Source organism: Phascolarctos cinereus, unplaced genomic scaffold, assembly GCF_003287225.1.
Source record: "Phascolarctos cinereus isolate Bilbo 61053 unplaced genomic scaffold, phaCin_HiC Scaffold_4;HRSCAF=312, whole genome shotgun sequence".
NCBI lineage: Eukaryota > Metazoa > Chordata > Mammalia > Diprotodontia > Phascolarctidae > Phascolarctos > Phascolarctos cinereus.
In genome coordinates this window covers 515,780,693-515,924,871 of record NW_027555847.1, presented here as the reverse complement: position 1 = coordinate 515,924,871, position 144,179 = coordinate 515,780,693, and the positions used below count along the sequence as shown (strand labels likewise).

Here is a 144,179-nt window from a genome sequence, read left to right as displayed (position 1 = left end):
GCTGAACTTGGAGTTAGGGCAATATGGATTCGAATCCTGCCTCCAAGTTTTACTAGAACATAGGAAACTTAAAACTTCTCTGAAACTCCTCTTTCTCACCTGTAAAATGGAACTGTTTTTGAGGCTCAAATGAGATAATTTATGCCTAACAACACTCTTTGCACCACCTAGGTTCAAAGTTCTATCATCATGTATTTTAAGCCATAGATCAAGCCCCTACCCATACATCTGCTTGACAGACTATGCCAAATGAAACATGAACTCAAAAGTAAAAGGCATTATTTAATAAAACACAAAGTACATAAAATTAATTTAATCAGATGACAGCTCATAAACAAGTGGCTATCATTTCCCACACCTCCAGAGGAATACCATTAAACTTTTCAGTTAATCTTTCTGTACCCCCAATTCAAAGCACCCAAGTGAAATTTAGAGTTGTAGCCACTCTGCTTGCTTAACATGACATTTTATCTCAATGTAGTAGATTTGAGAGTATTAATTCTCCAGATAGGATAAACACTGGAGCCTCTGGTCATAGCTCTCACAGCCATCATCATGGTGCTGATGGATACTGAAGGTGTACATACCATACTCAGATCCATGCCACTCATTTGCTCCTTAACTGATTCTCTTTTCGTCTGCTCCTATATGCCATGCTGCTTCTACCAGACTTTCTGCCACAACATTCTCATAGTACTTATTTTTAAAATTCTCACAGCACTTCTAAAACCACTCACATTGCAGAGCCTCCTTTTCCAGTCAGACTTGGTACCAAGTGACATCACCACATCGCAGACCAACTCACGAGTTTCTAGTAAATGTAATCCTATGAATTCTCTCTGACGATGAGTGAAGCTCTTTTATATCCAAATATCATGAGAAATAGAGCCCAAGAATACATCCTCTACATCTATAAAAAGCTTCAAAAATTTTAAGGTTGCTATATAATCTGGTCCCAGACATTTACTAGCTATGTGACTCTGGGCAAATCATTTAACCCTGTTTGCCTCAGTTTCCTCATCTATAAAATGAGCTGGAGAAGGAAATGACAAACTACTCCAGTATCTTTGCCAAGAAAATCCCAAATAGAGTCACAAAGAGTCTGACACAACTGAAACAACTGAATGACATATAAATGTGATCTATTGTTGTTGTTGTTATTCTTATTCTTATTATTATTATTATTATACTCCACATTTAAGGACTAGACAAGAATAACAAGGATTGCATAGCAATGACCCAAAGTGAAGGAGGTCAACACAAAGTAGATAAGGAGAATCCACTATGAACAAAGCAGTAGACTACAATGAAATAATAGTCTATTTCACCCAACTGCTACCAAGACAGCATTCCTTTATGATGATAACAGCCATAGCTCCTTCTTGTTTTGCTGTGTTGGCATCATGGTAGCCTAGGTACAATTTATGAGGTCCATTGATCCATTATACCCAGCAACATTCTTTTTTAGAAGGTTTAAACTAGTTCGAAGTAAATGCTGTCATAAGCCATTCAAGGGTGGAGCGATTTAACCAAAGCCATAGTTGCAATATGACCAGAAGAATGTGTCTGTGTAAATAAACCACAAGTGAAGGAGCTGTGAATTAATACAAACATTACAGAAAGAATGACTTTTTAGAAAATGTGGAATTATGCAAAGAAAGTGACTAAATGCCCTTAATCAGGAGGCAGCTAGGTGGTACAGTGAATAGAGAACCAGTCCTAGATTCAGGAGGACCTGAGTTCAAATCTGGCCTCAGACAACCTAAGACTTACTAGCTGTGTGACCCTGGGCAAGTCACTTGACCCCATTGCCCCCCCAAAATAAAAATAAAATAAAATGTCCTTACTGTTTGACCCAAACGCCCTGCTCCTAAATACACAACACCCCAAGGAGGTCAAAGACAAAAAGGAAAGCCTCGTGTATATCAAAATACTTATTTGAGCACTTTTTGTAGTAGCTGAGAATAGAAACAAAAGAGAAGCCCACTGATTGGGGGAACAGCTAAACAAAGCATGGCACATGAATATAATGGCACAGTATTATATCATAAGAAGTGACGAATATGACAAATACAGAGAAACCACACTCTTATGCACTGATGCAAAGTGAAGTAAGCAGAACCAGGCAAACAGCATATGCAATCACTACCAAAAATGAAAATGGAAAGAACAGAAACAAATGAAGTAAGACTGAATGGTGAAAAGTTTTAATGACCAAGATGAATACAAGATGCAAAATGAAACACGTGTTATTGGACATGGCCAATGCAGGAATTTGTTTTGCTTGACTATGTATATTTATTACAAGGATTTTGTTTTTCTTTTTTCTTAATGGAGATGGAGGAGGTGGTGGGAGGGATAGAAAATATTTTTTTCATTAAATTAATTTTTTAAAGTATGGGTCTGGCATTGAGCCATAAGTTTATTTTCTAAGGACTAACCTGAATAAACTCAGGGAGTTACATCACTCAGGCGGCTACGGGGCAATAACATTTCCAGCCTCAGCAAATCCCAGAGATCATGTACTAAGTTATAAAGAGGCTGTGCTTTGCAACAGTGGAGGGCAGATCTTTGCCAAAAGATATTGCAGATCCTTAGAGTTTGGGAGCAGTCTCTTCAGAAGCACTTGTTAAATTGATTTGAATTCAATTGATATTGAATTTCAGTAAGAGAAAGAGCCAAATTCCACAGGCTTTCCTGCTTCCTTCCTCTACTGCCCCTTCCCCACCCGTATCCTCGCCCTCAAGTGCAGTTTCTCTGAAAGTTGGAATGAAAAATGTTTTGCCCCAACTTCAGTTGGCATGTGTGAACGAATGCTTTACTTTTTCCAGCTTTGGAAGAAAAGGCTACAGCTGTGCAACTCTGACTCCCCGACCAGGTGCCCCCAGGGCTGGCTAGGTTTTGCTACAAGTGAAAGACAATTCCTCCTTCTGACTTACTGGTGAAGCTTATCTTGAGCAGGGTCTAAAATTGTACCAATTCTTACCAAAAATATATATATATATATATATATAATGGCTTTTCTGTGATCTTAGGGGAGGTAGAATCCTTTCTTTCCTGAGGGAGGAGAGTAATGGCCTGGCTGCTGAAAAGAATGAATTATGATATACATCGGCTCCTCCCTTTGGTCTCCCCTCTTAGAAAGACTGATAATTTGAAAATTCTCTTACTACTTATCATAAATGGAGTCTTTTCTTCTTAGAGGCTTCTGTAGATATTTAAGTTATCGCTTTGTCTGTCTGTCTCTCTTTCTGTTTCTTTCTCTCTTTCTCTGTATCTCTGTCTCTGTCCCTACCTCCTTTCCTCCCTCTCTCCCTCTTTCTCTGCCTCTGTCTCTCTCTCTGTCTGTCTGTCTGTCTGTCTCTGTCTCCCTCTCTCTTTCCCTCTCTCTCTTTCCTTCCCTCTCTCTCCTACCACAAAAGTGTCAAAAACAGATTTACAGGACTCTTGGCCCATAGCCCAAAACCCAGTCCCTTTAAGGTCATCAGTTCCTCAAGCCTTCATATCTCTTCTCATCAAATAGATCAAATGGCCTTGGTAAAAGAGTCTCCACTATCAAACACCACTCCTCTGTCGAATCTTCTTTTCCAGGTTATTTTCTTCATGGCTTCATGCCTTCTTCTCTTCTTAGTCAGGACCCAAAGTCCTAGGCCCTATTGACAAACTCTTCAGCCTAAACTAAACATCATCCTCAGAATTCCATTGTGAATCCCCCCATCACTCCTAATGCTTTCCATTGGCCTCCTTCCATGAGCTGTCCAAAGTGCTTTCGTATCTATCACAATATCACAACCTCATGACTCTTCTGTCTTCCCTGCAGTTTCTGCCTGTTGCTTCTTGTTCTGTCTGCTTGTACCATGTAGAGAAAGTCCAACCTTCAGGTATTCTTTTCCAATTACTAAGAGAGCAATCATGTTTTCCCCAAGTCTTCTCTTCTCAAATTGAACAACCCTATTTCTTTCAACAATTCTTTATGTAGCATGGTCTCCAGTCTCCTCATTATCCTGGTGACCCTGTTCTTGGTGTGTTCTGGCTTAGCAATGCCTTTCTAAAAGTAGGGTCCCAAACGGAAAACAATACTCAAGGTCAAGGGGTGTCTAGGACATCTCCCTTGTTCTGTATGCTGTGCCTCTGACTGGATCCCAGCATTAGCATTTTTCCCTGTCATGTAATACTGTTGACTCATTGAGTATGTGGTCTACTAAAACCTCCAGATTTTTTTTCATGGAAATATTTGTCTAATCACATCCGTGTATTGTCCTGATGAAGTTGATTTTTTGATCCAGTTTATCTGTATCACAATTAAATTCTATCTTATTGGATTTGGCAATTGTTCCAAAAACCAATTTTAAAAAGATTATCAAGCACTTACTACTATTATGGATAAGGCACAGTACAGATGAGCGGATGCTGCTAAGGAGTAACAGTGCTGATAAAAAGTATTATAAATAGTGCTAGAACACAGCTAGAACATGACATTTTCCAACTGTGCCTAACTACATCCCACAGACAGCTGGAAAGTGTTGCTTTCTGTGTGGTACTGCCACTAGAGACTTTGAATCTTCGTTGTAACACAGGCAACCTAACATCACAAAATAAATACCTACATGCCTTGGTTTAATGGAAAAAAATAGTCCTATTAAAAAGCAATCCTTCCTTTACCACCCCAGGTTATTACAGTCTAGATTCCCTTAGCCCCAATACCTGTCTCTAGCAAAAGAAGTAAATTAAGAATTATTGGACTACCTGAAAGCCATGATCAAAGACATCATATTTCAAGAAATTATCAAGGAAAACAGCCCCATTATCTTAGGTCCAGAGGTTAAAGTAGAAATTAAAAGAATCCAATAATCATCTCCCAAAAGAGATCCCAAAATGAAAATTCCCAAGAATATTATAACCAAATTCCCAAGAGTATTATAACCAAATTCCCATGTCAAAGAGAAAATCCTTCAAGCAGCCAGAAAGAAACAATTCAAATATTGTGTAAACACAGGATCACACAAGATTTATGGCTTCCAAGATATTACAACCAAGATCTGCATTTACATCCTCTCTCTCCATTCCTCTCTTTCCGACACACTGCGGGGCACTGGACAAGTCATTTAACCTCCTCGTGCTTCCAGGCAACTGTCTAAGACTGTAAGTTGCAGTGCTGTGATTTCTCTGTTACATAGACTTTGTCATTGAATTGAGGTATAAAATTTGATGTTTGCCTCTCAGTAGGGAACCCAAGCCTTACTATCACAAGTGAAGTTCTCAGCAGGTAAACAATTAGAAGCAAGCAATGTAACTTAATTCTGAAGTGTGGCATATGGGCAACCAAAGGAATTCACAGGAAACAAAGATAAACAAATTTCTAAAAATTGAACATGTGTATATATACATATATATTCGATTTTCAGAAATTTGTTTATACACATGCACGCATGTGTGCGTATATATGTGTGTATGTATTTCATTTTCAAAATTTGCTTATCCAGAGGACAATTACTGTTGTTGTATTTGTTGGAAAAATATTCTCTTCATTCTAAGTCATCCTTGGACAGGAGTGTGGGAATTGAGATTTGACAATGTCAGAAGGGATGATTCCCTTTTGTCGTTTAGTCATTTTTAGTCATGTATGATTTTTCATGACCCCATTTGGAGTTTTTCTGGCAAAAATACTGGAGTGGCTTGCGATTTTCTTCTCCAGCTCATTTTATAGATGAAGAAACTGAGGCAAACAGACCTGCCCAGAGTCACACTGCTGGTAAGTGTCAGAGGCCAGATTTGAACTCACAAACATGAGTCTTCCTGACTCTCAGCCCACTCTCTATCCACCATGCCACCTAGCTGCCAGATAATTCCCTACTTCCTTCAATTATCCCTTTGATGACATAACTCCCAGACCCTTTAACATCCAGACTCCTTCTCTGGATGTGCTTCTATTTGCTAATGTTCCTTTTAAAATGGGGCAGCAAAAGTTAACGTGATTTTCCAGATGTGGTTTGTATAGTGGGGGCTCAGTATAGTGAAGGCATGACAGGCATCTAGACAATGTAGATGGAGAAGAAAAGAGTGCAGGACCTTAGGGAACACCAAACATTAGAATGTGTGATATGAATAATGTCCTAAATATGTGATCAGATTAGTGCCTAGTGCAGTATGGGCAATATAGACAATGCATTTTATATATGCAGGTGACTTGCCCATGATCACACAACTAGTTTTATGTGTGTACATAATAAATATATATATATGAAACATGTGTGCATGTGTATGTTTATGTGTACTATAATTCCTATATTATGTCGTCTGTAGATATGTATATATCCTATACATATACAGTATATGTGTATTATGTGTCAATATATGTATATATACTTTATATACACATATGCCATAGATACATAGATATACATGCATATACAAATATAAACACTGCACAAACTCAGGAGTGTATATAAGCATTATATCTATAGATAGTATATATATTTACATATATACATAAAATATATATTTATATACATAGACATACATATGTGCTATATATAGTATGTATACTGTATGTTTAGTACATGTACATATGTATGTGTGTATGTGTGTGTGTACGCACACACCACAAAATACTAGTTTTGTGATCCTGGACAACTCACTTACATATATTAACTGCATTGCCCATATACCTGCCACTGTACTACATACTGCTCGGACCATATTTGGGGCATCATCCATATCATAGTTTCTAACTTTGATTGTTCCCCAGGATTCTCTCCAAGGTCCTTCTCTCTTTTCTCTCTATACTTTCTCCAGGAGCCTTATCAGCTCCCATAGGCTTAGTGATCATTTCTGTGCAGATGACACACAGATCTATATTTCCAGCCCCAGTATCTCTCCTGAGCTTCAGTTATACATCACCCATTGCCTATCGGGCATTTCAAATTACATGTTCTGGAGATATATCAAATCCAACAAACCAAACTCATTATCTGTCCCCCAAAGTCCCTACCTCTTCCCAGAGGGTACCACCATCCCTCCAGTCTCCCTGGTTTATAACTTCAACAGTATCCTGGACTCCTCAGTTCCACCCCACATATCCAATCTGCTTCTTCTACTTCCTCTCCCTCTCCTTCTCCCTCTCCCCTTCCCTTCTCTTCCTCTCTCTCTCTCTCTCTCTCTCTCTCTCTCTCTCTCTCTCTCTCTCTCTCTCTCTCTCTCTCTCTCTGTCTCGGCCCCTTCTTTCCTTCCACATAGCAACCCCTTAGTTCAGGTCCTTATCACCTCTTGCTTAGGTTATGGCAACAACCTCCTCATTGGTCTCCCTGCCTTGGGTCTCCCTGCCTTGAGTCTCCCCCCATCCAATCCACCCTAAACACTGATGATGCTAATGTAATTTTCTGAAAGTGCACATCTTTCCACATGACATTCCTACTCAATCAACTCCAGTTATTTCCTATTACCTCCAGGATAAAACAAATTCCTCTGTTTAGCTTTTAAAGCCTTTCACAACCTATCTTTTTGGACTCATTGGAATAACTCCTCCCATACACTCTAATACAACCAAACAGGGATTCTCTCAGTTCCTCACACATGACAATCCGTCTCTAATTCCCATTCCTTTGCATGTCCTACATGCAAGGAATGCACTTCCTCTCATGTAGTTCCTCTCTTCCTTTAAAACACAACTTGCCTTTCCTGACCTGTTAGTGATCTCCGTGCCTCCAAAGTACCTTGTATTTAGCTATTTTATTATTTGCTTTACACTTATACTATATATCCTTAAATATGCTACTTGTCTCCTTTTTAGAATATAAACTTAACCTAGACCCTATCTAGATGCTGCCTTTGGCCCTGTAAAAAGAGAAAACCATCAGAATATAATCCATAAATTCACACAATCTCAGAAAGGCTTGGCAAGAACCTAAGAGGTCATCTTATTCAATTCCTATGAAACAGTAATCAATAGTCAATCAACATTTATCAGGCACCTACTATGTACCAGGCATTGTGCTAAGCACTGGGGATACCAATATGAAAAAAAAGGAAGACCTTCTCTACCCTCAAGATGCTTACAAGTAATTGGGGGAAGACAACCCACAAAAAGAAGCTGAAGAGGGGGATAAGTACTTAATATGGGGGCATGATGGAGAAGTCATGCAGAGAAATCCCAAAGTAGAAGAGCCGGCTGAGAAACAAAGCCCTCTGTTTCTCTGATTAGAGGCTACCTCTATGATACCAAGGCTAATGAAATCTTACAAAATAATCAGGTTACCCAGATAATGAGCTTCCTGGGGTGGACAAGTCCCAAAGTAGTGTATTCAGATGAGAATCAACTATATAATATCCCTGACAAATGGATATCCAGCTCTTATTGGAAGACCTCCAATGAGTCTTCCAAACCATTGGAGTAATAGGGAGCTTTCTACCTTCAGTGGTAGCCAACTGATATAAAAATTGAGGTTTTCTGCTACCAAAAAACCTGATTATGCAATTGGCTGAAGAAACCAAAATCCCAATTTCTCATGATGTCCATTAGAATAATATGATCATAGGCTTCTTTAGCTCCTCTCTGCCTGCTCTATTAATAGCTCCTCTACTTGGCATTTAGAGTCCTTTACAATCTGGTGCAAGCCTATATTCCTTTATTTTTTTCTACCATTCTTTTTTCTATTATATTTTATTTTATTTTGTTGCTCTGGGCTTAGCAACATTAGGCTGAGTGGGTATATCCATGTGCAAGAGGAAGGGGACTGTGCAAATAGAGGCTTGCTTTTCTTTTTGAGTATATAGTGAATCCAACATGTTGTTTTCAAAAAAATTTAAGCTTCGTGTGAGGAGGGATTTTCATTTTTTTGTACTTGTATCTCCAATGTCTAACAGTTTCCCTGGCACATAGCAGACTCTCAAAAAATACTTGTTGATTGAATGACTGTTGACCTGGGGCACATGTTCAGTGCTGGCTGTCACATTTTAAGAGAGATGTTAGCAATCAGGGGTGTATCCAAGGAAGGGCAACCAGGATGATGAAGAGCCTGGAAATCATGGCATTTGAGTAATAATTGAAGGAACTAGAGGATCATTCTCAAAAATGTCTGCCACTCCCACAAAAGTGTCAAATCCCTATTCCCATATTTGTGTCAAAGGATGACTCAGCATGAAGGAAATCTTTGCCCATCTTTCCAATAAACATAAAAGTAGAAAACTTCCCCACCCTTACATGACTCACCAGATGAGGAAGTTTATTTGTGGACATTTCCAGGCACAGGCAGCCCTCACAGCACCCACATCATATTCAGAGGAGGCTCCCCAAGAGGATGGAATCTTCTTAACTTGTTATAAAACCTGGTAGTGGTCACTGGGAATCAGAGTTTTGGTTAGCACTTTTTATGCCCATGGCAAGTGGCATGAAATACGCCTTTAAATAAACTTTTTAAGATAAATTTAGTTCAGAGTAGAGATCGTAAGACCCTGCCATATGGGAAATTGGCAGGACACTGCTGAATAATCTACCTCAGTGGTAGGGTGATGAAGGGGCTGGGCCACAGAGAAGATGAAGCAACTGGGAATTTGAAGAGAAAAAGAGGAAAATTAGGTGCTAAGCTTAGTTGTTCCTATGTCACTGAAAGAATACAAGTGTTGCTCTAAATGTTGGTGCCCTGGGAAAAAGTCCCAGTCACGCCATCCAAGTTAACAGCACTGCCAGCAATGTCCAGGTACACCTAAGTATTAAAAGGAGGGAGGATGGCCTACCTTAAGACATCACAGTGAATAATGCAAAGCTCTTGACTGATTCCACAGTACACAAGTTCTCGAACACCTGGTTATTTCCATAATGTTGCATGAAATATGATGCTTTCCAACAGCGAATAAGTCCATTCATTTTACCTGAAATTTCCAGAAACTTTTTTATCTTCATTTCCTATGAACTTCTCTGGTTAGTCATACCACAATTCAGTACTGAGTTACATTACTTACTTCAGATTATTTGACTTCTGGGAACTTTAGGCTTGAGTCCCCTACTAAGAAGCTTCTTAAGAGCAAAGAATAAGTTTTATAATTCAGTTCAATAACAAATTCAACATTTATTCTAGTACCTCATTTGTGAAAAACATCTAGCTAAGTGCTAGGGATATAAAGATAGATATAACACTAGATCTGTTCTTCAGGAGTTTACAATCTAATAGAGGGACAATGTGTATACAAATAACCATGATACAAGAGACAATGAGAGAAGTGAAAAGGGAGACCAGACAAGTTCTATGAGAATTATAAGAAAGAGAAGGAAGGAGAAGGAAGGAAGGAAGAAAGGAGGGATGAAGGGAGGGAGGAAAAGAGGTAGAGAGAAAACATGCATTTATTAATACCTGGTATGTGCCAGACACTATGCTAAACACTTAATAATCATATTTGATCCTCACAACAACTATGGCATAGGTGAAGTAGACAGAGATTAAGTGACACAGCTAGTAAGTATCTAAGGTCAAATGTGAATTCATGTCTTCCTGATTCCAGACCCAATACTCTATTTAATGACCATCTAGATGTCTCTGACTTTACTGTCAGGAAAGACTACGCAGAAGAGATAGTATTTAAGTTGAGCCTTCAAGGAGGAGCTCGTCTTAAAAAAGAGAAGGGAGATAAACAATTCCTTTATTCCCCCCTCCCCCCCCCCATCCACAAGTACACAGCAAAATTCTAAGAACAGAGTATGAGCTCAGTAAACACTTGCTGGTTATTTTATATTAACCACTGTTAATGTGATATTTATCTGGTTTTTTCCAAGTTCTCCTTCAAGAGTTTCTGCAACGTTCCAGGGATCCCAGACATATTCAGTACCATGTGATCCACAAATAAGGGTGCCTGGGAGCCCTAACTATCTAAAGAAAATCCCCCTTCCTTTTAAACTTTGTGCTAAACACCTCCCATGAATGAAAAAAAATGCTTGTTGTCCAATTTATTTTATGTAGTTCAATTCTTTTCAATTCAATGAGCATTTATTAAGAATCTGTGCAAGGTGCTAGAGAATACAAAAATAAAAATTAAACTGTTTTTGACCTAATGGCTTACTTGTGGGAAACACACTATACATAGAAAAGTAAATACAAGATATACAAAGTAATTGGTGGAAACACTAACAACTGAGGGACTCGGGAAAGTCCTCTTGTAGAAGGAGGTATTTGCGCTCTATGGAAGTATCTTCAACAGAGCTGGTCCATCAGTATATAGCTTATGAATAGTGATTGAAAATGGACAATCTGAAGAGGAGGAGTAGGGTGAGCTGAATTGCCTTCGGGAAAATGCATCATGCTTTTAATGAGCACGATTCTCCACAAGAAAATGTCCACCTTTTTTAACGTCAATATTCTTCTATTGTATGAATGTGAGCCATGGGACACTGCAATTCCCAAAGAGTTAAAGTTACAGGCCATCCAAAGAGCCATGTAGAAGTGTATTGTGGGTATGAGTCTACTGCCCATGACCAACAACAAATAGTTCAGGAGAGGTAGCATAAAGGATATCATCAGAGATGTGTAACCAGGAAAAAAAAGGAGGGCTGGTCATGCAACAAGAGCAGTCTACAGGAACCCATTAGTATTTGCATGATGGCAAGAGACCTATAAGAAGGTTCCCAGTATTTTGGGCAGATTCCTTGTGTAGGATTTTTGTGAAGAAGAGGAGTTCCTAAAGAAGAACTGCCATAACCTCTCACAGGATGAGAACATGTACATGGGTAAAGATCTAAATCATTCACTATCTTCTTTTCAGCCTTTGTCAATGATCATTATAAATGCCAGCCTAGATTTCTAGAACAGGTTTATGAGTAGACAAAGGATGTCATATACATATCAGTATTTCTCAATAGAATTTTTTAAATTGAACATATCCTTTGAGGAAAATGAATGTAGGCAGCAATACCAAGGGTGAGCTGTCCATACTTTATGCTCACGTATGTAAGACAATTGTTAAAGAATAAAGAAGAAAGGAAGAAAAAAATTCACAGGAGGGAAGAAAAAATAACCCATTTTCAATGTGTTAAAAAAAGAAAAAAATTTCAAGGAAGAAAAAATATAACACATTCTTTAATGAATGATGTGACCTTCCTCCTGGTGTCTCGGAACAAAACTGTTTCTCTGTCATGTATGATATTTGCTTTTCATAGAATTACAAATTTTCACATTTGGAAGAAATCTTGTCCAACTCTTTTGTTACAAAAGCGAGAGAAATTGCACAGTGTAGTAGAGGGAAAGTACCACAGAGAGTTAGATGGTAGGCTAGATCACTGACTACCCATGTAATGACAAAAACAATATCTTTTGATATCTCTCTCTCCCCATTGAAATAGTAGGCACAGTTCCACAGGCTCCTCCCCACTCTGGACTCACAAAAATAAAAGGACGTTATATGAAGTGTTGTGAAATCCCTGGAAGCCAAGTCCTCAGTATTAATACATACATAATTAGCTCTCAGTTCTGATGCTTACTACATGTGTGACCTTAGGCAAGTCACTTAAATTTGGACCTCAGCTTCTTCATCTGCAAAATTAAGGCACTAAATTAGAAGTTCACAGACAATTTTCCAACCAAGTCTATTATACACATGTTGCCTGGCATGCTGTCAAATCTCACTAATGCTAAAATCAATTCATCTTTGCTAAAGAAAGGCAGAATTAGGAAGATAAAGCTACTGATGTTTTCCAAGGTCAAATATAAATTATTTGAAAGAATTATCTGTTATTTTCTATTATCAACACTGCCTCTCAACTAGTGATAATAGTTCACATTTACATGGTGTTTTAAGGCCAAAGAATCCCACCCCTGCCACTAACTACCTGGGACCTTGGTTAATTCACTCCTTAGGTCTTAGTTTCCTCATCTATAAAATGAGAGAGTTGAATTAGAAAGCCTCTAAGGTCACCTCTAGTCTGTATCTATTATCCAATGACCATAGGCTTCAGAGCCAGAAAGAACCATAGAGATCAATTAATCCAATCCTCTTCTTTTGTAGATGAGGAAATGGAGTCCCAGAAAGATGTTCCCAAGTTTAATGTTCATTTCACTATACCACTCCTACCCATATTATTCTCTTTTATTACCTTAATTTTTAAAGGACGGAATTAACAGACCCAATATTCAAAACCATGTCTTCTGATTCTAAATTATGTGCTCTTTTTACATCACACTATTGATAAGCGCTTTACTCACAACAATCCTATGAGGTGACATTAATACAAGTATTATAATCTCCACTTTACAAATGAAGAAACTGAGTTGCAAAGGGGTTAAATGTCTTGCCCAGGAACAGAATCCAGATTCCAATTCAGGATTTCAGATTACAAAACCAGTGTCCTTTGCACGATGTGCCTTTTTGACTGAGATCCATCTATCATCAACAACAGCATATTCACTGCTAGAAGCACTCCTATCAGCCCAGGGAAATAACCAGGTGAGTGCTTTGATGAAAGGACAGGATAATCTACCATGCCCTGGCAGTCTGGAGTGCCTCCAGAGAACATGAACAAACCAGTACAGTCCCCTTTGAAGACAAAAGACATGACCTTCTTTGAAATGCACAGACTGACAAAGGATATGAACAGGCAGTTTTCAGATGAAGAAATTAAAGCTATCTATAGTCATATGAAAAAATGTTCTAAATCACTATTGATTAGAGAAATGCAAATCAAAACAGCTCTGAGATACCACATCACACCTATCAGATTGGCTGACCTGACAAAACAGGAAAATGATAAATGTTGGAGAAGATGTGGGAAAACTGGAACATTAATGTATTGTTGGTGGCATTTTGAACTGATCCAACCATTCTGGAGGGCATTTTGGAACTATGCCCAAAGGGCTATAAAACTGTGCATACTCTTTAACCCAGCAAAACCATTTCTAGATCTGTATCCCAAAGAAATCATAAAAATGGGAAAAGGATCCACATGTACAAAAATATTTACAGCAGCTCTTTTTATGGTGGCCAAGAATTGGAAATTGAGGGGATGCCCATCAATTGGGGAATGGCTGAACAAGTTGTGGCATATGAATGTAATGGAACACTATTGTGTTATAAGAAATGATGAACAGGCTGACTTCAGAAAAACCTGGAAAGACTTGTATGGTCTGTTGCTGAGTGAAATGAGCAGAACCAGGAGAACATTGTATACAAAAACAGCCATATTGTGTGATGACTATCATAGACTTAGCTCTTCCCAGCGATGCAAGGACCTAAGACAACTCCAAAAGACCCATGATGGAAAATGCTATCCACATCCAGAGAAAGAACTATGGAGTCTGAATGCAGATTGAAGCATACTATTTGCTCTCTTTTTTGTTGTTGTTTTGTTTTGTTTTTTTCTTTTTTGTGGTTCCTCCCACGGGTCCTAATTCTTCTTTACAATATGACTAATGTGAAAATGTGTTTAATTATGAGACAAAAAAAATTACAGTTGTTTTTGCTAATTCTTCTTCCCCTCCCTCTCCCTATGCTATTCAGCACAGTCATACTAAAATTTCTAATTTGGAGAAGATTGCCATCTTATCCCAGCCCCAGTGTATGGGGTAACAACAACAACAATAACCAAACAACCTCATAGTTGGAATATAGATAAGGAGGTGACGTGATCAAATGAGATGAGCAGAAGGCTTGGATTCAGTACACCTGGCTTTGGTTTCTAGCCCTTCTCAGTTGTTCCTGAACTGTTAACTGTAGATAATCCTAGGTGGTTGTCTGAGGTAGGTGCTACCCCACTCACTATTTTCCTGAGGAAAGGACTGTATGAATGGTGAAGTGTTATGTCAGAATAGGAGTATTATTATTTGGTAACAATTTTCTATGCTTCTTATATTATTCTTATCTCTGTCAACAAAGGCTCTGACAATTAAAAAAAGAAGAAGAAATGCACAGACTGAAAGTTCTTACAGGAATGAGTTTGATTTCTCATTTCCCAAAAAAAAGAAGTTAAAAAAAAAGGAGATTCTTTGAATAACTTTAGTTATCAAGAATGGAACCAACTAAATAGCCTTGAGTGCTGGGGACAAAAGCTCAGTAGACAAGTCAGAAAAACATCTCACCTAAGGAGCTATCCAGGGTACTGGACTGCTTTTGTCTAAAGCTTGCTATCTTTTTTTTTCCCTAGAACCAAAGTCGCATCTATGTCTGACTTTCTGCCCACAGGTTTTCAACTATTTCTGTTATCAGCTACCTTTCACCTTTTTGGGCTCCTTTTCCTCATCTATAAAATGAAGGGATAGGGCAAGATTATTTGTGAAGTTTCTTCTAGTTCTAAAATGTTATGGCTCACTAGTTCTGTGGCTCTGTGACTTTAATTCATAAGCTTGTGTTACTTTCCCCAGACATAGCTTAAACAGGTAAAGTGGTTCCCTAAGTGAATTCTTAAGTGTAAGTTATCATCATCATTATCCTCATGCAATACTTTCTTATACTTATTCTCCATTAAAAACCTACTCCAATGCATCATGGAGAAAAAATGACCCTAGGCCCCTGCAAGCTATGACAGTGGAACATAAATTCTGTCAGGCTCTTCCAAGCTGAGAAGGCTTCAAAGCCCTCTGCTCATCTCATTTGATCATGTCACCTCCTTATCTATATTCCAACTATGAGATTGTTCGGTTGTTTGGTTATTGTTGTTGTTGTTACCCTATACGCTGGGGGTGGGATAAGATGGCAATCTTCTCCAAGTAAGAAACTTTAGTATGACTGTGCTGAATAGCATAGGGAGAGGGAGAGGAAGAAGAATTAGCCAAAGATTGCATTTTGCCTGAGAATCAGTTTAACTAAGATCAGAAGATTGTTCACCAAACAAAGAATTTTTTCAGCCACAATAATACATGAACAGCATCTACTGAAATATGGGAAGGTTAACAACCTGCAATAGTGGATAAAGCATATACAGTGACAATCACAGATCCCTAGAGTATTGAAATACTTACTCTTCAATTGTTAAGAAACAAACATTTGTTCCATGATAGGGGTGAATATATCAGGTCTCTCTATCTCCTGGTGCCAACTTGCAATCCATAAACCCAGACAACTACCTGATCTAGGGTTAGAAAATTCCTTTTACTCCTGTTGGTTTCAGCTGCTCCTCCAAAATTGTTTCATTTGCTGTCTTAACAAAACAAAAGGGAGCCACCTACAGGATAGGGTGACAAGGCTCCCCTCATCTCCCACGAAGCTCCCTAGTTGGCATACAAATAAGTCTGGGGCAAAAACAAAAGGACTAATTGGACATGCAAGACCATCAGGCCTCAGCCCCTCATACCATGATGTAAGACATATGCATATGTTTGCATTTATTTTGTATGTCTACCAGGATCAAACGACCCAACTCTCAAGCTAGATTCTAGTCAGTGCAAATTTCAGTGATCTTTCTACACATATATGTGTTGAAACTATGCACAGAAACTTTCCAAATAAGTTGCTCTATCTGAATGCTGCCCAGATAGTGAGAAAAGGTAATCTAGGTTTAAACCACTTTCATTAAGTTCAAATGGGAATAGAAAATAGGAATAAAGACTAGACTATGATTCTACTGGTAGAAGAACTTCCAGATGAAGAAATTCCCTCTGCTAAAGCAGGTTTTTGAGAACTGCCAGGGGCATTGAGAGGTTAAGTCACTTTCCCAGAGTTATACCAACATTGTATGTTAGGGGAGGTGTGTGTGTGTGTGTGTGTGCGCACGTGCATGCGCACGCACGCGTGCATGCGTGTACAAAAAAATAGTTTTATAATGCCTCACACAAATGTGAGATATTCTTTTAAAAAAAAGTCTTCAATCTTCCCTGAGGCATACAGATAAATGGCATTAGAAAAATTCAAAAGTGGAAATAACAATAATACCACACATTTCTAAAGTACTTTATGGTTTACAAATCACTTTTCCAACTAGCACCTTGAGGGGGAAGTAGAGAGAGTTCTCAAGCTATTATCCCCTTATTACAAATGAAGGGATTAGAGAGAGGTTGTAATTTAACCCATGGTCACAAAGCTAATAAGTTGCCAAGCTATAATACAAACCCAAGTCTTCTAAATCCAAAGTCCAGTGTACTTTCCAATACACCATACTTACTCTCATTAATCTTAATTAATATCTAAATTTTTAAAAAATGAAGAATCCAAATATGTATCCAATATCTTTTAAGGAGGGAAGGACAGAGAAAAGGGATGCAGATTTCCTGATTTTCTTCAGAGTCAAAATACTTCTACAGCTGTAATTACATAACAAATTCACAGTTTAATGGTTTTAGATTAGTTGAAAAGTGTCTTTAAGAAATACACTAGCTAATAAAGGGAACAAGCAAATTAAAAGTCCTTTTTTGGTTTTTTCCCCATTTCTGGAGAAAAAGAAATCAAGAATAATAATATTGCCATCTGGTGGTGGGATCAAGTTTTTACAATGATACTGCTAAGAAATCCAGTTCATAAAGTACCCAATCAGCCATGCTCACTATACGCCAATTAAAACATATCTATCTGTTTGCTTAAACAGTAAGAGGATCTTATTAGTTATCTATAATCTAACTGTAATTTTTCAAAAACGAAGACTGTTAGTTAACAGTAAGAGGATAGATTAAAAATCATTCTTTATAAATGCAGGCTTTTACCATTGCTTATTGCAAAAGACATTCAGAACCATTCCTCCCACACAGCCCACTTTTCTTCTCCTTAAAATTCAGGAACATTAATTGACCTGGTATAAAGGATGTTATTGAAAATACAGATGAGGTATTTTTAGCCAAGTTTTGGGAGACAAGAAGAGCCGCACCAGGTCAAAGCAGCAGCTAAAGACATCCCCTGATGAGGGATACTGTGATTGTGCTTTCTGTACCTTCCAGTACAGCCCTGGAGCTTTCAAAAGAATGATGTGCAATGTGAGAAAGGGCACCTTCACTAGAAATCCTTGACCTGTCTCCCAGGTGGTTGGACAGAATGTTATCCAGTATTTTTTTCCTCCCCACTGACAATCAAAAAAGAAAAAAAAGGGGGAGGAAAAAAGATAAATTTAAAAAGGAAAAAAGTGAGAAAGAAAAAAACTAGCAAAAGGAACAGTCACAAGAAAAACAGGCTAACGGGGCAGCTAGGTGGTGCAGTGGACAGAGCACCAGCCCTGAAGTCAGGAGGACCTGAGTTCAAATCCGGTCTCAGACCAAACACTTGACACTTACTAGCTGTATGACCCTGGGCAAGTCACTTAACCCCAATTGCCTAAAAAATAAAAGAAAAAAAGAAAACCAGGCTACAATAGAAAAATGCAGATCAGAGCAGGGCTCAGCATTTGAAAGTGATTGTTAGAGATCTGACAATCACTATTACAGACTTTAAGGAAAATACTAAGTCACCTCCTGCATCTAATGCTGCTTCTTCAGATCAGCATACCCAGAGTGGTTGTAGCTCTGGTGATACAAAGAAAAGAACATCCAGGTCATCTTCACTCAGAAAACAAGTCTCGTCATTAAATGGAGAATCTTATTAAAGTTCACTTTTTTTTCCAGTTTCTTTAGGTCTCTTCTCGTAACAGGCCAATACAAAGATTTTGCCAGCACATGCCACATTTTCATGGTGCACAATCCACATGTTTTACATAAAATATAAGTATATTAGAATTGATAATTTTGTTGTAATCTACACTGAAGATCACATTTCCAGAGTTAATATTTTGATCGCCAGAGTCAAAAGTGCTATGAAAATGTGGCAGAGCATTCATTATGCAGTTACCGGTAACTTTTTTCATTTTTAGTAAATTCTAATATTCAAATCTTAATTTAGCTATTCTAAGCATGTACTGAATTAAAATTTTATAGCATAGTTGAAACAGCCTAGCCATGCATTATTTGAGAATTATGAAAGTTATATATGTATATGTATGTATGTATGTATGTATGTATGTATGTATGTGTGTGTATAAGTCAGATCAATTTAATCAATTATTAGCGCAGCCAGATTTTCATAATTGTTATTGGCTTAAACTTGCTGGTATTGGTGTGGATAAATAGGAAAACTGTTATTAAAGGATTTGTATAAACTTCAGCTAATTTTTGACACATTTTACTAGATTACTATTTCTTGTTTCTAGTTTTATCAAGTTTTCTCTTTTTATGGCTTTTTAAAACATTGATTTATTATGTTCACTAAATACTAAATATTATAAAGTATTGATTGTTTAGCATTATAATTCAGATGCATATTATTATTATCATATGCTGGTATTTTCAATATTACATACATTTTCTATTTCAAATGATTGTATGTATTTGCCACAAAAAAAGCAACACAAATTTCCAGGTTTAAAAAGTTACATTCCTGAAAAAGCTTTAACAGAATAATGTTATTATTCTTTCTTGCCTCAGACTCTTTTAATGCTATCGACATTTATAATCACTCATAATCAAGCACAGAACTAGGTAATAACTAATAATTTATCCTATATATTCTTGTCAGCTTTTGTTATTTTAATTGGCCCTTGATTAAATATTTTTAACAATTCCTATTAAAAAAAACAGGGAGTTTTCTATTTTCAGGCACAATTGTCATTTATGCATACAGCAATATGTAAATACAAATAGAAATATTCACAATCATCTAGCATTATGTGAAATTACCAATAAAACATTTTTATGCTAAAGAAAAAAAACCCACAGGTGACTGGAAAAAGGAAAATGAACCAGTCCATAGTCTAGAATGAGAGAACTGAATGTTGTTCAATTGAAAAGCGTTAGAGTATTAAGAGGCAAAATCAAATGTGATTTTGTCATCAGAGAATATTCAGACCACTTAGATATAAAGAGGTTGTCAGATGAAGAATTCAGGAAAACTGGTCACAAACATGGCACTGAGTCATAATAAAATAGTGATGGGAGACTTCAATTATCTAGACATTTGTTAGAGCTCTCATAGCCAAGAGTACAGGAAATGTGAAGAGTACATGTAAGCAGGCTACAGGATGAAGCCATTGACGGTTCACATGAAAAGAAGCATAAAATACGTTTTTAAGAACATATACAACCAGGAATGTGCTGGAGCCAGCTTAAACTGGCTCTTGAAAAACAACTGTTGAATTTTTAGTGTGAGTATTTATATTTTGGAAATTTGCAATGGCTAGAAATTAGTGATTGATTTCTTGTTTTTGGTTTTTTTATTGTCTAGTCTTAGAAAAGTGATGGAGAAAATGTCAATAATACAAATTAAACATGTTGAATGAAAGAAAGAAAGGTTAGAAGCAGGGAACCAGGTCAGCTTAGAGCAGTGTTCTTCACTTCTTTTGTTATAGACCCCTTTTGCAGCCTAATGAAGCCTATAGATCCCTTTCAGAATAAGATTCTTAAAAGCATAAAATAAAATATATGGCATTGTTGATCATATTGAAATATAGTTATCAAAATATTTTAAAACCAAATTCATGGATCCTGGGTTGAAAATGTTTGGTTTAGATCCCTAGCTCTATAATAAACTGAGCACAGATGCAAACACAGGTGGTATACAAGGCTAATAAAGAAATGCTTTTATCTGTGCATCACATAGCATAGTATTGAAGTGGGCTAGTTGCTGTTTCAGCTGGTGGTGAGGAGGGCACATGTAAGAAAAAGAATACATTGAAACTTCACTAGCTTTGAGATCATGGGACTCTTTCCAGCAGAAGATTCAGTGGCCAACCCATCCTTACCTTCTCATTTTGGATGATTCTTGTCCTTGTCCTCCCCATAAATTCCCTACAGGGGATCCACTCAGGGTCTGGCCACCTTCCTGTCTGAATATACCAAAACTACACACAGACTGTCCATTGGCTATCCCTTACTCCTGCTTACATAACCAAACCCCTCCCCTTTTTTCAGTGATACATCTCCCTGATGATAAACTTTACTCCTGCCATCAAGGAGCTTACATTCTAACAGAGGAAGAGAACACATCAAAGGGAACTAGCAATCTAGGCAGGCAAAGGGTAGAGCAAGGTACCTATGTATGGGCAAAGTGGAAAATGAAGCCAGAGAATCAGGAGTTGAGTCAGGTTAGTAGTAAGCATAGCTGGAGTGAGTACTTCCTCAAATGGAGGTTCAGGGGAAAAACTCACCAGTCAGAGGAGGCATTAGGGTTGGAGATATCTCTACTGTGAGAAAGCTAGTAGAACAGAGGTAGAAAAGTAGTCTGGGGAGCCAGTAGCTCAGCCAAGGCAGGAGTGAACATGGCTAGTATGGGTACTTCCTCAGATTAAAATTACAGAAAGGAACTTTAATTTTAAATCATCATCATCACCATCATCATCATTGAAAAATAGCTATCAAGAAAGTATCAATAACTGCTGAACCATATACCTACCTTCCTATCTCTTACAACACATATAAGGATAATCTATGAATACAGCAAGAGCATCTTTCATGAAAGCATGAGAATGTGATCTTATATCAGACTTTCTTTCCAGTCACACAGTTGATTGAAAGGTGAAGAGAATACAAGAACTCACTGTGATTATTTTTTTGTTGATTATAAAACTCATTTGATTCAGTAGAGCAAAGCCACCTTGAAGGCTCACCTTCAACAAGGTAGCTCCCATGCATGCGTCAAAATCACTTAAGTTACCCTGAAGTTTAACAACAGAGATCACTTTGTTTTATAGCCCGTTGATTATATCAAGTGGAACATAAAACAGGGAGATATACACTCAAACGTGTTGGCCACTCTCATGGAAAATACTCAGCATAGAGTCCAATGGAAGGATGATGACCCATAAATTATGAGTTTCTTCTCAAAGTCCAGTTTGTAGATGACATTGTGCCTTTTAATTCAGATCATATCAGATTCAAATGTAAATCAAGTCCCAGAACACTTAGAAGAATGACATGGAATAAAAAGTTGTTGAACAGAAAATCCATATGTTTGGGATCATGGCCAGCCCCATGTACTGTGATCAGAATACCAAAGGTTTGCCTATATACAATGCACTTTCTTCATGGTCTACATTTAGTCTTGTTCCTTTGTATTAAATCAGTGGCTTCCAATCTCTTCTTACTGCATACTCTGGATTGGACCACAATGAAACTCTGATACCCTGAGGTTTAAAACAAAACTTAGAGAAACTGAACTTAGTTTTCAAAACTCATGAAAACCACATCTCCTGATGACTGTCACAATGTAGAAACAGCCTTTTCACCTACAGGCTGTAAAAATGGCAAGTCCCAGGCTACCACCTGTGACTCACCTGTATCATGAGTCAAGACAAAAAGCAAATATAGTAGCAGCGGCTGCTACCTCTGAGGAACTAGTAAACGGCTGACACATCTTCCAGAATCGAAGCTGCCGAGGGCGGGTGAAGGTTTGGTCCTGGAGCCACCCTTTCCTCCTGGCTCTCTCTTTTCCATTAAATTTTTTTTAAAAGCCTCTTATCCTTCACCTCAGTTCAGAGCTCTTTTCCACTTGCTTAATGTAACAGTAGGACCTTTGAACCTTTGAACTAAATGGTCTTAGTGAAAGATAAACATGCAGTGATATTTCACTTGGAGCCAGAAGACCTGGGACTGAGTTTCTAGCTTAGGCCTTTGATAGCTGCACGTTCTTAGCAAGTCACTTAAACTGTCTGAGCTTTTGGTTTCCTCCCTTGTAAAATAGAGGTATTATGCTTGCACTAACTCAAGGGCTATTGTGAGAATCAAATAAAATATTAAATGATTTACAGAACTCCATAGAACTCTAAGTGTGACCATTATCTAGGGATTACAAGCATTTTTAGAACCAAGAGTATCTAGGTCAACCCCACCCCCTCCCTTGTTTTATATGTTGCCTTTGTGTCAGAGCCTCTGGCTTGAAATGAAAGGCTTGAGTATACTTTTGGGGATCTTTCACAATTTCTCTAGTTTATATGTTATCACCTAGGTGAAACCTAGAATTGTAGGTATCTGACACTCCCCAGAAGGGTGGCCACCAGCTCCTCTTACAAGTACTCAAGCTAAGTATCAAACACAAAACTGGTTTTATTTACACAATACAGAACACTAAAAGGATTCACACCCAAGCGCACTGAAAATCAAGAATCCCTTCCCAATGGTCTGGCCTTCTCAAGGCCCTGTACAGTCCTCTGACCTGAGCAGAATCCCAGAAAAAGGTAAGCTGGAAGGCAGTTAGATGGCACAGTGGATGGAGCATCAGCCATGGAGTCAGAAGGACCTGAGTTCAAATGTGGCCTCAGACACATAACACTCACTAGCTGTGTGACTCTGGGCAAGTGACTTAACCCCAATTGCCACACACACACACACACACACACACACACACACACACACACACACACAAGGCAAGCTAGGCTTTCTCCTCTGCTAATTCCCCCTTTCCCTTTTCTTGACCTCCTCTCAACCCCATCCCCATTCCTTCCAAATTGAGACCAGAATCCTCAGCACATTCTGACCTTTGGGTCTTTCTGTCCTTTACAATGGTGGCTTGGCCAGTCCCTTCCAGGCTCCCAACTTGTGGGGCATGCATCCCAATGCACTCTAAGGACTCCTGGCCCTTGCCATCTGAAATCACTATCACTGAAATCTTCAGGAGCTCTAGTTTTTTCCATCTGCCTTGCAACGACGCCCTCCTTTGAGTATTTTTCTCCCCCAATTAGAGTGTGAGTTCCTTGACAGCAGTGACTATTGCAAGGGCTTTCAACAGGTCTTGGCACACAGTGCTTAATAAATGCTTTTTCATTTATTTATTTATTCATTCTATGATTCACTGTTAGGGACCATATTCTTTCTTCTTCCCTCCTTCCTTCCACTGTCTATGTGGCTCCTGTCACCTGCTGTTTAGCTCTCCTCCCTCCATTACTAGACAGAAGATTCTTCTCCCTATGATGAGGATAAGGAGGAGGAGGAGGAAGAGGAAAAGAAGGATGATGATGATGATGAAGATGATTATGAGGATATGTACCTGTTACATAGTAGGTACTATATAAATTCTTATTCTTTTCTCTGTCTAGTCGTCTTATATCTTACTGCTCTCCATATGCTCTATGATCTAGTGACTCTTATTCCTCAAACAAGATATGCCATCTCTCCTTACTCTGCATATTTTCACTGGCTCTTCCTCATGCCTGGAATTCTCTCCCTTCAGGCTTCCCTTTGAGGCTCAGATAAAATCCCATCCTCTGCAAATAGCTTTTCCTGATCATCCTTATCAATAGTGCCTTCCACCTGAGATTATCTCTAATTTATCCTCTATATATCATGTTTCTACATAGTTGTTTGCATATCTGTCCCTCTTCCCCCATGAAATGACTGTGATCTCTCTGAGGGCAGGGACTGTTTTCACCTTTCTTTGTATCCCTAGCACTTGTTGGCTTGACTTGGCTTGACTTCTACTACATAATACCATGCCCTCACAGATCCACACTAAGTAATCCCAAGTGCTATGACAACCTTTATACATACTCCATTCAACTAAAAGTCTCTATTTCCCTCTCCTCGTCATATTGGGTGAACTTTCCATGTGTCCAAGTTCTTTCCCTTTGCTAGGGAGTTCCTATCCACTATAAGACTGGAGGATTGTATAAGTCATGGTGGAAAGATAGAAGATTTCTGTAAATGTAAGACTGGGGAGTGAGAAGTTCTTTATCATCTATAGGCTTGGGTATCACGCCTTTTTATGGCCTTTACTGTGTACTTTACAGGCAGTATGTTGAGCCCTGGACCTGGATTCACAAACACCAAAGTTCAAATCTAGTATCAGATACTTTTAGCATGTTGACCCTGGCAAGTCACTTAACCTCTGTCTGCCACAATTTCCTCAACTGTGTGTGGGGATGATAAATAGCACCTACCTCACAGGGTTATTGCAACAATCAAATGAAATCATATTTGTACAGTGCTTTAGCACAGTGCCTGGCACATAGTAGGTGCTTTAAAAACTTTTTTCTCCCCCCCCCACTTTACTGTATCAAAAAAAAAGTCTTCATCTGATGCATTGTGAGCCTGACTACTCATAAGGGAGAACTGATAGTACCAGACACTGACATTCTCAGATTTTATGTGGGTTGGGCCAGATAAGTCAAAGAAAAAAAAGGTCCCCAAAGCGTATCCATCCTTTTGTGTCAAGAGGGAGCCCTGTCATCCAAAATTACACACAGATGATGAAATCAGGTCTGAGACCAGTAAAGTGATTTGCCCAAAGTCAAATAGGTAGCCAATATTCTAATCCTGGTTCTCCAATACCAAATCCAACTTTCTTTGTACTTCACTGTGTTCACCATCTGGGCCTGAACTAGGTCTAAGAAACTTGTGTATAAGTATCCTTCCTGAAAACTGTTTTACTTATTTATAATATTGCAAAAACATTCTGACTAAAAGAGAAGCAAAACATATCATCTGAATTCAACTAAATGGAATCCTAAAAAAGTGGACATTTCTTCCCTCCATTCTTCATTCTGCTTTTATGAGAAAAAAAATCCAAGAGACAGAAAGTTCATATCAAAGGGTTATTTTAAAAAATCAGCTTCCTGTGATGAGTACAAATTTAGACCAGTTTCCTAATGCTACAGTAGAGTTCATGAAGTGGATCTTTATAGAGTAGCTTGTTGCAGTAGAAATGGCACCAAATTTGGAAATAAAGGACCTATATTCAAATCCTAGACAGCAGCTTGGAAGGGAGAAAAAGATTTCTTTTAAAGCCTAATAATTTGAAGTGGTTAGCATAGGAGTTAACATAATCAATACAATGTGATGATACTTGTAAAGTATCACAAAAAAGGAGACATGATCAAATAATACAAAAGTCAATTGAAAACAAAACCTATAAAAAGGAGTGAAACTAAGAATACAGAAATATGTAGTTGAAGTAGGTTTATTCAGCAATCAGCCTGTATAATATAGATTTAAAATGAAATTACAATTGATATTATTATGAATAATATTTCATTAAAATCTGAAGACACCTACATCCAGGAGCCTAACAGGCTCATGAAAGCTGAGTGCTACAAATTAGGGCTTGATTTGCCATTTTGTTTATTCTCTGGACTTAAGAAAATGTTAATAATGCAGATGAAATGGTGTATGCATAAATTTTTTTCTCCCAGAGAGTCAGTTTGTTAAATATTTACCAGCACACCCCTGTATTGCTCTACAAACACTGCTCAAACTCAGCAGGAGTGCAGTAGAAGGCTCATAGAATGAAGTCATCATCACCCTGGTGACAGTAGGCTAATAACATTAACTGCCAATTATATAGAGCTTTAACATATGCAAAATATTTTATCTCCATTATCAAGGGTGTTGAGCCTCACAACGCCCTTGTGCCTACACCTCTAGGTAGTTTGATAAACTACAATTTACTAACAGGTTTGCCTTAATCCACTGGAGAAGGGAATCACAAATTCCTTGAGTATCTTTGCCAAGAAAACTCCATGGACAGTATGGTACACAGGGTTATGAAGAGATGGACACAACTAAATAATAAAACTGTATACATTCACTGAGTTCTTTTTTAAAGTGTCATTCCTTTCTGCCTTCTACATACAGGTGGGGGACTAATAAGTGTGGGACATTGCTTGTGTCAGGTTTTGGTGTTGGTTAATTTTGTTAAACTATTTTCTTTTTTTATTCTTTGTTAAAAAGAGATGGCTTTCTCAGGGATGGCAGGGATATGTCAGAAAATGTATGTGACGTAAAAACAAGAGATACTCAAAAAAACTGTGTCACTGTCTTAAAAGGAAAGAAGCATACTGTGGTGGAAAGATCTGTATTTAGTCAAAAGGCCTGGATTTGAGTCTACAGATTCTGCCATTTACTCAATTTATGGCCTTTGGTAAGTCACTGGACTTCCCTTGGCCTGTTTCAATTTCAGTAAAATGAAGGAATTAGACTAGATGAATTCTAATGTCCCTTCCAGTCCTAACACGGTGATCCTAGTTCAGAAAATTCAAATTGCCTTGCCCTGTGAAGACATTCACACTAAGAAAATTAAGTGGATCATTACAAATCACATTTGTTCAGATAATCTGTTTATCAGATCATGAGATATTTCATGTGATCTTTCATGAACAGTTTTGATGATTGCTCCATTTCACATGTTCAGAGTCCACAGGTCCAGTGTTATCCAGTAAACAGATTAAGGATAAACAAGGATTGCCTGTTAGTTCACTACAGATCTACCAGTGATATATTAATTAGCAATATCAATTGTATGCAAAGGTTTCAGACAAACCAAAGGAGGGAAGAAGGGGAAGCAGTGTTTTCTTAAAGGCATTCTCCTCTTTTCATACTATTCCATTTGTTTATCAAACTTTCTAATACTGTATAAGTAAATTCAACATCTTCTTACACAATTAACTTTGTTCTATAAGAGACAGCTCTTCCTCTCATGCTGTATTGAGATTTTTACTATGTTAAGTATTATGACGGTTCTTGGCTAATCTAACTTCCTATTATTTCATATTGATAATTTAATTTTGAAGAGGTTAACAGTTGCAAGCTCCTTCCCATTCTCCATTTCTCTCTCAAGTTGACATTGAATCATCTACTCACCTTAGTACAGTTTTAAAACCAATTTTAAAATGGGCTCTTACTATACAGCTCTATCACCTCAGAATACAAGATCTTGATGCTTTTATAATAAAAGAGGAGAGGAAGGAGAGGGGAGGGGAGATAAACTAGTATCTTAATTGCTAAATCCAATGATCTTTTCAGCCTTCTTCCTTCACTTCTCTGCCATTGTTAGTATATTGTATTTGGAAACTACTCTATGATGTTTGTTCTGGCCCCTGCCCCCTACCTGTGGGTATACTCTAAGGGCTCTACCTCTATACACTACACTATTCTGTGATCTCATCAGCTCTGATGGGTTCCATCCATCTCCAAACATACGGTTCCCAAATCTACATTCTCTAGCCCCCTCCTGTCTCCTGAGCTCCAGTCCGAAATCTCTAAATGCCTGCTGGAAATCTCCACCTAGATGACAGCTCAAACTTAACATGTCCAGAACAAGAACTCTTCCTCCCTAAACCTACTCATCTTTAACTTCCCTGTATCTGTCAAAAGCACCACTACCCTTCCAGTTAATCCAGTTAGCAACTTGGGAGTTATCTATTCTTCTCTCCCTCCCCCTCCCAAACTGTAGATGCTACATTTATCTCTCACCTATCATTGGATGTCAAATTGCAATCACATTCAGATCACCTCTATTGCAATTCAAAAGTACACAATTATTAAGTACTTAATCTCCCCTCTCCAACCATCCTCTTCAGGACTGGCAAAGTAATACTCCTAAAACACCATCACTTTCTTAAGCTTCAGCTTTTCCCCATTGCCTCACAGATAAAATACAAACTCCCATAGCTAGTATTGAAAGCCCATCTTAATCTAGCTTTAGACTTAACATATACGTTATTCCTTCACACTCCACATTCAGCCAACTTGGTCAACTTAATGATCCCTTGCATGGCATTCAAACTTTCTGGTCCCATATACTGTCCCTTTTACCTATCTCTCTTGGAATCCCAAACTACCTTCAAGGTTTAGCTGAATACCACCTAGTTAAGAGAGGCCTTTCCTGACTCCTTCAATTATTGGTACTTTTCTCTAAAATTATTTCAAGCGTATACATACATATGCATACACATGCATTTTTATTACTATATTTACTTACATACATGTTGTTTCCCTGAGTAGACTGTATTAGTTTCAACTGTCTTTGTACCCCCATTGCCTACAATAGTACCAAGTATGCAGTGTCTCTAATGGTTTATAATTGAATGGAAATAATGGGGGAAGTGATTTCTGGTTCTGCCATCTATCATTTGACCTTTGGTTTCCTCATGTGCAAAATAAGGATAATATTGTACAAATAGTACTGCACTGTTGAGCAAAGTGCTTTATAAACCTTGGAGTATTTAATGTGCAATTACTTGCAGTCACTTTCTAGTGCTGTTTTTAGGTCACTGTAGTCATTAATCATGAGAAAAAACATTACTTCAAATGACCATAAAATCATAAAAAGCTTTATGGAAAGACCCTCAAAAGGTTACCTAATCCAATGGTATAAAATTCAAATAAAAAGAGGCCACTATATCATACATAAGGATCTCTGCAGGATACATATTGACTTAGAAAACACCTAAGTACATACACAGTTTATTAGTCAGTTAGGAACTACATTTTAATCTAGCTCAGGATCCACTTGGCAGTGTTGAAGGCAGTACCTTGGGCCATATTTGACTCCTCTGAACTAGATTCTAATCCATCTTTTCCTTCCTCTACAACACTTAAAAATATTTCCAGCTATTCCATATCCTTCTTTGTAACACACCATGGTACTTCATAAGAAAATACATTAAGATCTTTTTCTTTGGGTTTTTTTTCTTCAGTACATAGAGGTAGTTGCTAATTTTTAAATGGGAGAGGGAAGTGGACAAAAATAAAATGACTGACAATTAGGGCTCAGTGTTCTCACAAAGAGAGAAAAATTATTCCTACCTTTAGCATGGAACCTAAAAGCACAGAAAAACATGGTAACTTATAGCAAAGGTGAAAACTGATTTGAAACTAGAATGGGAAAAAAAGTTTTAACAAATCCCAATATGCTGAGGGTTACCTTTAAAATCTTAAGCACCAAGTTTTGACAAACATACAAGTGGAGGAAAGAAACCACATGAAAGAAAATAGGAACTGGCAACTACTTCAGTCTGCTTTTAGATTATGAGAATGATAGCAAAAACAATATTTACGGGGCAGGTAGGTGGAGCAGTGGATAGAGCACCAGCTCTGGAGTCGGGACCCGAGTTCAAATCCGCACTCAAACACAAAAACTCACTAGCTGTGTGACTCTGAGAAAGTCACTTAACCCCAATTGCAAAAAAACAAAAACAAAAAACAAAAAAAAATCACCAATATTTACTGTTTTTTAAGTACAAAATTTAGAAAGTACTTGTTTTCAAACACTTTCTTCAAAGCAGTATAATATAGACTAGCCCTCTTCCTATACATTAGAAGCATAAATCATGAGTTTAAACAAAACTTATTAAAAGAACAAATAACCTTTAATTTCTAACAGCCATAAGTGGTCACCTGGATGTCTGATTTTTAGGCAAGATACTCCTGAAAATGCAGCTGTGGGTAGGAGGTCAGGTTGTGGATGTGGAGTGAATGCGATGGGGTGTGACCGCCTAAGAGTTCACTGGTGTGAGAGAACTCCTGATGAGCAAATTCTATTAACAAGCCAGATCTACAACTGGCTGTGTTAATTACCTGGAGACTAAAGCTAAGACATGCCCTGAGTCACTCAGTTTCATTATGACTTGAACCCATGTCTTGACTCCAAAACCATCTCCCTGTTAAATTAAATGCTATTATTTACAACTCATGCTGTGTCATCACTGTGAGCAAAACCTTAAACATATCTCTCAAATATCTTAAACACCAAAAAAAAAACCACGCAAAAGGGGCATTTGGGTGTGTTTTTCAAGTCTTATACAATCATTTTAATAGCTTTCTATGTTAACAACACAAAAGTGTTCTAACCAAAAATTGACTACATTAATCTCTATTTAGGGAAGGCAGTACTGTTGGTAAATGGAGGTCATTGAACTTTTGCTGATGAAACAGAACCATTACACACTTGCACTAAAATTCAAGCATCTTCTTCTCTGGCCAACAATCATCACGTTACCTTCACGAAAAGACTAAGCATTCCCAAAACCTTATGGTCACTGGGTAGATAAATATTCTCACAAGGATTTCGTGAGACTAAAAACGTCTTTAGATTTATTCTCTTCTCTTCTTTAAAATCCTCTCTCTCTCTTTCACATACACACCGACACACACCCACACACTCCTTTCCCCAAACAATGGACTAGACAAGCTATATTTTATAATGCAGCTAACCAACCATCTTGCGGAAGTGCATAATCAGGTTTTGTTACCTTTTCTTTTCTTCAAAAAAGGAAAATGAGACTCCACCACTATTTTTAATAGTTTATTTATTCACTCAGTTGTTTGATACCCCCCTGGAAGCTAGAAAATAAAGATTCATTACCTATTTTGTTGTTTTCCATCTGGTAAGATTTATCTTTACCTATAATTCTGACAAAGGGCAAATTTGTTGTGTGTTTTTTTTAACTGCACACACCAAGATCACTTAATAGGTGTGAAAAGCTCTGGGCATACTATTAACTGAATGCATCTAAAGTGATGAAGAGTACAATTTTGCAGTGTATTCCACAAGAATATGATTTTTGTCTTGTCAAAACCTGTTTTTCTAAGTGGCACATTTCAAAAGATCACATTCTACAAACATTCCCCTCACCAGATAATACCAATTTTAATGACAAGGTAAATACTGATCTAGTTCTACTTCAGGGATTAAGAATATATTTTTCATTTTCCAAGATTTCTGAACCTTTTACACTACATTTTTTTTTCTAAGTGCCATTTCATCTTTAAAAAACTTTTAAAACATACTATACACTCAGAATACAAATCATATGTTTCTTGTAAATACAAGAAAATGGGCAAAGTTTAGGGTACATTAGTTATAGAAAGGATGAAAGAAAGTAGTGCATTTAGCATAACATGAACTTAAGGCCTTAAGTCACTTGGTTGTAAGTCTTAACTATTAGCAATGATGTATTTCCCCATGCTTACATACACAAGTAAGCAGGCAAAGCAAAAATAAAAATAAAAATTTTTTTAAAATAATCTAAACATGTAAGGAACAAAGACAACAATTTAATCCATATTCCATAATTCACTAAACAGTTGGACTTTTTCAAGGTAACTCCTGATAGCAAAATAAATGAGCATTACATTTTTTTATACAGCTATGAAGAGTTTACTAGAAACCAAGAGACAGTCCCCCCTACATTATTAAAGCACCTTATGGTATATAGACTGGGATAAAATGACTATGTGCACATTTGTTTTGTTGATGCTTCCTAAACCACATAAGAGTGCGTGATTACCCACTGTGTAATTAATCTTATATAACAACCATTTAAAAATAGATTCAATTTCATAAGTTTTGATACTATGTCAGGTGGCCATTTCTAAGACTAAGCATTGAAGTCAAACCTGTATCTCAGATTGTTAAACAAAGATACCTGTAATACAATCCCACCAATAATATGAAATTAATTACACATATACCCATTAAAATAGAATCTCACACTAATTATTTTATTCTTCTCTCCTATTATGATGAAACTAAAGTACTGGAAACAGCACTGGCCTGGGAATCAAGAGACAGTGTCTTAAGACACAGAATCCACCTCTTTCAGGTGGCTCTAACTTGTGTCACCACCTTGGGGAGGTTACTTAACATCCCTTGGTCTTAGTAGTCCCACCTGCAAAATGAAGGGATTGTGTTCTCCTAAATGATTTCTCTCTTCAGTAAACTACAGAATTTCACTGCATTCTTTGTGACATTAACTTTTAAGGGGGGGAGGGTGAAATATCAGGTGTTAATATATAAAAATCACCAATTTAAAGTTAAAAACATATAACTTTTAAGCCAAGGGATTATGCTTTCAAATTTATGTAATGAAAATGTAAGCCTCTTAAAGCATGCTTTTCTAGTTATCAGAATGGGAGGAAACTTCTACAAAGACAGTAGAGCATACACCATGGAAGTATCTTGTGGTTGCATGCTAATGGTGAAAGGTAAGCATTACTTGTACATTCATAGTTGTCTTTCTTTGCACACAGGCAAGAAGTTACCAGAGAAAGCAGTAACATATTACATGTGATCTGTCCATTAAAGAAAACTAGAAATCAAAGGCAACCCAAAATACTGTTTTCTCTAGAACATTTTACTCAACTTATAAAATGTGCATTTAGAACCAGGTCTAAAATACTTCACTGCACCACATCCAGTCCCACAAGCCAGGAAGACTAATATGCTTCACTTTCACTTAGGCACATTAAAAAAAAAATCATATATTAGTTTATTAAGATGCAGATGTGCTATCTCACATTCAGTTCCAATTACTGTTCTCTTGCTCTATTATTACTTAAAGTTAGTATAAATGAAATGAAGCAAGACAGAAGACTAGGTGCAGAAAAGTATCAGACTTCATAAATGCATTCTTAAATTGAAAATGGTTTACATGGTTAAGAAATTTGCAAAGAGGTGTTAAATCATTTTCAGGACCAATATTTAAGACTTGCTCAGTAACATCAACTTTCCATTGTGGACATTTATTTTATGTGTAAAACTGGGGGGAAATACATCTAATTTTTAATATTTTAAAATAAGTTATAAGGTTGACTAAAAAAATGATTATCTTGGTTTAAAAGTACTTGACTAGAATAAAGGAGAATTAGTCTCCTTCAGGAAGACACCAAAAGAAACTGATAGGACAGTGGCACATTCAATGCAATACAGACATTTAAACATATGCACAATTTTACTATAATGAAAATGCTTTTATCTCCATAGTTTTTGTGCTTCAAATGATCATGATGAAGATAATTTTGATTATCATCATCCGTAACACTGAAAGCAGCATCAAAATTTATCATCACTTTTCTTTCCTTATAAGAACAGGTTTCATTTTTTTTTCTTCCAGATTTAATTACAAGTATCAGAATAAGCCAAATAAATAAGGTTGAGTGCAGAGAGAATGCATTACTAATCTCAAATTATTATACACAAAAGACTTCTTAGGTATCCCCTTCTAATGATACAAGAGACACAAACAGGCTACCCAGCAAGAATCTGTTAACAATTTTATTTTTTTATGTTAAATACCATGGGACAGGATTGTAAGGATGAAAAACTCAGTCAACAACTGCCTCACAAGGGATAAGAAAAATTCTGCCATGATATTAGCAAAGGTAAAGGAGAAAATTTACACTGTTAAGAGGCACCATTTCCCCACAGAATACCTCTTGGCATATTCCTGAATGAGTGGGATTAGCAATCTAAATAAATCATATTTTCAAGAGGTAACAGCAACAGATAAAATTTAAAGGGATTATTAAAATAACATTTACAAGACTCTGAACAATTCTTGAACTCTTATTAAAACCACAAAGAAAGAACAATTCTTTATTTATGAATTTCATAAAGGACTGAATGTGCAACTGACACCTGCTATTGATGATCTGATAATATACAATTTGTCCAGTAGCCGAACAGTTTGTTTTTATTGTGTTTTCTAACCGTGAGGGATCATTAAAGGCAAAGCCTAGTATGACGCTGTACACAAAAAAATGGTCACCGTGGGCCATACTACCAATGAAATGGTAGGTAAACAAATCTTTTTCTGGTCAAGAAAAAAAAAGGAAACAGCACTCTGCATGCTTCACTCTACAAGATGAATTTTCCTAGAAAGAATCCAATGAAAATGGCTGCAATTACAACAAGAAGTGAAGGAAGAGGACTGGTGACATTCTCTCTGAAAGACATGGCTGAGCTTGATCCAGACTTATCTGCATGTGCTACCTTTCTGAGCCTTAAACCTTCATCCTGCAAAAGAAAAAAATATATGTTCATTAATTTACTATCAAAAAAATTTTTAAACACTTTAAAGAAGTAACGAATGACAAATAATTGGAAGAATGTTCAATGAGAACTGATATGCCATGCCAAAATAACAAAAATAATACTATCTAAATTAATTTGCACATTTGGTGCTATGCCAAATCTAACTACTAAGGAAGTACTTTCTAAAGAGAAAAAAAATAATAAAATTGATTCGAAGGAACAAAAGCTTTAGTGAAATGCTGAAAGAAATAGAAATGAAGGGAGAATTGAACCTCAAATTATGCTATAAAACAATAATCATCAAAACTACTTGGTTAAAAAATATATAAGTAGATCAGTGAAACAGACTAGATGAGAACAAATCATAAACAAATGAACTAGACAGCCCAACATTTGATAAACCTAAGAACAAAATTTTATGGGGAAGAACTCTAACCCTAACCCTAATCTGAAAAGAAGTGCTGTGAAAATTGAAAAGCAGTTTGGCAAGAATTAGGATTAAACCAATATCTTACCCCTCATACCACAAAATAAGCTCAAAATGAATATAGTCTCATAACAAAGTCCCATAACAAAGAGAACAAGATAGGTACTTTGGCAGCAATGGCTAGAGGATGAATTCTTAACTAAACACAGAAGAGAGGTGATGAGAAAAAATAAAAAGTATTCATTTTGATCACACTGAAAATCTTTTTCATGAACAAAAGCAATGCAAATAGGATAAGAAGAAAAGCTATTAATTTGGGAGGAAGAGAGGAGAATCTCTGTTTGGATTATCTCTGATGAAGGTCTGATAAACAAGCTATTCAGAGAACAAAAATACACTAAGCACAGTCATTCCTCAATAGTTAAGTGAACAAAAAGAAAATTTCCAAAAATTGAAAAATGTCAAACTGTTAGCAACCAATATGGCTACAAACAACTTTGAGGTTTCATGTCAAAACCAACAAACTGGCAAAAATGACACAAATGGAATACCCACTGTAAAAGAACGGTTGTGGAGTCAGGCACAGTAGTTACATTGTTTGAGTTCATGAACTGATCCAACCACTCTGGAAAACAATCTAAAATTATGTTAAGAAACCACTGATACTTTGACCCAAACTGCTAGAAATTTAAGTCCATGGACAACAAAGATATAAAGAAAGGTTTCTTATACACTAAGGCATAATATTAGAGCTGTCCTTTATTAATAGCAAAAGAACTAGAAAAAAAGATTTCCATATGAATGTGGTAAAATAATATGCTGTAAGCAACGATAAATATGAAGAACAAAAAGAAGCAATGAAACTGAATGGTGTGTAATTATAATGATCAAGCCTAATCCCAAAGAATGAGAAAATATACTTCCTGCCACTGAAACATATTTTTAAAAAGCACACAGAAGAGAACAGAAGATAACCCAGACAAGAGGGTTACAGTTTTAGAAATAATGTGTCAATTTATTACATAATATTATTAAGAAGCAAGCAGTATGGAAAACTCTTTTTAGGTTCTCTTTCGTATGTGTAAATCTCCCTTTTTTGGTACTTAAGTTTAGAATTTTTAAATTAAATTTTAAAAATTATCTCCTCTACCTTCTTGGCAGGGGTAGGGAGGATAGAGATATATAGATAGACATGGACGTGTGACAGATAAACTATACTGCCAGATTCAGTCTGACATATCAGTTTAATTCTGGCTGAACTGCTTTTTTTTCCTTCTTTTAAAAATTCTCAGGGCAGCTGGGTGGTACAATGGATAGAGCACCGGCCCTAAGTCAGGAGGACCCGAGTTCAAATCAGCCTCAGGTGCATAACACTTACTAGCTGTGCGACTCTGGGCAAATCACTTAACTCCATTGCCTAACCAAAACAACAACAACAACAAAAATTCTCTGTTATAAGCTTGGCTCTCTGGAGGAAAATATACATGATGTCCCAAGAGTCTTAATGTAATTTTAAGTTTTAATAAATTCATAAGTATAAATGCTTACAAACTTACCCAAAAAAAGACTTTTGAAAATGAAGGTAATGTAGAAAGGTATATATTTTATCAATATAAACTTTTTTTTTAATTTACTACCAAAAATCCCTTTGACAAAGTTCTTGAGCCTCAGCCAAGCTGGAACTGAAATAAATTTTGAAAGATCACGTCTCATATATATTCAAAAAAATCCCATTAAGCAAATACACTGCCCACCTACCGCCCTAATCTAAATATAACAAAGTGCCCAGTATGATCTTCTTTAATTTGCACTACAGACTACAGAGATGAAAAGCTCTGTATCTTTTGGGTTGTGTTATGTCAAGAATCCTTTAACTTCCTTCAACCTTTACTGCAACAAAAATCTTTAGCCATTCCGGGAAAAAATGCACCTAAATTCCTAAATTACTCATCAGCTAAGTAAAGTGCTTTGAACACTTATCTAAGAGCTACAGAAATGGTAGCTATTATCAAAAAATAGAAAAATGATGTAATACTCAACATCTATATAGCTCTTTATATAGTTAAGAGTTTTACACTCAGAATTATCTAATTTGTTCTTCACAACAGCCCATGAGTAGGTATTATGAACCCTTTATGTGTCATCTCCCCCAATTAGAACATGAGCAATCTCAGAGCAGAAACTGTCTAGATTTTCTATTTGTATCTTCAGTACTTATTAGCATAGTGGTTCTCACATAGTAAGTCGAATGAATGAATGAATGAATGAATGAATGAATGAATGAATGAATGAATAGGTTAAGTAAATTTCAGAAAAACCAATTCATTCCATTCCTCTCCTTATTTGATACAGGAATATGAGCTCACTGAGAACATCCCAAGGTCTGAATCTCACGTTGTGACACAAATTAGGACTCACTGAGGCTATACAGAAAGGTAGGCAATGTCAAAGGAAATAAACAGGCACTTTTCATATGAAGAAATCAAAGCTATCTATATTCACATGAAGAAATGCTCTAAATTACTTCTGATCAGAGAAAAACTGAAATTTTCAGGTACCACCTCACACCCATCATATTGGCTAACATGACAGAAAAAATAAAATGATAAATGTTGGAGAGGACGTAGGAAAATTGAGACACACTAATGCATTTGTTGGTGGAGGTGTAAACTGATCCAACCACTCTGGAGAGCAATTTGGAACTATGTCTAAAGGGCAACCAAACTGTGCATAGCCTTTGATCCAGCAATACCACTACTAGGTCTCTGTCCCAAAGAGATCATAAAAAAGGAAAAAGGATATGCACATACAAAAATATTCATAGCAGCTCCCTCTGTGGTGGCAAAAGACTGAAAACTGAAGGGATTCTCATCAATTGGGGAATGGCTGAACCAGCCGTGTTATATGTATATAATGGAATACTACTATGCAATAAGAAATGATGAACAGGCAGATTTCAGAAAAACCTAGAAAGACTTGTATGAACTGATGCTGAGGGAATAAGCAGAACCAGAATATTGTACACGGTAACAGCAACACTGTGTGATGATCAACCATGAATGACTCAGTTCTTCTCAGAACTATAATGATCCAAGACTCATGAATACAAAGGACTCATGATGTAAAACGCTATTCACATCCAGAGATGAATGCAGATTGAAGCATACTATTTTCACTTTCTTTTTTGTGGTTTTTTTCCCCTCACAACTGTAAAAGGCCTGGAGATGTTTTTTTTAGCACTGTACAAAGTGTAACTACCAAGTAGAGACTAATTTTTTAAACTGGAATTTAAGGCATCTAAACTATCAATATCTTTCAAAGCTGCTGCTTTGCAAAGTTATAATAACTAACAATGCTATCACCACAAAAACATTTTTGAAAATGACTTTAAATCCTGATTGTTAGCCACATAAAAGAAAATAAATCAAGATGGATGGTGACTAGCAGTGGGTTTTGCTGCTAATTTAAATAACCCCAAACAGGAAGCTAGGCAGCACAGTGGTGAGATTACTGGGCCTGGAGTTAGGAAGAGATGTATTTTTCAGAGTATCAACTAAGCAACTATGTGGGAAAAGTATTGGAAAAGAGAGGCTTGAAGCAAGAAAAACAATGAGGACGCTATTGAAAACAGTCCAAGGGAACTGTGACAAGGGCCTAAAGCAGTGATGGAGGCAACTACTCTGAAAGCAGAGAGGAGGGGATGGGGATGAATGCTGAAGTTATAGTGGTGTTAGTCTCAATGATACTTGGCAACTCACTAGATATGTGGAGTGAGGGTGAGTGAAGCGTTGGCCAAGGAGGACTAAAGGTTATGAACCAGAATTACTAGAAGGATGGTGATACCCTCAACAGAAACAGGGAGGTTGGAGCATCAGAAGACATTTGGTCCATTTACAGATGAGGAAGCTGAGATTAAGTGATTTGCCTAGAGTCAAATACCTGATAAATGGCACATTTGAAATTCCAACCCAATCCTGATTCCAGAGCTAGAGCTCTTTCTAATACAGCACACTACCTTACGTGCTCACGAAATTCTTATATTTCATTTACCTGCACACTGTTAATGAGAAACTATTTTGTTTATTTTTAATTAATTCCATGTTAGCAGTTTACACATGTATGCAATAAAAGAACTCATTTAACTCATTTATTCCAATAAAAATATCAGTAGATAAATGAGCTACTTGCCATAGCTAGAAGAACCAATTTAATCAAAATACTTATATATAACTTCAATATTTTACTTCCAAATACTGCATTTTAAATTAACTTTTAATTTTCTAATGCTTTAAATTATAAAATGCAAAGATAATTCTCAACCTTTAAACTTAAATTCAACCAATCCCTGAAATGAAAAATTCCTGTTAAATCCAATGCACCATCGAACAGTATCTAAAACAGCAGCACAAAATGCTGAAAATCACCTACTTCTACAAATGGCCGTTAGAAGTGGCTTTCAAAGTATCAAAACATAGGCTTAACTATAGCCTGTTATTGTGACTGTTGGAACAATGTTTTTGAAACAAATCTCTAAAAAATACATCACTAATTTTAGATTCTTAGTAAATGGTTCATAAAAATTAGAGATCTTCTCCAGGCCAGGCTGTGAAACCTTTATCCAATAAAAATCTCCTTAATACAAAGACGTATTCAATTTCAAACTGCTAAGACTACTGCGAAGGTGTGCTATGAAAATGAAGACGAATCATGAGATACTGTATTCTTAATGATTAGAATTATAAAAATTCTTATTAAAAAGCACTCAAAACGTCAAAACTCTTAGATTTAAAAAACTATTAAATTGACTGAAGACTTAAATTGAAGTTAGCAAACACACATTAGAAACCTCACATTACAATAAAGATTACAATAAAGTGGTCTGTAAGTTACAAATAATATCTAAAACAAAATAAAAGTGATAACTAAATCTTTAAATAAAAGCAACCACTTTAACTCACAAAAATACAATTTATTTTAAAAATCTAAAACTTACTCTCAGGTGACGATTTTCTTCTGATAATTTCATCATTTCTCCCTGAAGTCTTTTACACTCCTCCACTAGTTTTCTTGTTTCAGTATCATTGAGTGAAACACTATGCGGTTTTGGCATGGGTCCATCTTGTTTAGAAGCATTCAATGGAAGAGCTTTGCTAGGCTCCATATCAATCTGTAAATATTACAAATATATTTTAAAGATTTAAAATAAATTAGGTTCTTTATAGGCCACACAGGCTCATGTTTTGCTTTTTCAGCAAATATCCAGACTGAAATATTTCAAACTACTTCTGAATCATTAAAAAAAAAATAACACCTATACCCCCAAAGAGAAAATTTATGAAGGGTTTAAGGTCACTGCCACAAGAAAATAAAAGTCCTAAGTCAGAAATAAGAAAAAATGTGTCCTCAAATAATAAACCCATTGGTCTCTGAAAGGGAAGGGAGATGGATGGGGGAGGGAAAGGAGAGGACTGGTTTCTTAAGTGTCCCAATTTTGGAGCTTAAAATGAAGCTCTGGAGGGTAAAGATTCCTTATGTTTAAGGTCTCCATATCATTTCCCACGATTACCCTGTAATTAACAGAATTTTAAGAAGGTACAAAAGAAAAATTACATTAATTAGGGTAAGACAGGGGATGTAAATAAAAAAGGGAATTTGGGAGACCATGAAAATAACTATCAACATAAAGCCAAAAAGCAGGCTGAAAATGAAAATTAAAGGGATCCTAGAATTGAGAATTGAAATGACCCTTAGAGATCATCTAGTCAAAGCTCTCATTCTACAACTCAGTAAACTGAGGCCAAAGTCACAAAGGTATTTTAAAAAGAGAACAATTAGAACCACCTTCTACTGGTCTTATGGTATAAGATAATATTTAAGTATATATAATAAGTATATATTATATATATATTATAAGTATAACAAGTCTTTCAACACTCATTAATAACATTTGCAGTTTGCATAAGGCAAATGTTATAATGAAAAGAGATACTGGACTATGATGAAAGTTAAAAGACCTAGGTTCCTAGTTCTGGCTTTGACCAACAAAGTATTTACCTTTCTAGGCCTAAATTCCCTCATCTATAAAATGAAACAGTTGTACGTGATTTCAGGTGTACTTAGAATTAATATATTAAATGGCTGGGTTCAGACAGTCAGTGCTTTTTAATCTATCAGGCTCTGTAATACCAATGATGTGGTGAACACCACCAGCCACAAGTACAATAATAACTAGATCTCTAAGCATATCCTAGCTTGTGACCTTAGTTCTTCACTCAATGCATCCTAAGATACCAAAGGACCTAGCATTTTCATCTGTAGTACAGTCTAAATTAGCCACATTCTCCACATTAACCAGGCATTAACAAGTCTTATTAATAGTAACTAAAAATCTTGCTTTTTCATAATTTAAGTATGTTTTTAGGAATTAAGTTCATGCTAATACATATTCTTAAAATAAGCATTTTATTCTACAACTACGTTACAATGGGGAAACTCAAAGGCACTGACTCTGGATTCAGCAGATCTTACTTCTGACAACTACTACCTATGTGACATTCAAAAAATTACTTAAGCTTCTTGGCCCTCAGTTTCCTAAATATGAAAAGACTGTACCATAAAACGAAGGATTTGGACTACATAGTCTGGGGTCTCTTCCTGCTCAAAACCTACAAATCATACTAACCAGTAAAAAAAATTTTAAGTTAGACCAAATAAGATTATACAACAGTATAACAACCAGTTCAACTGTAAAAATGTTATTCTGTAAGAGCCTAATAAAAAAGTTTAACTGCTGACAAACAATTTTGCATTTATTAAAAAACAGGATGATAAAAAATTCTCATGGTGGAACAAAATTTTAAGTCTTAGAAATATGTACAGTAAAATATCATTTTTAGAAAGTCAGAACCAAGATAATTCTATTAGAAAGTTCTTTCCATACAAATGGAAATTGGCAATGAATCCCAAAGAAATATTATACCAGTTAAAGAGAAATTTAGGCCTTCTTGAATTTCTGAAGTAGAACAAATTAAGACAAGATCAGAGAAAGGGAGAAACACATTTTAGCAGGTTCTTAAGCACTTCTGAGATTCAGGAGGCCACAGAGGTTAGAAGAAAGGTAATGAAAAGGAAAACTGAGGAGATTTTTTAGCCTTCACATAAGCAACAGAGGATTAAACTAGTGACAATGGTAATTAGAAATTTGAATAGGATACAAAAGACATTTTTTCATTTATTAAATACCTACTCTGTTCAGGACACTGTTTTAAGCAATAAGACAATAATCCTTTTTAGAATGGTAGTAGTCTTTATATTCAATGAATTTATAATCTATTAGTGAGATTAGAAAGTGTGCAAAATGAATTTTAGTTGATTCTTAAAACTGAGACATAAAACTTAGTTGCTAGAAGTCAAATAATTATTCTACTAAGCATTTCTGTAGTTCCTTTTAAAAACTGTTTTTAAAACCAGTATTTCCATTCAAATGGTATTCTATAAGAAACAGTTCAAATGCTTTTTGTAAAAAAGAGAATTACACTGCATGCATCATAGCAGAACCTCATGTAGAATGTTAATCATATCTAAACATAATTTTGAGCACATGATATTTTATAAATTTTAACACCTGACTTAGGTATATGCCTCAACACAGCAGATGATGACACAATTGGGCAGACCGTAGGAAGAGAAGATAAGCTGAAACAGATAAACTGGAAAACTCATAGTGAAAGGCTAACAAACTGAAGAATTATGCATTCCATTAAAAAAAAAACCTGCAGCAGGATTTTAGAGGGAAAGTTTCTAAACTTGACAGAATAGTATATACTATAAAACAGTATAGTGGGAAAAGAGCACCAAACTTGGATGTTGAAAAAACTGGGTTCATATTCGGGCTTTGCTACTTACTAAAGGTATGATTTGGGGAAGGCCATTTCTGTTGTCTGGGCCTCACTATCCTATTTATATAAATATATAAATATATATATATATATATAAATTTATATAAATATATAAATTTATATAAATTCAACTAGATAATGCACATTTAAGGCCCCTTCTGATTCTGAAGTCTTATGTCTTTCCTCTTTTTGATTGCTAAACCAAATATAACCTGGTACTCTAACATACAAACAAATCTCAAAGGTTCAAATGAATGCCTCCAAACTGAAATATAAAGCTACTGGATGAGCTGCATAGAGTGAGCCTTGTTACCATATACCAACCAAGTCACCATATACCACATGTTAAGAAATAACTAACCTTTAATTGTGTTAAATGATATGACTATTAACCCATGGCTCAGTATGTTTAAAATCTAAAACCTTTTATTAAAGTCAAATCATCATGTTATTTACACAGCAACACCTTAAATACTTGAAAGGAAACTTTAAGACAGAAATTGTCTCCTCTGTACCAAGTAGCTGAAGAAGTTCATTCAAGGAAGACTCCTTGGTTCCTGAAGGGATATTATGCTCTATGAAGTGGGATGCTTTAGCTTGCTTTAAGAACCTAGCAGCAGACCATGTACAATAAGCACCCTAGGGCTCTTAACAACTTATTGAATAGTGACTGAGTATTAATAATGGTACCAGTGCCTATCACTGAGACATTACTTAAAAAACAGCTGAGAAAGAGACTATATACTTTACTATTTCCTTTGTATTGCTTGGTATTATTTGGTTTACATTTGACCTGTTTATGTGTTAAAGGTGAAGTATCTAATTTATTACTTGGTATTAAAAACAATACATTTGTACATTAGCTTTAGTGTGTATTTCCCAGCTTTTAAATCCTAAAGGTGTATGTCTGTGCTGCAATGCCTACTAATTTACCCAGATATGGAACTCAAAATATTCTGGGAACAACCACCAGAGCCAGGGGTACAATCCAGAGGAGGAAATTAAAATTTTATTTTAGAATATCATACAAACATCATAAAAATAAAAATTTTGCTTTTTCTGTGAATGTAACTATATTCACATTCACATACTTGCACAAACTACCTACTCTGCACCAGAAGAGAAATTAATTATAAGGAAAACACCTTGTAAACAGTAAAGCTTTATGTTAATGAATTAAAAGTTTTAGATACTTTGGTTTATTTTTACATACAGTGAACTTTTTTCTAAGACTGTACAGTTTTATTACCATCTATAAATATGATGAGATGAAACTGAGTGTGCGGCTATACCTGTTTCATTTCAAAGTATACTCTGAAAACTTATCTTCCAATTACCTACAGTAACTTAAGTAACACCAGTAGAATCCTATAGCTGTTAGCTCCCTGTAACAAACCTTAGGCTTTTGCTGTTTGAACATACTGTGTGATGCCCTGGGGTCAGTCTTCAGGCTATAATTGGCAGGTGTTGCAACTGAAGTCATGCTGCTGACTGGAGTAGTGAAACCGGTCCCTGGTGTAGATAAACCCTGAGGTGGCATGGGAAACACACTCTCAGACTGGCATCAAATGCATCAGATTTTTCTTGCATGATATAAGGGAGTGACTAAACCACAGAGAAAGTATTAGTCTTTAGAGCAGTAATAGCACTACTTTTAAAAAAAAACAAGTTTTATGGATAAGTAATAATACAAAGATATCTACTAACAGCTATGACTTAGAAGACATGGAAATACATCTTACGCTTTTCTCCATCATCCCCTTAGTTATATATATTCCCACTGTATCACCCCTTTTCACCAAATTTATATGCATGTTTCTACTCCTATGGCTTTAAAGAACCATCCCCACTGACTGAGCTTTTACTCTGCTGTTTTTAATTTTATTCATGAATTAACTTTTATCCTAAAATTCAATGTGTAATTGAAAATAATGACTTAGTACTTACTTATTCCTAATTATAATTTACCAGAAACCCACCATAAATAGTTAATGTTTTTCCCCTATGGGATTCAAATGCTTACATCTCTACAACGTCCTTTCCATACTACTTCCTCTGCTCCCCTCTCTCCCACCCCTGCTCTGAAAAAAAAATAATAACTCCACCAAAAGAAAAATTTACAAAAAGTATTTATCATCAATATGTTATGAAAATTACAAAGTTAAAATCTTATTACACTAAGATTGGGTGACACCTAGAAGCATCTGATCAGTCTACCATTAAGCATTTGTGTAACAGTTTTTAAATCAAGGAAAACATCATTTGATGTAATACTCTCACAATAACAAGGTTCTTTCTAAAACTTAACCTAAATTCCTTAATGTCGTTGAGGGGCCATTCTCTTTCGGCTTTGTCTGAGTGGGAAACACCAGTTCACAGATATCCAAAGAATAACTATACATTGACCATACCTACAAAATTATTACATTGGTTTAAATAAGCCCAGTGTCTTTGTGTTGTTTTTTAAAAACTATTTTTAGGGGCAGCTAGGTGGCACAGTAGATAGAGTGCCAGCCTTGGAGTCAGGAGGACCTGAGTTCAAATCCAGCCTCAGACACATGACATTTACTAGCTGTGTGACCCTGGGCAAGTCACTTAACCCTGACGGCCTCCCCCCACCCCAAAAAAAACACTACTTTCAAAGACAAACCCATTTTACACACACAAAAGTGGTTGAATAGAGGTGCCACACAGACAGAAAGATTAAAGTTAAAAAAAAAAGTTTAAGAGGCTGATAATGAGATCAGCTTGGACATGTGTAGAAATCCCAGTAGGATGTCCAGTTGGAGCAACAAATTTGTGAAGGTGATAGCTGAAACAAAGGGAATGAATGAGATTAAAGGAGATAATAGAGACAATGGAAAGAAAGGGGGACAAGGACTGAGGAGAAGAGGGGAAAGGCAATCCCTTGGGCAGTACTCATAGTAAAGGATGGGGAAGAAGACAATGACCCAGCTAAAGACACAGAGAAGGAGCAGAGAGGTAGGAAAACCAAGAGAGTTTGGTATCTCTGAAGTCAGCAGAAGAGAGAGAATATTTAATAAGAGTATAAGTCTTTAAGAGAGTAATAAGAATAGAACAGAAAGATTACTGAGCACCACTGAATCTACTATGCGTGAAATCAATTGGATTTCATTACTTTGTCCAATGATGTTTCCTTGGAATGCAAATATGACTAATCAAAAAAAAATTTTTTTTAGAAGTCAGCTAGTCACCCCGGGTCAGGAATAATTGAAGAGGGGAATGGGCAATGAGAAATTCTAGGGCCACAGCAGACCATGGAGTCATAAAAATAAAGGAATCCTAGAATTAGAAGGAATCTAAAAGGTCAATGTTACCACAGGAAATTTCTACAAGATCCAGCAAAGATATACTAATTACTTACTTTAAAAGCCCATTCACTCTTGATGAACTCACTGTTAAGAAATATTTTCTTATATTGAGCTGAAAAGTGCCTTGGTGAAAACTAATATTAGTCATATGGGGATAGCAAAACAAGTCTAATCTCTACTTAGTGGAACAGGCTTTTAAATGCTTGAAAAAGACTATAATGTCCCATTCCTAAGCATATGAACTTTGAGCTAATGTTTTCTGATCCCCTTTCTATCTTGATTTAACCCTTTCCCTGGATTAGCCACAGCAGCTCTTCAGTGGTATTCCTTAAATGGATATGGAAACAAGTGAAGCCAGGATGAGGGAAATGAACAAAGAGAATCAGAGAGGTGCTAATGAGGGTAAAGAACAAAGACATGAAAAGTATATATAGTCAATAAAATTCCAATTTTGGAGGTAGTGCAGTTTTGAAACATGGTAAGGTATAGGTACAACCTTGATGGTATCAGGGTGTGGGTATCTGAGATGGGGTAACAGAAGATCAGCAGAGTTAAGGAAGTTAAGAAATTGTGTGGTCAGCAAATTCCAGTGGTTATCAACATGAATATGGAAGACCTCAAAGGTTGGGGTTAGAGAAAAGAGAAACATCATAAGCCAGGTGTAAAAGTCACTCAGCAAATTGAGAAATCAATAGTTGACAGCAACATTAAAGGGGAAAAAAGGTGCTATAAATGGTCTGCATGCATTTAAAATAAGAAATTTTATTTTAATACTGATAGTCAGGCAATGGGAAATTAAGGCACATATCAACCACTCTGATTAGTCCTTAAATTGAGAGTAAAACAAATGGCATCCAGTGATGAGAACTGTCAGAGATAATGATGTCTCCTCAAAAAAATCTCTGTTAAAGTAAAGAAGCAAAAATATTTGGAAAAAAGGTAAAGGATAGATGGGAGTTTATAGTAGTTCTAAAGGACTCAGTGCTACGGTCTATGGAAGCTAGAACTGGGTTAGAATGTGCCAAGAGAGGAAACTGGACTTATTGAAACAAAGATAAAGATACAGAAAGAAGTGGCAGGCGCATGTAGCTTGCCTCCGTGTCAGGAAAAAAAAAATGCATGGTGGACTTAAGGAAGCCAAATGAAGGGGGAACTAAAGCATGACAAAAAGTAGACTAATATGGCACATTGGCAACAGGCATTCTTCCAATCATAATGATTTATTATTTATTAAGTATCTATTATGCACCACTCAATGTGCTGGGTACTAGAAATACAAGTACAAAGAATGAAACAATTCTTACTTGCAGTAAGCCTATATTCTAATAGCAGAGACAAGTATATGTACGTATGTGTGTGTGTATACACACACACACACACAGACATTCATAAAACAAAGTTAATGGAAAATGGATAGCTTAGGATAGAGAGCACAAGTGGAGCTCATGCAAACGATGGTGCTTGAGCTGCATCTTAAAGGAAAAGAGATCCTATGAGACAGAGGTGGGAAAGGGGTGGATTCCAGGCACTCAGGAAAGCCAAGACATCAGAGATGGAGTGTCATGTATGAAAAAGAGAAAATCAATTTGGCTGAATTCTTGGGGTGGAGGTAGGAGGAAGGAGGAGGAACAACAGGATGGAGAAATATACAGTGAGGCTAGAAAGGCAGGAAGTTGTAAAGGTCTTTGAAAGCTAAATTAGGATTGTTCATATTGTATCCCAGAGCCCAGTGAAGTCATGAGAGTTGATTAAATAGGGGAGTCACATGGTCAACTTGACACTTAAGGAAAATTACTTTGGCAGTCATGTACAGGATGGACTGGGGACTTGAAGGAGTGAGACAAATTGAGGGTCTTTTGCATAATCAAAAAGAGAGAGGTCCTCAACTAGATTAGTAGTAACTATGTGAGTGAAGAAAGGGGGTAGGATGGGAGAGATGATACAAAGGTAGAAATGGCAAGATCTGACAACTGATTATGTAAGGTGAAAAAGAATGCAAGAGATCTGGAGTTTATGCTACTTGCCACCAAACCAAGAACTTCTTTCAAAATTATTACTGATTTTTTTTTGCATCATCTTAATTTCCAAATATATACCTCTACCCAGAGATTTATCTCTTGTAACAAATAAGGGGGGGGGGCCTGGAATTCAGCAAAACTAACATATCAGCTGAATCTGACAACATAAGCAACATTCCATAGCCATAGTCTCTCGCTTCTGCAAAGTGAAGGAGGTACATTTTCTTATCTCTTCTTTGGGACCAAGAAAACCAAGAATTTGTATCTAGCCCTGAAAAGCATACAGATTCAGCCACAGCATCTCAAAAATGGCTCTATTTTTCTCACCTAACAAGATGTGACACTTCTTTAACAATTTCCTTCTTCATATACTTTCAATGAGCTTAGAGAAGCTACCATAAACTGATGTCACTGCCTTTGTTCTTAACAAAGAGAATTAGCCTTGCCTACAAAACTATACACACATTTATTCAAGAGAACAGATCTAGAACTAACATGGAAAAACTATAGGAAAGGAGATTTCAGCTCAATATAAGGAAGAACTGTCTAATAATCTAAGCTTTGTAGCTATGGGAAAGGTTACCTACTTATTAGCACCGCTAAAAGACTTCAATGTCTTTCTAAGCTCCAGCAGCCTAAATTAATCAAGCTTTAGTAATTGTCTAGCAATTTCTTCTTTCACACGCTTTACATCTGAAAATTAAACATTAACTTTAGGGCTGCATATTAATACCTAAAACCAAATAATAATTTTAACAATTATCCTAAAATGGATTGAAATTTCTAAAATAGTCAACTCTGTTTTATTAAATTGCTCATCCACATAAAGTTATTTTCTCTTTTTAGAGCACTAATGCATCATTATTTTGGAGGAGGTGTAGATAAGCTTACACAGAAACACATATAAACTCAAATAGTTTATCTCTTTCTTTTTTGACTAATCAATAATGTATATGACTACATTCAAGGAGTTCAGAAATGTTCCTTCTCTTTTATGTGGCCCTTTCAGGGAAAGTGTGATCCTATAATAAACCTAAACAAACCCTTCAAAGTACTTTCTTTTGCAGAATATGTCTACAGATGACTGAAATAAGTTTCCTTTTTCTTTCAATGTATACAATATAAAAAAAATCTGTGAAAGTATCTTAGTTTTTAAAATAGTTATGCAAGTTATGTAAGGACCCATAAAAACAACACATTATAAGCAAAAGCAACTTGAAAAGAATAGAGAACTTTATCCTCCTGCTTAGGATATTTAGAAGATGGTGATGTTACTAATTACATTATCTACTTACCAATTTATCATTTTCATTGGGCATTTCAAATACACATCTCAATTTGGAATCCATCAATTCATCAGGTTTTGCTTCTTTCCACTAAAAAAAAATTATTACACATCAAAAATCTAAATAACAATTCTCTTTCAATTCATATAAAATGCATATAATGCATACATGCTATTTTTGTAAACAGTTTTGAGAGCTATTTATTAAATCTGTAGCATCCTCTCCACCCCTACTCCATAAAATACCTTTGATCTACTTACCAAAATTTTATTATGTAAAATAAAATCAATATTTCCTTTCATCTAAAATTACATGTTTTAAAGCTCCAAGAAAGTGAAAGTATGAATTATTATGATCAAGCTTAAACAGAATATATATGCTGAATTTTCCCACAATTCTAGGACTGAATTTAAACAAGCAGACAGAAAATACTATGTGCCTTTTTCTATAATGCCAACTTTGCCTTTATTTCTGCTTCTTAGTCTCTAGGACTAAAAACAACACTAAGGATTCAATAATCCTACAAGTCAGGATTTGAAGTGACAACAAACAATGAAAAAGAATTCAGTCTCTTGGGCTATGAGCTAATATCTCCTAAATCTGTAGTCTGTCCCCCAAAAACATTTTTAAATTGTCTTAAAGTCTTGGGTCGTTGGTAAAAGTAGCAAGAAGTCCCAGGCAATAGAACCCTCTCCTTTATTATTATGGTGCTTCCCTACTATTCTTGATTAAATAGCCTAAGAAGCACACAGCGGGGGCAGTTTTATTTCGTTAAATACTTCCCCATTTTAATTACATCTTAATCTGGTTTGTTAAATATTTCCCAATTACATTTTAATCTAGTTTGGGTCACACTTGGAAATGTTTCAAGCCACACATGTAAAACCACTGCTTTAGATTACATGGACTGGTCTAGGAACCGTGTAAATACTTTATTGCTGACTGGAACCTTATTTGTCAAAAAACAGTATTAACTTTAAGTTGTAATAGGATTTAAAGGTTAGAGGGACTTTTTTTTAAATAAAGGTTAAGGTAGAAATACATTTTGTGGAAAGAAAGTGGAAAGACCTCCAAAGCTTCTCGTTCTGAGGCATTTTTCTTTATACTTTAATGACTGAATAATCAATGCAAATAACTAGCTTTTATAAAGGGCCTGAGTTTTAAACACAGAACATATGAGATAAGGCAAATGTAGGATGCTTACTTCAAAGTTCAAAAGCTTCCTCAATTATAGAGAGCTTCAGCTATAAAGATAGATAGATAGATATAAATATATCCATTAGATGCAAAGTCAGAGCTCCCTTTCTGTGTAAGTTTACAGATTTTCTGAAAAACCACTATTTTTAATTGCTCCTTTAAACACTACTAAACTTAGGACTCTAGTATCTAAAATACAAGTGCAGCAAACTAACTTTGAGAACAATAAAGAAAACAGAATAAGGTCACAGGATCATAATTTAGGGCTAACTGGGTCTTCCGAGGAGATCTAATCCAATTTTCTCATTTAGAGATGGGAAAGGCGAGGCCCAGAGAGTGGACCAAATGTAATTTGGCTAATATCAGAAAGGCAAAAAAGAGAGTAAAAGAGCCAGAATTCAAATAGGCTAACTGATTCTAAATTCTGTATTCTTTCTTGTGTACCATTCTACCACCAAGAGGTTAGGAATTAATAATTTGCTTCACTACTCATTTTTTTCCAAAAGAAATTTCTGCTTTACATTGATGTTTCCTTTAGATAATACGAATATGTTTCTCATGTCATTCTAATCGATGATAAGAAGAGAAAGGATTATTCCAAGATCCTGTTCCTGGAACTGACAGAGTCAACAAATTTTAGAAATAATTTTACCCAATCCCATAATTTTACAGATGAGGAAACAGAACTGGTGAGATTAAACGACATGCTGAAGATCAAAAAGAAACAGAGACCGCTTTAGCAATGATCCACATTCAAGAAGTAGAAAGTACCAAATCGGAATCAGCTTCCAAACTGTAAGTTTCAGGAACTGAAATTCCATTTGCCCTCTACTAGACAGCAATATCTTCTTTTGGAGGTTATTAATACCAAAAGTAAAATATGGACTAGTTTATACCAATATGAGACAAAAATTAACAAGTAACTAGCCTAAGAAAAACTTCCTGAAATACTCCTACCACACAGTGAAACACGCAAAGACATTCATGCCTAATCTGAGATACCAGATGCCTAGTGAAGAAAGGAGAATTAGGGCATCTACAATGGTATCTCTATTTAAAAGTTTACAAAGAAAATACAAGGCCTGATGCTCTTCAGCAACATTTTCTCAAGGAAGCACCATTTTGAATTCCTGGAGAGAAGAAAAGTAATGGGAAGCTTCTACATGTTACATTTCTGAAACTTAGAAATACATGTGAACCTTTAGAAATTCACAGTATTTATAGCCTTCACTGCCAAAAAAAAAATCAGTGTTAAGAGAATTAAAATAAATTCATAGAAAGGAAAATCTACTGAAAATACCTGGTGTGACTCTCATAATCTTAGCTAGCAAACATTAACACTTTGTTCCAAGATACTCATTTTTGGAAATACTTGCAATTACTATACACTAAAATGTGTGAGAGCTCATACTTCAAATCTTAAAACAGGAAAATTTCTACATGAAAGAAATTAACATTCACATATTGCACCATTATTAATCAAAAAACCCTAGTAACTGAGACAAAAGAAAATCAAGAAAAGGTTAAAACCATACATTTAGATAGGTCACTTGACAATATCTTTGATTTTAAAATAAATTCTACAGTAGTGAATGCTGAAGTTTTTAAATAATCACTCTCTAGGATGACTACATAGGCACAATATTTCTTAATGCCTTATAGTTTACACATCTTAAATGATTCCTAAAACTGAATTCATTACAGAATGTACTCACCACAGCCTCCATATCTGAAGTATTTGATGGAGCAAAAATCGTCTGTACCATAAACTTGTGTTTACTCTTCTCATTTGGATCGTAGTCAAAAGGCTGTAGCATTACTAAATAAGAAGAAGGAGTAGATCACACTTGTTAAATTTATTCTACTCATATATGCTACCCTGTATCCTAGATGTAATGTTTTATACTTAGGAAGGGTATGACAAGTCAAACGCTTGTATATTTATACTAAACATCCTGAATCAACACCCCTTAGGGAACAATTTTAATTTAACTTAAGCAAAATTTATTTTTTAAAAATGGGGAGGAAATGACTAGTCAGTAAAAAGGTACGGATATAGCTAACAAAAATTCAGACAAAATTTCAAAACTCTGTCTCATGCTTTTACTTTATATCGTTTCCATTAGTCTCAATTTATTGTTAATAAACATTTGTGAAAACTAACAGTTAACTAGGGTCCCATTTCTAGTATTTCCTGATCAAGTACTATTCCCTACCCCCAAATTATGACACCTAGATTAGAAATGATGTACTCAGTAAATCAAACTCCCTTTTCCCCGTCACTTAAAATTCTAGTGTAATGGAAAATATTTAAAAGAGTGTTAGCACTTAGAAAAACATGTTTGCTTAGAGAAATGCTTCAAAGAATTCTAAGATAGTCGCTATTCTAATGAAAATGTCCCAATAATCAAACACATTTCCCAACCTCCCACCCCCAACTGTGCTGATATATTCTGGGTAAACTGACTTCCAGAGCCACCTTGCGGTATAAGAAGAAACATGTTGTAAACTGTAAATGTATAACTGGTTATTTTCCCAATCATATCATAATTAGGATGGGTACCTAATTTTGTCAGGTATGCAACAAGTAGAGGAGTATACTTAACAAGGGCTAGTAAAAATGTATTTGCTTTGAGTCTTGCAAATCTAATCAAGGGATAGGGGATAGGGATTAGAGGCTGTACCCATGATTTCATTGGTACAGGGAACTCCAAGTAAGGAAATTCAATCTACCAATGCCAGTTGGTATCTATTCAATTTATAGTCTTAGCAGTGAGGGGTTAATTCACTTTCCCAGGGTTACATAGTTAATCTGTGTCAGACTGTATTTGAACCAAGGTCTTCCTGGCTCCAATGCTACTACTCTCTGCACTACGTCACACTGCCCCAATAAATCTAAAGGGCTTTCAACTGAAAATGATGAGAAAATAGCCCATTTACAGCCAATGTACTAGATACCACAGAATTTAGGTACAATGTAAAATAAATAAATGAATGAACAAATAAACAAACAAATAACACTGAAGCCCAGACACTCAGAAAAGATAAAATCCTAGGATAGATCTAACAACAAACTCTAGGAACTCAAGTCTCTAACAAAAATGTACTAAGGGCCAGGGACATCAAGAAAACAAATTTAATCTCACAGTAGGGAAAGCTGGATAACAAGAAACAAGAAAGAGACAGAGGAATATAAACCATCAGATTACACCACAGACTACATTGGACAGAATAAGAAAGATAAATCAGGAATTTGGGAAACAGATCATAAGCCTTGCATGGAGGCATGATACAGCAATAACAGAGACTTCATTTAACACAGACATCATCATCTGCTGAAGCTCTTTTGACCAAAAAGAGAACTGCTAATAATTTATTCACTTGTCCTATTGATTATTTCATTCATCAAACAGAAGAGGATCCAGTAAGCGGAACTGCTGTTCTAGATCAAATTCTCACCAGCAAAGTGGAAGTAGTTGCTCAAGTAGTAATGATGGGAAACTTGAGGGTAAATGATCATCTCAGAATATGTAAGAGAAGAAAAAAAGGTCAGGGACCATCTGGCATGATCTAGATTTTAGAAGACCAGATTTCAAACAAGTAAATTTAGAGAAAAGATCAACAGGATCTAAATAGATTAAAATTAATTGTTAAGAATGAGATATGCCAGTGAAGTGAGCAGAACCAAGAGGACTTTGTACACAATAGCAGCCATGTTATGCAATGACTAAGAATGTTAAACTGAACCCTTCTCAGCATTACGAGGATCTAAGACATCTCCAGAGGCCTCGGGATGGAAAAAGCTGTCCACATCCAAAGAAAGAACTATGGAAGTCGAATCGCTCTCACTTATTTTTACCTTCTGTTGAGTTTTGTTTCATCTTTCCGATGGTTCCTCCTATTGGTTTTAATTTTTACCTACAACTTCACTAATGTGAAAATATGTTTAATGGGTATGTAAATGTAAAGCCTACGTCAGATTGTGTGCCGTCTGGGGGGGGGGGGAAAAAGGGAGAAAAAATTTTCAACTCAAAAGCATATGGAAAAAAGAAATTTTTTAATTTAAAAAAAAAAAGAATGAGATATGCCACAGGACTAGAGAAAGGTAAATATCCTGAATTTCAAAAAAGAAAAGAGTGGGGAGCCTGCAAGCTATACACCAATAAGTAGGATTTTGATTTCCTGGCAAGATTCTAGAATATATTGTAACAAAATTGCATTTGGTTAGCATCTAGAAAAAATAATCATGGCTTCACAATCAAGTCACATCAGACAGACTTTTATTTTTTTAAACTAGACTGGTACTCAGGTGAATACTGTAGACACAATTTACCCAGGTTTTGGGAAAGTATTTGGCAAAGTCTATCATCCTGTTCCTCTCAATAATATGGAGACATACAATCTAGGCCACAGCACGGCTCTGTAGTTTCAAAACTGGATGACTGTCCAGTGCTGAAAAGCATCCGCGTTTGGTACCAACTTACAAAATGGTCTATAGTGGAGTATCTTGGACATCTGTACTTCAACTTAAACTGTTTATTATTTTATCAATGATTTGATGAAAGGGAAAGATCATGAGCTTAAGAAATTTACAGACAAAAAGGAGTAAAACTAACATATCAGACAACAAAATCACTATCAAAAAGATCCTGATAGACTAGAACATTGGGACAAAAAACATTAAATTTAATAAGCAAAAATGTAAAGTCAAAACTGGATAAAAAAATTAACTTCATAAGTACAACAAGAAAGAGGTGTGGCTAGATAATAACCACAATTCTATAACAAGCTGAATTCAATTCAGTTAGAAAGGTTCAATAGCTTTACTTAGAAAATCAATATATTTATGCCAAATATCTCCCTAAACAATCTGTATGCTAGTGCTTCATACTATTCTATTTGAATGGAGTATAACTCCAAATAAGCAAAAAGAGCCAATTATAATATCCTCAAAATAAGAAAGAAGTCAAGTTACAATATAAGATATTCTTGGATTTAATTTAATACTTAATACTGTAACTATAGCTATAAACATACTTTAAATACTACAACACAAACATACACTTATCCTTTCTGAGAACTTTCATTCCTCAGCTGGCTCTGCTTCAGACTTTCTGGCCTCAGCTGCTTTCTCATCCTAGAATGTCCCTCAACACCTAGGGCCTGTACGATCTATCCATCCCTGCACCTTCTCATCCCAGAACATCTCTTTGCCATGCTGCCTCCCCCTCTCCCATTAGTGAGTTTCTCCACTGCCAAATACCTTAAGCCTTAGCTAGACCGAGTTTAGCTTTCTGGTATACACTATTCTTTATTAAATTATGTGGTCAGATAAGACTAGGATATAAAAAACATATAAATGTATAAGCTTAACTGCCATTCTAATTGGAAAAGCAACTACCCTCAGACCACGTTATTCAAGCTTGTTCATCCACTGTGTAATAGACTTAACAGTAATCACATTAAGTGACTATTTGAAAAGACTCTATCTAATTATCAAAAATTTTCACATTTTTTTCTCTTTGCAAAGAACCTGGCACGCTCTGCTATAGGAAGATCCATTTTACATAGATTTATTAAGTAAAGATCACGCTTCTATGATTGATGATACAGATCAGGAATCCCTGAATTTCATATCAGAATTGGTTTTCTTTCTGCTCTGCCCGTATGCAAATCAAGAGTCAACTGTGTCCTAACAAAGGAACCACCTAGTACTGTCAGATACAAATAAAAATTTTGCTGGGAAAAAAAAGAAATGAAAAAAATTTAATCTCTGGAATTATCATTGAAATCAGTGAGAAAATACTAAGTTTTCTCTTTTAGTTTCCTTTTAGAAAACACATTTTCAAGTATTTTTTTAATTGAGATTATCCAATAAAGGATTTAATCTCCATGCAGTGACAATCAGAAATGATACTACAAAATTTTAATTGCTGTTGAAGAAAAAACTAGAAAAGAGAGACTAGAAATTTAAAGTCGCATTAATAGTATTTTAGATTTCTTGGGTTTTTGATGGGAACCTTTCCCATTTTACTCTTTTGAAAGTCCTTCCTATACAAGGAAAGTACTCAAAAAGAGGACTCCAAGGTTATAAAACAAGCTAAATATTCAAGCAGCAGCTTCTACAGTTCTCAGCCCAGAGATCCAGGTGGTCAGACAACTGGTTAGAAAGAAGACCCCTTGCTAACACTGGGTACAGATGACACTAACTGGTACCTTTGCTGTTCATATGCAGTTTTAGGTAGCTGTTCCTAGGTGGAGAGAAGCACTTGTGGTCAATCACAAAGGAGTAGCAAAGACCAATTTCTGTAACGCATATAGATGCAAATATTTTAAACAAAATACTAGCAAGCAGATTGCAGCAACTTATCACAAGAATAATACACTATGACCAGGTAGGATTTATACCAGGAATGCAGGGTTGGTTCAATATTAGGAAAACTATCAGCATCATTGAGCATATCAACAACAAAACCAACAGAAACCACATGATCATCTCAACAGATGCAGAAAAGGCTTTTGATAAAACACAACACCCATTCCTATCAAAAACACTAGAAAGCATAGGTATAAATGGAGTCTTCCTTAAAATAATAAATAGCATTTATCTAAAACCTTCAGCAAGCATTATATGTAATGGGGACAGGCTAGAAGCATTTCCAATAAGATCGGGGGTGAAACAAGGATGTCCATTATCACCACTGTTATTCAATATTGTACTGGAAACATTAGCTTTAGCAATAGAGAAGAAAAAGAAATTGAAGGCATTAGAATAGGCAAAGAAGAAACAAAGCTATCACTCTTTGCAGATGACATGATGATATACTTAGAGAATCCTAGAGAATCAAGTAAAAACTACTTGAAATAATAAACAACTTTAGCAAAGTTGCAGGCTATAAAATAAACCCACATAAATCATCAGCATTTCTATATATTACCAACAAAGCCCAACAGCAAGAGATAGAAAGAGAAATCCCATTTAAACTTACTGTAGACATTATAAAATATTTAGGAGTCTACCTCCTGAAACAAACCCAGGAACTCTATGAACACAATTACAAAACACTTTTCACACAAATAAAATCAGATCTAAATAATTGGAAAAACATCAGTTGCTCATGGGTAGGCCGAGCTAATATAATAAAAATGACAATCCTACCTAAGCTAATTTACTTATTCAGTGCCATACCAATCAAACTACCAAAAATTATTTTATAGAGTTAGAAAAAATAATAACAAGATTCATTTGGAAAAACAAAAGGTCCAGAATATCAAAGGAACTAATGAAAAGAAATGCAGGGGAAGGTGGCCTAGCAATTCCAGATCTTAAATTGTATTATAAAGCAGCAATCATCAAAACTGCTTGGTACTGGCTAAGAAATAGGAGGTGGATCAGTGGAATAGGTTAAATATGCAAGACACAGTAGTCAATGACTATAGTAATCTATTATTTGATAAACCCAAAGACCCCAGCTTCTGGGATAAGAACCCACTCTTTGAAAAAAACTGCTGGGAAAACTGGAAAAGAGTATGGCAGAAACTAGGCATAGACCCAAATCTCACACCATATACCAAAATAAAGTCAAAATGGGTTCAGGACTTAGATATAAAGGCTGATACCATAAGTAAACTGGGAGAACAAGGAATAGTTTACCTATCAGATCTATGGAGAACAGAAGAATTCATGACCAAACAGGAGATAGAGAACATTATGAAAAGCAAAATGGATAATTTTGATTACATTAAATTGAAAAGTTTTTGCACAAACAAAGCCAATGCAACTAAGATTAGAAGGAAGGTAGAAAATTGGGAAAGAATTTTTACAACCAGTCTCTCTGATAAAGGCCTCATTTCTAAAATATATAGAGAATTAAGACAAATTTATAAGAACACAAGCCATTCTCCAATTGATAAATGGTCAAAGAATATGAACAGACAGTTCTCAAATGAAGAAATTAAAGCCATCAATAGTCATATGAAAAAATGCTCTAAATTGTTATTGATTAGAGAAATGCAAATCAAAACAACGCTGAGGTACCACATCACACCTATCAGATTGGCCAACATGACAAAACAGGAAAATGAGAAATGTTGGAGAAGATGTGGGAAAATTGGAACACTAATACATTGTTGGTGGAGTTGTGAAATGATCTGACCATTTTGGAGAACAATTTCGAACTATGCCCAAAGGGCTACAAAAATGTGCATACCCTTTGATCCAGCAATAGCACTTCTAGGGCTATATCCCAAAGAGATCAAACAAATGGGAAAAGGACCCACATGTACAAAAATATTCACAGCAGCTCTTTTTGTGGTGGCAAAGAACTGGAATTTGAGAGGATGCCCATCAATCAGGGAATGGCTGAGCAAGTTGTGGTATACGAATGTAATGGAATACTATTGTGCTATAAGAAATGATAACAGGCTGACTTCAGAAAAACCTGGAAAGATGTATATGGTCTGATGCTGAGTGAAGTGAGCAGAACCAAGAGGACTTTGTACACAATAACAACCACGTTATGCAATGACTAATATTGTTAAACTGAACCCTTCTCAGAATTACAAGGATCTAAGACATCTCCAGAGGCCTCGGGATGGAAAATGCTGTCCACATCCAAAGAAAGAACTATGGAAGTCAAATTGCTATCACTTATTTTTACCTTCTGTTGAGTTTTGTTTCAGCTTTCTGATGGTTCCTCCTATTGGTTTTAATTTTTACTTACAACTTCACTAATGTGAAAATATGTTTAATGGGTATGTAAATGCAAAGCCTATATCAGACTGTGTACCGTCTTGGGGAGGGTGGGGGGGAGAAAAGGAGAGAAAAATTTTCAACTCAAAAGCATATGGAAGTGATTGCTGATAAATCAAAATAAATGAATAAAATTTAAGAAAAAATCACAAGGGAGTAGGGTCCCTGGTTGAAGTTCTGGGAGAGAAGAGCACTAGCAAGGCAGTTGCAGGAAAGCAGAGGGCCTGGTCATAGTTCCAAAGCCAAGAAGAGTGCTAGTGCTTGCAGCTGCAGGGGACCAGGGGCCCTTTCTGGTTAAAGAACAGAGTGTAAAGTGTGGGGGGAGGAGGGTGGCATGCATCTCCATGGATCACACCACTTGGAAACACTGAAAATTTGCAGACCCACAGAACCAGCGCTGAAAATAGCAGCAAAAAAAGCCTGAAACCTGGCACAGTGCCTCCCTACTCCTAGGTGAGCAGAGCCCAACTTTAAAATATAAAATCAAAATCAAGAAATAGGCTGGAAAAATGAGAAAAAGAAAACAAAAAAGGACTTGAACATAAAAAGCTACTACAATAACAGGGAAGACCAAGATATAAACTCAGCAGAAGACGATAATGTTTAAAAAAAAAAAAGCTACAAAGTCTAAAAGAAAATGCTAATTGGACACAAACCCAACAAGAATTCCTGGTACAGTTAAAGAAAAAGAGATGAGTGATACAGAAAAAATCATGAAGAGAAATGAGAGTGATGCTAGAAAATTGTGAAAAGAGAATTAACAGCTTGACGAAAGGCTCCCTTGAGCTCATACACACATACTCACCTACTCACTATTGAAGAAAACACCACCTTAAAATAACAGAATTAGCCTAATGGTAAAAGAGGCACAAAAATTCACTAAAGAAAACAACTCCTTATAAAGCAAAATAGGCCAAATGGAAAAAGAGGTACAAAAGTTCACCAAAGAAAATAATTCCTTAAAAATGAGACTTTGGCAAGCTGAAGCTAATGATCCCATGAAACATCAAGAAACAATAAAACAAAGTCAAAAGAATTAAAAAATAGAAGAAAATATGAAATATCTTATTTGAAAAACTGGCCTGAAAAATAGATCAAGGAGAGATCTGGACTATCTGAAAGCCATAATATAAAAGAAAAAGGAGCCTTAAATATCATATTTCAGTGAACTATAAAGAAAAATTGCCCTGATATTCTAGAACCAGAGAAAAAGTTGAAACTGAAACAATTCACCAATCACTTCCTGAAAGGACTTTTTCCTTTGCTTTTGATCTCTTTGGGGTACAGACCTAGTAGTGGTATTGCTGGGTCAAAGGGTATACACACAGAACAAGAGTTCTTTAGCAACTCTTTTTATGGTGAAAAAGAACTAGAAATTGAGGGGATACTCTTCAACTAGGGAATGGCTAAACAAGTCGAGGCATAAGACAAGGGGGATAATGTCAGAAAAACATGGCAAGCCCTATTTGAACTAAAGTAAAGTGAAGTGAGAAAAACCAGGAGATCATTGTGCACAGTAACTGCAATGTTGTAATGATGATCAACTGTGGAAAACCTTAAGCTACTCTCATCAATAACAATGACCAAAGACAATTCCAAAGGACTCATGATGAAAAATGTTATCCATCCAAAGAAAAAGAACTGATGAACTCTTGAGTGCAAACTGAATTAAAGTTTTCTCATTTTCTTTATTTTTCTTGGCATGATATGGCCAATATGGAAATTGTTTTGCATTTCACATGTATAATTGATATGTTCCTTGCCTTCTCAGAGGGTGAGAAACTGGCAGGAGAGAGGGAGATAATTCGGAACTTAAAAAAATTTTTTAAAAAGAATTTTAAAATTTTTATAAGGAAAAAAGAATACCTATGAGCTATATTTGTAAGTCAGACTTGGGCAAATGGACTGTCAGAAAATGTACTTAATAGGGGCAGGTAGGTGGCGCAGTGGATAGAGCATCACCCCTGTATTCAGGAGGACCTGAGTTCAAATTCGGCCTCAGACACATAACACTTACTAGCTGTGTGACCCTGGGGAAGTCACTTAATCCCATTTCCTAGCCAAAAAAAGGGTACTTAATAATCAAAGTGATTAAAGTGTGGTTTCATCATAAAGTATTAAAGACTATATCAAAATCTTGTAAACTCAATGCCAAATCACGGTTTTTTTTAAATTGCCACAAAAGTAGAATATGTTATATATTAAGTTTTTTAAAGATGTAAAAAAAAAAGCCTGAAATAATTCAACAAATTTAATTATTTTACTTTGTCCCAATTGATTTGTAAAACACTGTATGCCTGGGAGAAAATTACAACCATAAAAGCTGATGAGCTTACCAAAAGCTTGTAAAACAGTAAGATAAAAGAGATGAGGAAAGAAGTTGGAGGAATTCAAAATCAGGGGCATGATATGGATGATAATTCAGCAAAAGAACTTGGGTTATTCAAACAGGTAGGAGGTAAACCAGAAGAAGAGTTTCATAAAAACCAGGGGGGAGTAAGAATCCAAGAAAAGAGGTTAATCAGCAAGTGTCAAATACTGAAGAAGTAAAAAAAGAATAAAAATTTAGAAAAGAACATCAAATTAGCAATTAAGAAATCACCAGTGGGGGTAGAGCCAAGATGGCAGAGTAAAAGAAGTGACTTGCTTGAGCTCTCCCCCAAACAGCTCCAAATACCTGTAAAAAAAAATGGCTCCAAACAAATTCTGGAGCAGCAGAACCCACAAAAAGACAAAGTGAAACAAATTTCCATCCTGGATGGTTGATGGGAAAGGTCTGCTGAGACAGGCTGGGAGTGAAGCGCAGTTCAGTGTGGGCTGCACAGGCAAAGACAGGGCTCAGCGAACCCAGTACAGGCCCTCAGTGGACTGAATCACAGGCAGCTATAGAGGTTTCCAGACTTTTCAACCCACAAACACCAAAGACAACTTAGAAGGTCAGTAGAGAAAGGTCTGTCAGATCTCAGTGAGAGAGGAGCTCAGTCTGGCCCCAGTCTTGGCATAGCCCCAGGGCAGTGGCTGCTTCAGAAGCTCTAAGCCCAAACAGAGAGGGAATTAAGCTGCTGATTAGAGGGGCATTGCAGGAATCTCTCTGATGGTGCTGAGGCAGGATTCTCTTGTTTTGCCTCTGCTTGGATCTGGGTCACAGTCCTGGGTGGCAGTCCTGTAGTCAGGAGCGCTGACATGATGAGCTTGTAGTGGCAGTGAAGAGATAATCCTCCTCATAGTTCCAAGGCAGAAAAGAGTGCTTGTGGTCACTCACAGATCACAGCACAGGCCAGGAAAGAAGTAAACACCTCACCCTGCATCATACCACCTTGGAAAAACTGAAAATTTACAGGTCCCTAGAAGTATCTCTGAAAACAGCTGCACAAAATCCCTGAAGTTTAAGACAGTACATTCATTCTCCATGATGGAAGCAGACAACTACCTTAACAAAGAGTTTAATAGTCAAGCAATTGGCTGGGAACACAAGCAAACAGCGCAAAAAATGTCAGACTGTAGAATCTTACTTTAGTGACAAAGAATATCAAAAAATACAACCAGAAGAAGACAACAAAGTCAAAACTCCTACATCCAAAGCCTCCAAGAAAAATATGAATCAGTCCCAGGCCATGGAAAAGCTCAAAAAGGATTTTGAGAAGCAAGTAAGAGAAGTAGATGAAAAGCTGGGAAGAGAAATGAAAGTGATTCAAGAAAATCATGAAAAACAAGTCAATAGCTTGCTAAAAGAGACTCAAAAAAAATACTGAAAATAACACCTTAAAAAACAGACTAACCCAACTAGCTGTGTGACCCTGGGCAAGTCACTTAACCCCATTGCCTAGCAAAAAATAAAAATAAAAAATAAAAAAAAAATTAAAAAATAGACTAACCCAAATGGCAAAGGAGGTCCAAAAGGCCAATGAAGAGATGAATACCTTAAAAAGCAGAATTAGCCAAATGGAAAAGGAAGTCCAAAAACTCACTGAAGAAAATTAATTCCTTAAAAATCAGAATGGAGTAAACAGAAGCTAATGACTTTATGAGAAATCAAGAAACTATAAAACAAAACCAAAAGAACGAAAAAATAGAACACAATGGAGAAACAACTGACCTGGAAAACAGATCCAGGAGAGATAACTTTAAAATTATTGGACTACCAGAAAGCCATGATCAAAAAAAAGAGCCTAGACATCATCTTTCAAGAAATTATCAAGGGAAACTGCTTGATATTCTAGAACTGGAGAGTAAAATAGAAATTGAAAGAATCCACCCATTACCTCCTGAAAGAGATCCCCAAAGGAAAACTCCTAGGAATATCACAGCCAAATCCCAGAGTTCCCAGGTCAAGGAGAAAATACTGCAAGTAGCCAGAAAGAAACAATTCAAGTATTGTGGAGACACAATCAGGATAACACAAGATTTAGCAGCTTCTACATTGAGAGACTGAAGGGCTTGGAATATGATATTCCAGGTCAAAGGAGTAGAATTAAAACCAAGAAACACCCAGCAAAACTGAGTAATCCTTCAGGTGAAAAAAATGGACATTCAGTGAAATAAAGGACTTTCAAGCATTCAAGGTGTATTCAGATTGCAAGCCCTCTTGGGGTGTGGGGAGTGGAAAGATGGGGAGAAAATGTGAAACTCAAAATCTTGTGAAAGTGAATGCTGAAAACTAAAAATAAATTAATTTTAAAAAAATCACTAGTAACCTTTAGAAAGAATAGTTTCAACTGTGTAATGATGTGGGAAACAAAACTGAAGGGGGTCGAGAACTGAGAAATCTAAGCAGTATGTATAGGCAGTTTTTACTAAGAAATTTTCTATGTGAATGAAGAAATATAGGATAAGAGCTTGAGAATGACTAGGTTAGGTCAGATTTTTTTTTAAAGGATGGGAGAAACCTAAATGTGTTTGGAGAAAGCAGAAAATAAGCTAACAGGCAAAGAGAAATTGAAGATTGGGAGAAGTCAAGCAGATTTACTCGTCCATAGTATGTCAACTGTTGGCCAAGATCAGCAACAAATCAGTGGACTAAGAAAACTAGCTGTTGGACAAGCTTGACAGGAAGACATGTTTAGATGTGGTACAAGAAGGCAGTGAGAGTGAATCATTTTGAGTTCCTAAACAAGATACTTCCATGGGTACGGTGATTACTGAGTAAAAGTAATAAGTCAAAGGCTTTGGCTCTAGACAAAGATGGTTAGCAAAGGGAATATGAAAAAAAAAAAGAAGAAAAAGCATAAAGATAACTTAGTAAACAATTAGATGTATGTGGCTTATGGACTTTTAAAAATAACAACTTTGACTACCAACCCCCTCCCAACTGTCTGTCACACTGTAAATAAGAGAAAAGGTGATTTTCTAGAATAGTTTGTACCTGTGTTAACATTATTATTAAAATCATCAGAAAAACTGGAAAGGTCTGAATGAACCTAATTGCAGGTCATTCAAACAAATCTACAGAACCCATATTAACTATTCAGTACCTGAAACAGTTACAGTCAACCCTGGATCAATAATTCCACTGTTCGGCCTCACACAGTACCGACGAGGTGCTGTTGTCTTCACTTTGAAACATACTTTTCTGTCTGATGGATTTCGGAGTTTAAGATTTGTGGTGACTACATCTGTGAAGGGGCCTGTAATTAAAAAAAAACAAAGCTCATTGACAGTACAACAAAAAAAGCTTGCTTTGCAACTCTGAAAAAGTAAAATGAACTTCATAACAGAAGGAAAATTACTAGGAGCATAAAGAACGTATTCCAGTCCTAACTCTGCCACTAACTGGATAAGTAATACTAGACAACTCACGTTTGCTTTGGGACTCATTCTCAACTGGATTTCCTAGCAGTAAGTAATTTCCTGACCCTCCTCAAAAAAGTTAACTTACATTTACTTAGTATCTATTTTTCTTAATTTGTGTACATGCTTGCCCCACCTCCTAAGCTACTTGAGGGCAGGAACAGTATCATTTTTGTCTCTGTATCTACAACACCTAGTAGTGTTTACTACAGTAAGCACTTAATAAATGTTTGTTGGCAGAATAAACTGTAAAAATAACTGTTAAAAATTAAGTGTAATCAGAACCAAGAAAATGATAAATACAATGATTATAATACTGTAAATGAAAAAATAAACAAAAACTGAAAAGGAATGTTATAAAATTATAATGACCAAGGTTAGTCCCAAAGGAGAGACACTGGAAGATAACCTCCCTCACTTCTTTGTAGACAGACATGGAGTGCTATGTATTATTAGACTTTTCTGATATGTTGGTTAGTTTTGCTGTACTATTTTGTGTCTATTTTTTAAAAAATAAAAATAGTTCTCTATGTCGGAGAACAAGATATAAATTGGGAAATGTAGGTAAAACATATAAGCAAAAGATTAATGAAATTTATGTACATAATCCAAATGTCTTATGTGGACAGTTATTTGGTTTAGGAATAAATGCTGTTAAAGAAAAATGTTTAGATACAATAATTCAAAAATAAAATCCTTTTTCTCTGCCAAGTCACAGAATCATAAGATTAGAACTAGAAGGGCCTTTAGACATCATCTAGTTAAATGCCTTCTTTTTACAGACTAGGAAACTGAGGTCTAGACTGTTTATATGTATGTAGTAAATGGCAGAAATGGAACTTGAATACAACTCCTTTGACTCCAAATCCAAGGCTCCTTTCTACTACTAATATCAATTATAATGGAGATTTTCTTTGAAGTCAATCCAAACACTGTGTTGGCTAGTTTAACTGAAACATTTTTTTCTCTCTTTTGTATTGGTTACAAGAAATGGCTTATTGGACAGGGGAAAAGTGAAGCATATATTCAGAAATACAGGTGATAAAACAATAAAATATAAATAACTTTTACTTTAAAAAAACAACATGTGTCTTATAAAGAAATGTCCCACAGAGCGAAGAGGGACAGTAATGTAAACATTATAACAGACCACTTAATTAATGATTTCCCTTTATACCTTTAACAGGTCAAATACCTGGAATTCTTAGGTGGTAGCAGCATTTCCCTACTGCTGCCACCAGTCTTTGCCCTAGCCTACAGGGCAAAATTCCAGAGTCCAGCCTGAACCAGATCAAAATGCAACTGGGAAACAAAACAAAACAAAACAAAAATACCATACCACACAGTTAATGTTGATTTGTGGTATTCTAAGTCAATATGCAGCTTACAGGGATCTGTTTCTATTTGAGTTTGACATTGCTCTTCTAAAGCTATTCCAACTCCACTAAAATGACTGTAAACAAGCCCCTCCTCGGTTCACCTAAGATAAGGTTTGAGGTGTTTTGTTTTGTTTTGTTTTTTGTTTTTTATTTTTACTTAACAAGCAGCTCAATGTTAAAAAAAAAAGTAGGTAATAACACCAAACACAGAGACCAAATGAATTTACAAAGCATAGAAATCTCATTCTCCAACATCTATCATCTATGCACAGATGGCTGACAATTTACAAGTCTAAATTGGCTTAGTACTTATCAAACCTAGTCTCCATATCAAAATCACTCTCATAAACTTTGTTATTAGGCTGACATTTAGTAAAGCCTAAATCACTTAATACCCTGGAGATAGCCCTTAGAAAGGTACCAAGATCTGAAATCAATTTCCTCTCTCTTCCACCTCCAAAACAAACATCTCCAGTTGCACTACACCAAACTTAGAAAGACAGGATATCTAATTAACATTTCACAATTGTCCTGGTCTAGCTGCCAATTCCAACTCAATTCCTAAGGTTAAAGGACCACAGATTTAGTGCTAGAAGGTATATGTGCATCATCGTTTGCAACCTCTCTTATTTTATAGATGAAGAAACTGAAGTCTCAGAGATGGGAAATGATTCACACAGAAAGTAGCAGGGCTAGGATATGAACTCAGTTCCTCTGAACCCAAAAGTCCAGTACTCTTTCCACTATACCTCTCTTGCAAGTTCTTACCTTCCAAATCATAAACTGACTAACCAGACCATACTATATAAATCTACCTTCTCACAAATATCCTAATGTCTATGTATGTGTGTGTCGCGCGTGTGTGTGTGTGTGTGCGTGTGTGTGTGTGTGTGTGTGTGTGTGTGTGTGTGTGTGTGTGTTATTTCATCACAATTCCTTTAACTGACTAGCTCCCTATTTCCTAAAAACTAGTTAGGTGTGACAGAGTAGATAAACTCATTCAGGAAGACCAAACAAATCCTGGCTCAGACATTTATTAGTTATGTGATCAGGGAAGAAGTTGTTTAATTTCTTTTAGCCTCACTTTTCTTCTGTGTAAAATTGGGGAAACAATAGCACCTACCTCACAGGGTTGTTTTGAGGATCAAATGAAATAATGTTGTAAGTGCTTTGCAAATCTTTAAAGCACCCTACAAATAGTAGGTATTATTAGGAGACCTAAAAGAAAAAATATAAACTCCTTTAAAGGCCACCAAATCTGACTCCAACAAATCTTTTTAGTCCAATTCAGGTGGTGTGGCAGATAGAACTCAGGGCCTAGAGTCAAAGAGATTTGAGTTCAAACCTATCCTCAGACAATGTGACCCTGGGTACTTAACCGATCTGCCACAGTTTCCCATTTGGCAAATGGGGATAATAATAGCACCTTACCTCCCAGGGTTGCTGTGAGGATCAAATGAGATAATTATAAATCACTCAGCATAGTAACCGGCACATAATAAACACTATAAATGTTAGTTATTATCATCATAGTTGTTATTTTTAATCCTAATCCATACTTCCTTTCCCGCTACAGGCATTAGTGCAAGGGTTCTTCCCATTCTTCCATACCCATAAGTCTCCTTGGTTTTGCTTGTGGAAATCCTTCTCTTCCTTTAGGTTACTTCTTCCATGAAGCCTTCCTTCCCTGATTTTCTTGATAATAAGAGTCAAATTAAGTATCCCAAATCCCACTAAGACATGATTTTCTTTCCAGTCAAAAGTGACCCTACCCTCCTGTAAAGTCAGTGCACACTCTACTGTATATGTAAACATTTCTATGAATGTCTCTTTCACTCCTTCTAGACAATACCCTCAAAGAGTGTGATTTACTAATCTGTGTCACCCTTAGCACCAGATATCTTGCACAAAACAGGCACTTAATAAAAGCTGCATCAGCAGATCACTTCAAGCATTAAAATTCTGAATCTGTAAGTTGAATAATTTAAGAAATATAGTACACTATCAAATGAAACATTTTATCCTAAGTTGGATTTGTAGCAAAATCTATTACCCTGAAATAAAATGGGATTTGACAAGCTGTCAAATTGGACAGCCAGGAAGGATATCATTTTTAATACATTTCAATGTATTTGGTCACAAGCAGAAGTTATAAATATACTACACTAAAGCAGATTTACTGTTTATAGACCCAACACTGCTTTTCAGCAAGAGGGATGAGTTTGTGAGGAAAGATAACAATTTGTTTGGGACATGCTGAATTCAAAATATACATTAAGTAAATGATACAAAAAAGAACAGAACTCATCAGGAGAGAGACTAGAACAGCTAGGTGATGCAATGAAAAGAATAGGACTTGACATCAAGAAGATCTGATTTCAAATCTGGCCTCAGACACTTACCAGTTGTGTGACCCTAGGCAAGTCACTTAACCTCTGATTCAGTTGCCTTATCTGGAAAATGGGATAATAGCACCTACCTCTCAAGGTTTTGTAAGTATAAAATGAGACAATATTTGTAAAAATCTTTGTAAACCTTAAAGTGCTACATAAATGCTAGCTACTATTATTACTACCACTAGGGCTGGACATAGCTTTCAGTTACAGTTCTTCTTTCATTAAAATGCCAAAGTACAGATCTAACTATGTCATCCCTCTATACTTAATAAACTCTTGAGACTCCCAAAAACCCTCTGAAGCAAATATAAAATCCTGTCTGGCTTTTAAAGTTCTTCATAACCTGGCTCCTTTCCTACCATTCCAGTCTTCTTATACTTTATTTATTCCCCTCCCCTACAATTCAGTTGCACTGGCCCCACTTTTTCCATCTCCTGACTTCAGACCTCATCACTGGCTATTCCCCATACCTAGAATGCTCTCCCATTCCTGTCTCTGTTTCCTGGCTTCCTTCAAGTCTCAGATCAAATCATACTTTCTTCAAGAGACCTTCCCTGTGAGATTACAATTTACCCAATATAACTTGTATACTCACTGTTATTTGTATGTAGTCTATCCCGTTAAGATGTGAGTGTCTTAAGGTTATGGAGGGCATTTCTGCCTTTCTTTGTATCCCCAATGCTAAACACAGTGCTTGACATACAATAAGCACTTAAGAAATGTTTGTTGATGTATTGACTGATATATAGATTAGGGAACTGGGAGTTCAGGTGACAGAAGGAAAAACTGAAACCTTGGGAAGTATGTGCTATTATTATTCCATTTTTCAGATAAGGAAACTGAGACCAAGGAAGGTCCTAATCTTGGGACAGACCAGCAGTTATAGAGCATGAAATTAGGAGTGGTCAGACAAGTAAAAGAACCAAGAAAGAGCAGTGTCACAAAAACCCAGGAGAACATATCTGAAAGAAGAGGATGACCAACAAAATTCACTTACAGTTAACAAGCAAAGAGTAAAGTTCACTTCAGGCAAGATCCAATATTCTACTTATTCCTCAGTGCTTAAAGAAAAAACTTTTTAAGAATGAAGTATCAGAAGTTCATCTCATTCTGTAAAATGGAAAGAGTAAGGGAGAAATAATCTGTAAATTACTGAAAGATGATGCTTATATTTATGGTCTTTTTGTCTTGGGGTATGGTATAGGCAGTTAATGCAGCCTTAATTCACTGCTTAAGTCCAGCACAAAGTTTTAGGTACATTCTAGAGCCACTAGCTCTCCCTTCCTACCTATTCATCGGCAACTAAATGGTTATTTAATTTGAGTCCACCTTAGCAAGACAAAGATACCTTCACCTGATAGCTGAACCTTCTGTTTGTGAAGGGTCCGGAAAAACAGCATGAAGACAATTATCTAGATTTTTTTTTCATTTTTTCCTAACACATACTGATTTCTTACGGTACAAAAAAAATTTTGTCGACTATGAACACAAATATTATCTCATCTGATCCTCAACACAACCCTGAGAGGTACATACTGTTATCATCCCCACTGTACATATGAGGAAACTGAGGCAGATAAAGGTTAAGTAACTTGCCCAGAATTATACTGATGGATCAAACAGCTAGTGTCTGAGAACAGATGTGAACTCAAATCTTCCTGACTCCAGGCCCAGGGCACTAGTCGCTGTGTCTATGTTCCAAAACATGGAATGCCAATCAATACACTGTCCTCGGTTTCAAGTTGATTATTATGAAAGTTCCAAAAAGAGGGAGACTGAAATCCTATGCCACTCCATTTATTTCTTTGACTTTCAGGTACAGTTACATCACACTAACCATAATATTACCTAATCAATGGTATCAATAGAACCCAATTAACCAGCTTCTCAGAGTTCTTGCCAGGCCCTCACAGCTATTATAACACACAAGGTTCCCAAAGCACATTTCCTCGGCTAGCATCTCCCTACCTTGTCAGTACCCACAACTCACAGCAAAGATAATAAGGAAAACTTCCATAATAATAATCAGAATACTGTATTTAATAACTTATTAAGAGTCACCAGAGAAGAAATCAGGCATTAAGTTTGGAATATGACCAGGGGAGATAGTTGTGTAGATAGGCATGGCTTAATGGAGAATTTATAAACCACTCAATGGCAGTTGACATACAAAGTAGCCAAAGGCTGTTATCTGGTAATGAATAGCACCAAAAAATGAGGAGCTATAGCATGACTAATCCAATGGTAGCTAAATGTAACTTAAACTATCTCAGGCAAAAGTAACAAAATGGCCTAGCACAGTCTATATATGGGGGGCGGGGGTCAAAAACAAAGCAATGGGCTGAGCTGATCACAGTTGAGAGGTTAAAGTCTTCCTACTTGAAAAATTCTGTTACCTTTAATTAAACTAATAGCAACTGAAAATCCCCAAAGGATGTCTGCAGTGTGCTCATTGTTACCCACAACTTAGTATGCTTTCTGATTCTGCAGCTATCTTCTTATAAAGTAAAAAGCATCTTTAAGGTTTAAGTCAGACCACTCTTCTCTTCCCCATCCAGCTAGTCAATTATATTCCCAAATCACTTTGTCTTGTATTTCCTTTGCTCCCTTCACTTCCTACCTTTGTGTGTGTGTGTGTGTGTGTGTGTGTGTGTGTGTGTGTATTCTCCAAGAAGAATGTAATCTAAACAGCAGGGATTATAATAATAATAATTACAACTAGAACTTATATAGCATTTCAAGGTTTACAAAGTTCTTTACAAAAACCTCACTTTATTCCCACAACTCTGGAATGTCAATGGTATTATTATCCCAATTTTACAGATGAGAAAACTAAAGCAGACAGAAATTAAATGACCTACCCAGGGCCACACAGCTAGTAACTGTTCTGAAGTCAAATCTGAACTTGGTTCTTCCTATCTCACAGTCCAGAATTCTAAATCATTGTACTTCCTAGATGACTATCAGATAATAAATGTTCGGTAAGAAGAAAAAAAGGGGATGCAATTCTGTAGTCTGAGATAAGATTATGCCAAAACATTAGATACTATCCCACAATAAAAATTATTAGGAGAGAATTAGGAGTGTAATATGACACTTTGAATTTGTCTCGCCTAGTAAAAATTATTAAAGGTAAGCTGAGAGTAAAACAATTTTTTAGGCCATGTGTTGAATCCTTGATCCTTTTATATATATATATATATATATATATAATAAAAATAACTAAACAATAACTGAATCGATCACCAAGCATTTAAATTCAGCAATCAACATAGCTAAAAAACATAAACGTCTCGATATACAAATAAAAGAATTTTAACCCCTAACTGGGCCAATGTTTTCAACCATGTGAGTGACCAATTTTTTGTAAAGTGTTACCACTCTTTTCTACATTAATAAGGGCACTGAACAGAACTTAACCTTTTTTTAATGATTTTCTATTATAAATTATTGTACTATATTCCAAATGGAAACTTCATGAAATGCTTAACTGAAGCCATAGTATGTTCCCTTGGAATTTTGCTTTCCTGAATATATCTCTGAAATCAGCATAACTTCTAAATATTAGCCCTTCAATGAGTTCAAAATATACAAATAAAGTCTACTATCCTGGTGCAAATTTACTCAAAGGCTGAATTATCTTTCCCCTAAGTGGTTTTACTACACTTACTGTAATTCAATTCAATTCAGCATGCATTTATTAAGCTCTATACTACATGTAAGGACCATATCAGACCTGGCAACAAAAGGAGTTGTCAGCAAAGATGGGGGGGGGGCCAGCAGAGCACACACAGACAGGACTATATCTTTATAAGTAAAAACAAATAATCTGAAAGGGATGGTAGAGGACTGAACAACTAGGAGGATGAGAACAGGTTTACCATAGGAGGGAGCAGCCCTTCTCCAAGCTATGAGGAAGCTAGTAATTCTAAGACACAAAAGCAAGGAGAGAGTGCATTCCAAGTATAAAGGATGGATAGTGTTTTGCAAAAGCAGAGGGGGAACTGGAATGCTAAATAAATAGTAAGATTGGCTGCAACAAAAAGTACATGAAGGAGAACTATATGAAAAGTCTGCAAAGGTAAGTTTAAAGCTAAACTGTTTAAAGCTTTAAATACCAGCCTAAGCAATATCCTAGATTTAATACAGAGCACCACAGGCTTTCAAATAGAGGCACAACATAGTCAAATCTGTGCCTTGCAAAGATGATTTTGGCAGCTGTAAAATGGGATGGAATGGAGAGGAGAGACTGGAAACAGGGGGGCCAATTTGGAGACTACTGTGAATAATAGGCCAGCTGAGAGATGATGAGGAAAACTAGGAAAATGGCTGTACCAGTAGAAAAAATTACTTGTTTTTGTAACAGTAGAAAAAAACTAATTGGAAGGGGATGATGTAAAAGCAGACTTCACAACTAACTGAACATAAAAGAGCGCAGTCCATCAGAAAGATTTTTGGATTTGAAGGCAAAGGCCCTGGAGTCAAATCCAGACCCTGCTTGTGATGAGTAAATCAACCTCACTGGGCTTCAGTATCCTCATCATCTGTAAAACAATTTCTATCAGATATCTTCTAAGACTACAGTTAGACCTTCTAGTTCTTAAATCTGTAATTCTTAAGAGGGGAAAGGAATAGTCATGATGAATACAAAGGAAACAAATGTCCTGAAACCCACTTTCACATTCTTTCTTTTTTGTTTTAACTATTCAAAAGCATAAATAAAATTCAACTCACTCTTTAGTTTCATTTGCTTTAACTACCAGAAAACACCACCACCTTGTGGATTTTTAGGATATTGTCATTAGTGAACATTAAAACCATTCTACATTTTTGCAAATTTTTGTTTCAATTTTTATGGAAATATTCTAAAATTATCCTACTTCCCTACCTCCCTACATATTGACCAGAATTATTGTCATTTTGAGGTTCAATGAGATACAAGATATACCTGACCATAACAAATAATCAAAGACTGTATTGTAAATTAAAAGCCTAACATCAGTCAATAGTTTCAACTTTACCCATAGGTAATTTAAGCACCATATCTTTTACTCACATTTAAACCAACTACATCTTTTACAGAAACTGCTGAAAAATAAAACTGACTGGTTTGACTTATAGGATCCCATGTTTATGAAGAATTAAAATGGCTAAAAAGCAAATGTAGGAATGACATAGTGGCAAAAGAATCTGGATGATTCATAAATTAAGATAATCAGTTTTTTAAAAATCAAATCAATTGCTAAATATATGAAGCTTTGGAAATAGAAATCAGTATTCTGTTTTAATATCATTCTTGGGGATAATGGTTCAAGACCTCCCTACAAGTCAGGCTGCATCAAAAAAAAACTGAGGTATAGATAGACAGATAGATAGATAGATAGATAGATAGATAGATAGATAGATAGATAGATAGATATAGATATAGATGTGTGTGTGTGTGTGTGTGTGTATATATATATATATATATATATATATATATATATATTCTCTAACAAAACATTGTACTTGGCAATTGCTAATTAGAGAAAATCTCATGTCCTTTAGACACTTAATAAAGAATCTTCTTTGGTCCTGACCTATGATCTTCATTGGTTTGAAAAATTCCTAATGAGGAAATTTCCTTCACCAATTAAGATCAGAAACTATGTGGCAACTTAAAATCTAAAGAGAGTTGCCTGGAACACTACCAGTATTTGTCAGTCAGTACCTGACTCAAGGCCAAAACAAATTCAACTGTAGAAAGCTGCATCTTAAAAAAATAATTTTAATAATTACACAACACTTGGTTCAAAGTGCCATATTAAAGAATTAGGACAAACTTTCAACACAGACCAAATTCACTGTAACAATTTAACACCTCAATTTCTTTAAAATTCAACATCTCTTATGTGGAAATTTATATAAAAGTGACAGGCTTCAATAAATTCAAGCCTATAATCCAAAGTTACCCATTTTAGAAACCATAATGTGTCTTTATGTTACTGTTAACATCGAGGGGAACATCGCAACGTGCACAGTAATTCATTTTTACAATAGTCCAGAAATAAACTGTCCTATTAGAAAATCTTGAGTATGTTTATTATTACCAACTCAATCCTCATATCAGCTTCATTTTATTTCATAGCTACAGATAGTACTCCTAAAACCCAGTTACTTTTTAATTATACTTTTTTTTAATTAGCAAAAATCTCCCTTCTCATTATTTCCCAATACCGCTCTCTCAAGTGAGGGCAAAAGAAAAACAAAACCCCTGTTACAAACATGTATGGTCAAGCAAAACAAACTTCTGGATTGGTCATGTACCAATACACACACACACACACACACACACACACACACACACACACACACATATATCATTCCACACACACATACATATATCATTCCACAATATCAAGATGTAGGTAGTATATTTCATCATTAATCCTCTGGAATTATGGTTGGTTATTATGATGATCAGAGCGCCTAATTCTTTCAAAGTTGTTTATCTTTACAATATTATTCTCACTGTATAATTTGTTCTCCTGGTCTTGTTCATTCACTCTGCAATTCATACAAATTTTCCTAGGTTTCTCAGAAATCATCCCCTTCATCATTTCTTAGATCATATTAGTACTACATCACATTTATACAGCATAACTTTGTTCAACCATTCCCCATTTACGGGCATCCCTTCAGATTCCCATTCTTTACAACCTCAAAAAGAGCCATATGTATTTTTGTACACCTTTAAGAGTTTTATTTTGCTTTGGACTAAGTTCTTTCTTAATCTACACCTTCCCTCTAATTTCCTTCTTTGCCTTCTTCCTTTCCCTATCTCTCATTTCTCTGTATCCATACATTTATGTATCCAACTCTGTGTGTGTGTGTTGCACAACAATTTGTCCACAAGAAAGACTCTTGATTACTACTGGAAAAATAATCTATGAATCAATATTATCAGTAGATTGCTGATAAGATCATAATTTCACAAGCAATAATGCAAACTAGTGCCAATCTTCAAGCTCATTTTTACTAGTCCAAGAAAGAAAACCCCACCCAATTCTATTTATCCCATCTCTGATAACAACAGCACCTCAGTTCTATCTCAATTACAACCTTCAGTTCCACTGCAAAACTCTAGCATAGAATCAAGGACCAGGAAACCTCAGCGTATGAGAAATAAAAAAAAAATGCAACAAAATCCACAACTCTTTAGTTATCCAAGCTGTGTTTTTTTTAAGATTAGAAATCTTACTCTGCGATGACTAATATTGATAAACTTAACCCTTCACAGCAATACAAGGATCTAAGACATCTCTAGAGGCCTTGTGATGGAAAATGCTATCCACATCCAAAGAAACAACTATGGTAGTTGAATTGCTATTTCTTTTTCTCTTCTGTTGAGTTTTGTTTCCTCTTTCTGATGGTTCCTCCCATTGCTTTTAATTTTTACTTACAATATCACTAATGTGAAAATATGTTTAATAGGAATGTAAATGTATAGCCTATATATGATTGTGCACTGTCTTGGGGAGAGTGGTGGAGAAGAAAATTTTAAACTGTAAAGCATATGGAAGTCATTTAAAATTTTTTTTAAAAGATTAGAAATCTTAATTTCTTGTACTTTATTGTCTCTGAGCTCATAATCCTCCCTTTCATCTTCTATTCGTTAAGTACTGTCACAACTTCAAATTTTCTCAGATTCACCCTTTCTTTTCCATTTTCACTGCCACTCCGGGTCCTCATTATCTAACATATACTACAGCTACAAGCAAATCTCTCTTAGTACATGTAGGTCTACCTATGTCTAAACTCTCCCTAAAACAAAATTCATCAGACAGCTAACAGTCTGGTGGCATAGTGCTGAGTGCCTGGAATCAGGAAAACCTGAGTTCAAATCTGATCTCAGACACTTGCTATATAACCCTGGCATTACCCTTTGTTTGCTCAGTTTCCCCAACTGCAAAATGGGGATACTATCAGCACTTACCTTGCAGGGTTGTTGTATCAAATGAAGATAATAATTGTGGGAGAGTATTTAAACATAGTATCTGGTACATAATAGCCTCTATACAAATGTTTATTCCTTTCCACCTTATCATATATTCTGACTAAAAAAAAGAAGCTAAAGTGATTTCTGCTAATACATCAAATGCAAACTCTCTGCTTGGCTAGCTTACTGTTATGTTGTCCATAAACAAGATCTACCCTCCTTTTTCCACACTTCTCCACAAGCACACAATCAGATCTCCATAACTGCTTCCCTTCAACATTCTCATCTCTCAGTTAACTCTGCCCATACTGATCTAAATCTTGGAGCTTCCAAAAGGGACTGAATTCTACCTCCCCAGGGAGAATTCTCTGATTATGAACTTAGAGAAAGATTATACAGATTAACTTTTATATACATGGAGTAATGAAAAGATTGGAGAAAAGACATGATAATACCAGCAATTGCAATACCAGCAATAACAATCTTAATATACCAAAAACAGTCACACCAACAGTCTTAGAAAATATAAATAAGAAAAATCTGGGAAGATTGCCCCATACTCCGGCCAGATTTGCTTCTGTTGTTATTTTTTTTTTCTTAATCTATCCTTAATTTTTAAAAAATATGTTCTTTCAGTTCCCATCAAAAAAATTCAACAAACGTGGAAACACAGATCTTGGAAGCTACTCACAGAAAACCTAGGGTTATACCATCCTCAATATACAGATACATCCTCAATATACAATATATACCATCCTCAACATAAACTAGATCATACTGATCAAACAAACCATAGACATTGGTTCTACATTTTCCTATTTTACGGAAACTTACCTATTTACAGTTTAAATAATAATAATAAGGAACTTTCCCAGAAACTGGGAAACACAATCTGGGCTTCTGGTTTGATAAATACCCAAAAACAAATTTTATTTTTGCTACTAGATAAAGGGAAAAAAGCCCTTTTTGGCCACTGAAAATCAGCACTAGACAGAAACACGATTTAGTATAGTTTTTCTGACACCTCAGTACCTATAAATTGCAAAACTTTTAGCAAAGTTTTAAAATCCATAAAAACCAAATAGAATACTGAGAACATCTACTCAGTGATATTAAATTTTATTTAATTCATGACCTATAGTTCTAAGTACAGAAAAAAAAAACTGAGATAACTTCATTGTATAATCCCAAACTGAGATTATCCAAAAAGATATCAAGTGACTAAAAATTAAAAGAAAAAACAAAAGATATTTGGAATCAAAGGACCTGGGTTCAAATCCTGACACTGCCACTTACTATTACCTAGAAGACTTTGGGAAAGTCACTTGTCCTAGGACCTTAGTTTTCTCATCTGCAGTATCAGTGGAATAAATGGCTTAAACGTCTCTTCCAATTTTAAATCTCAGAATAAAAACATAAAAAAGGAAAAAAGAAAAAGTAGTCTGTTAGTCTTAAAATGCAAGAAAATGAAGTAAACTGATTTTCAATTAGAAAAACAAAGAATTGGGATGATGTTAAAAGTAGATTTTAAGAAAGGTAAATCCATTACAGGGGAAAAAAAACACCTAGGAGTTTTAGGCACTACAAAGTAGAATGGCACCCTTCAATCAAAATAGTTACAAAATGCTGAGTAAGAAATTAATATAAAAAGTTATTAACATAAAAGATGTAAGATCATCAAAGTCATCATCAGAGCAGCAGATAACCACTGAATTAAAACAGAAGGTAGGTAACTCTAAGTGAAAAGGCTTTAAAATAGTACCTAACTATTGGGGGAAACAAATCACTTACTTTATTGTTAATATTAACACAAATCTTTTATAATTCCCTAACATTTTACTGAATTTTTAAAACATAATACATTAGCTTTAGCAATAAAATGGTTTATTTTTATAAACAAATTCAACATTTTAATCAGACTATTACCAACAAGGTTATCCTTAGGCTTAAGTCAGGTTAGTTATCCATAGGCTAATTATCCAATTAGTGGATTATTCAAGGTCTTGACTCTTCTTCTCCTATGGTTTGCATTTGTGATGCTAATCATTAGTAGCATGTAGTTAGCATTCAAAAGAAAAAAAAGTAAATTTTCAAGTTATTTATTTTTCTACCTAAATGAGAAGGGAAAGTTTATAGAATTTAAAATTACTAATGCGAAACTAATTTCATTAAATACAAAATTAATTTGTCTATATTCTCAAAATCTCCAATCATATGAATACATTGTGATAGCTTTATTAAAATAACTTAATTAGGATTAAGTGTCAGATAAAAAACATTTTCTTGTCAATACAAAGAAACAAAAATGCTGTAAAATTTTTTGCAAAGACATTGATTCCACAATCAGTCTTCTGTCTCAAAAATTATCCTGAACTCTACAGGAATTAACCTAAACAACTGAACAGAATAATTACAAACCAGATGCATTTTATATTTAAAATTCCACTTGTACAAACACAAAAGAACTAGCCAAAACTTTCAGCTGAAATGAAATTGTTACAACGTATATGAATGTGGACAATATCTGTAAAACATTCTTACTTTCTGCTGGAATATTGTTTGCCACTATACTATTTGATTGGTATCTACTAAAGGAGTATGTAAGGTAAATTGAGAGACAATGTGTATTACACTCAATTATTTTATGACAGAAATAAGAAAAAATGTTGCCAATTTTGCATTACAGAAACAATGAGCCCTACCTATTCAGAATCAGTTATTAGGTTATATAAAGAATAGAACTTCATGAAAAATCAAATATCTTCATAGTATGATAGCTAGATACCCCAAACAATTGGCTACACAGAAGGGATTCCCAAACAGGGCTGGACTAAATGAACTTTGAAGTCCCTTCCAACTCAAAGTTTTTTATATCTTATTGATTCCTCCTTACATTTGACTATGATTTCCAGATGTTTTTGCTAAAAAGGAGAAAATATACGAAAAGCTAAAATTAAATTAAAAATCAAACAAGCATAAATTGAACAGGAATTTTGTAAGGAGGCACTGTCCTTCATGCTAACTATATCTTAATAGCATTCTCCTGAATGCGACTACCTACTAACTTTATCAATCAAAAATGGAAATAAGATTAATGGCCAGCAGCAAGATACAGTGGATAAAGTGCTGGATCAAATCAAAGTTCTAGGTTAAGTCTCAACTCTGACACTTCCCAGCTAAGTGACTAGGAACAAGGCATTTAATCACTGTGAACCTTAGTTTCCTCAGCTGGAGAGAACAAACTATAGCACCTACTTATCAAGATCAATTTGTGGTTCAGATGAGGATGCAAAGCACTTTGCAAACCTCTCAGAGTTACAGGTAAAGAAAATTTTGAAAGTTACAGAGTGGGTGCTAAATCTGTATTAGTATAAGGGAACTTTCCCACTACCAATGAAATCACAAGTCTGTCGAAAAAACCAAAAATTAAAGTCAGTTATTATCAAGTTCTTTTTTAAATGTTTCTATTGATGAGTTTTTCCTTCAATTCATCAATCCTCCAAACAAAATGCCTTCCCCTTTAACAAATTTTAAAAGAACAAGTTTAAAAAAAAAAAGTTCCACCAAATCAACACATCAACTGCATTTGACAATACATACAATATGCCACAACCATGACCCCCAACTCCTGCAATGAAGGAAGAAGGTACATTTTCTCAACTCTCCTAGGTGCCAAGCTTGGTCATTATAATGAAAAAGCACTTAAGTTTTGTTTTATTATACTTTCCATTTATACTGTTATAGTAATTTTGATTACTGTTTTCCTGATCACTTTGCATGAATTTACTGAGATCTTCAGGATTCTCTGAAATTTTTTTGTTCATTCTTTCTAACTGAACAGTAAAATTCCATTTCAAGCTGTTTTCAAACATTATATAGCAACACCCTTCTCCTTAAAAAAAAAGCCACTCCACCACTTCTCAATAATCTATACAAAATACATTTTATTCTGCTCAAATAAATTTAAGAATTTATAATTTTATAACAGATCTTAAACGTACAATAAAAATAAAGCAATATATTATCATTGACATAGGCTCACAGAAGAGACCCTTTAAGATCATTTTACAGCTGAAGAAACTGAGACACATATGGGTTAATTAATTTGCCCAAGCTAACACAGGTAATAAGTGACTGAACCAGGACTGGAACCCAGGAAAAGGACTCAAAATTCAGTACACTCTTTCCACTACACCACAATGTCTCTCAAAGTAGTCCCCAAAATCTTTAAACCTCCAACCACATCAGGATGCATTAGGGACCAGAGACAAAGAGCAGCTACAGGTTCATCATGCTCCAGAAGCAGAAAACCCCTGCCCAGCCTAGAGAACTTCCTTCATAACAAGGTAGGAAGAAGACTCTAGGGTCCAGAACATGACAAGTCAACATGGGAGGGGAGGAGGAAGCCTCCCCAGTTCTCAAAGTAGGCAGGCAGCATGGACTCTAACCCTATCTATTTACAGGTCAAGGAAAGTGAGGGATATTCCATCAGCATGGGATATACTAAACTTCCAATACTCTTTCCACTTCCTCCAAAAAGTGAAGTGTCTCCATCCTTTCCCCTGGGTTAATCAACCTCCTTTACAAACCCAACCTATCACTATGATGCCAACAACAACCTTCTCACTTTTGTCACCCACCAACAGGTCAAACTAATTAATCTGCCATTAGTCTTGCCTTTGCTGACTTTGATTCAAAGTTTGTTGTCATTAAAGGACAGGGGGTTGTATTTTAAACTATCCAATCATTTTTGCCATTGATTTGCCTCCCCACAGGCACCATTTTCAGCTCAAGCATAGAAATACAAAGGCAAGACAATCCATGCCCTCAACGAGCTTACTTTTACTAGAAAGATAACAAGCTCTCAGGTCAGTAAACACAGCATATCTATGCAAAATTAATACACAGTGATTTGGGGGCTACAGAGTAAACTATGCGCAAGATTCTAACTATGTACTAGTTACTATGGATACAAAAATAAATATATAACAGTTCTTACCCTCAAAGAGTTTACATTCCACCAGGGGGAACAATATGTATACAAATAAACACAAAGTTATACAAATTTCTGGAGGAAGGGAAGACTAAGAACTTAAGAGAAAACCGGTAAAACTCTGTATAGAAATTCTTAAAGAACCTTTCATGCAAGGGCCCAGATGTGGGAAATGAAAAGAAGGGAACAGATGGAAGAAATGTCACAGAAACAAGATCAAAAAGAATTGGGACTGTTAAGATGAGGACGGGAAGAAGGAAGAATCAAGAACAAGGTTACTATCCAAGGTGTGACTGGAAGGATGGTGGGACTCTTAACAAAGATGCAGAAATGTAAGCTATAATGAGTCCTGTTTTGGCAATAGTACATTTGAGATGACTACACAAATTAAGGCAGAGGCAATTTATATAACAGTGATACTCTAAAAAGCTATTTCCCCATAAATGGGGAAGTATCCTAATTTCTTCTCTGCAAACACCTTAGGTTAATGGCCAGGAAACAATCTGTACAGTATTTCAACTATGATTCCCCTACAAATGGCGAAATAGCCCAATTTCTTCTCTGCAAACAACTTAATGTCAGGAAATAGTCTGTACAGTATTTCAACTATGATTCAGAAATATAAATTTCTAGATGGTCTAATAAAACTTTTAAAACACTATCCTACTTATTCTAACTCCTTGCCATCAACAAGATCCACAAACCCACACAACTGGACAGTAAAGACTAGAAAATACACTTCTATCAGCTGGATAATTACACTGGTGTTACACCATGCAGTCCTTTTTTTTCCCCCACTTCATTTTACTATGTTCATTTGGGTTAATAAACTTTTTGAAAATATAAGAAACTCCAAAAATTCTCTAAGGGTTAAGTGGTTGTCATTCATACCCTAGTTTGAATCAATTAAATCTAATTGCTTTGCTCAATGTGAACTGAAGAAATAAAAATTTTTAAATGGAAGACAGAGGTGGTAATTTCTGAACAATTTCAAAGAGAGGGCAGGTCCAGAGGAAAGACAGTGAGTGCTATGGAAATCACAGAATAACATGAGAGCACTCTAAGAAGTTCCCTCCCCCCCCCATGTTCAGGGTCCCTATTTGGTTGCCAAATGTCCTGATAAAAAATCTGCACTAAAAAGAAACTGAGGTAATAAAGTTCCAAGCAGGTCCAATTTATTTATTAGCAAGGCTAGCAACTGCCAATAATAAGGATCCAAGGCTCCTCAGTCGCCAAGACACATGTGACAATCAAGACAGCTCTTTTATGGTCATACAGAGGGACCCAAAAATAAATACTGACATCAAATCTGGCATAACAAAGGTGTATCTCACGTCTGATTGGTCAGTGCTAAGGTTACTAACCCCAAGTTACATCAGTTTATCACAAGGTGGACTAACATCTTCTGGAAAGCTCTGTAGTTGATGATTTCTGAGGGAGAACGGGGAACTTGAGGTCTACGTGTTATTAATTTCTCATGGATTAGAATACAGATTAGAATTTTGTGTCTGCAAAGTGCTGAAGAAAGGAACTTAATGGATGGAGTATGCCTTGTGTTACAAACAGGGAATTAACAGCTACAAGTTTAAGGAACTCAGAGGGAGTTCAAGCTCACACATTAAGGGAAAGTAACTAATACATAGCAACTTGATTAATATATAGTAAAATAATACAAAATAAAGTGGGATATCAATTTTCAATTCCACATTTCTCCCTCTTGATTCTTGGGAGACATACCTCTCATGAATCACCACATATAAACCAAAGTAATGTGATTAGGATTATCATCCATTGGAATTAAATTATCAAAGGAATACTACAAGTACATGTAGTTAGGCTGAGAGGAGAGAATGCATAAACATCATGAAATAAAGGAAGCAATTTTGCAACATTTTATGCAAAGATAGAAGAAATCTGTGAGATCCAGGGTTAGTTTGCCCCTGTCTCCTAGTCAGAAAAACCATCCGATGAACCTAAGAGTAGGAGTCCCATGAGAAATTGGCAGTGAGTGGGAGTGAGGGGATCATGCCTTCATGTTTTGGTAGCTGGACAGAAATAGGCATCCATGATTTGGGGGCTTTGATGGGGTTAGTGACATGACCAAAGTCCATGAGGCCCAATGAGTAGATTAATTAAGTAATAAGAGGGATATAGACAATATTGCTAGGATTGATGGCAGAGAAAAAATTTTACCACAATTTCTTTAAAACCAAGAGTGGTTTGTTCTAAAGCCAGCATGTTGACAAAACTTTTGAGGGGTCAGTCACCTTTGGTACAGAGGCAACAGCAAATGAGAAAAGGAAGTGAAGGTAAAACAAAGCCTTTTGTTGAGTTCCACCAGTTAGCTGGGAATTCCTGATGTGGACACAAGCAACAGATGTATATTTCAAGAACAAGTTAAATTCTCAAGACATCTCTGAAGGTGTTCCTCCTTCCAAATCTGTTTCTCATGTTCGAAGAGCATGTAGGAAGACCTAACACAAACTTCAACACAATCCCGTACAACCTTCTAAAAACCAAATTTAGAAGGCTGTACTAAATTGTATTGAGTTTGCATTAATAATACAGCTATAATTAGGACATCACATGAAATTTCAGAGAATTTCAGTTGTTACTATCTTTACCAAAACCGTATACCTGATATAAACACTGGTATTCACAGGATAAAGGAAGAATCTTAGAAAGAATCCATGAGGGCACAAATTAGAAAATGAGTCTTCTTTTCTCTTAAAGTTATCAGAAAAAGATGTCAAAAAAAAAAAAGAAAAATAATTTTAATCATCAATGCAATTTTACAGGTGGAAAAAAAAGTTAAGAGGACAACCTTTCAAAGGCAAAAGGTATGATACAATTGACTCAGTTCCCAAAGTGTGCTATTTCTTTTCTAAACAAGAAATTTTCCTACCTCATATTAATTGTAAGCCTGGATTACATCCCATAAATACTTCACTAAAAAATGTGCTATCTAAATGACTGGCAGATATGACTGTAAAGTCATTGCTTTACATAAATTTGCATTATGCAAATTCAACTTTAGGTAAAGAAAATTCTGAAAGAAATCTGAATTCCAAAAAAAACCACTCAAGTTACCTTTACCACATAGTATGTGTATGTGTGTCTCTCTCACCCCTCATGCCTGTGCCTTAACTCAGCACTCCCTCGTTTTCCATCCCCCTCTACCCCTCCCAAAAAAAACAACTGAAAGCAGAAGAATGAATGCCCAAAAAGACGACCACCACTATACATTGGGAGCTTGGCTTGAGACCTCCAGTGGCAAGAGAAAACCCTTGTCCTACTTCTACCCACCCACTTGAGTCTCCAGCCCTCCATGTCTTCTTCCATCCATCCACAGGCAGGTACCATGTGTCTGGCCCCAATGTGTCAGTCCTCCTCCCCCTTACCTCAGCCATGTGTTCTTCCTCTTGATGCCAGCCAGGCCCCCACATCATTGGCTCTGGCCTCACACATTCCTCCTCCTACTCTGTCCCCAGCTCCCACATGTCCTTGAACCATGAGCCATTGCCCTCTCTCCCTTCCCAACATCCACAGGCAAATTCACAGCATGTAAAAATTGAGGTCTGTGGAATGATTTACTTACGTAAAGTAAGAACTGTCTGTAAAAAATCCTCAATCCAATTTTGAGAACTTGTTACTAAAATATACTCAAGGCCTGTAAATCTTATAAGCCAATCACATTCACATACTTATACATATGTGTGTATACATACATACACATATACATACACACCCTATTTTTTTAGAGAAAATAACCTCTTCGCAAATTTTTACTAATTCTGGCAAACTTTTCTGATATTACTCATCTTATTTTCCCCTTAGGAGGTTATTATTCTCATATTACTCTCAATGAATGAGATACTTGAAGAATTTAATCTTAGAAACATGAACATATAACTATTTGGGGGGAAAAGTTAGGAACTTATCAAATTCAGATTGAAAACAGTTAAGATCTGTCATACTTGCTTTCTATGACACTAACTCAGATGTTTCAGTGGTGATCTATTAATTAACAGAGTTCTGCTGTTGATGTGCCTTGACTATAAAAATCTGCTATAAAAAGAAAAGGAGGGACATGGTAACAATGGTATCAAGACTGACTCCCTAAAAGCACAGACTGACCTTAAGTCAGAACAAGGGAAAAAAACTCCCTTAGCTCTGTTCAATTTCAGGCATGCATCCTATCTGCCAGTCAATCAGATAGTAAAGTTCCATAGTATCTATAGGGTTTAAGCTAGGCTCATAATTCCACAGGTGGGGAAAATGTGCTCACTCAGGAAACTAGTCAAAAGGATCCTACCTTTGCCTTTGCAAGGTTGTCCCCTCAACCTTTCCCAGATGCTAGACATCCACCTCTAGCAGACTTCACTCCCTCTGGGCAGCACATGGCATTCCTCTTCAATGGCAAGCTATTGATTTTGCAATTTTACAAGTATACCTAAAATAAAAAACTCCAAACTATGTCAAATTATAGTCCCACAAGAGTTCACCTTAAATAGCAAAATTTAATTAATTACAACTTAAGTTTATGTTATTTTTCTTTTTCTCATGTTAATATTTATTAAGGACATTTAATTGATCCCTCATGTAAGAATAACTACATTCAGGAGTTTTATTCATACACACTTCACATATACAGATGACTAGTCAGTTCAAAAATGGAAACTCCCCCCCCCAAAAAATGTAAACTTCACTACATACTAATTATTAACAGATACAATTTCATGAACTCACTCTTTAAATTAACTTGTCAATTTTCCACTTTGGCTTGGAGAGATCCTAGTTCCTCGAACAGAAGCACTTAAGTTTCACAACATGCTGTCAGTAAGATCTTATAACCTAGCTCAAGTAATAAGTCCAAAGGAACTTAAAAATCTCCTAAGAGGATATTGTTACTCTCTTCTCCCACGAGTGAGTTTTTGTTGTTATAATTATTATTTTCTAATTTAAAATAAAACATACCCTCATTAAATATTTAAGTTTTCAAACATTTTTATCATTCTTTTAAAGAATTCAATTCATAACAAGATACAGATAAAAAAGGAAGTTGCCTTTCTATTGGCAGTTCTGATAGAATGGTTTCTGAAATTCCACAATATAAGACTTTAGAAATACAATAATAACATATACAATGTCTATTTAAAACTTATTACTAATCAGGTGATATTGAGTCAAATGCATTTCTAAATTACCTTGCATAGAAAATCACTTATCTTCTTATTCCTGGCATATTTTACACTAGTCACATCTTAATACAGTATGGAGTAATTAAAAGCAACAATAGTTTATACAGTGCTTACCACATGTTAGGCCTTTTCTGTTTTTTAAAGCTTAGAGAGTTTGAGTCTTGCCTATGTAGTATTTTACAATGTTTAATTTTTGATTTCATTCAATTTTAATGTGAATTTCTGATATGTATCAGCAAGTTGCTGACTTTCAATGCTAATTTTAAAAAGCACTTTTCAAAGTGGCAGAGCATTACAAAAAAAAAAAAAACACCTTGTCCTCTGCACGAGCCAGGCACTGTGTTTAAGCACTTTATAAGCATAAGCTTCACAATTATGTGTTCCTACTAACAACCCTGAGAGGCAGGTGCTATTATTCATCTCCCTGTGAATGAAAACACATGATATTTTAGTTTCAGAACAAAAATTTCAACCAAATCAATTCTGGATTTATAATTACTACTGACAATATTTAAATTTCATTTTTCCCAAGGGTCCACTGTTTTCAGTTAGCTCTTGTTCAAAAAGTTCTTGGTGACACTCCTAGCTCCCCATAACGGTTTCTTAATTTTTTAAATCACCCAAAGAGCCAAATCAACTCCTTTTATTTTCTTAAACTAATCCCACAGGGACACTTTAAGAAAGGAGCATAAAGGGAACATTGCTGCTTACCCAGAGGCTTTTCAGTAGGAAAAGTAAGTATACTAAAGTTTTTACAAAGGCCTTTAGCATAACTATTTACGCTAGACCAAAGAAAACAATATTTTATCAATTAGTTAATTTATACTTGTGAAACTTCTGCTTAACCTTTCAAAATTTCTATGAGTTTTCTTTTGTAATCTTATATTGACTGGAAAAGGGAGACACATACAGTATTTGTCAAAGAGGCACATCTTGAAAAATTCCTCAAATCTTTCTTATCTCAGTGGCATCAAAACCCTTCCTCAAAATTCCTTTATCAAAACTCCAAAACACTTTACTTTCAAACCCTTCATTCACACTGTGTCACTATAAACAGACTCCAACTTTCTTTTAAGTTTCTCTCATCTCTACCTGCTTAAACTTCCTTCCTTCCTTTTTATATCCCTCCAGTGGACTTTGATTAAAGCCCTTCAAAACTGCCCTTTTGTTTTCTTTCCAAATTCTGATCCTCTCTTAATTTTTTTCTATTTGCTTAATTCCTCTAGTCTTTATTTCCCAATCATATTCCAGACTGTCTGCAGACTTAATCTTCATTCTACTGAATTTTACCTTAAATTTAATATAAGTTTTATTACACAAAACCAATTAATTGAAATACTGTCTTAAAGGCTGAGAAATTCACGGTTCATTCCAATTTCTTTAGGTGACTTTTGTCTCTAGTTGATCAGTACAGTTATATCATTCACAGTACTTAATTATTCAGGCTAACCAGAAACAAACGCTGTGAAAAAAACCAAATGTTTTCTGAAATTAAATTTTACTTATTTAGGGTGATCCCTAATATAAACAGGCTTCTGTGTTCCTGATTAAGAAAGAGTTAATAATAGGCAGTTTTTAAAGTACCAAATAAATCTAAATTTCAAATTGCTTTCTCTAATCAGTGAAATCAATTCTTCCTTCCTTGCATTATAATAATAAACCTGTCACTCTCCAGGGAAGGAGTGATAAAAGGTCTAAGCAATGTTTCCTAAACAATATTTAAATCTGCTCACTAATATTACTTTTAGTAGTAGAAGGAGTTTTCATTTTCTTAAAAACATCCAAACCACAATTTGGATATTTACTGTAGAGAATTTATATGTGTCACAAAATTAAGTCTCTAATTAGTTTACAATGCCATAATCTTCTACAGACTGGGAACAAAGATTCCCTTCCTCTTTACTTGAGTCTCTTGCCTGCCCTTACAGCTTGGCCAGAGTTACAGGCAGAAAAAAATTATCTTTTTCAAAAGTTAAAAGATTTTTAAAGTTCCTTTTTAATTTGGTTGATCAGGCCAAAGGTTGATCAGACTAAGTCTGATTTATACAAACAACAAGATAAAACCAAAAGACACAAAGAGCAAAATATACCCAACAGGGGCCGCTAGATGGCGTAGTGGCTAGAACATCGGCCCTGTAAGACCTGGTTCAAATGTAGCCTCAAACACTCGACACTTACTAGCTGTCCAGTGTGGAACACCCTGGGCAAGTCTCTTCACCCCACTGCCTCACAAATATATACATAAAAGCTTTTTAGAGGTTTTGGCTCAGTTGTGGCTTGCTGCTCTACTTCCTTCCTCTACAAGGTTGTCTAGGACCTATGGTGGAGGGAGTTGTGGAGGCTAAGCCAAAAACCTCTAAAAAGGCTATTACTTTGAAAAATTTGACTCCCTTTCAAGCACTAAGAAACTAGCTGGAACTCCCTGAGTAGGGACCAAGATCATGGGAGACAGCCCAAGCCTCCAAGCACCCAAAAAAGGTCTAGGGAGAATCCCTGAGCCTGCTAAAGTGGCATTTACTGGGGCATGCAAATCTCTTTCCATAGTGGGAGAAGAATAAGGTTAAGAAGAAAAAAAAAGGGGGGGGAGAAGGAACTTCCCATATCAGAAGGATTGGAAGGAAGAATAAGGATAAAGGATGGAAAGGATAAAGAATTGAATATTTATGAGGCCCTGGCTCTTCAAATGGCAGGGTCTGTCACTTTAAGATTCAAAGTGGCAGATTTTAAGTGCCAGACAAGTTTAAAATGTAGTTTTTCTACTGTGAAATTTCACCGATATCACAGTTCCTCTTTTTCTAGTCAGTATCTTAAACCATAGCTTGAAAATTCAGAGCAGAGACATGAAGTATCTTTGATCGAGTTTATCCTCCCTCTCAAAGTTTAATTTATGAAAGTAAGTTCCTGAGGGTTGTTTTAAAACTCTACACTTCTTAAGAGTGTCTTTAATCTGCAGTTAAAAGTCCTTTCCTTTAAGTTAAGTTTGGGGTTACTGAGAACAATGTGCAGATCTCTATTCTTACTTATCGCTTTCTAATGGAAAGTTGTGATTTAGAACATATTTTATACTATTTAAAAGAATTTTAGGTGAAAATAATCATATTTAACAGTTTCAAATTTCACTCAATTTAGTAGCATGCTTCTGCTCTCTCATTCTCATTGTCAAATAGCATTCTTCGTATTGCTATTAGACTCCACAAACCCATAACTCTCCTGAGGAGTTCCAAAGGAGAGTGTCTCAGCCTCAGCAAATCTCTAAAAAGGAATGCTACCTTTGGAAATTACCCGAGATGTCTACCAAGAGAATTCTCATGAAGGTAATACGATAATGCCCTGGGAGTGCACTCCCAAGAGGATTAACTAATAGTGAAGGCTTTTCAGTCCCTCTAACAGTGTGGAGACCACTACTACTACAGGAAGGGATTCCCCCTGGTCCTTCCAACTCTTTCTGAAAAGATTTCCTATTATTCCCCTAAGATAATTCTCAGGGGAGTTCCCACAGGTAGGCTACTACTATATCCCCGAACTCACTTAGAAGAATTGAGTTTAATCCCATTTTAGCTCAGAAGAATTGGGTCAAACCTGAGGTGGGTCCCTCACAAAGAAGTTTCTCAGTCAAGTCACCAGAGCACTCTAAGGAGTTCCTCTAAAAGGCTCGGGGGAAGGGGGGAGGGGTGTCAGTGTCCCTACCATGGTTGCCAAATGTCCTGATTAAAAAATCTGCACTAAAATGAAACTGAGGTAATAAAGTTCCAAGCAGGTCCAATTTATTTATTAGCAAGGCTAGCAATTGCCAATAAAAAGGATCCAAGGCTCCTCAGTAGCCAAGGACACATCTGATAATCAAGACAGCTCTTTTATAGTCATACAGAGGAACCCAAAAATAAACAGTGACATCAATCTGGCATAACAAAGGTGTATCTCACGTCTGATTGGTCAGTGCTAAGGTTACTAACCCCAAGTTACATCAGTTTATCACAAGGTGGACTAACATCTTCTGGAAAGCTCTGTAGTTGATGATTTCTGAGGGAGAACATGGAACTTGAATTTCTCATGAATTAGAGTACAGACTGGAGCTTTGTGTTTGCAAAGTCTCGAAGAAGGGAACTTAATGGGTGGAGTGTGGCTTGTGTTACAAACAGGAAATTAACAGCTACAAATTTAAGGAGTTCAGAGGGAGTTCAAGCTCACAGAGTAAAGGAAAGTAACTAATACATAAAAACTTGATTATCAATATGTAGCAAAATAATTCAAAATAAAGGAGGGGTATTAATTTTCAATTCCACACATTACATACATGTTATACACAAAATTTATTATTTACTTCTCTTTTCCCCCTTTTTTCTCATTTTCACATTCAATATCTAAACAGGTGGCTTTTCTTTCTTCAACTAAAACAAGAAGTGACTAAAGCAGACCTCATTGGAAGTTCTGTACTGACTCAACTTTACCAGGTATAGATAGCTGACATGTATTTATGAAGGGAAGATGAGTCTTCCTTAGCTTGAATTTGGTCACTTTGAATCTGGTCGAACTTACCGTGGGACCCTGGGCAAGTCACTTAACCCTGTTTGCCTCAGTTTCCTCATCTGTAAAATGAACTGGAGAAGGAAATGGCAAACCACCCCAGCATCTTTGCCAAGAAAACCCAAATTGGGTTTTATTTGACAAAAGAGTCACACACAGCTGAAAACAACTGAACATGTATAGATAGAGACGAGTTAGAGACCCATAGAAAAACATAACTGGAAAAGGGAATGGAGAAACTGTGAAGTCATAAAGGGAGAAAAAGGATGAATGAAAGACAATTCCTTAAGCACTTATGTGTAAGTACTAAGTTCTGGAGGTACCAAATACAAAATATCAGAAATGGAAATGAGATGTCACCTTCAGTGCACAGGTCCTGTGGTGTCTTAGTAAGTTTGGAAATGACTGAAAAATACTGGAAAGAAAATGTCTCCCCCTCCTTAGGTCATCATCACATTATCCGCCAAATCACTGAAAAAGCATTCAAAATAAATTTAAATTATACATTCAAACATTTATCCTTATAATTTTAAATGAGAATTTTTAAACTAATGTGAATGTTGATTTATTCAGCACTTCTATAATAACCATATTTCATGGAACTTCAATATAGTGTTATTCACCAAAAGTGATATTAAGCATAAAGATCTATTTAACATAGGACAGAGGGATGGAGGGGGTGTCATCTATATCACTAAAATGATTTCATTAAAGTAGGTTTCACTTGTAAAGCATACGTCTATCTTGTATTAACAGCTGCCACGTTGGAGCCTATTCCAAACTTTGCTACTACATTCAGCAGTACAAAATTTGAGAACAGCATTAAATCCAGCTCTGTCTTGATGAGTTTTCCAACAGCCTAAAGAGCTTTCTAGATAAGCCTCAAAAGAAATTAAAGAGGCTACTCCTTTGGGAAGGAAATCTAGGAAGATTTTTTTCTGCCTTAGGAGAACACTTTTGCTGATCCTTAGCTAAGTGCAGCCACTTTTCAAAAAGCTATTAAAATATAAAAAGTATTAGAGTTTGAATCTAAAAGAGCATGGCAAAGCCCACTCTTCTCATGACAAAGAAACAGCACAATAACCAAGAACTCCAGTTGTACCAGAAGCTAGAAGCAGGGAGAAGCTCCAGAATCATGCACCTACTTACAGTCAGTTGAAACTACACATCTAACTAACGTTGATAGACTTAGCCCTTTTCAGCAATGCAAGGATCTAAGACATCACCAAAGGTCTCATGATGGAAAATGCTAACCACATCCAAAGAAAGAACTATGGAGTTTGAATGCAGATTGAAGAATACTATTTGCTCTTTTTTTCCCTTGTTTTGTTTTCTCTTTCTTGTAGTTCCTCCTATTGGTTCTAATTCTTCCTTACAATATCACTAATGTGAAAATGTTTAATAGGAATGTATATGTATAGCCTATATCAGATTGCACACCATCTTGGAGAGGGAGGTGGGGAGGGAGGAGGAGAAAAAAATTTTTAAAAAGTAAAAGAAACTACACATCTAGTAGAGACAATGTATATAGCAGAACAGTTTCTGGCAGAGTACTGTCCATTAGAGACAATGCATCCAACAAAGCAGTATCTATTGCAGAATATGTATAAACTACTTGCCCTGCAGAGATCACACACAGCAGGCCTGGAGGGAGCAGTGTGATAACACACCATAAGCTATGACTGCCTCGCAATACGTTTTCCTGGCCACATCTGTGCCCCTCTATGCATTTGCTCAACATATATCCATGCTTCACGTTGATAGTTATGTGTAAGTTTAAGGAGAAATTTTTACTATGTTATTTTATTAAATGTCTTTGCTTTGGGGGAGGGGGAGAGGGAGAGAGAGAGAGGGAGAGAGAGAGAGAGAGAGAGAGGAGAGTGTAAACGAACAGAATTACAGTTAAGACACCAATTACTCTTCCACTTTAGTTTCTGTAGCTAAGAACAATTTGATTTCCTTATTTAGTCCCACTGTCCCAAATCCAATAAACCCATTATCATGATCAATTATTTATTAAGTGCCTACTACTATAGGTCATAAAACTAAAGGGATTTAACCTTTACTATTACATATTTCAAAATAGCTGAATTAAATATTTCAGTATCACATCTCATTTTACCAACTACACCCTCCTAGAGGGCTGAATAGGGCCAAGCAACTAAGATTCATACAGCTGGTACACACAAAATATTTGTTAACAGCATCATCTTCAGTCAAATATCAACTAATAACTTCTTACAAAACATCCTCTCCACTAGTGCTTTTTTTTTTTAAGATGCAGGATAAGGGCAGCTAGGTGGCACAGTGGATAGAGCACCGGCCCTAAAGTCAGGAGAACGTGAGTTCAAATCCGGCCTCAGACCAAACATTTGACACTTACTAGCCGTGCACCCTGGGCAAGTCACTTAGTCCCAACTGCCTAAAAATTAAAAATAAAATAAAATAAGATGCAGGATGAGGGGTCAATGTTGTGTAGTGGAAAGAATATTTGGCAATGAATCAGGAAACAGGCCTTCTCTCAGCTCTTCCATTAACTCACCACGTGACTACACAAGTCATTTACTGAACCTCCCTGGTACTGTTTCCTCATTCGTAAAATGAAATTGTTGGACTAGAGCAGTGGTTCTCAAAATGTGATGCTAGCATGGGGGGGGGGGTCACCAAGACCCTAAAGTCAAAACAATTTTGCTAATAATACTAAGCATTTTTTACTATTAAAATACTTCCTTGTCTATCTAATATCTATGTGAGGTCAAATTTTCTTCACATAGTTCAACCAAACCAACATATCAAAAAGAACTGAATGCACAAGCAGATCATAATATTAAAGAGATTTGCAAAAATATGTAAAACAATTCCACTTCTCACGAATGTTTTTTTATCTGAAGTTTTATTTTTTCATTAAAATGCTATTTATATTGACATGTAATAGGCTTATTATTTTAAATGATAAAATAATTTTTAAATTAGTTTCAATTCTAATATAGAAAATATCAATGGCTATAACCCATAACAAAAGCTCTTTAGGGTTCTCAATAATTTTGAAGTGTATAAAGTGATCCTTCTAAAACCAAAAAAGTGTGAGAACTACTGAACTTGGAGGATCTTAAAGTACCTTCAACTCCAAAAATCCTATGATTCTATGGTGGTATTTTGTTAAGTTAAAAAAAAAATGTTCCCTATAGTTCTGAAATCTAAAACAACTCTCCTATTCAACACTAATCCACAAAGGGGGGTGGGGGGCACAGAGCCAGGGGAGTTACCAACCTAACAGGTAAAGCAATAACTTCAACAGAGCATTCCTAGAATGAAATGCGCAGTTTATGTTAACAGACTTAAGTTACTAACAGGCAAAAATGCACTATCCCAGCTCTGATATCAGACCTTCAAGACAGAAGAATAAATCTGAGTACCAGCAATTTCTAGTCTAAATTGTAATGCAAAATGCTAATATCAGCACAGCCCTGAAAGACATTATTCAATGTCATACTTTTAAATTCAGCATAGCAGAAGCCTAAAAAGTACTTCCATCTAGATTTCAATCTATATGTATACTCACTGTTGTATGTAAATATGGGGTTCAAAACAGGAGATTTTTTTACTAATCTGGTACTATAAATTATGGAGAATACTAAATGTCATTTTTAAAAGTAAACAAGGGAGCTATTTTTTTCCTGAGTATATTAGACCTAACGTACCTAAAATATTTTTGAGATAGGTCATGCATACTACTGCCATGTAAATTTCCAGTAACAAAATTATTCACATATAAACATATTAACGTGTTATTAGGAAGCAAGTTTTACATAGAAGAAACACTGCTTAGCAAGCAATAGATTAGGAATTTAGCACTTTAGGCTCTTTCAAGTTCTAGCATTCAGTATTTAAAACTTGGGAGGCTCACTTAAAACACTGGTGCCTCCCTTTCACAGTTCAAAGACAGCAATGGCTGCCATCAGTCACTTGAGAATGGAAGAAATACATAGTATAAAGAGATCTAACAACTTCCAAATGAAAACTTAAAATTGCAAACTTCAGTTTCCCTAACTGGATGTTTAAAGGTACCACACCTTTCTGCTCTTTAAAATTTATACCCAAGAGCCCCCTGTATACTTTTTTTTTTAACATTCAACTCTACAAACATCAAAAACTAGTATACGCAAAGCCCTTCAGGAACCAAAGAAGATCCCTGCCCAAAAGTGTTTAAACCTAGTTGGGGAGAAAAACCTGACTTAAATAACTGCATCTACAATCACCATTCTGTTACTTTAACAAATACGATTACCACTTTTCCCAAAAAATTTTTAAATATCCCTCAAAGTAAACTGCTCTATTTGCTCCTATAACTTCCCAATATATTTGCTTTAACAGAAAGTAAATCATGAAGGCATATGGGTCCTGACCCAAAGCCACGGTCACATTTTTTAAAAAAAAAGTTATTCTCTTATACTAAGTCACTTAGTTACTCAGCAATCAGAGACAAAATTATTTAGCTTCTCTGTTTTAAGGTTCTCTTGCCCAATAATTCCTCCCCATTTTAACTGAGTTAACTGAATGTGTTCATGAGATTAAAAAAAAGAAGAAGAAACAAGGAGAGGAAGATGATTTGCAAGCAACTGAAAGTCTGTGACCACATTTAAAATTTCCCTCAAGTTTAATAGGGGATTGAGGACCTTTGGTCCAGATTAAAGGCAAAGTAGTGCTGTAACACCCAAAGTGCATTAGGGGGCAGACAATGGTGCTCAACCAGCCCAAAGAAGAAAGAAAGAAAGGAAGGACATTTGAAAGATAAGTAGGTGATAATAAAGGGGTGATGACTTTCTCCTCGTCTCATTCTATTAATTTCAGCCTTTTAATCATTCTAATAAAAAGAAAATTCTGCTTAAAGAAAACTATTTTGGGGGCACAGCGAATAGAGAACCAGCCCTGGAATCAGGAGGACCTGAGTTCAAATCTGACCTCAGACACTTACTAGTTGCGTGACCCTGGGCAAGTCAACTTAACCTCAATTGCCTCCAAAAAAAGAGAAAAGAAAACCATTTTTAGGTGGTGGTGGGAAAATATTTAGAGAAAGAAGTATTTATAAAAATGCAGTCACATGGGCTAAGCTTCCTCTGCAAAGTAAAATGTATGGATGCTAACAATGACCAAATCCACATACTCTGTCACCATCCATCCAGTGACACTGGCCTCCTTGCTGTGCCTCACACAAGATATTCCATCTCCTAATTCCAGGCATTTTCACTGGCTATCCTCCATGCCTGGAATGCTCTCCCTTCTCATCTTTGCTTTCTGGCTTAAAACTTTTAAGTCTCAGCTAAAATCTCACTTGCAAGAAGACTTTCCATTTTTCCTTTATTGTGTCTTCCTTCTGTTATTTCAAATTTATCCTGTCTATCTGTACATAGATGTGTGCATGTTGTCTCCCCCATTAAACTGTGAGCCTCTCTTAAACAGCAGCTGTTTTTGCCTTTCTTTGCATCCCTAGCACTTAGTATGTGCCTGGCACATCAAAGGCCCTTTTCCTTTACAAATATATAACTTTATCCTCACAACAATCCTGGGAGGTAGGCGTCATAATCACCTCCATTTTACAGACTGGGAAAATGAGGGGAAAAGCAGTTAAATGACTTGCCCAAGTCCACACAACTATTAAGTCTCTGAATCTGGATTTGAACTCAGATCTTAATTTCAACTGCAGCACCCTATCCACTATGCCACCTAGCTGCCTCTTGACTTGTATCCTGAACTTTGATAAACTCATTCCAAGTTCTCCCGTTTGCTTCCCAGAGTCATGCTGTTTTATACAAAAAAAAAATTCCTGCTTTTTCATGCTCAATTGCCATAGGATCTTAGATCTTTAGAAATGTAAGGAACTTCTAAAGAATAATTTAATCCAATCATCTCAATTTTACAATAGGTTAGGAAAGGGGAGAGAATGGTTCACAGGATCACATCTGAATTGGATAGGACATCAGATTTCATCTGATACAATGTACAGATGAGGAATTAGGGTTCAGAGAGGTTAAGAGACCTACATAGCCCCCTACATAAGGGATTAGTCTCCAATTTCTGGTCAACACACAAATACGAACACCAAGAGGCTACGGAATAGTCTCAAAGAATTACTTGGAAGGCTCAAAGACAGCTGAGCATTATCTAGTAGAGTAAGTGCATACTGGGCTCAATATTGGGGGGAACCACAAAAAAAAAAAGGGAAAGGCATCCTCCTTTTCCTCAAGTGGTTCAAGCTCCAATTATAGCATCATTTAAAAAGTGATTTAAAATTTTTATTTTATTTAAAATACAGAAGAAATAAACTGGGGACTTTCATACATTTCATCAGTTTATCCTACCTATTCCATTAAATATTCTAATATGCTGGCCATTTACATAAGGTCAGTATATGTATATGTCCATTTGAAGAGAACTCACTTGTAAGTGAATAGTCAAATAGGTCATACCCTGTTGGGATCAAATGTTACAACTTTTTTAAAAGTTCATCAAAAATCTTCTGAATAGCCCTCATATTCTCACCATTAGCTCAAAGATCACCTATGTTTAAATAAATAAACAAATGGCCATATTTTCACAATGGACAACAGGATAAGAGATCTAGAGTTGGAAGGAACCAAAGAGGATACTGAGGTCTAAAGAGGTAAAGTGATTTGCCCAAAATCACAAAGTGAATAAGGTGCAAAGTTAGAAATCTGAATTCAGGATTCAGGATTCCCAGAGCTACCTACTGCACCAAAATCTCAATGCAGGTAGTACTGCCCTCAAGGATGCAGATCTCAACCCATTCATAATCACCACCCTTTATGCATACAGATGCATAAATTTACCACAGGGAGTCTACTAACTATGCCTTTCTTTCTCTTGAAGTTGCAAAGATACCAAATGAGCATTCAGGTTGTCTGTCAATTTTCTCTTGCTTTCACTACATAACTGGCTCATCATACATCTGACAGCATACTTTACTCCTATATAATTCATTTATGATGTGCCTATCATGTGCCTCTTTACTGTCCTTTGGACAAGCACTAAATTTATTCCATAACGTGTAGTTACACAGCAATCACCAGAATACTAAATAGCTAACATTTATTACATGCCTACTATGTGTCAGGCACTGTGCTAAGTGCTTTACAATTATTAACTCACTGATCCCCAAAGCAACCCAGAGAGGCAAGTGCTATTATTACCCCTATTTTACAGATGAGGAAAACTAAGGCAAACAGGTTAAGTAACCTGCCCAGGGTCACACAGTTCTGAAGTGACTGAGGCAGGATTTGACTTCAGGTCTTAAGAACTTCAGGCTGGCACTGTCACCCACTGAGCCACCTACCTTGCCTTATACTTCAGTTAAAAAGATTTGCCTTTGTTAAGAGAAACTTCAGACTATCAAAAGAACTACATATATGACATCTCTAGCCTATTCTTCTCATTTAGGTCTATTTACAGTCTCAGATCAATAATACATGTACCTATGGACCAGGTCTATGGATTATATATCAAAACCTAGACAATAGGCTTTCTCTATTTATTTTTCTTGGTGTCTAGTTAAACCAAACTCTGAATGTGTCCATTTTTAATGATTAATTCTTTTACTGGAGTGAAGGTACAAAGTTTGTTTTCCTAAATTTGGAAAATAACTTCTAAATGTCCAAATCATTTATGATTACATTAGTAGCACAAGTCCATTTCTGAATGCACAAAAGATAAGCAAGGGCCTTTCACCTTTGGGGAAAGGGTCCCCTTTCTTCATCCTGGTAGCAACATTCTAACTTCTCTCATAAGAAACCTTCCAACTTTGCTGATTAGGCAGCTTCTCACCTAATACTAATTTCCAAGATTTCCAAGACTGATGGCACAGTACAATAGACTGTTTATGTTGCATAGCCAATATCATTTCAGAAACGCAGGCTACCAAAACAACAGTATGAAGTTAAAAAAAAAAAACACACACAAAACAAAAGCATTCACCACTGTAGATTACATAAAAATACTTCAACACCTGGTGGTTACTGATGTAATTTCAGGCTTTCAGGAAAGGCTTTTTTTTTTCCACTAACACCTTATGAATGAATACAATATATATAACCTAGTTCTTTCAAGAGTGCCCCATAACTCCTCAAAACAATAATAAATCTTCTCAGACTTGCCTTGAAACAAAACTCTTACTCAACTGCTTACATAACTTTTCTATAGAAGCACAGGAAATAAACCAGTGTAAAAAAGCCAAACACTAGCTGTGTAATAGGATCCTAATACTACAGCACCATAAAACTAATTTTCTGGACATATAAAGCAACTTTGCTATATTAATTTTCCTGAGAAGAGTTGCTGGCAGGAATGCAAATGTTTTCCCGTTGGCCTGAACTTTCCAGAATATAACAGATCTATCATGTTTAATTTTACCCTTTGAAATGCTTCAAGTCTTTTTTTTAAACTAAGTGGAATTTTTAAAATACAAGTAGAATTTAACATAAACTCCCAAAAATGACATAGGACTCAAACATTTAACAAGGTAAGTCATGACTTAGATGTAATCCCTGAAATATAATTCCTTGATCTTAATGCACAGTGCCTGTGACACTGTTAATACTTAATAAATGCTTTTTCATTCATTCAGTAAGTCCCCTAAACACCATTCCACATCCCAAAGAGCACGTGGATTGCTACAATAATAGCAAACAGAAAATAGTACCGAAGACACCACCTTAAGGTAATCCAGCCCACTCTCCCCAATTTAGGTCCATTTACAGTTTCAGGTATTTTTATAACTTCAGGTTCATTTACATCTGGCATCTGTATGTCCCTGCCCCAAGTATTTTCGAATTTGGCTCTCATTAAGACTGTAAGGTAAGCTCACTGAAGTGATTTGCTCAAGGCCACAACGCAGTAAATGGAGACACAAACGTTAAGACATGTGTCTCCTAAGGTCAGAAAAAGGCCTGAAAGAATCCTATCCAATAGCACCACTTTAGCATCGAAGATATAAGGTAAAAGGAAGGCTATATAGTCCAATGACACTCATCCTTTTTCCTCACTTTACAAATGAGAAAAAGAAAGCTAAATTATATTAAGTGACTTGTCCATAGGTGTTAAAAAGAAGAGTACAATAAAAGCTATGGTAGGGTACCTGTAACAACTAGGTCCTTCAAATCCCAAGACCTGCAGCATGGTGCCTCCCTACTTAAGGTATGGAAGGACCAATATTTTAACCAAAGGTTCTAGTACAAAATTATTTTAAAACAAAATCTTTGAAGTTTGCATAAATTTCCTTTTCTAACTTTCTGTGGGAATTGCAAATCGCAGAATACGATACATGACAAACAGGTAGCAAGCTAAAGACGAAGCAAAACCAGAAAGGGGGGGGAATCAGCTCTGTCTGAAACATAAGACTAAGAGTAAAGACTAAATAAAAATGCATTTCTTTTCCTCTGGTGTATTACTTATGGGAGGTTAAGAATTATCCCTCTAATCTCTGTGAGATTCGCTCGGCTCCCTCCTATCACAATAACCAGGATCGCGAACATCTCTTCCCCTCGTCCCAAGAGGCACATCCCAGGCAATGGTTCGGGCGAGCGGCCGAGGCTGTCTCACCGGCACTCGTAAACTCGAGCAAACAGCGGACCCCAAGACCGGGCGCCGGGGGGACACGGGCTCCAGCGGGCTCCGGGAAGGCCGAGAGAGCCCTGGGACGGGCGGCCGTGCGCGGAGGGTCCGGGAAGGCTCCCCAGAGCCCGAGCCCGCGCCACCCCCGCGCCCAGCAGGAGCCCCCAGGTCGCCTCCCCCGCCCGTCCCGGAAAAAGCCCAACAAGTCCCCAGGGGCAGAGAAGGAATGTCAGGAGCAGGCGGCGGCCGAGGGAGGGAGAAGGAGCCGCCGGGAACCCGAGACCCACAAGCCGCCTCCCGGCGGGATCCCAAGATGGCGGCCAAGGCGCCTAGTCCCGGCACCCCAAGCTCGGCTCGCCTTTCCTTCCCTCGGCCTCGGCCTCCTCCGCCCCCCCCAGCCCCCGCCACAAGCTGGGCGTGCGCGAGCGTGAAACTGAGTGTGAGTGTGAACGGGCGGGGGAGGGGAGAGGAGACGAAAGGCTGACGCCGAGAAAGACGAGAAGAGAGCTGGGAGACGGAAAGAGAAACACGGGAAACAGGGAGAGGGGGGCTGGCGACGCTCCTTCCTCCCCTCCAAATCCTTCCCCCCCAAAAAAGGAGGAAAAGGATCCGAAGCGGGGAGCTCGTTCTCCCCGCTCCCCTCACCAAGGCCCACCTCGCTACCTACCTTTAAATTTAAGGTCTGTGGGCGGGTCGAGGAGCAGGATCTGCTCGTGCTTAGCCATGGCCCCGGCAACGGCCGCCATCGGAGAGACAGCGCAGGGGGAGCGGGGGCGCGCCCGAGGCGGCGGTTTGCCTGGGTGGGGGGGAGGGTTGTCCAGGGGAGGGAGAGTGGGAGGAGCCCAAGGTGGGGGAGAGGGGAGAAATGGCGAAGCGCCGGGGCTGTGAGAAGGGCAGTCACCAGCCTGGGCTCACCGCTCACTCGCTTCCTGCTTCAGCCAGCGGATCGGGCAGTCTGACGACCAGTCGCTTAACCCCCCTCTACAAACAACTGACTCAACCCCACACCAGCCACCGCGGCCACGCGCACTGCGATCCTCGCTGCCCCACGTGACGCGCCCCTGCGTGCGACGTGCGCGCCACCGCTGAGGCCTGGGCCTCCTCTTCGCCCGCCCCGCCCTTGGACCTTAGCGCGGCATGGGCTTTCACGCGCCTGCGCGTTCCCGCGTGCTCTATAGATTTTTTCCAGCCCGAAAGCCTGGCCAAGACTCTGTCAGTGGAAGTGGAAATATAGCGGCGGGGGGGGAAGGGGATGGTGGGGTTGCCGCAGGACTCAAGCTGCCTGTGCTCAGAAGCAGTCCCTTCCCTCCCCTCGCCGTGGGATCAAGGAGTCTGAACGAAGGTGGCACCTTCCAGGGTTTGGACTGAGGAAGGCATAGGGACTTGGGGCAGGCGCCCTCAGAAACTACAGCTCCCAGCATGCAACATGCCAGGCGGGCAGAATGTAGAGACCGAGCCGTTGGAGGTGGGGCATGCTGGGAGTTGGAGTCTCTCGCAGGGCGCCCGAAGCGCAGTGCACCTTGGAACTTGTAATAGCGGCAGGACCGGCGAGCTGGCAGGCCCGCCGCGGGCGGGAAGAGGAGCAAAGTCCGTTGGACAGATGTTGGGCGGGGCATATTGGCCCCAGGCTGGACTCTGGAAGCCTTCGCGAAAAGCCTTTCTGGCTGACTGTGAAGTACCAGGCACCCACCTCCTCCAAATGGGATGTAGAATAAAGTCGACCCCGAAAAGGAACAGCCTTATATAATTAGGTCGGGGGGGGTGGTGCTTTTTTTTTAAAGGGAAAGGCCTTATTTCAAATCCATCACTTTGTATTCGGAGAAGGGACGCGGTACTTGGTCTATTGGAGCTTGTCTTATTGTCAAGATCCTGCCCAATGACGCAAAAACCAGATAAGGAAGTAGTAACGAGCGTTTGAAAGCACGCACGTGGCACGAAGCCGGGAGCAAATATAAATCAGGGTTCGAACTGTGGTGGTGAGTTTTGATAAGTGGGGTCCCTGGTCATAAGACTGGGGGGAAAATCAGCCCCGCCCCGCCCCCAGCATCACCCCCTCGGCCTTTCTGCTCAACAGAAAAGGATGAACTTTACTATATGCCGTTAATGCTATGAGGTCTCAGACAAGGCATGGACTTTGCACCGTGAATGTGACAGCAACAAATCTCAAAACTGTTTTATTTAAATTGATGACTTAACAACAAAGATAAGAAAAGGGCCTTCAAATTAAGCATTTTGAGAATGTGTGGTGAACTGCCCTAAGATAATGCAGAGTGTATGGGTTAGCTGCTAATGCTGGAAGTAGTGGCTTAGTTTGTATATTAACAAAATACCTAACAGATGGAACTGGTACCGTAAAAATGCCTAGCCCCACCAGCACAGGACTTAGAATCAAAGCCTACATTTAATAAATAGCTAAAGGGGGCTGCTAGGTGACTCAGTGGATAAAGTGCTAGAGATGGAGCCAGAAAGACCTGAGTTCAAAACCAGCGTCAGACACTTAACTGGCTGTGTGAGCCTGGGAAAGTCACTTAATCTCTGTTTGCTTTAATCCACTGAAGAAGGAAATGGCAAGCCGCTCCATTATCTTTGCCAAGAAAACCCTGATGACAACAAAGCTAATTAAAACTGCTAATCTCACAGTTCACAGAAAGTAGAACCTTCGCTCTGAGATTCTCCTGTTTGTCATGTATATGTCTTATTTGGACATAGTTGTCTGCATATTGTCTCTTTCCCCACCACCTTAGATTATAAACTCTGAGAGTAGGGCCTGTCTTTGCCTTTCTTTGTATCCTCAGAGTTTTTAGCACAGTGCCTGGCACGTAGTAGGTACTTCATAAATGCTAATTGACTGCTTAGCACCATCAAAGCAAAGTTATCATCTTCAGGCAAAAAAAAAGAGCCCCAATGAAGTAATGCTGTTAGTCAAAATGTGTTCTCTGGAATGGTAATGAATTTGTCTTTTTTTTATCTTTAACTTGTCAGTAACATTTTGCATTTGGAATAATTTGAGAGATATGGGAAACACTGGCACAGGACCACCCAGCATGGCATGCCAGAATCAAAGATGCTGTGCTCCATGAGCAAAGAAGAATTGCAGTAGCTCAAAAAAAGTGAGATGCGCAAGTTTAGAGACATCTCCATTCCAAATGTTCATATGGACTGTTTGTGCCCTACCTGTGGTAAAGTCTGATGAGCTTGTGTTTGTCTGATCAGCCAGTCAGACACATTGTACACTGACCCTGACATAGTGATGTCATTTTGGTCCTCTTCCATTACCCAGTAACCAACATTTTGCATAGGATCATATACCATCAAAGCTTGCTTAGCAGGTAGAAAGAATAAGTCCCTGCTTGCACAATTAGATTTGGGGCCTCCACCTCCAAAATGCCTTTTATTGATCTGATGCTGATTCCTAGAGATCCAACATAAGAATTTCATTCCTTGTGCTAAGTCACTGGGAAAATGTCCAGAATTCCTGGGAAACATTCAGTCCCTGTTAAACCTTAGTGTAAATTAGTTTTTCAGGAACTTTCCAAGTGAGAGCATGCTGAAAACTGGTTTTGACAGGGAGTAAGGTAAAAGAAAAAATATAGAGAGGATACATACACACAAGCATAAATTTTAATGAGGCCATGTCTAGGTGGGGGCCCTGGAGAAACCCAGGGCCAGCATGAAGGTGAAAAAGGTATTAATAGGAAAAGTGGTTTAAGTAGATATTTTGGGGTAGGGTAGACTTTTGAGGTCACCTGTTTTTAAGGTGGGCAGCTAGATGGCAAGGTGGATAGAGCACCAGTCCTGGAGTCAGGAAGGTCTGAATTCAAATCCACCCTCAGACAGTTGCTAGCTGTTTGACCCTGGGGCAAGTTATTTAACTCCTATTTGCCTCAATTCCTCATTTGTAAAATGGGGGCACACTGGGAGAAGGAAATGGCAAACCACTTCAGTATTCTTTACCAAGACATGAAACAACAACATTTTTAAGGTACTATTAAGTACTGTAAAGAAGGAACATTGTTCCTATTCTATAAAAGTTTGTGGCCTAAGAGTATTTTCTCTATTTTGAGAGTATGATAGATTATTAAATGTCTTATCAGAGTGGGACCTCACAAAGTTTCAAATTAAGAATTTCTCTACAATGGATACAACTAAAAGAGGTTAGGAAATATTTCCTTAGCCAAAGTTGGGGCTAAACAAATAAACAAATGTTTGATACCATCCTTTGCTTTTAAACACTACAATGGTATACAAAGTTTTGCTTAAATTAACCTTGTAACTATTTAAAGATTTCTTTAAAATAGATGAAATTGTTGCTATGAATAGTTTGTCAATATATTCATTTGCATAGTTGTCATTAGGTCCTACTGGAGAACCTAATATTCCAAAGAGATCATTAAGATTTCAACAAAAATTACATTCTTAATTGTTGATGGGAAACAGCCTTCTGTTCTGTAATCATGCTTGCTCTTTAGCTTGTTAAGGTTAGAGGGGCATTTATGAGGGCAAAATAAAATTGCCAAAACTAGAATTTAGTCAAATCACTATGTACTAAAGCTTAGTGGAGTTTTCCTTAACTTACGTTGTATCTCTAGGATGCCCACCATTTACCAAAAAAAAAATCTTTTTTTTCCACATAGATATAGATGATAATCGTATAATCTTGTAGCAGTGATTACAAAACACTGTCAAAGTGAAAGTGCTGCTGTTCCCTTCCTTCCCCAGATACTATTACTATTATTAGGAAATTGTCCTCCGTAATTTGAATAATGCCCATCTAGCTGGCCAAAGGAAATTGTCCCAGGACCAAAAGACACTTTAGGAAGGAAATAGGAAGAAAGTTGCTTACTGATGGCTATTTCTATTTTCTATAAACTTTACATCATTCATTACTGCTTTCCATTAACTGCTAAGAAATCTTGTTCATATTTTGAGTCTTGTGAATACGTGAACTAAAAGAGGAGTTTTTAACTATACCTATGTGCTTAGAGAGGGGCACTATATTAGATAATAAAGTTCCAAAATCATCTCTTTGGTAACATTAAGTAGAAGAAATGAGAAATCCCCCAAAGTATACCACTTAAGGGTTACATACATGTAATTATTAACTGACCTATAGGCAGTCCTAGCTCCATTTCTTTGGCAGCATGTGACTATAGCCAGGGTTGGAGAGCAAGTGACCACTGCTGATTTCTCCCAGACCTCTAGTCTTAGGTAACCAGAGTCCCAAACCTATTGGGATATGACTCTTCTCATTGGTAGAAATTACTGGCCCTACACCTGCAGATTTGGAGGGTGGGAAAGAAAGGACCACATCAGTCTCTTAAGTTTCTTAAGGTTTTTCAGTTTCTTCAGGTGTAGAGTACTTCTGGCTTCTAGCTTAGAGAGAGAAGATTCAAGATGCCAGCCCCACTTCAGGCTGCTGAGGAAAGATTGTCCTTTCCCCCCATTTGCTACACTAGAGACTTCAAGGAACTTCTCTTTGGATGAAATCTAGGACTCTTTTAGTTGAGCTGAGTTATCTCACTCCCGATGGGAGAATTCCTTCACTGTATTATCTTGTATATATTCTCCTATGTATTCGTTCTCTGATTTCTGTTTTGCTATTCACTTGGGTAAATGAGGGGTTTTTTTTTCACTTTTGTTCTGTTTTGTTTTTTGTTGTTTGCTACCCCATATGTGTATTCACTGTAGAATTGGTATTTGGTGAGAAGGGAGTTAATCTTTCAATATAAAGCTTGGGTTGCTTCTTCCCACATTGATGAAACAATGATCAGTAGTTAGATTGAACCTGAAAACCACATCCCACAGAAAAATAATATTTCATTGAACAGATAGATGAAATTCTAGCCTGGTAGTCCCTTCTCTGAGGAAAGCAGAGTGGCCAAGCTTTAGCTCCAACCTCCTGCTTCTCCTCCTGGCAGGAAATAGCTTCCTTTGGAGAAGAGTTGGGGGAGAGGAGGATACAGATGTCTATTTTGCCTCCCTTCAAACCACATAACACTCCCAGGCTACGTGTGGGGTGACATTACACCCAAGACACCAACCCCCAGCTAGTTGGCACTCTTAATTCCCATCCCTACCATTTCCTCCTAGCTCTTCTAAGTTCCCCACCAGCAGGATTATTGCTAAGAGAAAGTTGAAAAGTTTCTTCCTTATCCAGTAGTAGCACATCACCCTTTTAGGTGTTTTAAAAGAGGGCGTGTACAATATGACAAAACAGGAAAATGATAAATGTTGGAGAAGATGTGGGAAAACTGGAAAACTAATACATTGTTGGTGGAGTTGTGAAATGATCCAACCATTTTAGAGAGCACTTTGGAACTATGCTCAAAGGGCTATAAAAAATGTGCATACCCTTTGACCCAGCAATAGCACTTATAGGGCTGTATCCCAAAGAGATCATAAAAATGAGAAAAGAACCCACATGTACAAAAATATTTATAGCAGCTCTTTCTGTGGTGGCAAAGAATTGGAAATTGAGAGGATGCCCATCAATTAGAGAATGGCTGAACAAGTTGTGGTATATGAATGTAATGGAATACTGTTGTGCTATAAGAAATGATGAGCAAGTAGACTTTGGAAAAACCTGAAAAGACTTGTATGGACTGATGCTGAGTGAAGTAAGCAGAACCAGGAGAACATTGTACACAGTAATAGCCATGTTGTTCGATGACTGACTTTGATAGACTTAGCTCTTCTCAGTAATGCAAGGATCTAAGACATCTCTAAAAATCTCATGATAGAAAATGCTATCCACATCTAGAGAAAGAACTATGGAGTTTGAATGCAGATCAAAGCATACTATTTGTGCTTTTTTTCCTTCTGTTTTGTTTTGTTTCCTCTTTCTTGTGGTTCCTCCTATTGGTTTCATGTTAGTGTGAAAATATGTTTAACAGGAATGTATATGTAGAGCCTGTATCAGATTGCATGCTGTCTTGGGGAGGAGGCAGAAAAGGAGGGGGAGAAAAATTTAAAACTCAAAAACTTGTGGAAATGATTATTGAAAATTAAAAATAAATTAATTAATAAAAAAGAGGGCATGTAAAAAAGCACTACAAGAAAACTTACAAAGGGGAGAGAGGAGGTGTGCAATAATGGATAAAAAAGAAAACATTTTTTAATTGTGTAAAGAAGACATTTAGGAATTTTCCTGAACAATAAGGGGTTACCTAAACAACATGACAACAAAGTGTGAATGAACAACTAATAACACTACATGTTGGCCATTGGATGAGGATGACTGGCTGAGGTTCCATTTTACTGCAGTAGGACCATTCCCTCACACTAGGAGGTTTGCAGTGACAATGGTGGTCAGTCAGTAATACTAGCTGACACTGATGTAACCTTTATAGAAACTGAAATACTTATCCCAGCTCCCATTCTAGGAGACAAGTTGGGTTCCTAAACAAGATTATATCATAATAACCATCTTGAAAACTCTTTTCCCTTCTAACATACCTTTGTCTATGTGAGTAGACTATTCTCATAATAAAAATTATATTATTTAAATGGAAAAAATAGGGATAGAAGTCATTAGCAAATGATGCTTTCTTGGTTGCCTTATTTGATAATTAGATTTTGAGCTCCTTAAGGGCAAGGGCTGTCTTTTGGGTCTCTTTCAACCCCAATGCTTGATACAATGCCTGGCATGTAGTAAGTGCTTAATAAATGTTTATTGGTTGACTAACAATTGGCTCTAGCACTAATTCCAATATGTATTTCTCAGTTTTGACTGCTTATTATTAGTGTCCCAATTTCACTTAACCAATTAACATCAATTAGCTTTTACAAAGGGATATTTACTGAGAAGATATAGCAAGAACATAACTACAAACATTCCCCACCCCTAACACCTGGGGGACACACTTTCCTATAAATACCTACTACCTCAGTCCCTAGGGAGAATGGATTCAAATTTAAAGTGCTCTCTACAAAGCATTTGCCCACCATGTTTGCTTCCAGTTCCCTCCCTCTTGCAGCAAGTACCTCATAGCTCTGCTACAAAATCAATCAACACTGGACTGGATCCTAGTCACTTCTTAGAGCTGTACTGGCAGACTGCAAACTGTGGCCTGGACTCTAGGTCCTTGATTTCTGGTGGCCCATTCTCCCAATATTTCAAAGTTCACAAGGCCAGAGCAAAATCTGACACTACTTCACCCAAGTGGAAAGACCAGACAGAATAGAGCAGAAGCAACAGCTGGGTCATATACTCATGGTTTCACGGTGGCAATGGATGAAAGAGGGCCCAAGATCCCTCTCCCACCAGGAATCAGCCCATAACTAGTCATTCTTACCACCCCCCCAAAAAAAGGGAAAGGGTCAAATTATTCAGTTAGTGAAAAAAATGAAATGAAAAATGAAAAAAAAATGAAAAAATGAAATGAAAAATTGAAAAAAATGAAAATGAAAAATGAAAAAAAATCCTTTTCATATGATATGTGTAAGTCAGAATGTCCACACATGCTCAAGTCTGCATGTAATTTCATCAGACGAAGCAGTCTTCTATACTCATAAGAACCAATCCCAGACCCCCATTATATTAATATAGTATTTTAAAAGTGGGAGAGGTTGACAGCATCTATTATTTCATTGTTGTATGGAACTCCCTGTGAATGCCTTTGTCTTCAGGAAGCAGGACCCCAAGCTTTATATCCAAATATTGACTCCCTTCCTACCAAATACCAATTCCATATAGAAACATATAGAAGGTAGCAAATAGTAAAAACAAAAATCCTAATTTATCCAAGTCAATAGCAAAACAGAAATCAGAGAAAATATACATAGGAAGAATATGCCTAAGAGTATATAGTACATACCATGGTTGAATGTAAACTTCACTACAACTCAGGAGCCTAGGGCACTGAGAAGTTAAATGACTTGCCCAGAGTCACTCAGCCAGGATGTATCACAGGAGAGCCTTGAATCCATATCTCCCTGACCCTCAGATCAGTTCTCTTTTTGGGAGACAACACGACCTAGTAATAACTATTCTCCTAAGCACTTTACCTTGACTTTATAAGCCAAGGAGCTTAATTTTGGTTCCTGGAAAAATTCTGGAACATCCTGTATTACTAAAGGGATAGTTTATGAAACATATGAAAAAGGAAACTGATCACTAAGCCAGCATGGCTTCATCAAAAACATGTCATGCCAGAGTAACTTCATTTCCATTTCAGACAGAGTTATTCACAATGTTTACATCTTATATGTATGTACTTATATGCATGTTGTCTTCCCTGTTAGAATGTAATCTCCTTGACGGCAGAGGCCCTGTTTTTGCCTTTCTTTGTAGCTTTAGTACCTGCTGTCAAAGAGCTTACATTCTACTGGGGGGAGGGAGACCTAAAATTGCCTTAATGAATTTTAGATAAATAAGCTGCTGCTATTTATTATCTTAAAGGAACAGACAAATTAGCTTCCTACTGAATTCTACTGAAGAAAATCACAGGTATGGCCAAAAGTGCCTTATGTAAGATATGAAATCCCCAAGTTGCCAGGAAACAGATAAAGGACTGAAAACTATCCCCATATGAAGAAAAAGGACCACTCCACTCAAAAAGCAACTGAATAAAAAAAATCACTGATAGAGACACTTCACCTTTCCCCATAAGGCAAATTTAATTCAAGTCAACCAGCAGTTACTAAGTGCCTGCTATTTGAAAGCCACTGTGCTTAGGGATGCACATGAATGAACATATTCAGATATTCGCAGCCACTTCCAATCCAATTACAAAGAAATTTGGTAGACTTGGTACTGTGTGATGACAGAAAGTGTCTAGTTGGCTGCATGTGTATACGAAAGGTATGACCTACCCATCTCTTTCCTTCATGGCATCCAAATGAGGAATTTTGAGCTGTTAGATAAAATAGAGGCAGCTGGCTGAATTCCCCGCACCGTGAGTATATGACACCTGTTTCAGTTATGTTTATTCTTTCTTGACCTTCAGTGTAGTATTCCAAGATAGATATGTTCAGGCACTGATGTAGTGAGTTCTGAATATACAGAGGTCTCATTGGAGATGTCACTGGTGATGAAAGTCTATAGTAAAGTCTACCAAAAGTAATAGCAATAACTCCAGGAGATGGGAGATGACCAAGCTGCAACCTTGAGATGCATGGACCCACACTCTTCAACCCAACAAAGCCACTTCTAGTCTATACCATAAAGAGATCAAAGAAGGAGGAAAAGGACTAAAATGTATCTTTATGTATATTTATATCATTTCTTTTTGAGGTGGCAAAGAATTGGAAATAGTGAATGCCAATCAATTGGAGAATGGCTCAACAAGTTGTGGTATATGAATGTGACAGAATACTATTATTCTGTAAGAAATAATGAAGGGGATGATTTTGGAAAAACCTGTAAAGACTTAATGTGAACTGATGCAAAGTGAAGTGAGCAGAAGTAGGAGAACAATTTATACAATAACAACAATATTATAAAGAAAAGCAACTTTGAAAGACCTAGGAAAGCTTATCAATACAATAACCAATCACAATTCCAAAGGACTTATGATAAAACATGATATACACCTCCAGATAGAAAGATGATGGATTCAGAGTACAGATTAAAGCATATTTTCTTCTCTTTCTCTATTTTTCTTTCTTTTTTATTTTTTGGACATGGCTAATGAGGAAATTTTTATGACTATATAGAAGAACTAAATGGGCTCAGGCTGCAACTTTGTGGGCATCTCAAGGACAGGAGAGATGGGGGGGGGAGGCAGCTGATCAGCCTAGCCAAGAAGCAATTAAAACCAGTGACAGCTGGTGTTTCCCTCTTCCCAGTCTACGTGCAGGGGAGCAGCCAAGCCCAGCAACAAATGACATGGCTACCAGAGAACTACGTCTAAGGAAAATTTATTTCATGAGGAATCTATCAAGGAATAAAAGGATTCCTAGTGTCCCCACGTAGGAATTTACTGCTTTGTCCCATGTACCTATCTTGTATATGGTACCCCTTTGGATTCTTTACTGGTGTTTATATGTGGTCATTACCAGATATGTCCACATGTCATATTCTGAATATGAGATAAGTCACTTTTATCTGTAGTAACCTTTACCTGTGGCAACCACTTAGGGTTACTCTGAGAATCCTGAGGGGCAGAAGTAGTCAGCTGTATTCTCTTGGGATACTAGCTTTTTTGAGTGAGAGTACCTAGTTGGGTAAATGGGCCCAGAGAAGGTGCTACAAATAAAGAAAAAGCTTCCTTAAAAATTATATCTATCTATAAGGGGTTGATTAAAGGGAATTCCCTAATTAACTCGAAATTATAGGAGGGTAGCATTTATTTAGGGTTTTGCTTGTGTCTTGAAATGAAGAGGATGGATACATCCTTGGTGCCTTCGGTAATATAGATTTCACTATTGGGAAATGAATCGTTGGCTAGAAACTGTGTTTCTATCTTATTAGATCTTCACAACAGTCATGAAAGGTATATAAGGGATGAATTATTATCCTGATTTTACAGATGAGGACCCTGAGGCTAAGAAAAGTTGTACCTTGTCCAAGATCACAAAGTCATTAAGTTGAAAATCACACCTAGCTTTCATCACCATGGTGTTTCCTCAAAGAGATGGAAGCCTTTGGTCAAACCCTCTCTCCCTGTTACCCCAATTTACCCTACAATAGGATGATAATGCCTTATATGACCACAACGACAAGGAACTAAAATTTACTCATATCCATCAAAATAGCTAGCATATGTGGGATCTTAGGGAAACTTCAAATCACTCTACCATTGCATAGAAGTAGCCTAGTACACTCCTTAGTCATAGAGAACCCCAAATATAGTGTTTATAGCCAAATGTGAATACACTGGTTCCCAGGCTAACAGTTGTTTAATATACCTCTTTTTGAGTTAATCAGCCATAAACAGAATCAACTAGGCTTTTTTTTCCTTTTCTAAACATATAGGTTTTTTTATGTTCATATACATACTGCCAAAACAGTCATGAGATTTTTTGTTGCTGATCTTTTAATCAACTCACAAAAGTACGTTATGAATTATACCACTGTTAATCTTTTAGGGTGTTGCTTTAATAATGACTCAGAATCCTCTTGAATTATTCACCCTTTCTCTCCCCGACCCATATGCACACATGCACATACACACACACACATGCACATACACACACGCACATGCACACACACACACACATTTTGCTTTATTTAATTTTTTTTTGCATTTATTAAATATCTTATATCAATTCAATAGAGATTTATTAAACTGGAGTTAACAAAGATTTTTTTAAACACAGTCCCTGATGTTAAGGAGTTTTCATCCTACTGAGAGAGTATTAGACTATAGAACATACACAAAGAAACACAACTCATGTTAGAGTATGAAGAGAAACAAAGGAGAGATCAAGACAAAGTGTTCTAGGAAAATTTTAGGAAAAAGAGAGTGTTTTCATGTGGAGGGGGGGCAGAAAAGTCTTTACAAACGAAATGGTGCCTGAGCTGAACCTTAAAGAAAGTTTTTGAAAAGTGGAAATGAGGAGGAAGTATACTCCAGATATAGGGGAGAGGCCTGAAGGAACACTTAGAGATAAGAGCCTGCTTTCTCAGCTTGTCAAGTTCAGGGATCAACTAATAGTACAGTTTGAGTGGAATATAGAATATGTGAAGTCAGACTAGAAAGGTGTATTGGAGTTAGATTGTGTAGGGCCTTAAATGTCAGGATAAGAAATTTCTATCCTAGAGTCAATGATACTACAGTTTTTTGAGAAGGAGAGTGACATGGCCACACAGATCAATTTACATCACTTTACAAATATAATTTTCTAATACTACATTCAGAATACCTTTACTATAGTTGGCAATGATGCTTTTTTTTTGTAGGCTAAGAAAATAAAATCACATTCCAGAATACCACAAATTAGAGGTAGAGCTGAAAGCAAAAGTCTCCCAGTTTCTCTGACTTTTCCTATGTACTATGGCTTTTAAGTTACAAAATTATGACATCTCAAAGTGATAGGTGACATATTAGAAAGCAGTTGACTTATTAATTGTTTAAGGTGGAAATTCTGAAACATTTAAGTTAAAAACAAATCCTTCTGTTAACTTCTTTTGGTTTGGTAGGAAAAGTGCTCTTAATGCAATAGCAAACACACGCCCTTAGGTATTTGACCTTAGTACCCATGCATCATGAGCCAAAACAATAGTTTCCTCCTACAAGGAAGCCTTGTTTCATACTTTGTAGGTCACTAATACTTCATACATCTTGTGGCTTTGATTGGGGGGTGGGGGAAGAACAATTTCCCAGTAAAAGGGAAAATAGTGACTATTATATAGGTATATAAATGGCTTCAGAAATCTTCCTTTTGAAAAGAATAGAAATTAGCCATTTCTTTCCTACTTATTTTTAGCATCTTAACCATTCCAAAATTTTTCCTCTGTGGTTGGTTTGTTACCAATTCCCCAAGTAAAATTGCCATGTTGATTTCATCAAAACTGCAGAACAAATATTAAGATTCTAAGGGTAAGCAGATAGAATGAAATTTCATGATATTAAAAACAGGGCTAGAAGGAAAAAATAGAATTATATTTTACCTGTCAGGCATATAAGAAGAGTATTACACCTCCTTTCCCTACCCCACTTTATTTACTACATCTTATAAGAGTATTGTCTAAAGTTTCTGAAGCTTGTCATACACCTCTGTGCTGGCTCTCCTCCAGGCCAGGAATGTTCTTCATGTCTTCTGCCTCCTAGTTCCCATGGTTTCCTTCTAGTCTCTGCTCAAAGCCCATCTTCTGTGGGAGACTTTTCTTGGTCCCTCCAGATCCAGGATTCATAACCTTGGATCCGTGGACTTTTAATACATACACATACACATATACACATATGTATATATATATATATATATATATATATATATTTTAGTCATCCTATGTATTTTATTTTATTCATCTAAAATGTTATTCTGAGAAGGGGTACATAGGCTTCACCAGACTACCAAGAGAGTCCATGACACCACAAAGGAGAAGAACCCCCTGCTCCAGATGTTAGTGTAGCACCTTTCCTTTGAGATGACCTCCTACATATTCTGTCTATATGTTATTTATACTTCTTGTTTTCATGCTGTCTCACTCGTTAGAATATGAGCTCAATGAGGGCAGAGGTTGTTTGTATTCCCAGGACTTAGCAAGGTCCCTGGCACATAGTAAGTAAGAGGTTAATAAATGCACTAATATGTAAAATATTGGAGTAGGAAGACTGAAGAGAGGCAAGAAAAAAAAACAAATAGAAACACCAAAGAAGAGAAAAACAACTTTAAAAGCACTTAAGAAAAAAATAAACAAAATTAAAATGAGCCAAACAAAGAAAAGTACCAGTACTACTTTAATTTTAGAATACTATACAGCAACTGAGTGGAAACAAAGGAGATGGGGAAAAATTAAGCAAAATATTCTGAGAGACAGCCTCACATGGGTAAGCACATTCAAAGAAATTAAGTAGAACTCTCAGTACTAAGAAAATCGCAAAACAAAATAAAAGAAAATCTTTAAGAAAGTAAAATAAATGATACAATAAAACTAAATGGAAAAAAAGAACTAGAGAAAATGAAGAAGAAAATTACTAATACAGAGAATAAAATAGGAAACCGCAAAAAAAAAGTCATAGAAGCAACCAATTACAGAGTTACTTCAGCAAAAGCCAGAATTTTGCGTAATTCAGAGAACTCACAGTTTCAAAAAAGTCACTCAATTATTCCTACTCTTAGAAATCATGGGTTTTTGTGTTTTGTTTTGTTTTGTTTCCAACAGGGTAAACTACAAGAGGCAGAGTGACATGTTAGATAGAAGACTAGCTTTATAAGCCAGGAAGTCATAGCTTCGAGTTCTGTTTCTCGCCATACTGGTTGTGTGAATCTTGGGCAAGTAGCTTAACCCATCAGTGTTCCAGGCAACTAACTGTAAGACAACAAGTTGCAGAGAAGGTGTCCATAAGCATTGGTGATCTACTTTAGTAGGAGTTCAGCATGCCAATGAGAGAACAGGTCCAGTCCTATCCCATCCCACTGGAATACATGTGGACCCAAGTAACAGACTTAGAGGACAGAGTCATAACAATCTCAAGATTACAGACATCTTGGAGTACTTAGAGGGGAAAAAAACCCTGAATGGCATATTTCAAGGAATTGTCTGAGAAAAATTCCCAAAATCAATTTTATAAAAACCAGCAAAAAATCAATTTTATAAAAACTTGCAAAAGACGAACATAAATAATCAACAGAATGTCAACAAAGAATAACTCAAGATTAACATGCCTACAAAGGTCATAATGAAATTCTATCACTATAACAATAAGGAAAAAAAATTATGATCTTGGAGAAGAAAGTTGATCACAAAGAGGAGCAAAGAAACTGGGATGCAATATTCACAAAAAGAAAAAAGTTTGGGCCATGAAGCCAGAATTTTGGCCCATTCCAGCTCTAAATCTGTAATTTTTCTCATCTATGATACAAAACTCTACATAGTCTATGAAGTCAGGAAGGAGGTAGATAATCTGAGATGTGAACTGATTTTGAAAAGTTTAGAGAATAGCATGTTCACTTCAAGGAAGTCTTCAGTGACAAATAAGCCTTCCAGCCAAAATGATAAATATTTAAAGCAATGAAGATAAAACAGAGCTAACAAAATGTGAGAACACTCAGAGCACTTATGTGTGGTTGTTGTGTAATACAGGCATGGCTGGCCCACATGTGGCATGAATAGCTAGAAACCTGGTCTGAGATCTGGCTCCCTCTATTCACAAAGAAGACTGATTTCTGACTTTGTGGGGGAAGAGGCTTATGACTGAAAGCTCACTCTTTCACTTGTGCTTATTCTTTCTCTTACTTTCTCTTGCAAGAGGGCTACTGAGCTAGACTGATATCTATCTATCATGCCTCAAATATTTCTGGTATCAGAATAAAACACTCTTCTACAGGGGGTTTGGAATAAAAGCTACTTTCCCTGATTATGCTAAAGGGAAGGATGACGGCTAACTTATTCTTACCAGTTTAGCTTCCTCCTGGCCCTCCCATCCTTGGTACACAAACAACAATCAAGGATAGCTAGTAAGGCTGGTTATCAAAGTAAGCAATAAATAGAAATTGGAAAAGTCATTCACAGTAAGACAGACGACAGCCTTCTTATTGCTCAACTGTTTCTCAGTCATGTCTAATTTTTCATGACCCTATTTTGGGTTTTCTTGGCAGAGATATTGGAGTGCCATTTGGATATTGCCATTTCCTTCTCTAGTGCATTTTACAGATGAGAAAACTGAGGGAAATAGGGTTAAATGACTTGCCCAGAGTCACACAACTAGTAAGTATTTGAGGCTGGATTTGTACTGGGATCCTCTCGACTCCAAGCCTCTATCCACTGTGCCACCCAGCTGCCCGAGACAACACACTAGACCAGAGAAAATGAGCTCTTTGATTTGGAAGGAAGGAAAAATCTTAGCTTCATCAAGGCGAGAATGACCTCACCAAGGAAGTCTACTCTTAGTAGTCTCTAGATTTGCAGCTGCTAGGAATCAAAGGACAAGTTAGGGACAGCTTTCCCACGCTAGGGAGATTTCTCATTCACCTTTTAGAAATTCTCTCTTAATTCTGTTAAGTTTCTCTGTCTCTCTGTCTCTCTCTGTCTCTCACTCTGTGTGTGTCTGTCTGTCTCTCAGTCTCTGTCTCTCTGTCTCTGTGTATGTATCTCTCTCTGTATCTGTCTCTGTCTCTGTCTCTGTCTCTCTGTCTCTGTTTCTGTCTCTGCCTCTGTCTCTGTCTCTGTCTCTCTGTCTCTCCGTCTCTCTGTCTCTCTCTCTCTCTCTCTCTCTCTCACACACACACACACACACACACATATTCTAATTGGGGAAAACATGCAAATAAACTTTGACTGGGGAAGGGGAGGAATTAATGACTATAAAGACCTCTTTCCAAAAGTGAGATTTGAACTGAGTCCTGAAGGAAGCCAGAGAAGGTAGGAGGTGGGGAAAAAGAGGGAAAGTATTCCAGGTATGAGCAAGACAGTCCAAAGATACAAAGTTGGGAGATAGAGTATTGTATGAGAGGAACAGCAAGTAGATTGTAGCTGGATTGTAAAGTATGTGAAGGAAAGTAAAATATAACAAAAGAAAAAGCCTGGCACTGGAAAAAGAATTGAGTAATGGAACAAAATAGAAAACTGTTCTATTGAAAGTGATGTTTATTTTAAAAGATTAGTGTTCAATATACCCATACTTTAAAAAGACTGGGGAATAGAATCACTGTTTTTTTTTAAGCTAAAACAACTAGATAACTATGATAAGAAATGGGTTTGAGTCCATACCTCACTCCCCACACCACTATAAATTATAGTTGGATCAGTAATACAATTTTTAAAAAATAAGAGAAAAAGGAGAAATAATGTATTTGCCTCAATGATAGAAAGGAGAGACATTTTTATTTATCCAGCAAATAGAAGAAATCAATGGGAACGGCCTATGAATTAGATTATACAAAGATAAAAGTATTTTGCAGAACAATAAATCAGTGCTTCTAAAATTAAAGAAAAGCAATAGTAATAGCAAAAGGAAATATTCTGCATATTTAATAATTGGAGTATTGTTGAGTATATTATGGCATATTGGTGTAGTCTTGAAGAGTAACATGAGTCCACTGAACAGTTAAGTGAGCTAGTATGTGTTGAAATGATAGGTCCACATATACTTATATTATAGAATATACTATTTTTAAAAGAAAATACTGTTTTTAAAAAAAGATAAATAGTAGACCTTTAAAAAGTGATACAGAGTTCTATCAGCAGAACCAGAACTATACTCACATGTGAGTGTAAATGAAAAAAAAGAAAGAAAGAAAGAAATTAAGGAAGTAAGGAAGGAAACAGTCCGGAGTTAGCAGAACTTCAGATAGACCTGAAAAGTGAATTGCAACAAAAGTATTCCCTTTCATTGTTTTCTATTTCATTTAGTTCTACCATTTTACATGCTGGGTTGTTTTTTATTTTGTTTTGTTTTGTTTTTCAGAGAAAAGGTAGAGCAGTGGTTAAAGTATTGGACTTGGAATTAGGAAGACCTGAATTTGAATCTTGCCTCAGACACTTACTAATTGTGTGATCCTGGGAAAGTCACTTAAGTTCTGTGTGATTTAGTTTCCTTATCTGTAACATGAGTAAATAATAGTAAATAATTATTATAAATAGAGCATATCCTTGAAATAGGATAATAATAACACTGTTCTTATAGGGTTCTTGTGAGAATCAAATAAGATAACATTTGTATTGCTCTCTGTAAACCTTAAAATGCTGCATAAATGACATCATATAAGATTTTTATGCTTTATTTTATATACTTTAATTGTTTTTGTTAACTATTACAAAATTTATAACAATTTTTAAAATTCAGAATGTACTCTGATCCAATCATCTCATTTTTTTTCATGGTTCATTGCAAATTTTTAACCTTTAGAAATATGTTTATTCAAACCCAAATGGGAAATGAGATGTGAGAATTTTAATGACCGTATTAGACATGAAGATGTTTTAATGGAGAGCTTCTCACAGGGTGGGCTAAAATAATTGGTTATTAGCGTGATCTGCCAAGAGAATTTGTAAGTCACTGAAAAAATATCGCAAACACTTTGCTTGGTGTTAGACTCCATGATTAAGGGCCATGGTCTTGCCTAGAGTGATCTACTGATTAATTTACAGAGAAAATATGTATTACTCTTTGTATTCTTAGTGTTTTGTATGCCCTTACAGTATTGGAGAATATTACCAGGTCTAAGACCTGTCTCTACACATGAAAAAATAGCTTGAAGAATTTATAGTTAAAAGATTCATTAGCTCGGTTTTTTAAAAAATGCCCAAACTATTCATTAACCTATTTTCAAATTCTAGATTCTCAAAAAACATTGATTAGGTCCTGAAGAAGGAGATATTTTGAAGTTTCCATAGAGAAATGAATTCTTTATTTAGGACAATACTCTTTATTATGTGAGTTTGTCTCACATAATAGAGTTTGTGACACTAATTTAATCAAAAGCTAACACACACAGTATATTTCCTCATGCAATATGAGCATTTATAAATGGTTTTCATAGGAACCTATAAGGGAGTTGAGCCCCAGAGAGGTAAAAGTAGTTACCCAATATTATATAGCTGATGCTGAGCCAAATATCAGGTAAAGCCTGAACCCTTGTCAAGTGATCTTTTCACTTTAGCCTTACTGGGACCATTTTCCTATCTCCTATTCTCATGGAGGGCTGGCTGACTACTTTCAGCTCTACTGTTCTATCAGGTAACCTTGAGAGGTTGTACGTTTCATTAGGTCTTATGTAAAAGTCTCCACATGTAAATATATTTGGGTATATAGAGTTGGATTCACATGAAGGATCCATTGCATGCTGATAACAAATACAGAAAACCGGTTTCCCATGTGTAATGAATGTGTTATGTGTGACCTGCTCCCTAGCTCAATCCAAAGAGACCAGAGAAGATGAAGATTCCTACAGGTGAAAATGACTCAGTAAAGATAATCCACTCAGGCAAAGGTGGTTCTCAGGTAAAAAACCCTACTCTCAGGTAAAAACTAGTTGGGGTTGGTTGAAGTATCTCTAGTAATGATCAAATGTAAATACTGGTAAAGAATTCAAAAGGAACTCATGGGTATGGTAGGCATATGGGGCAAATGGGTAAAATCACATGTGGAGTACTGGAAGTCCTTTCCTCAGTTTGTGATGTCCTCATGAACTTGTCCTTAGGTGTAACTCTTGGCTTGACTCTGAGGATGAGTGTCTCTATTAAGTCCACAGCCTGCACTTTTCTCTTCTACAAGTATCGCTATTTTTCCATGGCCATCTTGAGGTATTTCTTCTATCAGTGGTCAGTTCTACTACATCATTTCACTGTGAGAAGTGTGGATCTCTCAGTCTCACCAAGTCACCTGGACATTTTTTTCTTTGGAATACTCATTCATCTAAGACCAAGAAAGAATAAACACAAAAGAAACAGTGGTACCACATGCTCGTGGAAACATGGTGGCTTTGTGAGGGAATATGACTGATTCCCTCTCTCTCATCCAACAGCTCAGTGCAGTTCTTCTCACTAGAGCTAAGGCTAAGGAAGAGAGACAGAGATGAATGAGTCACATCTTTTGTATACACATTCAGTTCCAGCTCAGCAATTCTTGAATTGTCAGTTCTTCTGGCTCCACAACCAATTAGAGGACATTTTGTCATCACACAGTAAAACCCCTTGAATCATTATGTGCACAATCTGGCTTCCCAAAGTTTCCATGTGGTCTTCTGGCCCAGGCTGGGAATACATGGAGTAAAAATAGGCAGAGAATATGTGTGTGTGTGTGTGTGTGTATACACACACATATATACACATATATATATATATATAGTGTGTGTGTGTGTGTGTGTGTATTCTCTGTACACACACACACACAATACATACATATATACATGCTTCAACAACTGGACCCTCCTTGGCCAGATCAGCTCTATTATACCACTACCCTAAAAGCAACTCGAACCAAAGACATGCCAATACTATTTTTCCAATTCCTGCTCCTTTTGCAGCTATCATGAGTTAAAAGAATAAAAGCATTTGCCAAGAGCATGTACAGAGTTTCTTGACAGAGAGTTTGTGGAAACCAAAAAAGAAGAAATTTAAAGATGAGTCTGAGAATGTTAACTTTCTCATTTGACTCATTGCCGGATTTCTTTTAGTCCTCAAACAAGGGGGCTAGTGCTTATTTCCATGCCTTTCTAACACATGGAAAAGTACAGCATAAGTCAAAAACAAATTAATGTTAACTAAATAATGATATTAAATTCATGACTAGATTTAATCTCCTTCACAAAATGCTTCTTGAATTGAAAATAATAATTTTGCTTATAAAATATTTTCATTTTTGTGTTGAATTTCTACATCCTTGATGACATCCCTACTTCACACTGTACAAAAACCAAAAACAAACAAAAAACCCAGCTTTTCTAAATTCACTACTGAAGTATATAGCATACTTTCCTGTTATTTTAACAAAAATAAATTTGTTTTTGATTTTGACTACAGATGATTAATAAGCTTGAACAGTGTCCTTGCACTAAACTCCCATCTTCATTAAACCTGTGTTAGTTGCTTTACAAACTATTTATGCATTTGAAGACAGAGCACCATATCTATTCTAAATTCTATTTTAGAGAAGATGCATTGGCTCAGCTGACCAATCTTTAGAAAAGAGTGTTCTAGAACTGAATTGTTTCTAAGCATCCAGCTGGCGTTGTTGGCATAATTTCATGAACAGATATTGTTGTTTCCTGAGGAAGTCTCCTCTGACATCTGGCTAAGCCAGTTTTTACTGCTGTCCTCACAAGACTGGATGTTTGTTATATCCGTGTGTTAGATATGTCTGTCTTAATAACTTTTTAAGAAACAGGGATATGAAAGTATGTTCTTGCATGAGCTGGTATGGTAGGTACTGCTACAAGGTTTAAGCCAATGTTACAATTGGGAGGTAAAAAATATGCCCCATTAGAAATATAATTTAGACATAGTAATATAGCTGAGGAAAAGAGATAATATAGCATATGACCTCACTTTAAGTTCTGTTTTCAGAATCTTATACAAGATTGCCTTTGCTCCATGAACATTAGCTGTTTCCTCTTGCTGTTTCATTCTGGCCTTCCACTGTCAATATCACACTCATCATAACAGATCTAGCTCTTAAATCTGTGAAGAGGGACATCCAAAATCTAATCTCTTCCTTGCTTGAGTTGAAATGATGTGATGTGACATGTAAGCTTTGAGAGCAAGGACTGTCTTTTGCCTCTTTTGTATTCCCAATGCTTAGCACAGTGACTGGCACATAGTAAACACTTACTACATGTTTGATGATTGATGGATTTTTTTTAAATAAGAAAAAACTGGAGAAATTTGTAAGCATCAAATTGTCATTTCAAGCCATGGGTTTGTGTGCTCATCAAATGAGTTTCTCCTTTTTTTAAAAAGAATTTCCTAGAATCAAAATCAATTTAGAATATAATTTTATGAATTAAGTATTTACTCTCTAAATATTAAATCAAACTTTTCTGGGATGATTAACCAATAACTAAGGGTATGGACAGAACTTCAGGTGAAGCTCTTGAAGGAAATATGAAGAAAAAGATCATCATTATGGATTAGTATAATTATTGGTATTAATAGGAATAATAATAGCTTATTGTAAAGTATTTTTCATACACTATCTCATCTGACTCACAACAATTCTATGAAGTAGCTAGTACAAGTAGATATTACAGTAGACACTAGTAGTAGTAGTAGCAGATACTATAATAGATACTGCAGTAGATAATAGCATTATCTCCATTTTATATATAAAGAAACTGAGTCCCAGAGAGATTAACTGAATTGCCAAGATCTCACAGTTAACAGGTACTGAAGCTGGGATATGAACCCCAGTTTCCTAATTATCATGTGATCTTTTATATCTAGGCCATATATTCACTTAGAGATTATCTTGATGCATGATATGGAGTATTGTGAGTCTAGTTTCTGAGAGACCGTTGTCTAGTTTTCTCAATAACTTTTGTCAAATAGGGAGCCCTTCTCCCCAGTAACTAGGGTCTTTCGGTTTATCAAAAACTACAGTACTGTGGATGGTGATTGTTGTTGTTTGCCTTTGTTTTGTTTTTTCCTTGTATATGTTGTGTAACCAATCTGTCCCACTGATCAGCTTCTCTTTTTTTTCCTCAGTACTAAATCATTTTTATGATTACTACTTTGTTGTAGTTTGAAATTTGAAACTGATAGACCCCCTTCCTTCACACTTTTCTTTCATTATTACTCCTGAGATTCTTGACCTTTTGTTCCTCTATATGAATTTCATTGTTCTTTCTAGACTGACAAAATATTATTTTGGGAGTTTGCTACAACACTGAACAAGTAAATTAATTTAGGTAGTAAGTATTGTCATTTTAAGAATTATATTGGCTCAACCCAACCATAAGCAAATACTTTTCTAATTATTTAGGCCTATCTTTATTTCTGCAAAGAGTGTTTTAATTCATTTAGTCCTCATGTAGATTCACATAGTTCCCAGGTAAAATTTTGTAGTTATTTTTAAAGAATTTTGTTAATAAAGTTGATTTTAAAGTTTAAATTTAAATTTTAAAGTTTGAATAAAGTTAATTTTAAAGAATTTTCTCTTTCTAGCTGGATTCTTGCTGCATTTTGTTGTTTATATATAGGAATTCTGATAATTTATGTGGGCTTATCTTATATCCTGCAACTTTGCTGAAACTATTAGTTATTTCAATTAATTTTACTCAGTTTTCTAGGCTTCTCTAAATAAACCATCATATCATCTGCAAAAAAAAATAATTTTTATTTTTCTTTGCTTACCCTTACTCCCTCAGTTTCCTTTTTCTTATCTCGTTACTATACTTAACATTTCTAGCACTATATTAAATGGTAGAGGGTATGATGGACATCCTTGCTTTACCTCTGATCTTGTTGGAAAATACTCTAACTTTTCTCTATTAATTATAATGATTTCTTATGATTTTAGAGAGATACTATTTACTATATTAAGGAAAAATCCATTTATTCCTGTGACTTCTAGAAGTTTTGGTAGAAATTAGCTAATTTTATCAAAAACTTTTTTCAGTATCTTCATATACTCTTATATTTATTTTATTATGTGTGTAATTAACATGGCTTATCATTTTTATAATCTTCCTTTTGTTGAACCAACAGTTGAACCTGAGTCTTCTGACATTGATACTCTTTCTAGTACACCAGAATTACATTGCTGCTTTGATTTAAAGTAATATTATGTTCTTTAAAAGACCTAATATAATACACTGGTAGAGTTGAAAATACAGATTTCACATACCAGTGAATAGGCAAGTAATGTAAATATTTATGAATTTTATTTAGCAAGATAAATAAAATAGCTTAGCACATAATGAACTCTTAATACAAGCTTTTTTATTCATTCATATTAAAATTTGTAAGAGAAACTAGCACAGCCCTCTGTTAACAACCATGATGAATTGAGGTTCCTACTCTTTGTTAGGCTGGTCACTTGATCTTTATGGAATAGGTAAAACAGAAGTACAAAAAATAAATAAAAGTCACTTTAAAAAGCATAATAGTGCTTAAATATGTGAGTAAAATATCTATGAAATTATAAGGTTATCAGCAATAGTGGGGAGTCTTTCATATGCACTCAATTTTTTAAGTACTTATTCATTGGAGATGATGTACTGGGTTGATTTCAGTAGACTGGCAGACTTCTAAACATATTGATTATCTGTAGTATTAATTAATTAGTAAATAAAGTTGTTAGGAAATACTTTCTGTTTTTTTTCCAAAATATTATATGTTGTCATTTTTTAAACATCATAATAGTGGTTTACTATGCTCTCCATATTTTCCACATTCAAGGAATTTAAACATGTATCAATATTTGTGCATATTTTGCATACATTGTAAATTTACATATTCCATTTTACTAGCAGGAATAAGTACTTAATGTATTATCTTGTTTTGTCTTCTCACTGTCCTCCTAAGAAATGTCTGTTTTTACAGGTGGAAAAACAATAGCAAAGAGCATTAAATGACCTGTCATGACAAAGTCACTAGCTAGCCTGAAATAGAGCATGACTGTCAAGATTCCTGGGACATTATACTTTCCTGGAGTTCCCTCTGCCTTCATACCAACGAATCAACATGTTGCATTCACTATGTAGTTAAAAAAAAATCTTCTCAAGTAACTAACGATATCTCATAATAAAGTGTCTGTATCATCTAGACATTTTCATATGTCTAATAAAATGTTTAAAATTATCATTTACTATAAACTTAATCATAAAAAACAAATATTTTAAGGTAGAAAGAATGAATAAGAGTATTGTATGAAAACTGTAAATGTCTTTTACATTATTTTAAAATATACACACACAGTTGTAACAACATTGCTTTGTGTATCCTTCTGCACTTTTTTCCTTCTGTCCTTTTTTAGTGTTTTATTGATCCTTTTCCCATATTTATTATTACCCACTAACTTCCTCACCTCCCTCTCCAGTAGAAGCCTTCCCTTATAAAAAACATGCACAATGCAGCAAAACAAATGAACACTTACCATGTTTAAGAACACATTTCTGATTTAATACCTCTAGTCCCTCATCTCTATTCTTAGATGAGGGAGGTAGGTTTCATCATTTATTTTTTCATGATTCATCACTGCTTTGTTCAGACTTGCGAGGTCTTTCAAAGTTATTTTCCCCTCACATATTATTGTCACCATTACAGAAATTGTTCTCCTGGCACTTCTCACTTCTCTCTGCATCCGTTTATGAAAGTCTTTCCACATTTCTCTGAAGCCACCGTACTCATAATTTCTTATGGCATAATAAAATTCAAATGCATTCACATACCAAAATTTGTTAATATTTTGTTTCCAGTACTTTGTTACAACAAAAAGGGTCACACTAATAAAAGTTTTTACCCAGGGGTCTGTGAACTAGTTGGGGGTGGGGAGGGGAATTAATCTCTATTTCAACATAATTGGTTTCCTTTATAATCCTATGTATTTAATTTCATATATTTAAAAATATTAGTCTGAGAAGGATTCAGTAGATTTCACCAGACCACCAAAGAAGTCCATGACACAAAAAAAGTTTAAGAACAAAAACAATTCCGGTTGCTATATATTGACAGAACTTAGAAGGTGACCTGTTAAAGAAATCAAACTGTTAATAACAGCGAGGCAGCGAAGCGGGCAGAGCGCTGGGCCTGGGCTCAGGAAGACCTGAGTTCAAATTTGACCTCAGACACTTACTAGCTGTGTGACATTGGGCAAGTTACTTAATCCTGTTTACTCCAGTTACCTCTTCTATAAAATGAGCTGGAGAAGGCAATGGCAAACCGCTCCAGTAAGAAAACCCCAAATGGGGTCACGAAGAGTCTGACACAACTGAACAACAACCACAACAAAATTAAAAAGAGCAATAACTGTAGGGCTTCACAAAGCAAAGAGCCTCCAGTTTCAGAGGCTTGTAACTAACCCCCCTCTGAACTTCCTTAGTTGTTGCAAACCATTTCTGGATCTGAATCTAGCCCCTTCATCTGTTTCTACCCTATGTTTGCTAATCGATGTGTATTCATAAAAGTGCTGCCAACAATTTGGATTATTACACCAATTAGATGAAAATAAATCACATCATTCATTCTTCCTCTACATGTTTCATGTCTGATTTAAATATTTTGAAACATATTAAGCTGTGACCATGCTTTACTCCTCTTTTTTCACCCGTATTGAATGAATCCTCTACATTAATACTTGACAGGGCAAGGAGAAAAGAAAAGCAAAGCAGCTAGACCTGGGACACTTAAACTATCTCAGCTATCAAGGCCCACTCACTTCTGATCTAATATGTCTCCCACTCCATTTAATTCTGTACTCCCCATGTCTGTAGGTAGGCCTCTAAGTTTTTGATCACTCACTGAATAAGAGACTTCTCTACCCTCCTGGCACTATTTCCTGCCCCATGCCCCACTTCCACTCTTTCTGTCTGGTCACTGCTCACTGCTTTTCCTGTCTGTGTTTATGTGTGCCCCTAAGTGCTGTAGGCTGACCACTCCACTTAGGCCAACCCCTTCATTACTAGCCAGAGACGTAACTAGGGCAGGACAACCAAGACTCTGTTCTAGGGTATAGAAATTTAGAAGGCATTGAGCATTTGCAGTCCTTCAGCAGCTTAGAAACAACTGGGCTTAGTACCTAGTTTGCTGGAATAATTTCTTAAAATAGGAAGCTGTCAAATAGCTATCCCAATGTCATTACCTTGGGTAAGATCTTCCTAGATTTGACCTTGGCTTTCTCATCTCTCTTTGCCTAGTCCTTCCCTCCCTACATCATCCCTGAAGCTGTTAGCCTTGTTTTGCTGTTGACTCATTGCTTCCCTGCTATATCTGCAACTGGATTGAGAGCATATTTCACGCCACTTGCCTCAGGCACAAAAATTCTAGTTATAGCTCTGTTACTGACTTCTTTCCCTTCTCAGAATACTAGTATGCCTCTTTCTCTGATCTCTTCTGCAGCTCTTCCAACTCTAACTACCTTCCTGGTGTCTATAGTTGTTCAGCCTCTATGGTCATGTAAAAGTTATAGTTCTGCTATAATAAACAACATATTATTGGATTCAAATAAACTTGCTTCTTCAGAGTTTCTTCTTTTTTTAATGGATGACAGTGTTTTCATGAACTTTGAAGCAGCCCATTTGTATGGTGCGTTAGAGTTAGGAAGACAAGTTCAAATCCTGCCTCACATACTACTTGTATGATCCTGAGCAAATCATTTAATCTCTCTTATCCTCACTTTCCTCATTTGTAAAATGAGGAAAATAGTAGTACCTACCTCCCAGGGTGGTTGTGATAATCAGATGAGATAATATCTGTAAAGTGCTTTGCAATCCTCAAAATACGATGTGAATATTAGCTGTTATTATTTCCTTCTCTCATATTTTTACTGAGATATCATTTTGTCCTTCTGAGGTTATCATGATGAGTCTTCATACTTAAAATGCAATCGTATCACTCAACTCAGTGAATATCCTTTGATCATCATCTTGCTGAATTATAATATTATAAAGTATTATAATATCCCTTAGTGGTTAAATGGAACTGGGTACAGGGGACACTTAGGGGAAAACCATGGGTGGCTGCTAGAGCCATTTGTAGATGGAGAATAGGGGAAAGAAGTCCTTCCCCTCTCACTTGTTCAGTTCATGGTGCCCAAGATGTGGATGAAGGGGAATCTTCACACTCTGGACCAGCACAAGAAGGAGTTGTGAGTCAGCAAATTCAATAGAAAGGGACCACAACCATATCAGCCCCTCCAAATTTAAAGACATAGGTGGTTGTAGTTACACAGCAAATTAGAGGAGGCTGTACCCACAGAAGACGAGTACTTCCATTTTAGGAGATCAGGACATGCCTATGTGGTCCCTCAGCACATCTCCATCTTGGATAATATGGGACTACTGCAAAGGTCCTGTTATACTTTGAGATTTGCTCAGTCCAGATATATCACCATATCCAGAACCTAGTGGCAGTTATCTACCAGTTCCCAGATTATTCTCTCCCTTTTCAAAGAGTTTGGTATCTGCCTCATAGACTTTCTCAGCCTTTGACCCCTCAGTTCCCTAATGATCACAATTCCCATGACCTACTTCTTCACTCACAGTAATAGATATGCCCTTGGTCTCACCTCACAGACTAGTGTTCCACTTCCTTGATCAATTTTTTATAATTGTATTATCTGACCATATTTTCCTATTACTTCATCTTTCACCATGCCACTTTCTTCCTAAATCTGTTCTTCATCCTCACTTTGACATCCAATTCCTGCTTCACTCAGTACTTTACTAGGCCATAACCTAGGTTCTTGCTCACTCTCCTCTCTTCCTTATTTTGACCCAGTAATCAATCAGTTTCAATACTAACCTGTGTTCTACATCCAGATCCATTGCCCTTTCGTCACTCATGCCTTACCAAACCCCAACTTTGGATTACTCACACTATCTTTTCTGCTCCCACTCATGTACTATTGAAAAATGCTGGGAGAAAAAAATGCAAGACAACTGACTGGGTCAAGTACAAATGATACAAGCATTATTATTCCCATTTTACCAATATGAAAATTAAGTCTCAGAATACTTATGCAACTTTTCCATGCTTTGTTGTGGTTCAGCTGTTTTTCAGTTGTGTCTAGCTCTTCATAACCCCACTTGGGGTTTTCTTGGCAGAGATACTGAAGTGGTTTGCCATTTCCTTCTCCAGCTCATTTTATAGATGAGGAAACTGAGACAAAAGGGGTTAAGTGACTTTCCTAGGGTCACACAGCTAGTAAGTGTCTGAGGCCAGATTTGAACTTAGGAAGATGAGTCTCCCTGACTCCAGGCCAGGACTCTATCCACTGTACCACCCACCTACACCATGCTTAGCCAGCTATTAAGTATCAGAGCCAGGACTGGAACCCATGAATTCCTCATTTAAGTACAGGATTCTCTAATAATAATGATAAAAATGTGAATTTTTATAGCATTTGAGGGTTTGCAAAACATTTACCATACATTATCTTATTTAATCCACTGCCTCCTTCTGCCACTTACCAAAACTTATATTATTCAATTTTAATTTTTTAAAAGAGATTTTCAACTTCCTATGCTCCTCTGAGGAGGCTTACTGGAACACAGCTCATAGACTGTGAATAGTTGCTATTATTATAACATTGCGTCTAGGTGCCCTACATGGGGTTCATTGCAATAGCTTTGAAATGAGCAACCTACCTAAACACCCACCTTTCTGGCTTTCTTTAGCTTAAAACTTAATAATAATCATAGGCAACATTGCAACCACATAGAATCGTGCTTACTTTTTTTTTTAAGTAGGACATGTGGAAAGATGTTCTGTTATAGGTAGACACTGAAAAGGATAAGTGATAGCAGCTGGTATTCAATTTATATAACTATATATCATGAAAATGACAGTTCAAATGAGTCTTCATTGGATTTGATTATCATAACGATTCATGACATCCACAGATGCAAAATCAAATAGGAATCACTTGAAAGTAAGCATTTATATCCTGTGAGTTCATTTTAAGCCTATGAGAAAAGATTAAATTGCTTGAGGAATTATTGAGCACAGGAGGGAGAATCATCTAAATCCTTTTATGCTGAATTGAACTAATAGCTAGAGAGATTTTTTCCTATTTTAGTTATTTAACTCTTTCTCACAGCACGACAATACACTTTCACCAATTGATGAGAAGAATAATTTCAAGAAAACTTTTTTTCAGCCATTTTGCAAAGCCCAGAACCCAGGTGGCAAAGCTAAGCTGATATTTCTAAGCCAAGATTCATTAGCTAACTGGTTATTTCCTCCTGCATATCCCTAACATCTGTGAAGGCTATAGATGTGGCAATGGGCCACTGGCTTTGCATATGATGCTCTTCTTCAAGCTGAGACAGGCACTAGCTATGTAGCCTTCCAGATATTAGAGGGAATAGAGCCTCTCTCTCTAATCTTTTTTCCAAATTTGCTACATGACAGTGTGGCTCTGAATCCAGTGGAAGCAGCTTTCAGGCCAGTGGAATCTCTGTGAGCACAGCCATGGGGCTCCAATGAGCACAGCCTCATTCTGACATGTGCTGCTTCTGTCAGGCTTCTTTCTTTCTCATAACTGCCGGGAATTCAAAACACAAAGATTAGACTAGATATATACATTTGCTAATTATCCATTTAAAGATGGTAATAAAGCCCATGGAAACTTATGAGATAATCAAAGGAGAAAGCCTGAAAAAAGAAGAGGACTCAGGAGACAACCTTAGGGGATAGACACTCATGGTTATGAAGATGAATAACGATCCAGCAAAGGAGATTGAGGGATGGTTATATACTTAGAAGATGAGACACAAGAGAGAAAAGTGTCATGAAAGCCAAGGGAGTAGAAAGTGTTCAGAGGAATATAGTGGTCAGTCAATGAGCTCAGTTGCTCAACAAATATTTATTAAATACATATTAAGTAAGTACACACATGCCAGTCACTATGCAAAGTGTTAAAAATATAAATAAGATACAGTGCCTGCCCTCAAGGAGTTTGCATTTTATTGGAGGAGATAACATATGTATACAGAAATAAAAAATCATTTTAGAGTGTTAGACACTAGTAGCTGGGGGACCAAGAAAGGCTACATGTAAAAGGTGACATGAGCTGAACTTTATATGAAGCTAGGGATTCTAAGAGGCAGAGGTGGAGAAAGAAAGCATTTCAGTCAAAGAGTAAAGTAAGGGCAAAGTCATAGAGATAGGAGATGGAATGTGTTTTATGAGGAACAGTAAGAAAGCCAGTTGGCTAGAGGACAGAGTGCACAAAGGGGAAAAATGCATAATAAGGCTCAGAAATGTTTTTGGAGCCAAGTTGGGAAGGGCTTTAGATGCTACACAGAGGAATTTGTATTTGACCTTAGAGGCAACAGAGAGCCAATGGAGTTTATTGAATAGGGGAATGACATTATCACACAAGTACTTAATGAAAATCATTTTGGCAGTTATTCAAATACAGTCAAAAATAGCAGAGAGATCAAAGGACTAAGAAAAGGCTATTAAAATTAATACCAGGAAATCATGGGCCTGAAATACCATGGATTAAACCACCCAATACTTTGTCTACCAGTGAATCAATGATTTTTTTGAGGAGACTAAACTGCAAAATAGAGAATTACGATCATGCTAAGAGACAAAATAAAACAAAAATTCATAACATAAAAAGGGTTAAGGCCGATGTAGAGGTAGGTAAGGCAGAGACATAACTGGGGATTTTTCCACCACTACAAGTACTCAAACCACACTCATCCTCAGCTGGAAGAGGGGAGCAAATGCTACCCTGTGGAGTGAGGCAGAGATGCTAAGAAGTCTCAAACCTGCTATTGGAGAAGCTGCCCATACCACCACCAGAGAAAGCAAGATACTCAGTAGCTTCCTATTTAATTATTTTTGATAAGTAGGTTCTAGGGTCAGCTCCACATCCAAGTCCAATTGCTGGCTTAGCAAAATTGGTCAGGGCTTAGATTATTTTTCCTCCTTCATTTTGTAGCCCAAATGAATTTTGAGCAGCATGTTATCTGAAGAATTCACCCCCTTCACCATTTAATCAACTCTAGTGGATCCCTATTGCCTCTAGGATCGAAAACATTCTCTACTTGGTATTTAAAGCCCTCAATAACCTGGCCTTCCCCACCTTTCTAGTCTTCTCACACTTTACATTTCCTTCCCACACACATACACCCTGCAATCCAATGACACTGGCTGCTGAGTTTTTCACAAACAAGACACTCTATCTCTCAGCTTCCAGCTTTTTCTATGGCTGTCCCCATGCCTGGTAAACTCTCCCTACTGATCTCTACCTCCTCCCTCTCTGCCTTCCTTTAATTCCCAGCCAAAATCTCTCCTTCTAAAGGAAGCCTTTTCTAGCACCTTCACGTTGTTGAATTTCAAATTTCAAATGTGTCTTTATATAACTTATTTGCACATAGTTGCTTGTCATTTCCACCATTAGACAGTGAACTCCTTGAGAGCACAGACTGTCTTTTCCCTATCTTAGCAGAATTCCTTGCCCATAGCAAGTGCTTGATGAATGTTTATTGCCTGACAAGTGGCAAGCATGGCCAGATTAGAGCAAAGAACCCACCAGTTCTGCAAAGATACCACGCTCCCTACACAGGGCAGTTTTATTTGTCTGAGGGGCTACCAGATGCTACATCATCAGAATAAAGGCTTCTGCTATACATAAAACAAAGAAACCTTTGTGCTCTAGCTGCCTATGTGGCAAGAGGTTACAATGTATCAGCACCCTCCCCTCCCCCCAGCCCACCTTATCTTGTAATCCTATCTACTCTACAATCTGGAGACTTCCCCTTTGAAATTCTATCTACTTTGCAGCCTAGGAACTTCCTTCTTGAAATTCTAGCTGTCCCCTTGAACCTACTTCCTTTGTTATAATGCCTGACCATAACCTACCACACTGACCTAAGAGATTAATTGGATAAATTCACATAGAATACACCCCTAGATTAATGAGATGAGCTAAGACATTCACAAATGTTACTGGAACCTCCAGTTCTCTGAATGACTTGGAGAGATTGGTGTTTTCCACAATTGCCTCCTGCTATTGGATAGAGTATATAAACTGCTGGAGTGGACACAGAATGCCAATGCTTGATCCTTACTGTTAAACAGAATCAGGCTACTGGCCAACAGCACCCCCTGTGGGTTAAATATGCATTCCATGCTTATTCACATTCATTTGTTTTATAGACTCACTAAGGCACCACTCTGAATTTAATATGTTTGGAGGAAAGAAGTGAGGATGAGAGAGAATAAATTATAAGGACTTGATACTACAAGGAGCATTTTGTAGCAGGGAAAGCACTAGATTGGAATTCAGGAAATATATGTTCTTTACACAATTCTTTCATTAACTTGTGTGACATATAGCAAATCATTTCTCCTCTCTGGACTTCAGTTTTACCATCTGCAAAATGAAAGGACTGGATGATCCTTAAAATCCCTTTCAAGTATGATATTCTACAAGTACAAATTGGACCGAGACTAACCTAAACTATAAAAACCTCACAGTTTTCCCTACTCTGTTCATAACTCTGATACAGTGATAATAAAATTGTAATTTTCATACCAAAACTCATTCTTTTGGAAAATGAGAAGATTGGGGGTGAGGGTTTTTTGCCTATATTAGGGCATAATTACATTGATCACATTACTCAGAAAATTTCTCCTTACTTTGCTTCCTTGGAAACAAAGTTAAAAAGTTAATAGGCTTAATTAGTTAAGCCATTTTTAGTTTTTATTTCAGTCCAGCCCAGTCTCACTGGAAGATGTGGAACACAAATTTCACCAACTTCCTTTGAAGGCTCAAATTCTCACATCTTTAAAAAGAAAAGAGAATTACCTTCTGGTAAGAACTTTTACAAGTGACTTTTTCACTCAATGCACTCTGCCTTAAGCTTTGAGAGGAAGATTACCATGTTAAAATATTCAGTTTCAATTGTAACTTTTTCAAACACGAATCTAATATGTGTGCTTCAGTACCACTATAGTCTAAATTTGAGCCCACTCTTGCCATGAATGTGGTGTGGTCTTGGATGAGATCTTCCCATATTTGTGGGAAAGCAGCAAGTTAGTGGGTGAAATGTTTTATACCTACAATTCTTACTATTCCATTATAGTAAATGTCTTTGATAGCTGGTAATATTGTCTATTCACTGGTTTTCAAAGTTGAAATACACTGATGGGGGCTCACAAGCTACATTAGTAGAGTGGCCACATATAAGATTATTCTCTATAACTTTAGGTATCAACCACTATGGGGACTCAACCCAGTGCAAGCGCAAGTTTGGGGAGGAAACTAGAGAGGGTGTTATACAATCATTGTCTCTATCTTCATTAAATGGTAGAGAAGTCGAGAAAAAAACATTGAGTTACAACAAAGTTCATGTAAATTATCATGAGTATTTCCTACTTAGAATGGTAGAACCCAATTACATTTTAGGCTTGGCAAAATTGCTCAGGTCTTAGATTGTTTTTTTCCCCCTTCATTTTGCAGCCCAGATGAATTTTGAGTAGCATATGATCTGGGGAACTCTGATTAATTTCCATGCAACTAATCAGAATCTTATTCTTTCTCCCCTTATCTCCACATACCTCCAGAACAATTTTATGTCCAGGTACCTCATGAACTGTTTCATTGTTTATTTTAAATTTTTTGTCAAAGGAGGCAGAGCCTGGATGGCAGAATACAGGCAGCAACTCAGCTGAACTCTCCTAACATTCCCTCCAAGCAACTCTAAAATAACTCCTCAAAGATTAAGAGGAAAGCAGAAAATAGGGGGAATGGGATTTTTAAAGCTGGTTTCTCAGATAAAGGCTTCATATCTCAAATATATAGAGAACTAAATCAAATTTATAAAAATATGAGCCATTCCCCAATTAATAAACAGCCAAAGGAAATGAATTGGCAGTTTTGGAAAGAAGAAATCAAAGGTATCTATTGTCATATGAAAAAAAAATGTTTTGAGCATTATTGATTAGAGTAATGCAAATTAAAACAATTATGAGATACAACTCATACCTATCAGATTGGATAAAATAATAGAAAAATAACGAATGCTGGAAGGAATGTAGAAAAATTGGGACACTAATACACTGTTGTTGGAATTGTGAACTGATCCAACCATTCTGGAAGGCAATTTGGAACTATGCCCAAGGGGCATATTTCTAGGTCTATATACCAAAGAGATCATACAAATGGGAAAAGGACCCACATGTACAAAAATGTTTATAGCAGCTCTTTTTGTGGTGGCCAAGAATTGGAAATTGAGGGGATGCCCACCAATTGGGGAATAGCTGAACAAATTGTGGTATATGATTGTAAAATAAGAAATAAGGAGCAGGATGGTTTCAGAAAAATCTGGAAAGACTTATATGAATACAAAGTATACAAAGTGAAGTGAGCAAAACCAGAGGAACATTGTACATTATAACAGCAATGTTGTTTGAAGAGTAGCTATAAATGACTAAGCTATTCTGAGTAATATAATCATCACCTCGCTTAAAAAGGACTTATGAAGGAAAATGCTATCCACTCCCAGAGAAAGAACTGATATATGAAAGTATGTATTGTATGGTTCCATATATATATATATATATATAAAATATTGGCCTTCCCTAATGCAGGGTTGGGAGGGAGGGAAGAGAAATTGAAACTTAAAATGTAACAAATAAATAAAATAAACTCCTCAAATCAAACATTAGAGTGGTAGAGGCAGAAGAGCAGAGTGAGACATTTTTCCAATCTAAGGAGATTAGCAGGAGAGCTCTATCATACCAACGTGGGAGATAGCCTGGTGTATGGCAGCAGCACCAGTGGCGGTCTTTGGAGGTGTCCGCAGCAGCAGCAGCAGCAGCAGCTTCAGGAGCTCTCAGCCCAGAGACAGTAAGGAGGTCAGACAACCGGTCAGAAAGAGATTAAAGGGGACCCTTTGCTGGTACTGGGTTCAGTTGGCACTTACTGGCAACTCTATTGCCCATATGAAGCTCTGGGTCTCAATTCCAGGACACAGAGGAGTACTTGTGATCAATCACAGGGAAGCAGAGGCCCTGGTCACAGAAGTCCTTCCAAGATGGAGGAACATTAGCACTTTTGGCTGTAGGAGAGCATGGGACCTTCCTGAGTAAAGACCAGAGCATAGACCAGGGGAGTGGTGATCTCACCTCTCCATGGATCTAACCACCTTTGAAGCACCAAAAACTTGAAGACACCCCCCTAGAACTAGCTCTGACAACAGTAGCACAAAAAGCAGGAAGTTTGTCCTTCCCCACCCCTACCTGAGCAGAGCCCAACTTTGGCATAAAGTTCGAAGTCAAGATATAGGCTGGAAAAATGAGCAAATGACAAAGGAAAAACAAGACCATAAAAAGCTACTATGGTGGAGAGGAGACCAAGACATCAACTCAGAAGACAACAATGTAAAAACAGCGACAAACAATGATAATTGGTAGACTTCATATTTGTTAAAGATCCATGACTTTATTATGGAATTTTATTTTAAAGAGGATGTAATTAGAAATAATATGTTCAGTCTATAAGAAATGGAGATTAAAGGAGCATCACAATGGTTTCTAATAATTTTAGTTGAAATCTGAGGTCATACTGTTGCTTGTTGGGGTAAAAGAATCTTTCTGGCTCATGACTTCATCAAGGAAAACACTGGGAATTTTAGCTCAGTGTCTTTTGAAAATCTCTAAAATGTCCCTCAATTCCAATATAAGTACTCAGACTAACATGGGCATTAAGCATTGAAATATTTTTGTTTACCTGATAAAAAATACTGAAAGGATTCATAGACAGTCCATAGACAATCAAGAAAACTTCTTTTTTATAGTAACCTATGAAGTCCTTTTGTTTTTGTTTTTTAGGCAGTGGGGTTAAGTGACTTGCCCAGGGTCACACAGATAGTAAGTGTTATGTGTCTGAGGCCAGGTTTGAACTCAGGTCCTCCTGAATCCAGGGCCGGTGCTCTATCCACTGTGCCACCTAGCAGCCCCTACCTATAAGGTCCTTTTGATGTATGTTGCTGTTCAGTCATTTCCAACTCTTCATGACTTCATTTGGGGTTTTCTTGGCAAAGAAACTTGAGTGGTTTGCCATTTCCTTTTCCAGCTCATTTTTATGGATAAGGAAACTGAGGCAAAAGGGTTAAGTGATTTGCCCACTATTGCACAGCTAGTAAGTGTCTGAGGCTAGATTTGAACTCAGGAAGATGAGTCTTCCTGACTCCAGGCCTTACACTCTATCCATTACGCCACCTAGCTGCCCCACTGATGTATAGTGCTACCCTATTTGGCTTAAGGTTGCTAAAAGGTTAACTTTCCCCACCCAGACCTGCACAGTCCATGTGACTCACAGTCTTAGTAAAGGCCAGTCATGTTTTGCTCCTCCACTGGCCCTATACATCCTTGCTCCTCACTGCCATCCCCTTAGTTCCATAGTTCTGTTATACCAAATTTCCCCCATTTTAGTGCTTCCTTGCTCTGCTATCTGTCTATCATTCTCATTTGGCATCAACTGTTTGCTCTCTCTACCAGGGCTATATAGTTACAACAGCTTTCATAGTAGGCATCTTTCAAGATTCATGTACAATTCAGCATCATTGTTTCAAGGCACGTGGCACAGTGGGAAAAGTGATGGATTTGGACTCAAATGCCTTTTCTCCCACTTACTATCAGTATAACTTTGGGTAAATTAATTAATCTTTCTGGGTCTCAGTTTCCTCACCTGTAAGATAAGGTATTGGATTAGATAAACTCTGAAGTCCCTTCAAGCCCCCAATCCATCATCCTGTGATGATCCTGCCACCAGTTCCAGCTCTGTGCCATGTTGCTCACTCTCTAGTGCCAGCCCACAGTGAAGTCATGTTCATGCAAAAGTAGCTATCCTCCTACATGTGTGCCCTGGGTTTCCTTCTGGGCTTACCCAACTTCCCTCAGTGCATAATCATTGTATTGGTAAATGAAACGTACTCTGGATAGAGCAAGGAAAAATGAGAGATGACTTATGCACATCTTTTCTTTTTGAAGTTCCTGAATCTTGTTTTGGCAGTGGTATCTATTTCAGGGCTGACATTGGGGTGCTTGGCATGAGTTTATTTAAATAGTAGCATGTCATAAAGAGAAAGTAGACTGAAAAGTACAGCAGCTCTGGCTCACTTTGGTCTCTACCTACTCTGACCTTGTAAAGCAAATAACATATTTAGACCTTTGATCAAAAATCATTCTGTGACTGTGCCAAGAGAACATGACTTGTGTCCAGTCAGGTGGTAGGTTCTTTTAGGATAAAGGCCATATCTTACATGCTTCTTTTGTATCATCTCACAGAGCTGGAGCTAAAGTAGGCACTCATTAGATAGTTACTGAATTAAATTAAAGAACTGAGCTATACTTTTCTCTCCCTCCCTCACTTCAGTGAAAGTGGCACAAAACTCAGTTACTCTGGTAATGAAGAATGCCTGCTACATGGAGACCAAAGAAAGTATTTGTCATAAAGGATCATTCTTTTCAACAAGCTTTTTATGATCTGATCATATCCATTGGTAGAATGTGAACCCCTTAAGGGCAAAGATTGTTAATATTTTTCTTTGTATCACCAGAGCATAGTATCTGGCACGTGTTTATTGATTGATTAAGATTTGAAAATAGCTCTTTAAAATGTATTTATCTTTATAAATATATAAAGTCTATAAATATAAATAGAATCTTTATATATTTACATATATATGGACTGTGTCTTTGTACTAGTGATTATACACTATGGTACACAATTAAAAATTTAAACTATGGATTGTATCTTTGTACTAGTACTTATGTATTATTTGTGCTCATAATTAATTGGATTTTATCCACATTGCATATTCTTATCATGGGGAGAATGTTCAGCAATTATCTTCCCATGCAAATGATGGTTGCTTAGCAAATCCTCTGATGTGTATAATCTGTTATACAAGGTGTCCCAAAAGTCTGAGTGCCCATTTAAGCTACTAAAGCTTAAAAACCTGTATATGACACCCTGTATATGTCAGCGCCTGGAAATATATTGAGCCCCTCTCTCGGTATTGCACTATTATCTCATGTCCACTCTCACACACTGCTCTCCATTGCTGTATCCAAGCCACCATCAACAATCCTTAATAAATGCCTTCACTGTAGATGGCTTTGGACTTGGCCCTCCTGTTTACATCTCCTGATCTTCTGCAGCTCTGGGTACAGCAGTCCACGAGTCTTGCCTTGTGGAAAGGGGACTTTGATTTGACTTGTTTTTTTGTACTGACACCCAACTGCCACCCCCACTCTCTGAATTCTCATGGCTTGAGAGGGCTTTCATTTGTTGAATTTAAATTGATTCTGTACGATGCTATCCTGTGTTAATGATTAGAGATTCCTGGGCAGTGGCACTTTGGCAAGATTGGGAATTTGTTAATAATTTTATCTCAACTACTGGTATGCCGAAGAGAGATGGCAAACTACCCCACTGGGCCCAGGTCACAGCCAGTATTGCTTAGAACAGGGATCTCTGCTTGTTTTTCATTGGTCCTTCTAAATGCTGATCCTCTGGCTAGAAGCCAAATTAGAATTTTACCAAACTGCCAAGGGTTGAATCAATATTCCTAAGAACAAGTGGAAATCAAAGATGCATCCCAGTATTTATTTTTAGCACATCCTTTAAACCCAAAACACACAGGCAGTTACAGTAGTTAAAAATAATCAGAGCCACAGCTCCAATTACCCAGCTATTAGCAGACTCCTTGTAGCCTAGCCGCTCAGAACCACAGTAACAGGCTCCCTGGGAAGGCTCTAAGCACACACATTAAAAAACTGATAGAAACTAGTAATAACTCTAAGGAGTATGGAGGGAGTAAAGCACAGAGTAATTTTTAATAATGTTGTCAAATGAATGAATGAATGAATGACAGTAAGTCAAATAGGATTCAATTTAAGGACTTCACTTCAATAACTAATTTTCTAAAATGGAAAATTTTGTTTTCATAAAAACAGCTTATTTTGTGTTTTTGCAGCCCCTGAACACAGGAGGCACTCAACAAAGACCTGTCAAATTGAGTTAAATACTGGCATCTATAATTCATCTATCTCACTTTTACTTCTTAACTACAAGAGAAATAAAAAGGGACCCCTCTCTCAAGTGCTCCAGTTAACCATCAGAAGGTATAAAATAAAAATGTGGTGGTTTTTTTTTAGTTCTGCAATAAAGGTTTTCTAGACCAACATAAAATGCTTTATGGCCTACTGTACTAATAATAATAATAGCAGCTAACATTTATATAGATTGTTCTACGTGCTTTACAATTTTTATCTCATTTGATCTTGACAACAACCCTGGGAGGTAGGTGCTATTATCATCCCTATTTTACAGATGAGAAAACTGAGGCAAACAGAGTTTGTGTGACTTGCCCAGTGTCACACAGCTACTAAATGTCTGAGGACAAATTTGAACTCAGGTCTTCTGACTCCAGGCCTGGAGGTCTATTCATCTAACACTTACTGTCTGCATGATACATTTGAGAATTTATTTTATTTAGTTTGTTTCATGTTTTATAATTGCCTCCTGTGAGTAGTAGTCATTCTTATGCCCCAGCAAAACAATGACCTTTCTCTAGGGCAAGGGCCAATTCTGTTCCTTCTTTGTATCACTCCCAGGGCCTAGTCCAGTCTTGAATGATCCTGGAACTCAGGAAGACAGGAATAATTCCCAAATTACAAGAACCTGACCCCTTTTAAAATAGATTTTTATTGGTACCTTTTGTTACCACATCACCAAGATTCCCCCCTTCCTACCCAGAGATCTATCCCACATAACAAAGAATCTTTAACAGAAAGAGGAAGAGAAAAAACTGAGTAAAATTCATCAGCATTTGGGAAAATATCTAAGGCTGTATACAATGTTCCACATCTGTGGGCCCCTGACCTTTGTGACAACCTCTGTTTGTCTTGTTACTACTCACTTGAAAGCTTCTCAGTGGATGATATCTTTTTAGCTCAATTTTGCACAGAATTGTGAATACACTTCTTCATTTCCTCAAGTGGCAGTGATTTTGAATCTGCAGATGCAAAGACAATTTTGAACATATAGATGCTCCTTCTACCATGAAGATTACAATGCTGCTTTGAATCCCTAGACATCTTCAAATTACATAATCTCTGAAAATTCACCAAACTGAAGATAACCTGATAAAGAGTTTCTCTGAATTTAACTAAGTTGGGACATGGGGCAAAAGTCTTTAAAAACCTGAGGTTACATCCACACTACAATGAGACAACAGAATAGGATTTTGATTAATATTTATCACTTGTGTGAGAAATCCCACCATAAGTTGCAGAAACACAGGAAAGGTGCTGAATGGCTAACTAATTAAGGGGAGAATGACATTCCTCAGGCCAGTTAAGACAGCAGGGTTCCTGTCTTTACAGCCCAAGTAAGGCCTGAACCAGTCCAAGACGGTTGGGCGTCAATGTTCCAGGACAAGAATCTGCTAGTACTCAGGCTTAGTGAACCTCATGCATATGCTAACTAAAGGATCAGGATTTTCCACCAATTGTTACTCGGCTTGAGATTTCTCTAATTAGAATATGGAATTGTGAACCTAACCAATTGTGAAACTTTCGATCGTAACTCGGACCAATCTGAGTCTTGGAGGGAGGGTAAGGACACCAGACTAACAGTATAAAGCTCACTCTTGCCGCTGTGCTCAGTGTGCTTCCTTCTTGGGAGGGAGTGCACCCTATTCTCGTGAGAGTTGAATAAAGGAATTTCTTCTTCCACTCCAAAAGAGCTGTATCTTACTATTTCAACTCTTAGCTGGCTTGCAGCTGAGGAAGCAGCTTGTTCTGGGCTAACTCCCCAATCCTGCAGGTCTTGGAGGTTGTCGATAATACTTGGTAAAGATTTATTGAGGATTACAATGATGATGTAAATTGCGATTCATTAGATTAGGGATAATGTAATGTCTAGACAATCTAGTGATTTAGCTTTCTCATTGTATTTGTTTATGGAATAAAATAGAGCTCATCTATTGAAAACAATGGAGGCAGAGGATTTCAGAGTTAAAAGTGGAGAGACAAGTTATTTTTTAAAATTCTGAATCAAAACACCTAAAAAATGCATTTCCGTATTCTCAGTAGAGCACAAAAACAGTATTATATATAAAATTTTGAGTCTCCATTTCATTCCACTTGCTTTTTAAAAGAAATATATAATAAATCCCACACTTTACTTTCAAAACTGACTTGCTCATCTGTGCTTCCTTCCATTCTTTTCTGTGCATTTTTTAAAAAAGTTTTAATTGCCCACTTATTTTTGGTACCACTATTGCTAAAGCCATCACCCCTCCTCCACCACCCCACCAAATTCTTCTCCCCTATAAAAACAAAGTGAGGAGGGAGGGAAGGAGAAAATTTGGAGCTCAAAATTAAAAAAAAAAAGAATGTCAAAATTGTTTTTACATGTAAGTAGGAAAAATAAAATATAAGCATTTTCCAAAAAAAAAGAGAGTGAGGGAAAACTTTTGTAACAAATAAATATTGTCAAATACAACAAATTCTACACAATGGCCACACTCGAAAGTGCACATCTCTGCACCTTGAATCTGTCAACTCTCTGTCAGGAGTGGTGCTACATCATTGATCCTCTGGAGATGCGGTTGGTCATTGCTTTGATCAGAGTTTATAAGTCTTTTAAAATTGATTTTCTTTATAATGTTCTTATCATAGGAATTGTTCTACTGGTTGTACTTGCTTCATTGAGCATCAGTTCATACTTCCCAGATTTCTCTGAAATTGTTTCATTATTTCTTATAACACAATAATATTCCATTCATAGATCACAACTTATTCAACTTTTCTCCAGATGATGGTTAGCTATCTCCTTAGATGCCACTTCTTTGCCTTTTTATTTTCTTTTTCCTTTTGATCCTCACTTTAGAATCAGGACATTTGTTTTGCTTGCAGCTAGTTCCTCCCCAGTAATATCCTCCTTCCTTTTTAAAATAAAATTTTATTTTTTCCTAATTACATGTAAAAACAATTTTTATGTTCATTTTTTAAATTTCTGAGTTCCAAATTGTCTCCCTCCTTTCCCTGCTCCTTCCCTGAGATGGTAAGCAACTTGATATAGATTATGCATAATGCAAGATATATTTTCATGCTGGTCATGTTGTGAAAGAAAACACAGACAAAAAAACCCCAAAAAATAAAGTGAAAAACAGTATGCTTCAATCTGCATTCAGACTCTATC

General features: G+C 36.7%; 1 protein-coding gene, 1 long non-coding RNA gene and 1 pseudogene across 3 annotated transcripts; 2 read left to right on the top strand and 1 right to left on the bottom strand.

Moving 5' to 3' along the window:
- Window positions 1-16,232: 16,232 nt before the first annotated feature.
- On the top strand, window positions 16,233-18,475 carry LOC110207836 (YY1-associated factor 2-like; annotated as a pseudogene).
- Window positions 18,476-33,670: 15,195 nt separating this feature from the next.
- VAPA (VAMP associated protein A) lies at window positions 33,671-102,236 on the bottom strand. 2 transcript variants are annotated; one of them, XM_020985549.2, is made up of 7 exons: window positions 101,903-102,236; window positions 64,825-64,977; window positions 52,317-52,420; window positions 49,414-49,494; window positions 44,165-44,296; window positions 39,864-40,037; window positions 33,671-34,425 (listed from the first exon to the last, which is right to left on the bottom strand). In XM_020985549.2, exons 1-7 carry the CDS (start codon window positions 101,979-101,981, stop codon window positions 34,267-34,269), a joined length of 882 nt encoding a protein of 293 aa, XP_020841208.1. In that variant the 5' UTR covers window positions 101,982-102,236; the 3' UTR covers window positions 33,671-34,266. The 2 variants fall into 2 exon arrangements, with proteins under 2 accessions (XP_020841208.1, XP_020841209.1); XM_020985550.2 differs by lacking the exon at window positions 44,165-44,296 and having other exon boundaries at window positions 101,903-102,226.
- Window positions 102,237-102,377: 141 nt separating this feature from the next.
- Window positions 102,378-126,046, top strand: LOC110207780 (uncharacterized). Its single transcript, XR_013486243.1, has 3 exons — window positions 102,378-103,211; window positions 120,696-120,785; window positions 125,825-126,046. It is a non-coding gene; the product is annotated as an uncharacterized LOC110207780 (long non-coding RNA).
- Window positions 126,047-144,179: the final 18,133 nt, after the last annotated feature.

Excerpts from the sequence above, each read along its gene's own strand:
- VAPA (XM_020985549.2), bottom strand. The coding sequence starts at position 101,981 with ATGGCGGCCGTTGCCGGGGCCATGGCTAAGCACGAGCAGATCCTGCTC. Across the intron at positions 49,495-52,316 it reads CTTCAGATATGGAGGCTGTG|TGGAAAGAAGCAAAACCTGA; the intron begins GTGAGTACATTC and ends ATTTTTTTTTAG. Across the intron at positions 34,426-39,863 it reads AAGAAAATCGTCACCTGAGA|GATGAAGGTTTAAGGCTCAG; the intron begins GTAAGTTTTAGA and ends TTTCTTTTGCAG.